Source organism: Myripristis murdjan, chromosome 17 (assembly GCF_902150065.1).
Source record: "Myripristis murdjan chromosome 17, fMyrMur1.1, whole genome shotgun sequence".
Lineage (NCBI taxonomy): Eukaryota > Metazoa > Chordata > Actinopteri > Holocentriformes > Holocentridae > Myripristis > Myripristis murdjan.
This window is the reverse complement of record NC_043996.1, coordinates 17,230,471-17,354,524: the sequence shown is the minus strand read 5'-3', so window position 1 is coordinate 17,354,524 and position 124,054 is coordinate 17,230,471. Positions and strand designations below refer to the sequence as shown.

The 124,054-nt window shown below is 42.7% G+C and overlaps 6 protein-coding genes across 13 annotated transcripts; 5 read left to right on the top strand and 1 right to left on the bottom strand.

Moving 5' to 3' along the window:
* Window positions 1–2,790: 2,790 nt before the first annotated feature.
* ticam1 (TIR domain containing adaptor molecule 1) lies at window positions 2,791–6,253 on the top strand. The gene is made up of 2 exons (XM_030075498.1): window positions 2,791–3,043; window positions 3,354–6,253. Exon 2 carries the CDS (start codon window positions 3,462–3,464, stop codon window positions 5,409–5,411), a length of 1,950 nt encoding a protein of 649 aa, XP_029931358.1. The 5' UTR covers window positions 2,791–3,043; window positions 3,354–3,461; the 3' UTR covers window positions 5,412–6,253.
* Window positions 6,254–7,840: 1,587 nt separating this feature from the next.
* Window positions 7,841–44,238, top strand: camsap2b (calmodulin regulated spectrin-associated protein family, member 2b). 3 transcript variants are annotated; one of them, XM_030074569.1, is made up of 22 exons: window positions 7,841–8,501; window positions 15,281–15,540; window positions 23,321–23,500; window positions 24,919–25,005; window positions 29,678–29,819; window positions 31,133–31,272; window positions 33,013–33,103; window positions 33,227–33,331; window positions 34,057–34,126; window positions 34,279–34,566; window positions 34,663–35,392; window positions 35,595–35,741; window positions 35,826–36,057; window positions 36,233–36,416; window positions 36,541–37,255; window positions 38,005–38,141; window positions 38,355–38,569; window positions 38,662–38,749; window positions 40,157–40,222; window positions 40,945–41,060; window positions 41,937–42,055; window positions 42,161–44,238. In XM_030074569.1, the coding sequence occupies exons 1-22, from the start codon at window positions 8,363–8,365 to the stop codon at window positions 42,458–42,460; spliced, it is 4,551 nt and encodes a 1,516-aa protein (XP_029930429.1). In that variant the 5' UTR covers window positions 7,841–8,362; the 3' UTR covers window positions 42,461–44,238. The 3 variants fall into 3 exon arrangements, with proteins under 3 accessions (XP_029930429.1, XP_029930431.1, XP_029930430.1); XM_030074570.1 differs by having other exon boundaries at window positions 8,363–8,501; window positions 34,675–35,392; window positions 42,161–42,460; XM_030074571.1 differs by lacking the exon at window positions 40,157–40,222.
* Window positions 44,239–45,147: 909 nt separating this feature from the next.
* Window positions 45,148–60,599, top strand: wdr47a (WD repeat domain 47a). Of its 3 annotated transcripts, none has more exons than XM_030073669.1 (17): window positions 45,148–45,420; window positions 46,806–46,978; window positions 47,489–47,572; window positions 47,753–47,837; window positions 50,174–50,305; window positions 50,679–50,855; window positions 51,209–51,720; window positions 51,951–52,068; window positions 54,404–54,585; window positions 56,280–56,525; window positions 56,624–56,687; window positions 57,297–57,454; window positions 57,701–57,870; window positions 58,028–58,198; window positions 58,317–58,448; window positions 58,896–59,114; window positions 59,836–59,978. In XM_030073669.1, the coding sequence occupies exons 2-17, from the start codon at window positions 46,821–46,823 to the stop codon at window positions 59,976–59,978; spliced, it is 2,751 nt and encodes a 916-aa protein (XP_029929529.1). In that variant the 5' UTR covers window positions 45,148–45,420; window positions 46,806–46,820. The 3 variants fall into 3 exon arrangements, with proteins under 3 accessions (XP_029929529.1, XP_029929530.1, XP_029929531.1); XM_030073670.1 differs by having other exon boundaries at window positions 45,148–45,424; window positions 46,809–46,978; XM_030073671.1 differs by having other exon boundaries at window positions 45,149–45,424; window positions 59,836–60,599.
* A 1,019-nt stretch (window positions 60,600–61,618) lies between these two features.
* gpsm2 (G protein signaling modulator 2) lies at window positions 61,619–74,843 on the bottom strand. Of its 4 annotated transcripts, XM_030073672.1 has the most exons (16): window positions 74,625–74,843; window positions 74,114–74,152; window positions 69,656–70,040; window positions 67,247–67,468; window positions 67,022–67,157; window positions 66,749–66,888; window positions 66,109–66,232; window positions 65,813–65,928; window positions 65,316–65,471; window positions 64,755–64,863; window positions 64,267–64,396; window positions 64,082–64,158; window positions 63,666–63,854; window positions 63,345–63,504; window positions 63,050–63,240; window positions 61,619–62,547 (listed from the first exon to the last, which is right to left on the bottom strand). In XM_030073672.1, exons 3-16 carry the CDS (start codon window positions 69,718–69,720, stop codon window positions 62,365–62,367), a joined length of 1,998 nt encoding a protein of 665 aa, XP_029929532.1. In that variant the 5' UTR covers window positions 69,721–70,040; window positions 74,114–74,152; window positions 74,625–74,843; the 3' UTR covers window positions 61,619–62,364. The 4 variants fall into 4 exon arrangements, with proteins under 4 accessions (XP_029929532.1, XP_029929536.1, XP_029929534.1 ...); XM_030073676.1 differs by lacking the exon at window positions 69,656–70,040; XM_030073674.1 differs by lacking the exons at window positions 74,114–74,152; window positions 74,625–74,843 and having other exon boundaries at window positions 69,656–70,096.
* Window positions 74,844–76,072: 1,229 nt separating this feature from the next.
* Window positions 76,073–87,380, top strand: aknad1 (AKNA domain containing 1). The gene is made up of 20 exons (XM_030074038.1): window positions 76,073–76,292; window positions 76,614–77,827; window positions 77,978–78,052; window positions 78,161–78,269; window positions 78,659–78,804; window positions 78,903–78,962; window positions 79,060–79,193; window positions 79,302–79,476; window positions 79,760–79,935; window positions 80,497–80,667; window positions 81,030–81,180; window positions 81,604–81,698; window positions 82,011–82,219; window positions 82,313–82,421; window positions 82,845–83,027; window positions 85,036–85,091; window positions 85,253–85,396; window positions 86,368–86,479; window positions 86,654–86,822; window positions 87,177–87,380. Exons 1-20 carry the CDS (start codon window positions 76,073–76,075, stop codon window positions 87,345–87,347), a joined length of 3,879 nt encoding a protein of 1,292 aa, XP_029929898.1. The 3' UTR covers window positions 87,348–87,380.
* A 5,194-nt stretch (window positions 87,381–92,574) lies between these two features.
* Window positions 92,575–100,994, top strand: fndc7a (fibronectin type III domain containing 7a). Its single transcript, XM_030074915.1, has 14 exons — window positions 92,575–92,610; window positions 93,132–93,150; window positions 93,444–93,701; window positions 93,857–94,162; window positions 95,169–95,426; window positions 95,514–95,765; window positions 96,521–96,775; window positions 96,935–97,192; window positions 97,842–98,099; window positions 98,442–98,696; window positions 99,426–99,689; window positions 99,842–99,871; window positions 100,034–100,070; window positions 100,743–100,994. The coding sequence occupies exons 1-13, from the start codon at window positions 92,575–92,577 to the stop codon at window positions 100,063–100,065; spliced, it is 2,481 nt and encodes an 826-aa protein (XP_029930775.1). The 3' UTR covers window positions 100,066–100,070; window positions 100,743–100,994.
* Window positions 100,995–124,054: the final 23,060 nt, after the last annotated feature.

Here is a 124,054-nt window from a genome sequence, read left to right as displayed (position 1 = left end):
TTGAACCGGAACAAATCATATTCATACATTCAGCATATTAATGAAGTTAAATATCAGACATTCTCTCCCCTCTTGCATAAAGTATCTGTTGGAAATGCGAACATGCCTGATTTATTGTGAATGTGCTTTTGCAAGGCTAGAGTTAGCTAATTCCTTTGGGGCAAGTGCCCTTCCTGTCACACTGATCAAAGAGTGTCTCTTGATATGAGCATAAACCACTCCATGCCCCATCACCATCAATGTCTTTGCATGCGTGTGTGTGTGTGGGTATGTGTGTTTGTGCGAGTGTAGGTCTGTGTGTGTGCGTGTGTGCGCGTTCGGGGGTGGGCGGTGGGGCGGTTGTGCGTGTATCCATCCCCCATCACCAGAGGCTGTATTATGCATTGTTGTTGGCATGGCCTACATGCTCATCCAAGCATGGTCCAGTGTGGTACAGTACACACGTCTTCCCATCCCCACTCCACTCCCCTGTCGTGTCCCCAGGCCCGCTTCATTTACCTTTGCTCCTGAATTAATGCTAGTTAACTGTCACATTAACTCAGATCTGTTGGCCCTTTTTGTCAACAACATAAACTAGCCTCGGTGTGTGATGGCCGGGGTTATTTTTGCTTTGATAAACAGCACACACATGAGTGGAGTCTGACTGAAAGTATGTGGGCCAGCTAAAGCAGCAACCATCCATACCCTTTATCTTATCTGTTTACTCTCCATAATTGAACACAATGCGCTGTTGCATAAGGTACTAATGCCACTATGCTGCTGTGCATTATCTCAACAAACCTGTGGCGCAGTGGAGGACCGGGAACTTCTTTTACTAGCGTTATGGAAAATACGAGTCTGCCCTTGAGTTTGTGCTGTGTGCGGTTGGGGCCGTAGTGCAGGTGTTTCATTCAGCGTTTCAATAGAGGTCTATGTGTGGGTGTGGACATTTGATTCAGTGAGTGCATGCCCTTGTATGTCTTCACATGTACATGTGTGTGAGGCATATATTTGCCTGCCAGAAGTGAGTGTGTTAAATTCTCTTAGCATGTGTGACGAATCAAGTGGCTGGGAAAAGAGCAGTGCGTCCCGTGGCCTCTCCCTCGCATACTGAATTCTAAAGAGGCTGAATATTGATCTGCCAAGGTCTCAATTCTTCTTTCACTCTATGCTATCACCCTATCTTATCTATCTGGCTTTGTATCTCCCTCTATCTTCCACTCTGTCTGTCTTTGTATCTTTCTCTTTATTTCTTACTCATTTTGAATAGGCATGATGCAGAATGTGTAAGAGAGACGGAGCGAGCTGGTGAGACAGATAAAGAAAGAGCATCCCCCACTCGTACGTCTTTCATCCTAATCCGTAGTCTCTGTCCAAGAAAGGGCCTCCTTTTCACTTGTCTGCCCTAAAGCCTCTTATATGTGACCCCTCTGTGTCTCCCTCGGGGCTCTCTCCCACGCCCAGACAGCACACACACACACACACACACACACATGCACGCATGCACACAGACACATCTATGCTTATTAGTTTATCGTAATCAACAAAGTAAGACAGCAGAGCGTGCCTTTGTTTGTGTGCCTGTGTGTAGAAACAATGTTATAATTCAACCAACAAATAAGCAGAAGTCGCAATGCATTTGTTCCATAGACCATTAAGGAAATTGTACAACGCTAGGGTTTGCAGAACTGACAGAGCTTCTTGCTATACGTTTTGCCTGAAGGTGAAGGCAAATTTACCGCAAGGCTGACTAACACAGCTGCTGGGAGAGCATGTCTCTTGTTAAAAGAAGTGACCCCAATAAAGATGGACGTTTGGCTTGGTTTGGTTATGTAACCGACTGTGAGGATGATCCCGAGGCTGTGTGTGTGTGTGTGCGCATGTGAGGGGTGATTTCATGTTTGAGGCAGGGTGTGTGTGTGTGTGTTCGCGTACGTTTGGAGAGTGGATGGGCATGCAGTGACATGTAAGGGGTGTGAGTGTGTATTCGAAGCGTACATACATGCAACAAGCTCTGCATCCTGTCATGGCTGGGTTAGTTGGGATTAGTTAGCCAGCTAGCATGGTGTGCTGCTAGCCGTGGATGGGATGATGCTGAAACAACAGAACTGCAGTGTGAGCATCAAAAAGAAGTGCACATCGGCAGTACAATAGTCATAGTTATGGAAGGTATAGAAACCACACGTCCTATAGAGTTAGCCGACTATAGTCCCTCAGAAGTGGTCATGCAGCAAACATAATCTGCATAACTGCACCCAGCACTAAGAACAGAGAGGCTCTATGCCTGCACCGTGCTGAGGGACTTGAAGTTGGCCTGCACTCCGCCTGGTGTGACCCCACCCCTGGTAAATACAGGGTTGGAGGTTTCCTCCACGGTTAAAAATACACTTGCTTCTCAGCAGAAAGGGGAAAAAAGCCAGAATTCTTCTCTCCACCATGCCTATTGTGTAGAGGAGGTAAAGATTTGCTTTTCAACACTTAGATTAGCATCAGTCTGTTACGACAGCTTGGTACAAGATATTTTATTATCTGAGGAATCAGCAGAGTTGTATCTGTGACTGTGTTGTAATATTTGCAATGTTGTGAAAACTCAAAAGTGTCAGTAAGTACATAATGTTACGGTGAATGGCAATGCTGGTAAATACGCCATGAAAAAGCAGCTGTTGAAGTGGTTTAAGTTACTGTACAAGGCAACACGGTGCAAAGGGTGTTTGCTATTCATGATTTTTTTTTTTCTTTTTGTCCCGCCTATCTTTTGTCCCTCATGAGTTCCCATACTCTACTGCCTGTTACATCATCAGCAGCCGGTTTGCAAAATGTTGCAGGGCAGGCATAGGCCTAAATCCAGAACTTGATTCTACTTGAATCCGAAGTTAAGGCAAAGTTTATGAACCCGGTGGCCTTGTGTTTGGCAGATTCAAACTTCACACCACAATCTCTATGCAGAAAAGACGTTGCTGTACTAGTTGCACTGAAGTGGAAGAGAGCCACTCTGAGTAACTTCCTTGTTTGAGCTGGGAATGTATTAAGATCTGCTGTTACGGCTTCTCTTACTCCATGCCAGGTGAGTATTTCCCATGAAGTTTTGTTTGCTTTAGTGTCAGAAAATCTACTCAAGTTGTATTTGTAAATGGCTTAAAATTCATTCAGTACAGGCTTTAACTGATTATTACTGCTGCCATAATGATACAAAGTTTAGTCTCTCGGGCTGTATTTGGGCTAAATAACACACATGGACAAGTTACCAAGTTGCACTTTTCTATCAAAGCTTAAAAAAATGAATAAATAAATCTAATGCTATGACCATACATGTTCACAGGGCAATTTCTCATTTAGTTTTTTTTTTTGTATCTCTTTTGTTTGGTCTGTTGAAGAGACAGAGGAGCCGTGAAATCATGTAGCACACGTTCTTGAGGAAATGAGACAACGTTAGAAAGTCAGATGTGATCATATTGGCCTTTGTGAAGAACTGAAAGTTGAAAATGGATGAAAAGAGTCCCGAACAACAGGGGACCGGGTTGCAAGATGTTTTTAGGATCCTGACAAGGGTGCCAGAGGAACGACTGGTGAGCCTGACATTCCAGCTGGGTGAAACCCCGGAAGAGGTTATCGTGCACGCCTTGTGTCTCATCTTGCTCCAGAAAGGAACGCAGGCCCTGAACAAACTCCAGACTCTCAAGGACAGCTACCTTGCTAACCATCTGGCTGAAAAATGGCGCACAAGCAAAAAGCTGGAAGACTTCCAAGTTATATGTGGCCATTTTCAAGAGTTTACAGTAAAACTGTTGGCAGAATTGGCCAGAATTTTCAAGGTATTGTCTGAGCAGAGGCTGTGTGAGCCACTTCTGAGAAACTTGGCGTATCAGAGAGCTCTTTCCATTGATAACGACAAAACAAATGACGGTACACATCTAGAATACACATCTACAGATGAGCTGAGAGAAGAGGCTAAAGTTGTGTGCGGGCCTCAGTTTGCAGAGTGGATGTCTTCCTTCAAGGAACTTCGATTAGGGTCTGACCATGATCCTCACAGTGGCCTGAACAACGGGAACTCAGCTTTAAAACTGTCGGCATCCCAGGATCAGTCGGAGAGTGCTCACAGTCTGCCGAGCTCGTTACAGGCTAGCTCCTCTATAGCCTCATATCCTACCCACTTAGAGATAAGTTTAGCGTCAACAACCACATGTCAAGAGGACAAAAGCGGTCCAGCAACGTCAGGTCAAACCCATCCATGTTCTGCCCTCCCCCTTGTTAGCGAATCTGTCATTAAAAATGATTCAGGGCGATCTAATTCATCTAAGGAGTCCATTTTGTCTACAGAACAGAGACATTCAAAGATGGACACTTGTGGCCGTACAACATTGCCAGCAGAGTCCAGGAGGCTTGAATCCAGTGAACCCATTTTGTTTAAAGAAGGGAGAGAGTCAAAGACGGGCAGTCAAGGCCCTGCAGGATTAGCAGCAGAGTACAGGAGGTTGGACCGTCATGTTGCCCAGAATGTTCAGGACCAAACCGCAGTGAAAACCACTGAGCTAAAATCGGCAGCACCTACTGCAGCAAACACTTGTCTCCCTAAGATAAATGATCCAAAAGAGATGCATGAAAGGGAAGGCACAGAAGAGGAGGAAGAGGCGACATTTTACTCATTTGTTATCCTGCACGCACAAGAGGATGCAGAAATGGCTGAGCGCATGAGGGAGAAACTGGAGTCTATCATCGGTGCTGAAGGGGCAACTTTCTCCGGGGACTTTGAAATCCCCGGGAAGAGGACCCTAATGTGTGTAGAGGATGCTATCAATAACTCAGCCTTTACCATTCTGCTGCTCACCCGCAACTTCCACACCCGTCTGCTCGAGGTGGAAACAGACTCTGCCCTCATCAACTCCATAAATAAGAAACACAAGTACAACACTGTCATCCCCCTGCTGCCACAGGAGAACTGCATGTCCAGGCACAGCATGCCCATAATTCTGCAGACAGTTGTTCCACTAGTGGAGAACAAGACCTTCGACAAGAGAATAAAAAAGGCCTTATCTCCAAAAGCAATTGAATCTCAGAGGAAGGTGTGGGCTGAGGAGCAGAAGGTGAAAGAGCAGATTAGGCGACAGGAAAGACTGAAACTACAAAACAAGAATGACGAGCAGTTCATACGTGAGATGCGGAAAGTGAAGATGCTCGAGCATGAGAGACAGAGACTTTTCCTGCAACAACTTAATGTGCGCGGTTCCCCAAACATTCCCGGTTTTCCTTATTCCTGCATGGGACCTGAGTCACCACAACAGGTTGGTGAGGATGGGCGAGTTTGGTGGCCACAGTCCAACATTCATATTGAAAATGCTAAGTACATCATGATTGGTAATGACTCTCAAATGACTGTGGAACTGGGTGGAGTTGTCGACAAAGATGGGATAGTTTACAATGAGGACAGTTAAAACAATTGTGCTTTTTTAGTTATTTCATTACTTTAGGCTGTAATTACTGTATAAAAAATTAGAGCAACAGTCCAAACACTAAAATGTCACAGCTGGCACAAAGGTACCAATTTGCTGCAAACTGTTTCAAAGTAATATATAAAGCACTTAATGGTAGCAATTTCAATAAATGTACTGTTATAAAATGAGGTAATCAAGCAGTATAATATGCAACTCATTTGAACAGACAAGCCTTTTCAGCGGGGATTAAATCTTTTACTGCTGCTGAACATTTGCGGTGAATATTTAGTTGAGGACTGCCATCTACTGACCAATAAGATGATGTGTGCTTCCTGACCTCACTGGCTGCATGAACCCACTACAGACACTAGGGGGCAATGCTGACACATGATCCTGATTGCAGTCCACAGGATCTGGTGAAGAGCAGTGTCACAAAATCATCTGTACTGTCAACTGATGACTATGAGGTTTAGATTGTTTAGGTTTAGGTTGTATTTCACACAAAGCTGTAATTTCTATGGGTGCATTCATTGTGCAAATTACAGTTGTGATAATGTAGTGTAACAGTGATTTCTTATCCATATCATGAAGGGTAAATAGTTCTCTTTCCTGCAGTTGAAAAATATCTCAAAACTATTTTATTTTCCTCTGACTTTGACTGTGTCACCTCATTTGGACCACTGCAACTCTCTTTACTGTCTCTAGTAATGTAGATTGATAAAATTGCTGTACTTTTTTCTTATTTATTTCTTATCCCCTCATTTTTTAACTACTGGTTTGTGTCATTTGCCTTTATTTTTCTCCTTATCTGGTGTTCTCAGAGTCACTTTGTAATTTTGATTCGAAAAGGGCTTTATAAATAAAGCTTGAGTTTGTTATTGCTATTGAAGACACGTTAATCCATCCAGACATGAGCCTGACACCACGGCTAAATCTGTATTCATTGTGCAATTTGTGCATGCTTGCTTTACACTTAATTTCTTATCTTGCAACTGATTGTTTTGCATTCAACACTGACTGGAAGTAATTACAGAAATTAAGTAATTAACCGAATGGTTAAGCATGAATAGCATGACAAATATAAGAAATTTAATACAAAAGAAAACCATTCATGAAGCACTGTTCTCAAGATTTGAAAAACTCTTGACTTTTATGGCTTGGTTTGTAAATCAAGCATGTAGGTTGTGTATATTTGCTTTTGTTGTTATTAGTTTACCTGCATCCCTTGTCATATATATACTACTGGACAGTCTACACTGAAATTTCAGTGGTGTTCAACTACTGTTTAAATACAAAAACCATTCAGATATAACCAAATGATACAAGAAAAAGTAAATAAACTGCAAGGAAAAGCCACTTCACTATCTGCAACAAACAGACCCACCAGCTGTCTTACCAAGATTCTGATTTTACTGCATAATCAAACTCTCCTTGTAGACGGGACTGGCTGAATTTTATTTCCTTGTCGGCAATTAGAAAAATTGATCCTCTAGATCTGACAGTTCAGACAGTAACTTGATGCACTGTGCTGTGGTGGCTGAGTTGGCTCTGAGCAGACCCTGTGACTGTGAGTCCAAATCCAACCCCTCCCTGGTTTCACCTTCACTGTGAACCATCAAATAAAGGCAACACACACACACACACACACACACACAAACACACACACACTTAAGCACAGTGGTAAAAGAAATACTAGTAATCCTCATGACTAACTTGCACACATCGGTCTTGCATTGCTCGGCTAAAATTTGCTGAAAAAAGAGTATTGCTCATCACCACCAAGAGAGTTTGGAGAGTCATCTGCAAACCTGGAAACCTGTAATCACCTGTTCACACGAAAACATTCGACCTGAGTGGGTCTCAGGACAAAAACGTGTGACGAGAGTGTGAAGAGGTACCTGTGACTCATGATGGCCTCATTATCTAATCTCCTACAACTTATAATATTCATGCAAGGAATTATTGTGCCTGTGGTACTTAGTAGTGAGTTTAATGACCTTATACTTGATATGTCTGGTCAGTACTTAATGCATTTTATTTAGCCAGCACCTCTCATACAGCTCAAAGCTCCACACAAAATAATAAAAACGCTTAAAGAGCTTTACAATGGAAAAAAAAACAAAAAAAAAAAACAATGACTATATTTTCTCACAGAGTCTCATAGTGTGTGTGGGCACTTAGTTTAGAGACCTTAAACACCTTGTTATAGTTCTATAAGGGCATTCAGCTGTTCCTGTTGTGCATACATTCAAAAACTGGGAACGGCAACTGAGACTGAGTCAAAACTCCGACTGCCAGTAACTCCACCTAGGTTTTTATAATACTGTGGTGGATTGACTCCCCAAAGAAGAGGAGGCATAATGGCCAGTGGATAGACTGGGTGGGTGGATCGCGCATGCGCAGTACGCTCTCTCCTCCGATCAGTGCGGCAGGAAAAGCGCAGAGGAGACGCCGCCGAGATTGAAGGGGGAGAAGAAAACAGTTATAAAAGAAGAAGAAAAACATGGACATTGACAGGCGTAGCTCCGCGCCTCTGACGCCATCCCCTCGGCTTGGATTTTAGTGTTCAGTGTGCCACAGGACTGGGAGCGGCGCATCCCATATTCCACTATGCTGGACAACCTGAGGATAATGCCAGCGAATGGAGGAAATCTTCGGAAACCCCACAAACGCTAAACTGCTCCGTGGCGGCAGGGTTTAGAGGATTTTTATCGGAGCTTCGGGACATAAAACTGAGCGTGGTGCAGATGTAACCGCGGTGCGCCCTTGGGTATCGCCAACTCGCCGTCCTCCTCAATATCAGGCCACATTCAAAGTTTTTTCAGGAGAAGGGGAAATTTGGTGCATTGAATTCCTCTGGACGGGATGTCATCCGCTGCTAGGAGGAATTCCTCAGGCTGACTGATATTCCAGTTGCAGTGTAACGGGATCCTGAGAGTCCTGGGGTGAAGATGGGTGATGCGGCAGAGGAGAGGGGGATGAGACGGACCTTCATCGTCCCCGCGATCAAGGCTTTCGATCATTACGACTTTACAAGGGCTAAAATATCATGCAGCCTGACGTGGCTTGTGGCCAAAGCTTTCGGCTCGGGTAGGTGGCGCCTCCTGTTTTCATTTCTGGATGAGAATAGTGGAAACATACAGTAAGATAACCCTCGAACATCTGTAATAATATACAGTTGGGCCTATACTGCATTTGGGGGCGTACGAAAGGGACTATTTTGTAAACAACAGCCAGTAATCAGCCTTTCACAACGCCATCCATCAAACTAGAGTCAGACACATTTCCCCTCTTGTCCAGGGGGGGATAAACCCACCTTAATTCAATCTGCCACCTTTTAGGAGATTAAAACTTTCCCCACCCTTTAAGACTGCACAGATACTGATCTCAATTGGATAGGGAAAGGCCTAGATAGGTTTTTAGGTAAACAAACAAACAAAAACATCAATGCTCCTTTAGTAATAGGCTACAGTTGAATCTTATTCCCCCTGGTAGTTATTTTCCATTTTCTAATCATCTCCTGTAAACCACTACATTGCTGCTAGCTGCTCAAAGTTATTGGTGTAACTTGTTGCCTGTTTATCGTTTCAGCAGATTTAACATGGCTAATAGAGCCAGGCCAAGCCTATTATATAACAAACCCATAGTGAATAATGTATGACATTGTAACAGATTTAAGTGTTTGATGCCTAACAGACAGACACAACCACTCGACTTCTTCAAATGAGCTGTTGTAGCTGAAGTTGTTCTTCTCTAATTACTACTTGGAAGAGCCCCAGCTACAGCCTGTCTACTGTTGTGGAGTGTCTTTGGTGTGCATGGGGGTCATAACGGTATGTTAGTGGTGGTAATGGAGGCCATCAAGCTAGAGAACTGATTCCTTCGTATGGATATGCATGTGAGTAATTTGACTGTACGCATGACAACATTTATTCCCGCTCTGAGCCTGTCTCATGTCCTCAGTGTGGTCTGGAAGCAGCTCTGGCAGCCTGGCCTCATAAAGACTGAGTAATTCCAGCCTACTTTGGGCCCAGAGGTTTACTCCAGTTGCTAATGAATGCTTTTAACGGCTGCTCCTCCATGTACAGTCCTGTGAGTCCCTGAGTGGCTGCGATAGAAAGAGAGAGAGAGAGAGAGAGATGGAAAATTTGAGAAGGAGAGATCAAAAGAAAGAGACCTCTGAACCACGCTGATGCACAGTCACACATATCGATCCATTTGTCTCCAAGCGTGCACCAAAACGTCCACACAGAGCCACACGGAGCTCTTTCAACCTCTGTTTTCCACTCATCCGTCAGAGAGCGTGAAATGGTTGCAGGGGGGCAGATGGGGTTGGATACAGCAACATGTGTTGTGTGCTAGTCTAGCCGAGCAGGCCAGCCTTGGATCTACCAGACCTGGGGGCTGTTAGCACGCCGCCTCTGCCTTGTTTTTTCCTGTCCCTCCTGGTGACACAAATTCAGCTCCCAGCACCGCCGAGAACTGTGGCCCAATTCATAACCAGTCTTCAGAGTCCTGCTTGGCCTAGTTTGGACGAGCAAAGGATCTGAATCCAGTGATGCTCAGATTTAGCAATGTTCTCATCCACTGAAAATTTGGGCAGAGCGTTCAGTGACATGGGTTGTCATATGGGCAAAAACATACACCCACACAGGCTCAGCAGAGTGTGCATATGTGTGTGTCTGACAATGTTTTTGTGTCTCAGTGTGTTTTTTTTATGCTAACCAAATTTTACTCGATTCATACATCTCTCCCAGTGTGTCTCCATGGCATGCTGGTATCAGCAGAGTGGTCGAACACATCTACAGACAGGCTGCTCGCAAAACCCATCTCTGAGAACAAATTCTAACTTAATAACCAAGTGAAATTACTCTTATAAAAACTAAAAAACCTAAAAAAAAAAAAAAAAAAAAAAGAAAAGAAAAAAACACAAAACACAAAAACAAAAAAACAACAACAAGAGGGTATACTTTTAATTTACTGTTGTTGAACATGCAGAAGGTTCTCCTGATAATAGTACTTTTAGGTTTGAATGTGTTCCAGCAAGGATAGACTTGATGAATGCTTTTTTACCCTTTAGCAAAAGGCACTGAGAAAAGTATACTTACACTCTAAATCATGCGGGGAGTATAATTAAGCTTGTCCAGTTTAGTCCCAAGTTAGTTGCAAAATACTACACTAGGCAAACTAATTGTTTACCACAGTTTGTACGTGTCTTACGCTTGAGTTTACTTTAGTTCACTTTCTTTAAAGGCTAAGTATAAATATGGGAACAGCACTGATTTTTAGGCTCAGTTACATCATCACACCACCAACGTCATGACCGGCCACTGACTGCTACTTTGCATCCAGCACACGACCGTCAACGCATCAAATATTACTGAAACTGCAATATGGCCAAGTGCATTATCCAAATTTCAGGAGCTGCTTTTTATCTGGAAAAAAAGTAAAATGTCTGAGAAAACATTGTTGTAAATAGTGTTATGGCGCCACAGAAACACCCTGGACTATAAACTGTATTTTCCAGATGTAAGAAAACATGTTGGAGCTGGAAAATTATAATGCAAAAATTATCATTCACACCAAAATCATTAATCATTTCACAGTCGCAATATCTGTAAAATTAATCACAATATGATAGGATATCATTGCTGTATCATGCAGTCATAATCAGTATCACTTCAAATAGGGTTGGGCGACGGGCTGGCATGGAGGACGAAAGATTATATAGGTTCCCTTTCTAACCAGAAGTGGTTTCACCAAATAGCTAATCAGGGAGCTAATCAGTGACATTATCTGCTGTTACGCTGCAGTGGAAACCTGCAGACTCTGGTCCCTCCATGGGTCAAAGTTGCCCGAGGAACACATCGACTTTTGGGCTCGGAAGCCCTGTGATCGACTCACAGCTGTGCGGCGAGTTTCTCATGTGTGTGCTTTGCTGGCTGTGATGCTTTCACGATGATGTAAAGCGAGCTCATACTGTCCACCAACGCACTCGACATCACCATGGTGAAGTAAACAAATCCTGCTACCAATCTCCTTTAAGCACAATGTTCAGCTGATGAGCTCATTTACCAAAAAGTGAGTGCATTCCTTAAATTGTGAAAGTCAAATTCGCGTTTCCAGGGTCGATCTATCACTTGAAAATGATCGATACCAAGTGGCAAAGCAGGACCATAGGACACTGTATCAACCATAAAATCTTGTCCGTAGAAGTCATCAGCACACATCAAACGTGATTAATGAGTGATTCAGGTTTCTAACAACCCAGCAGAGATAATGTTGCTGAGTGCAGCGCTGAGCTGTGGTCCCGGGGGTCTCCAGGGTAGCAGTCCTCTCCGTGTCTGGACTTCCTGTGGCAGCTACTTCCTGTCTGTTTCCTCTTTGATGACCGACACAAAGGAGAGGGTTTTTCCTTGACGAGGCAGCTTTTTCATGAACCCTAGAAAAGCCTTCCCTCTGTTTAAAGAATGTGCGTTATCATAGCCTACTGTTCTTTTCTGTTTTCTAATGCTCTGTTTTTTTTTTCTTTAACCTTGAAGCTGAATGGTCATCAAATGAAACACATACACAACTTAAACTGCATGCCAGTTCCCAGTCGGAAAAAAAAAAGATGGTATCTTTGTGGATATTTTCCAAATGACCTCCCCTCAAAGATTGTAGTTTTCTCAAAAGTACATGCCTTACATGCTGTTACATCAAATTTGAATTCACCAAGGCTAAATCAATAGGTTTTTTCAAATGTTTTAACAGTAGATGGTCACCTTTAATACTGGTAACTAGATGCAGGAGTTAAAAGGCTTGCTGTGAAGTAGCTGAAGTAGTTCACTGTTGTCTGTTGCTTTAATATCCCTCTTTATCTCTCTAGATGGGGGTTGGGGGCACTGCGCTAACCACAGTCATGCCAAATTGCCCAGATTGGGTCACAAGCCTAGCAGTCTTTTTTTAAATGATCTTATTTTTTTGTGGCCTGAGGTTTTATTGTGTGTTCTCGCTTGAAACGGTTTTGCTGCTCAAGTGTCGCTGTTTTGGTCGGGTGAAGACCCGAAAACTGTACCTTTAAGACTCCTTTTGTGTCCCCTGTTTCCCTCCGTGTGATTCACAGGCAGGGAGAGAGGAAATGACCCCACACACCAGGAATACACACTCACCACTGAAGCATACAGTCTTACAAATGTGTGTGTGTCACCACATGCACACACAAACACACACACACACACACACACACACACAGACATTCACACAGAGGGTCGACTGACTCATCATGTGATACTTAAGGGATAACTATGTATACAGAGCACACAGAGATGGTGATCAGCCCAGAATTATACTGATGTCATACTGATGATGAATTATGACTTACACTGTTTAACATTAAGTCAACAGCATGCCAGCAAGAACATGATATTGTGTGTAAATGCAGAGCACATAGATAGATAGATAGATAGATAGATAGATAGACTGGACTGGACTGAAGTGTAGTTGTGTGTTTGTTTGTGTCCAGCTATTTTCTCCAAACAAGATTTACAGTGTGAGGTAACAGGATTAGACTGGACACCATGCTTTGGTAACATACACTTCCACTAACAGACGTGCTGTACAATGCGCACACACACACACACACACGCGCACACACACACACACATACATATGCACACACTCTCTCCTTGGATTTGGACTCATGTGATTTGTGGACATACACATCAACAAATGAACACATTACACTCGCATGGTTATCATTAGATGACTGAGTGCCTGTGTGCGATGTCACACGCCATTTATGACGCTGCCATTCTAGTGCTTTAGTGTCACCACGCTGACACACTTCTCTCCATCCACACATCACGCCAGCACTTCATTAGTGCTGAATTACTTCTTACATTTCATCATACGAGCAATCTGATTGATCGAACAAGCATTCCAACTCTGCTGGTGATTCTCGTAAAGCGCGCTTAGCAGAGCTTTAGTGGTTGCTGCCACGCGGGCTCCTGCAGTACCAGCGACCTAGTCAATGATTTTTCTTGCTTTTGTGTATTTGCACTCATTTTTTAGAAAGAAGTACACATGCATCGGTAGCTGTTGTATAAATATCACCCTTGGCTGCGTCTCTCAACTAGAGCAACAGCACTGGATGCATGATCTTGGAATACACTCTTCCAAAAAAGAAATATGACACGGGTGAAAAAATAGAAGCTGTCAAAAAACAACAAAAAAAAAAAACTTGACTACAGTTTTGCGTGTTTTGTGTGTTTATTAACTAAGAGACATTACAGTATGACTCAAATAGTATAACAGGATCACCGGTGAGTCTCTCGGTTAATAAACCAATAAAACCCATAACTCCTATGTCAAGTTTCTTTTTTGACAACTGTTGGTTTTCACCCGTGTCACCTTTCTTAGTTGAGAGATTATATAACACCATTAATGCTATAAAATGGGTCGTACACAGTGTCGTACACAGAATGTCATGTAGGTACACCACACTTGCTTCAGACCTTAAGCTGCACTTAAGGTCTTTAGCAGCAGCTAATGTAATAAATGCCAGATAATGCAGATAAGAGCTTGTCAGCATGTAATAAAATGTCCCTCAAAACGGGTGGAATTAATGCTAGTGAAACGTCTTAATGCAATAAGTTGCTGTGTAACTGTAATAGTATCGCATTATTACATTAACCGTGCTTAAATACTTCATAAAGGGTGTAACAAATTTTTGATTGGTGAATTAGATTAAATGCTATTCAGTTCATTTATATCCATTTTAGTTTAATGATGATCACTTAGGTAGTAAACAGCACTGAAACAGATAAACACAGCAGGCAGGTCGTGCCCCAGAACCCTCTGTCCCGTCTCTCCCTGTCTGCCTCCAGCAGCCTTTTCTCCTCCAGATCATCACTATAAAGAGGGTGTTAACAGGAGGATAGTGGTGGTGATGAACACCTTTTGCTATTTCAATGCAAATTTAAAAAATACATTACAAATTTGTTTCTGTCTGTGGCGCCCACCTCATCTTTCTGGAATTGGCTTTTCAAAGATGCCCAGGATAAAGGTTACAACTAAGAAATATTTTCATTGTCAGTTTTTTTAAAACATTAATTAATCAACAGTTAAATGTCAAAAATAATAACAAATACCTGTGGGAAATTAGCAGATCCCCAAAGTGATGTCTTCGGCACTAGTCTGTTCAGCAGCCAAAAACCCAAAGTATTAATATTATGATTATAAGATAATATATAATATTATAATATACCTACAGAGAAAAGGAAGCAAATCTTATTAATAATAATGATTTTAGTAAAGCTGCAGCAGATATGAGCAGATATTTGGGCTTTTTACTTTTCACTGAAACATTTCATTGATTATTGAAATTATAATCTTAACTTTAACTTTCTGTTGTTCAACCAATGGATTAATTAAATAGGCGTTTCAGCATGACTCAGGATGTTTTGCATGGATGTCTTATGGTCAGCAGTGAGCTGGGTTGTGGCTCTCAACGTGAGATTTACAACCACAGAGCAGGAAAGTCAAAGCAAGAGAGAAAAGAAGGAACTCTAGCTAAATAAGGCCTTTCTAAAAAAAAAAAGAAAAAATGCTTACTGACTGCATTTTCTGTTTGCGTCTTCATCACCTGTGGTGGCTTTTCTGATCTTGCTGTTACCCCAGCATCACGTTAGATACAGTTTCACAATGTGCACGTGAGTAACAAGCGGTTTGTGCGTGACCTTGACCCACCGAGAGGAAGAAGGGCAGGATTAGCAAGACTTTTTTCAAGGTGAAAAAGTGCCCAGTGCAGCTTTGAGAGCATCTGTTGAATGAAGGGTATAAAATAACCCTGTCTCTCTTTCGCCATCGCTCTGTCTCTCTGTCCCCAGATGCGGTGCCAGAGGAGCTGGCCGAGCCTTTCTACAGGGACCAGTACAACCAGGAGCACCTGAAGCCGCCTGTGGCCTGCCTGCTCCAGTCTGCAGAGCTCTACTGCAGGGCGGGGAGCCTCATCCTCCGCAGCGACGCCGTCAAACCCTTACTGGGACACAACGCTGTCATCCAGGCCCTGGCCCAGAAAGGCCTGTACGTCACCGACCAGGACCGGCTGGTCACTGAGAGAGACCTGACCAGCACGCCCATACACATGGTGAGAAGTTAAGAGTGCCTGAGCGTGTACACTGTTTGTATTAGGACTGGATGAAGGATTCATATCATATCAATATCATGGTTATCTTCTTTGATTTCGTGTATAATCAAGGGATGCTGCATTACAGTGAAGGGACACAGTTTTCTGAACATTTTACACAGTTATATTGTTTGCCTCTGCTTGCTTGTTCATCATAGCCACATTACTAATGACTGTTAAACACAAAATTCTTGGGTGTTAATATTTTATGAAAGCACCAAGATCCTTACAATATCAATATCAAGGTATTAGATCGAAGATATTGTAATGTTTGATTTTGTCCTTATTGCCCAGCCCTGGATCGGATTGTATGACAGAATAGGGATTTTCAGGCGCTGTGATTTTCCTCAGGCTCCCTCAACATCCTGCCTGTGGAAGCAAGCAAAGCTCAAAACATGCTGCTGGCAGTTTTGTATTTGTAATCCTCATGTATAACTAATTCTCTGTTTGTGTTTTCTTCAGAGTGCCGTTAAAAGTGTGTGCAATTTAAAAATCCTCTTATGGTTGTTTTTTTTTTTTTTTTTGTCTTTTGAACTATTGGAATCCATTTTTCCCCTCCCATTGCTGTGAATGCACATATACAGTGCATACAGGTGCACACTTGCACGCAGTCACTATATGTAGTAACCATGGAGACTGTTTGAAATGTGAAATGGTGGTCGCTTGGATCTCAGTCTGTTAATATGTACTTTACATTTAGACTACTGCACGCGATCTTGTTCTGCCTTTATGTCTTCATACGAAAAACAAGCCCATGTATGAAGTTGTTTGTGTGTGCGTGTGTGTGTATGTGTGTGTGTGTGTGTGAGAGAGAGAATACAAGCATGTGACCCGCGCCATGTGTCCTACTGTTGGTGCCCTCCAAGATGTCTCCCATTGGGAGAAAAACAAGCCCTAATGACAGGTTTCCTATAGCAACCCATTACTCAGTGTTCAGCCTCGGTGTCATCAGACAGCGCCTTAACTCACACGAAGCTAATGCAACTAATTCACCAAGAGCTATGCCAAGTAGCATCTTGTCTGTTTTGTGTGCAACACCGCCTGGCAAAAGAAAACAAAATACTGCCAGGCCGGTAGCACCGCTTGCAGTAGTAGGAGAGTGTTTGAGTCGGTCTGTATCGTCTGCAGTGAGCGAGGCCCAGACAGACACGCTGCTAGTGCATGCATGGCTGGAGAGTGGGCGCTTCTGCTGACGGCAAAAGGTGTCTGCATTGCAGTGCGCCCTCTCTCGCTCTCCCCCTCCCGCCTCTGGTCTGTCCGTGTCTTTCTCTCTCACTCTGTCTCCTTGTCTGTCTCACCGATGTGTTCTCCCTATCTATCTGTTTCTCCCTAGTTTCTACTCCTCCCGCTATCTCTTCATTTTATCTCTCTCTCTCTTTCTCTCTCTCTCTTTCTGTTGGTCCCTGTCTCTTCCTCAGCCCCTTTGGGTTATATCGAGGCTGGAACATTTTTTTTTTTTTATCTTTTTAATATTTAATTTAACCACATTTCATCTTTCCACTGCACGCTACCACATCTCTCTCTCCGTTTTTTTTTTTTTTCTCACTGTTTCCTCTGCTCCCCACCCCTCAAAATTTGTCTCTGCTGCTGCTTGTAGGCAGTTTTGTCCATGCCCTGCCTTTGTGTCTCGCTCCCTTTGTGCAGGTCTGGAGGATGATTCAAAGTCACCACTCAAGGGCATGTTTAGGTGTGTGTGGTGTGTGTGTGTGTGTATGCGTGCACTATATCTCTGATCGATTGAAGGTGCCATAAAGGAGGGAGTGACGGGCGGCGTTTTGATGCAGACTTAATTAGCCCAATATGTCCTCTCATACCTTTGAAGAGACTTGTGCATGTGTATGTGTGTATATTGTCCCTGTGTGTGTGTGTGTGTTTCTGTGTCATTGTATGGTATGTGATTTAGTAGACAGTTTTAGTAACACTGTTTAAGTAGACAAATGGAGCCTATAGGCTTAATGAGTCCTGCAGGCTATTGACCTTCATGTGTGTAACACACAGCCGGGCCATTTGTTAAACCTGTGTCTCCTTTCTCTTCCTCTGTACCTGCATCTCTCATGCACTTTTAATTCATAAGGTCAATGCTGTAAAGCAGAGATGCCCCCCTAGGAAGTGTGTATGTGGTTCGTGTGTGTATGTGTGGACTCAGCAGTTATACTTTCAGTCACGCTGAAGTCGAGATTTTTCATTTTGGGTTATGGCACATCTGAAAAGAAAATGATGACCTCATGGTTTTCCAGAGGCTGTGCAGTGGAGGGATAACTAGTGTCAGAGAGGAGGAGGCGCATGGCAGGCTGTCAGGGGGTGAATGCATAGAGAGGGAGGGGGGGGATTGGTTGATGGAGGCTAGGAGCTGCCATTTGGCTGCGATCCATCCAGCAGGAAGTGGGAAAGTAGAGCAAGAGGCGAGAGGCAAGGCTGAATGTGAAAGTCTACAAGAGGACAAATGGAAAAGGGGCGCACCAAAGAACAAGGGAAAGGAGGAGGCGAGAGGAGGTTTTGTAGGCGAACTTGGAAGTTTCAACAGGCTCGCATTAGCTTTACAATTTGCCATCAGTCTGTAAATAATGTTATTACCTGTGACAGTTCCACTATGATCTGAACTAACACGTGAACATTCTCACTTTTTTTTAAACTCCAAGGCGCACATAAGATGTAAATAAGACAGCTTCAGAGTTGCTGAAAGGTGTATTTATTCACTTTGACAGAGCTAGGCTAATGGCTCCCATAGACCTCCTGTCTTTATGCTAAGCTAACACGAAATGCTACTCATAGGAAGAGGTGAAAATGGTATCGAGCATCTTATCTCAGTCTGGGAAAGTCGGAAGAAGGCTATTTAGCCCAAAACAGTGACACTCGAGAGGGAGAAGGGGGGGTAAAGCTTGACTGTTTTGGTGGGAGAAAGAGGTCATATATGTACTAGAGCAGGAGTGGAAAAGGCTTGCCGTTAATTTGGCCATCTGGAAAGAAGGGAGCGAGGGAGGATGAAAGGAGAAACGGGGAGAGAGAGGAAGAGAGGGTTGAGGAGAGGAGAGGGAGACGTGATGTGGTCTACTGCAGCACTATGGAGGGTGGGGTCTCGCAGCGAGTCGAGGCACGTCTGGTGCACAAATGAAAGCCCCCCCTAACACACACACACACCCCTCCTTCTTCAAACACACACATGCACTTACCTCGCACTCCAAAAGCCTGTCAGACCTCCAGCAGTGTGTGCGAGCCATGTGCGTCCCTCTCTGGCTCCACTTTCCACTTCTCCCCCTTCTCCCATCCATGCCACCTTGCCTCTCTCTGTCACTTTTTTTCCCCCCATTTCCCCCCTCCACGCTCGGTGTCAAACGCGCGGTTTCACACTTACCCTCCGAGTGCTAAAACACTTGAAAGTAATGAAAGAGGAAGAGGAGAGACAGCAGGAGTGGTAATTGAATTTGCCTGCAGAGGGGCGTGTGCCTGTGTGTAAACGCTCTCAGTGGAGGAATGCCGTAGGTAGGATAGGATTTTCTAGAGCGCGAGAGAGGTAACATTTTATCGACGGTGTGAACACTTGCAACCGGATCATCGCCGATACACACGGTCATCTCAACAAAGCGAGATGTGGAGGTATAAAACCATACAATGACCCAGATGCGGGTCATTTCTGAGCACACACTCGCGCGAGACAGAGGCTGATTTCATTATCTGTTTGCTCAGCTGTATTGTGCCTTCCTCTAAATGATCAAGGGCACATGCAGCCACACACACACACACACACATGCACACACAAACAGTAGTGAATATGAATACTGATGCTCCTGTTAGATAGTGAGCGTAATGCGGCTGTGTACAGCTCTTTATGACCAGCGTCTGGGATTTTCATAGCCTTATAAGGTGTGTCAGTCACTATGGGTGGTTTAGGCACACACACACACACACATAGACACACACACATGCACACACACAGTAGCAGAGGTCTTTGTGAAGGGATAATAGGCAGCACATGGCTTTCAAATCCATGCTGTAATGTCAACAGTGGTGTTTTTATTCCCTTGGATGTGAGAGCCGTGTGTAGATATGTAAGCAGGATCTCCACCTCTCTCCACTGTCCGTCTGTCTTTCTTTCTTTCTTTCTTTCTTTCTTTCTTTCCGTCTTTCATGCACACACCCTTACCCACACATGCACACCCACACACACAGATACACACTGATACACTCACACACACACACTGGAGCTCTGAATGTGACTGCTTGTCCCTATAGCAACAGTGCAGTTAAAAAACAGCGGTACAAAAACTGCTGGTTTATTCAACTTCATACTGAAGATTTACTGAGAAACACAGGTAATATTTTATTTATTTATTTTTTTTTTATTTCCCCATCAATTTTGTTTATTCCATAGACACAATTAGAAAACAGTAAAGGTGAGAAATAAATGAATAATGATAATATGACTGACTGATATGGGATATTTGAGATCAATGCCGATTTTAGAGTGGGAAAATTCACAGATTATCAATACGATTCACTGATACTGATATGATACCGATATGTCTATGACAGGCCAAAATCTGATGAAAATATTTGCAGACTAATATATTGATCAGGATCTTAATAATAGTAATAATGGAAAGCAACTTGGATTAATATATGCACATAAAAAAAAAAAAAAGCATTTGCTCAAGTGTGTTCTTTGTATGGATGTAGGTAAACATCTGTAAACATCTTTTTTCTTTTTCTCCTACTTCTTCATCTTGTTCTTCTTCTTCTGCTGCCGCTGCTGCTTCTTTTGTCTCTTGTAATCATAATTATTTTATTTTATTTTTTGTGTTTAGATGTAAGGTATGCAGCGTGTGCAAAAGTCAAAGTGATGAAGAAATTACAAAGTGATTAGTTGCTGACCATTTACATTCATGTTGGCTTTTCACCTCAGGGTTCAGAATGCATGCACACAGAAATGTGAAAGCCCGCGCACGCGCACACACACACACACACGCACACACACACACACACACACACGCACACAGAAGCACAAGCCTCTTAAAACATTAAAGATTTAGGGGTTTTATGCAAATTACATGAAATGAGTTTTAAAAAAGGGCTTCAACCTCAGAAGCAGCTCAGTTGGTTTAACTGGAACGCATGGTTTTCTGGATCAGCAGCCCCAGTCTAAGCTGCTTGGCCTGACTGTCTGTCTGTCTGTCTGTCTCTCTGCCTGTCTGTCTGCCAGTCAGGCCAGCTGTCTGCCAGACCAGCTGCAGTACCTCCAGAGGAGAATGCACGCTATGTCAAACATCTACCAATATCCTGAACATATTGGTACTCAAAACAGGCTGGCCAGGCTGCCTCAGAGGCACTTTGAGGCCAAACTGTTATAATGTGGTGGCCCCGTCTCACAGGCGAATTTTGTTTTCCTATAAATTATAGGTCAGAGATTCCAGAGGAGTCTGACTGGCATGCAATATAATTTTGTAACTTTACATCATAAAGCAGTGGACAGGTCAGTGTTGAATCAGTGTCACCCCCTGTAGGTTTAGTTGCTGTAGATCCTTTGTAAGTGTGATAAAATTTCTTCTTCAAATCAATAAATCAAAAGATAAATAGGCGAGATATTGCATTTACTGTTGAAATAATTACTATTCCTTAGCTTTTAGGACTATTAGCTATTACGTGATTGACAGAAAAATAATGAATTGTAATTTTGATGATCAACTGATCATTTTAGTCATTTATCAAGTAAAAATATGTTTGCTGGTTACAGCTTCACAAATGAAAGACTTACTTTTTTTTTCTCATCATTTTAAAATGATCCCTTTGTTTGTTTGTTGGTTGGTTTTTTGCTGTTAGTCAGACTAAGTAAGAAATTTTGAATATCTCTCCAGGCTCCAGTAACTTGTGATGGCCATTTCGCTTTATATTTGGCATTTGATAGATGAACTATGCAATTAACTGAAAAAAAACGATAGACTGATGAACAATGAAAGTTGCAGCCCTGAATCACAGATTGGTTTAACTTTCTCACAGAACAATTACAAGTTAGAGTCGTGTTTCATCCCTGTCACATTTGTTGTCAAGTTTGCTGTGTTTTCATGCTGTTTTTTTCCAAATTAGACTAAGTGATAATGATTGAGATAAAAAAAGGTGTGAATATTTGTTCACAGCAACATCAGGTCGCACTTCACTCCAGTCCAGTGTATAACAGCGTCTCAGCCATTTATTCCCAGGAGGAGTGTGTTTTTAAGAGCCCTAGTTGGATTTCTTCTGCACACGCTTTCTGTTTAGACTGGCACCGGAGCATGTGCTGCTGACGTTAAGCAGCAGCAGCAGCCCAGAGTCACAGTATTGGATCAGTTATTAGTTTGTTAGGGAAACACATGGTCATACTGGCTGTTAAATGAGGATGAATAGACGTCTGTGTTGGACATTAGGCTGTGGCGTGGCGGGCTCCGCTGCTTGTTTGTGGCCGTTGGCTCGAGTCACCTGCCTCAGGTCATGGAGCACTTGACTTCGATGTTTGTGCAGTTTGGTTGGACACACAGACAGATGCCTAGGTAAGCAGCAAGCGCATGCACACACACGTACTCACGCATAGCATAAGTGTTTCTAGGGTAGACCCGTGGTGTGACAGGAAAGGGAAGGGGAGGACTGTTGGTCTGCCCGCCCTGGAATGAGATTAGAAAGGCCAGGAGAATGTCAGGCTTTGTGTAGGTGTTGAGGGCTGGTGCGTCCACCCAGATACGGTTAACTATTCAAAACTGAGTAATGTGCGTACTATTAAAGGTGCAAAAGCCTCAAATGGTTTCAAATGACATGAGCCAAAGGGATGGAGAAATGATCAGAAGCCTTTGCTCTCTGAAAACACTCATATTCTATTCACAAATCTTTATAGAATGACATACACTGTTGACATGACAAGACAGACAGTATCGTATGATAAATATTGGTAGACATACTGTAGAAAATACAACGTAATATTATCAAAAGAAATTCAACAAGACGTCCTTAAACAGTTTACATTGGGATACAAGCTTGGCCAAAAGCATTTTACGAACACGTGATGCAGTACTTGCTGGGTCGATGTTTTCTATGGATGGACCAATATACCAGTAGATTTTTGGTTCAGATATACTGATGATACACTGAAGATATCAGTGGTAAACAGAAATATTAGTATCTGTCCAATATTTATTTATTTTTTTTTTTTTTGCTGTCAGTGTTTGTCTGATTGCAAATTTGGCACCTGTGTGAACTTTTTTCCAGGCAAAATTATTTGCCTGGAAATTGCCTGTCTTCTTTGTCTGTGTTTGCTTAAGTAGATCTGCACTCTGCTTTGTACTTATTTTAAATTTTTTTTAAAAAATGCATTAACTAAATAAATGTCCACAGGTAATCAAAAAACTAAACTTTGTAAAAAAAAAAAAGAAAAGAAAAGAAAAAACAAAAAACAGCAACTCATGAATGTAAAAATAACAGTTTTAGTGCACTTAATAAGCATCAACCTCATGAGCGAAGGCATCATCTGATGGTGATTATCTCAAAATGCCAGATATTGGCCTGATTGATCGGCCAATCAATTAATTGGTCAACCACTACTATTGGCCCACAAAAACAACTCAAACTGCATATTGATGCATTCTTGATGATTTCTAGTTTCCATGTCTAGCTGTGGAGAGGCTGTTATAGATGCTTATCAAAGCAAACATATGCACCGATTCTCTCTCCAGACACTTGAATCGTCAAGTGGACTCTAATCGTCCGCTGTGTTTCTCTGCAGAGCTCCCACCTGGCTCTGATCGACACTCTGATGATGGCCTACACGGTGGAGATGGTGAGTGTGGAGAGAGTGATGGCCTGCATCAACAGGTACTCCACAGCCGAGCCCTCGCACAGCGACGGACACCTCCAGGAGCTGCCTTACGACACCGAGGACGCAATCACCACCTGGATCAACAAGGTGCACACACACACACACACACATAAACACAAAGACACCCACACACACACATGCACACAGGCAGCCTGACACCTGTGTACATGAGATCAGAGATGAGATGAGATTTGCACCAGCTGGATTGAAAAATTTGATCTACGCCAGCATGCACACAAGGACACACGCTGTCTTATTACAGGGGATAAACTCTGCACACACTCTCTCAAGGATACTCTAGTGGTGGTCTCTCACGCAACACACACTTCTTTGTTTGCTGCAAATGTGGAAGATATGAGATGTATCGGGAGGCTTGTCACCTCCATAGCAGGTTCAGAGCAAAATCTGTCATCAGGCGAACTCGCTGTCCCAGAAGAACTGGCACCAATCCGTCCACATGTAATCACGTCAGAGAGATTATCAAGAGCCGACCGGCGGGTCAGAACCGACCTGCCAAAATGGGATCGCGAGGGCAACGTCAGACGTCACTCATACAGCGCTGTGATCTCTGTGGATTTGAGTGGGCTGTAAGCTGCAAGAGAACAGGAGCTAAACCTCCGAGATTGCATCCTTACGTTTCCTCCTCATCTAAAACAGATTACAGAGCCACTTAAAGTCGCGTTCACCGACCCGACAGGGAATTAGATTTTTGAGTAAATATGATGCAGTTATCTCAAAAGACGACGTTGACCTGGTTTCATTCATTTTAAGATAATGAAATAAGTCCCAGCTCGGCGTGAACCAATCATGTGCATGTTTGTGTGATCCATTGTCACAGCCAGTTGTGTCCCCCCAGAAGCAAAACATGGCCCATGTTGGTTCCTAGCTCAGTTTGTTGACATTCCTCAGTGCAGAGGCTCGTGGGCTTCCTGCTCCCTGCTGTAGGCCAAGGACAGGCGGATACACATGCTGCACTCCCTCACACACTCATGCACACACACATATAAAACACATGGATGGCTGCCTCTGTCTGTAGCTCTCAGGCGTTGCATGCCACGTCTGGGATTAGCTGAACTGACTCTGTGTCCTCAGGCTAAAGTGTTACATCACTGTTTGCATAGACCCTTTGAAGACAGAGCAGCAGTAATGCTAGCAAGACAGAGAGCTTTTTAAGGTAACAAATATTTGTTTTTTCGAGATGTTTCCGTGTTGTAGTGGAAGGCCGAAGCAGTGCTGTGTGTTAAGTTACAGCGATGTTTTGCACCGATCACCAATGAGCCGAGGTGTTTTTTTTTCTCACATTCTCACGTTCTTGTTTCCCCCTCACTGTGTCTTTTTCTTTCACTCTCTGTGTCAGTGTCCTCTCTGTCTCACACACAACTTCTCCATTCATGTTGTCAGTGTGGACCAAATACTTCTCTGAAATTTGACCCAAAGTAATCTTTCACCCGCTCTCTCTCTCTCTCTCTCTCTCTGTCTCTCTCTCTTTCTCTCTCTCTCTCTAGGTGAATGAGCACCTGAGGGACATCCTTGTTGAAGAGCAGAAGCTGAGAGAGGCCTTCTGCCAGGAGTCCAACAGCACAGCACACAAGGTAACAAAACACACACACACACACCTATGCATCATTTGTCTCATTCCCTCCGTGTCAAATCAAATCAAATCAAATCAAATAAAGCAAATCAAATCAAATCAACCACAAGAAGAAAAACACCTATCAAGAGAAATATACAATAAATATAGAGAGCATTCTATGGGAAATATTCAAAGAGACAACAGAAAGAGAATAAATAAAACAAATAACACCCTCATATTCATACACCAGCACATATGATACACATTAGTATAAAACTTTTATGTGTAAGCCAGTTTTGTCTTTAGTTTTTCACTTTAAAATCTGAATGTGAGTTATAATTCAGCTCTGCAGGGAAACTTTCTGTCTGTCTTTTTGCCCCTTATTGACTTGCCTTTCTTCTCTTTCACGCTCTCTTTCTCTCTCAGCATTTTCATTTCTCGCTCATAGGCTGAAGCATACATGTGCATGCACACAAAGCATGCACACACAATCTGTACACACACACACACACACACACACACAGCACAGCACACACTACACCCCTGCAAATCAGAGGAACAGATGAGCTCAGTCTCATACCAGCTGCGGAGAAATGTTGGCAAGAGACACAACACTGCTGTTGGAGGAGACAAAGATATGTGTGGGACGGAGGAAAACGGAAAGGGTGACAGACAGAGAGAGAGGGGGGGAAAGAGAGAATAAGAGTCTGAACAAGCGAGAAAGAGAGGCCCAGAGAGGCAAAGAGAGCGGCTGATAATCAGAGAAAGGGGTAAGAGCGAAGAAGTGACACCCATGGAGAGTGGTAGTGGCAGACAGGGACAGGGGCAGATTGGAAGCGTGTCAGGAAAAGAGAATCAGAGATAGAAGGAGACAGTGTTGTCATTCTGCAGGCTGAGGGGTTATATAAGGCCCGTGTGACAGAGCCAGTTAGTCCTCCGCTCGAGTTGTGACTGATCGGGGACAAAGTCACAGCAGTCGGCTGCAGTCCTCACCCAGCCATGAAGCTGCAGCCCGGCGCCTTGTCAGGTCACAACCTCTCAGGCCTCCAGCTAACACGATGAGAGGGTAAAGGTCGAGCAAAGGTTAAAAAAAAAAATACCTGTATGTATATGTGTGCACCAAGGTTATTATTATTAATTAACAAAAACTAACACTACAACAATAATTGAGTGTGAGAACACATTTTCATGAACTGCAGTAAAAATGGAGATAAAAATAAAAACATGGCTTTACAAAAAACGGCATTCTGCGTTTACAAAACTAACTAAAATAAACCAAAATTATAGAGAAAATGTCTACTCTGAGCTTTCCGATTGGAGATCATGATTGGAAGAGGTTCTCATATTTTTCCCCAGTACGTAGCAAACTTAAAATGATTAGTTCAGAATGATTTGTTCATTCGTTTTTACCCAGCACGCTACCTTCTCCTCACCTCGGAAGCAGAATTACACACATTTTTGCACTTAGGGCTGCATCTTGTTTTGATCGTTGACATATTTATGCCCATATCTACATTTACTGTTGTTGTTGTTGCCGTTTTAAACTGGCAACCCCGCTTTAAAAATGGGTCAAGACTCAGCTGAAATTGAAAACAAAATTCAAAATGAGATAAATTGGTTGTGCACAGGACAGAGGAAAAGTAAAGTTCCTGCTACTCAACAACAAGTCAAAGAGGCAAACATTCATTAAAATTCTCAATTGCTTGTATCAATAGCTGCGCAGTTTATGATCACAGATAGCCACAGCTGGCTGGTTAGATAAGCCTCCTCATTAATTAGCCGCCTCTTCACCCGCAGTCTGCGGCGCACGATTGAACTTACACGCAACAGGTTGTTAAACGGCTCAGCATCATGTGGCGGGAGCGTGACCCTGCTCCTCGATACGGGGCAAAATTCGTTCCTTCAAAGCTCTGCCTGAATGCCATGAGCGGCTAAATCAGTTTAGGAGGGAACTTTCATCTCCCGCGAGAGCTTCTTGGCAAATTTCCTCCCACCCGTTGTCTGTGTGTGTTTGTCTCAGTATATTCTGGTATAGTGAGAGAGGTCCCTGCCTATCTGCGATCTACACTGATGATACACAAATGCGTCTATGCAGTGTCTTTCAAAAGCTAAACAACAAACTTCAGCTGGGAAAGAAGAGAGTCCTTTAGGGGTGTGAATGTGGAGCGTAAACAGGGATATACTGTATCCTCTCAGTCAGCTGCTTTACCTCCTGCTCCATGCTGCATCACACAGCGCTCCCTCTGCATTACCAGGCCCAACAGAAGTCTATTCGCTGAATAGGACATACTCTGAGGAGATAATTTCACACATGCACACACACACACACACACACACTCTTGCCTGCATGCACATACGCACCCATTCACACAGCGACCCTCAACCTCGTGCAAAAACACAAGCGCACACAGACACTCATGGCTGAACACAAACAACAATCCTCTTCTCAGTGGTTCAACCAAGTCTATTCTGGGGACAGAGCGAGAAAATCTTTAACCATGGTCTGATGACTGAATGCGTGTGCTGCTCAGCGTTTTTGTTTGTGTGTAGGTACTGTGTGAATGTGTGGTCCGATACACATGACTGGAAAGTTCAGAGAAACAGACTACATCTTGTATCGCTGGCTGATCAGGAACTCGTATAGTGATCAAATCAGTTACTATGCTCCGTTTATTTTAGGATTTGTGCTAGAGCAGAGTTTTGAGCCCAGTCCCAGATCTAGCAACAGTAAACATTAGCCTGCTGTTGGCCTAACACCTGTCCTACTCTCTCCTGTTGTGGTCCAATCATCATCCACCATCAAGTCTCCTGGCAAATGGTATTGGAGACTGGTACCTGTAAGTCCATCCATTCTGAGGAGCTCCCCTTCATCAGCCACCACTACCTCCTCCCTGTCCAATCCCAAACCCCTAACACCCCTCAACCTGACCCTGGTTCCCTTGTTTATTGGTGCATGTAGCCCAAAGTCCCATCATGCATTGGTCTCATCAAACAACCCACCCTCATTCACAAGAAGCTGATGAATTGAACGGGTCCGCCCTGTGTTCCCAAGATCCTGTGCTCTCACTTTTGCCCCAGTCTCCCCTCAGTGTTATTTTTATTAGTTTTAACCAAAAACAACCCTCATAAATAGAAGAATAACGTTGATACTGTCGGTACATTAACAAAAATGCATAGAATTATCGAGGTTGAAATGATATTTATTGAATCTTTGGAAGCACTTTGTCCATTAACACCATTTCAAATAATTTACCTAACGTGCATCTGATCATACATTTCCATTAATATATCAGAAGTATGGACATTGTTTTGTTAAAGGAGGCATAATACTGAGGGAACATGGAGCTGTTTTCAGAAAAGATATTCCACTGAGGGAATAGAGGATCTTGGGAGCATAGATATGTTACTCACTTGACCATATTCCCGTGGTGGTCTTTTTTTCTTTTTCTTTTTTTTTTACTTATTATGGCACACTCACACCCCTGCTGTTGTGCACAAAGATGTAGGCTAACATACATCAAATGTACTTGACACATTTCATTTTACAAATTTCCCACTGGAAAACATATTAGAAGTCAGAGGATATAGAGTAGGTTCACATTTTAAAAGTTGCACTATTCAAAATTGCCAGTCGTCAATTGAAGCGAGGGACCTTCACACTCCACTGGGGGAAAAAGTGGAATAAGTACATCATTTCTCAGTGCGTTAGTCTGATTATGAGAACGACACAGGCTCTGCCATTAAACGGTGTGTTTATTCCATGTTTTTCGTCAGCTGAGTCGGTAGGTTCCCGTCTTCATGGTATCATTTCCAGACATTAGTTAAAAATGGCCACTGGGGCAAAAAGATCGGTGACATACGATTCTACCTTCTTTTACAAACCAGCGGCAACTCATCCTCACAAAAACAGCAGCGCCACGTCTCTCAGAGCTTGTTGTGCTGGCTGAGAGGTTATGAGATCTTTGTATCGGTTGTAAAACACAGACATGACACTGGTCCTGTGTGTTTTATGGGCAAACTGGGAGCACTAGTGCCCTGTAGACATGTGTAGTCGTGCTGTATCTGTGGCTTTTATAGGCCTGGAGAGATGTAAACCTGAAGTCTGAATGGATGTCATCCCAGCACAGCTATTATTGAACTCTAAATCAGCTGCACTGGCTGTTACCGCGCCACAGACGGAGCTCAAGACTTCCTTGATGCCGCTCCACTGTGCATTAGATTTAACTTATTGTTGTGGTGCAAGCTGCTCAATTACTTGCATGCATTTTGCTTCCCTCTCATTCCAGAGAACTAACCGCTCTTAATAAGCAAATGGAAGAGATGCATTCTAGCAGAAGAATATAGTATTGGTGTCAAAAGCTTCTTTTTGTTCTTTTAAATCGGTTCAAATGCTAAATATCAATGCCTTGTATCCCTGAGTCTTGCATGATTAATTCAGTTTGTAATATTTCAGTTGAGTCCGAAGCCCATCCCATGCCTGAAAGTTCCTCAGTCTAACAGTGACGTGTTTGTGTGTATGTGGCGTGAGTGAGATTGTGTGTGTGTATGTGTGTGCCTGTGTGTGTATGCACAGGTGTGTGCAGATACAAGTGTGTGTGAATGAGGAGTGTGCTGTACAAATCCACTCTGATGACACATACTAGGAGTATGATGATGATGATGATGTCTGTGTGCCGTTGCCATGGTTTCAGGCTCGCTACAGGAGAGAGCATGCCCAGCAGAGGAGCGCTCCCTCGCTCCCCCTGGTGGAGAACCTCCTGAAGGACAACACAGATGGTTGTGCCCTGACCGCCCTGCTGCATTTCTACTGCCCAAAAGCCTTCAGACTGGAAGGTGGGGCCACGTGAGGCCAGGCCCTCAATCTATGACCACACCCACTTGCCCTCACTTGCCACACCCTGATTTATTGTCATTATTTAAAAAAAGTAGACACAAAGAAAAAGACAGAAGTCAGTTATGTTATCACAAATAGGCACAGAATAAAAGTCTGAAATAGACGGCATGTAGGAGGTTGTCTTCTGTTCTCTCTGTTGCTACAATCATTAGTACTTTAACCACCTCCATACTTTTGAAAAGGCTGCTGCAAGCAAAGAATGCATTCCTAATCATTATAATTTTTCCTTTTCTTTTGCTGCCTTCAGATTTCATGCTATATGAAAACACACTGGAAAAGGACTAAATTACATGAAGCTAAACAAGCACAGAGAGATCAAAGCACGTAGTCTCTGGCAGCACTGTGCAGAGTGTAGGATTAAGTGTTTTATTGGTCTCAATTGGCTAAATTTAAATCCTAATCTCAAAGGACAATGTGATGAAAAGATTAAGGACCATGAAGTGAGTTTCTGTGCATATGGTTAACTATTTAAACTGAAGGTAATGTCGAGGATGACAGGTCAAAACTTGAACCCTGCTAAGAAGGCAGTGAGACAAAGAGGAGGCAGGACAGAAGCGGAGGAGAAAGAAACAAAGGCTTGTTTCCTCTCAACTTGCCCGCGCCCTCCTTCTAAAAATGCCCCGGGCTTTGCTGTGATTGGTCACGAGGGGCGTGTGACAGAGAGCCGTTAGAGGAGTAGTCGGCTGCTGTTATTTGAAAGATAAACAACTCTCGCCCCGGTTCTCTGAGACTCTCAGGGGTTGAGCGTAGTTCAGATTGAGTTCATACACATGTGAGCCAGCTGCAGAACAGAGCCGTGCTTCGGTCTGCTCACTGGCAGCTCTATATTTTCTGAAAACCCTAAAGATGTAGTGTAAAGTATGACAGAATGCCAGTGAATTCAGCAGCTGCAGTCTTTAGATGGGATGAGAACATACACACTGTTGGTTAAAGGCACAGACAGACATCCCAGAACACTATGGGTTATCTTTACAGTGGCACCAGGGGCTTGGCTTCCTGAGTATAACCCTAGAAGGAATAGTGAAGAGGGTTGGAAAAGCTGTTACGTAAATTACGGCAGGAATTTTGAGTAATCCAAACGACTGATAATGGTTTACAGTTATAAGTGGGACAATTTGGGCAATTTTGCTCTCATTTGGGTCTTTCTCTTTTTAAGCCATGCCTTATCTTTTCCGTGCCTTCCTGTCTCGTCTGTTGTATCACTCCTCCCTTTTGTGTGTGTTTATGTGTGACCCCTCCCCTGGCTATGCAGATATCTGCCTGAAGGAGACCATGTCTTTGGCGGACAGTCTGTACAACCTCCAGCTGGTACAGGACTTCTGCAGGGACAGCCTCAACCACTGCTGCCACTTCAGCCTGGAGGACATGCTGTATGCACACGCATCCATCAAGGTAAGACGGGGCGGGCAGGGGGCGCGGGTTTGCTCAAATGTTGAGTGGGATGTGGCTCAGGCTAGAGGATGAAGATGTTGAAAGTGTTGTCTTATGATTTGGTTGGAGAAATGGAGAAAAAAAAAAGGAGGACAGGGAATAAGGAGAGGTTGGGATAGGAAATTACACTTGGGCAAAAATGAGTCATGCAAAGAAGGCTTCAATAGTCAATGTGTGTGTGGAGGGGGCTTGGCTTCAGGGGGGCTGTGTGTGTATGTGTGTCTGTGCATTAGCGGGGACATGAAGTTCATTTTGTTACAGTGAGTTCCGCCTTGCTGCCAAGTTAAATGAGTGTGAGAGTCTGTGTGTGTGTGTGTATGTGTATGTGTGTGTTGGTGCCTTTCTAGCACAGACGGTACCCTCTGGGCCAAGCCTCCCCTCTCAGACAGAGGACAGAGGCTGCTCAGAGGAGATTCACAGTCCTGTCCTATCTCCCCCTGCCTCTCTTGTTCTCTGCCTTCACATCGCTGCCGTTTTATCGGCGCTGGAATCTGTGAACTTGGTGACAGCACAACTGCTGATTCACCCACATGCACACAGCTGGAGGATTAATTCAGACCTGAGGCTGACGTCCTCCTTTTCACTTGCGTTTGTTTCTGACTGAACTAAGACACTAAGACACTAGTTGAAGAGGATCTCTGTTGTGTCAAGTCAGTGGAAGCAGCGGTAGTGGACTCCTCCTACGGCCGGCGTGGGTAAACAGTATGTGGAGAGCGTGGGTCGACACATTCGGATTCGAGTCACGGTCTGATCCAACGGGGACTTTCCATTCTTCAACGCACCACACTTCTACACTTGTTTTTCACACTTCCACACTCTTTTGCTCTCTATTTCTCCCTCTTGTCTCTTTCTCTGCCTGTATTGTGTGTATGTGTTGACCGGACAGCGCTACAAGTAGGCAAAGGATGGAAGGCGAATGAGAACACTGGTCATGAAGAGCAGCCAAAGGGCTCTGGCAAAGTGCCTGTTCACCATAGCCTTGCCTCCCACTGAATGCCAACATTTGTGTGTGTGTGTGTGTGTGTGTGTGTGTGTGTATATGCATGTGCATGTGTCCATTCATTTAATATATTGCATGAAAAGAAATGTTTATGCCACTGAGCAGTTCTCTCTGCTCGACTGAAATGATTATCCACTTTGGAGAAACAATCGGAGGAATGAAAATCTTAACATTTGTTGGTTGTGCTTTTGTGTCTTCACTGTATTCTTGTTTGAAAAGAAAACTGGACTGTATGTGTTGATGAAAAGATTTTTTCCACACATTTGGAGCCAACTTTGGAGCCTTTCCGCTTATTTAATCAATGTATGTACCATGGATTTGGGTTACTCATCGCGTGCTGCATCCATGTGTGCACATTTGACATCTTTAAACTATGCTCCAGATGGTGTTTTTTGGCACTTTTCAAGAGGAGATGGGTTTGACATTAATAAAGTCAGGCACAGAAACATGTACAGACACTCACGCACACATACACTCACATACACCTTGTGCCAGTTACCTAGCAACAGTTGCCAGGCCATGACCTTGCTGATCTGTCAAAGCACAGCATAATGTTGCAGCATCTCTGCAGAGACACCTGGGGGGATGGAGATGTGCCTACAACTGCAAAGAAACTAATACAACTACTGAGGCAAAGGTAGTAGTAGTAACATCTACAATTCTGTTTGTGTGTGTGTGTGTGTGTGTGTGTGTTCTTGCAGAGTAACTACCTGGTGTTTATGGCTGAGCTCTTCTGGTGGTTTGAAGTCGTTAAACCCTCGTTTGTGCAGCCCAGAGTCTTCGACCCACACGGTACAGTACCGCGGATACAATGATGATGATCAATAACACCATCAGCACACTAATTGTAATCAGCTCTACACCCCCGCTGGATATTGAATGCATGTAACTTTTTACATACGTTTCTGTCCACAGTCTGCGAGGCTCTCCCGCCCTGTAGAAACATGGCTCCTGTGTCCAGCCCAGTCAAACAGAGTTACGCAGACAGACCTGAGAGTCCAGAGAGCATCCCTACTGAAGGTAACGCTGCCTGTTATCAATATGAGATGAGTTCAAGTCAACTTTCTTACGGCAGATTATTCAGTGGTGGGCTAAATGAGTGCTTGGATGATGTATGTGTGCTGTAGGCTAAAGTCGATTATGGATAAAAGCGGCATCTCTTCACAGTACTGACTGGTTGCATATCTTAAAAGTGACCTTAGCGCTTGTGGTGGTCCACTCAGTTCAAAAGTGTAGCACTTCTAAGGAGCTTGAGAAAATATTGCAGATCTACTTTGGATTGGTCTTTCCTTGTTTGAAGAAATAGCTGGCTAGTCTGTTCCACATACCTTATATACCTTATATACAATATTGTCTTTTTTGTTGATTTTTTTTTATTATTATTCTTTAGTAATTACACGATTACTTCTGATGGCAGCTAATGGAGGATGAATATAAAACAACAGGTGACATTCAAGCAGATTTCAGGCAGAGTCAAGGATTCTGTGGATATGTTTTGGTACCAAGGACTTTCTGTACAGAGCGGTGTTGAGGTCAAACTGTTTGTTGATAATGCCACAGTGTTAGTGGTAGCCTGAGGGCAGTGTATTGAACTCCCATCCTCTCAAACTGAACATTGTGTGCATTCCCCTCCTCCCGCAGCTACAGTACTTGTCTGAGGTAATGCCCAGTCTCTCTGGTGAAATAAGGGATTTTAAAATGACACATACAGTATTAAATCAAGTTAACTAGTATTTCTGTGATAGGTGTGATGAAGAGATCCACCTCTATGTCCTATGTGGATGGCTGTGTGGGGACATGGCCCAAAGAGAAGCGGTTAGTACCTGAAACCCACCACTCATATTTTCCCACTACACTAGATGATTCAGCCACACACCCTTTGAGGTGATTTGTTGTGTCCCAGTCAAATCAACCCTGATTACATTTAACCGACAACAAATTTTCCATCCTTTTTTTTTCTTCTTCAGCTCCACATCTCGAGGAATCTCCTTTGAGATTCCTCTGGATGGAGACCCGACTGTCCTGCCCAGTGGGGGTCCATCCCTCCGCGGCATGACTCGTTCTGCTAGCACGGATGGCCTTGGCTTCAAAGTTCACTATGCACCACGAGGAGGCATGAAGCGCCACCTCTCCCTCATGCCTGTCAATGTAAATGGCCAGAGTGGGAGCCGGCACATACCAGAGGAGGACGAGGAGTTCACCTCCCACAAATCCCTGGGGCGCAGCAACACATTCTCCGTCAAGAACCAAAGCAGGTGCAGTAGAGTGGGATGTTATAGGCTGTACTTCTAAATAATTATATTTGCTAAATCACTATTGTGGCAGTTTAATGAATTAGTCCATTTATGCAGACATCTCCCTAGGTACTCCAATGGAGTCATCGCAGACAGCAACCACGACTCCACCAATCACCACGGTAACCACAGTGGCCATGTCAGCCCATCAACGCCTCCGAGCATTGAGGAGGCCCTGAAGATTATCCACGACACAGAGCGGCCCCATGCTAGCTTGGGCCTAGGGGATGGGGACAATGGTTTCTTCCTCCATTCCACAGACCCTCCAGATCCTCCCGGGGCCCAAGGTCAAGGAGATGACCCGGCTTCAGCTAAGGCCCGGCTGAATGACAACGACCCCAACTCTGTCTCCACTGAGGAGGTAGACACAGGCATCCATGTGAGGACAGAGGACATCCAAAGCTTGGATGAGGACTCCTCATCTCTGAGAGACTATTCAGATATAGACCCAGACTGTGAGGCCATGACCAGGTCATGTCCTCTACCTGACCGGGTGGAGAGGGAGAGGTCGGGCAGGGAAGGAGGTGACACTAACCGTGCAGGCGAGAGGGGAGAAGGAAGTGAGAGGAGCAGCCCTTGTCCCAGTTCGGTGCCCACGCTCCCCAGATCCCACACAGTCAGCCCTGTGTCATCCTCTGGTGGCTCCGGAGGTGCCATGGTCCGGATGACAAGCTTTGCAGAGCAGAAATTCAGAAAGCTGGAAGGAAGGAGCAGTGGAGGAACCACACCAGAGAGTTCAGAGCTCAACGTACCTTATACACACCCCACAAGAACCAGTCCCTCTGAGGTTTGTAAGATGCTCTGTCTCGCTCTTTCCATCACAACCTCAGTGTTCCATTTTTTGCAAGCTCTTCTTCTTCTGTTTTCAGATCTAGGTGCTTGGCATCCAAGTTGTTGCATTAATTCAGTTTCTGTGTAAACTCCAAACAGGTTGACCTCACTCTAATTTCTGTTGTCATCCATATTCTGTTGTCATCCGCCTTTTTCAGATTTCTGGCCCCCCTTTGCCAATCACATCTCCTTCTCCAGTCACGCCTTCCCCCAGAGACCCCTCTCACCTGCTGGCCTCAGAGATGGTACATCTGAAGATGAAGCTGGAGGAGAAACGCAGAGCCATCGAAGCTCAGAAGAAGAAGGTAAGGATCAATAGAGGTATGGATGCAGAGATAACCAGTAGTGCAGCTTAGTATGTAAATGTCATCATATTCTTCTCTTGACAGGTGGAGGCAGCTTTTACCCGTCATCGCCAGAGGATGGGCAGAACAGCCTTTCTGAATGTAGTAAGGAGGAAAGGAGTCACTTCACCCCTTAGCCCCAGCCCAGGGGGAGCAGAAACACCTTCCCCAGAGCCGCTCACATCCTCCAAGGACACCGGCGAGGGCAGCATGGGCCGAGTGGAGCGGTGCAAGCCAGATGGAGCAGCTCCCAAGTCTCCGTGTGAAGATGGTGGAGGTGGGTAACTCACAAACTATGGAAAGTAGAACAGAATAGAAAGCAACAGGACAGAGCAGATTATACTACTCTGAGCGGTATATCCTGCAACTGCACATTTAGACTCTGTGGTTGATTCTGATTAAACGGTTGACTGACTGACTGATTGATCATTCTGTCTAATGCGGTGGAATAGGTGTGGCACCGGGGGAAATTGATCTTACAGAGTACACACGCTCCATTGAGAGGCTGAACACATCGCTGGGCTTCCTGCAGACAGAAATGCAGCGTCTGGCCCAGCAGCAGGAGAAGATCATGGCCATGAGAGAGCAGCAGCAACAAGCCTGGGTCATTCCTGCTCCTGCTCCATCTCCACACAGGTATCTTAGAATTATTAGTAGAGATGACGATTAAGTATTAAAGTATTTATAATTACATTTCAAAATTGTTTTTACCATCACCATGAGAGTGCTTACATGTTCGTGTGGATATCTTTACCCACAGGCAGCTCCGTGAGCTACGTAGCAGCAGTGTTGCAGGTCGGGGATCGGGCCGAAGCTCAGTGGGGTCCTTGTCCCCAATTCTGTCCTCCTCTGGCTCACCCCGTGCTCCACATCGTGCCCCTGCTGGCATTAAGCGGCGGCCTGCCTCTTTCCACGCCAGGACACCCCGAACCCCACGGCCAAATGATCTGAAGGTCACTCCCTTCAGCCGGATGCTCAATACGCCAACCTCAGTGGACAGCCTACCCAGACTGAGGCGTTTCTCCCCCAGCCAGACCCAGATCAGCTCTTTTGCTTACCTGGGCCATGACGAGGGGCCGAACCAGACCCAGGACGACAAGGACAACCAAGAGAAGGAGAAGGACAAAGAAGAGACAGCTGCAAAGAAGAGTGCTGGCACTCCTCAGTCGCCTACTAAAGAATCAGCCAAAGAGAAGGAGGGGGTGAGACAGGAGGAGAGGAGAGAGGCAAAGTTGAAGGAGGAGGTCAGACAGACAAGGCCGTCGGAGGTACTACGTCAGCCGGTGTCTGAGCTCCAGGGGGCCGGTGGCAGCCAGGTGAAGGCAGACCGTCAGGACAGGAAAGACCTTGTGAAAGTGCCTCTGTCCAGGCTGAAGCCTCCAAATGGCCAGGATCAGGAGATGGCGGGAGAGGGAGAGGCAGGAGGAGACATGTACGGAGATGACCAAAAGATGTGCTGTGGATTCTTCTTTAAAGTATGTTGGTGCTTCAGAATCTCAGTATCATTTTATATGTGCAGGAGAATATTTACTGTCCTATGTTAAATAGCTGTTTCATTTTAAGAGAAAATACTAGATTTTTGCTCTTGCCATGTTTTATTAGCTCTTCATCAGTTTTCCCTGCCGCATACATCACTAGAGGGAATTTTTAGATGGAAATGAAGGCTGAGGCGGCTCCATGTATAACATTATTAAACATGTAATTCAGCATTACAGTTCAATGTATAAGGACATCTAATTGCATGGTTCATTAAAGGTTCATTAATAATGCAACCCATATAGCCTCATGGTGATATATGTGGATAGCAGCAGCAGAGGGAGGCTCATGCTGTGTGTGTTTGCTACAACTGTTAGTTGATCGAGGACAACAAATGAGTGTATCTTGGACAAAAGATGAGCTAGCACATGGACTTTGGCTAGAACAATAGATCGCTGCACTGTGCATTGCTTCTTTAAAGAGGGATGTCAGAGATTTGTTGATATAAAGTAATTACTGTAGTGCCATAATATCACTGAAACCCACTGCTGAGATAAGGCTGTATCACTGTATGTGTCCCTTTGAGAGTGCTTAAATATAAAAAAATGAAAATATAAAACTGTTGCCTAAATATTCATTGACTAAATGTGTATGCCGACAGAAATAGTGGACTAGAAGCAACAATATAAAGATGCAGTTTCAATATCTGTCTGACCTAAAGAGTTGTCTGTTCTCCACCCACCATCAGGATGATGCAAAAGGGGAGGAGGACATGGCGGCAAAGAGGGCAGCCCTGCTGGAGAAGAGGCTGAGGAGGGAGAAGGAGGCTCAAGAGAGGAAGCAACAGCAGGAGCTGGACCAGGAGCAGAAGAGGGAAGCTGCACGGTCAGTCTGTCTTTATTGTTTCTGTCTGTCTGTTTGACAGCCCCAATACTAATCTGTACGTCCCTCCACTTCAGTTTACACCATGGGAGTATTCCAGATAATGCTGCAGTAGGTTCTAGCAATGTGTCTTTGTGTACACTCTTCTTCCAAGAAGTCAGAGAGGGTCTCTTAAATTTCACCCACCGTTGATTCAATCTTTGTCTCCCCCTCCAGGCTGAAAGCAGAGGAGGAGCAGCAGAAGAAGGAGGAAGAGAAAGCGAGGAGAGAATACATCAAGAATGAGTATTTGAGGAGGAAGCAGCTCAAACTGATGGAGGACATGGATGATGTCATCAAGCCCCGACCCGGGAGTCTCAAGAAGAAGCCACGCCCCAAATCCATCCACCGGGACGTCATGGAGTCCCCTAAACCCCCTGTGAAAGCAACAGGTAAGCAACAGGTGCACCACATGCACAAACACACCTCATCACGGTGTGACAAACGCTGATCCATGCTTGTCCTACATCTCGTTGTGGTTCAGGGGTGCGTCCACGAGGATTCTCAGTCTCCAGTGTGTCTTTAGCCTCTCTCAACTTGGCTGACAACGACAGCAACAAGAGGACCCCCAGGTAAGACCCACTCTCTGCCTGAGAAAAACTTCACACCTTGTTTTTAACTTGAAAATCACAGATATAAGCAGCTAGAGCCAAAAAAAAAAAACACAGTATAAGCAATTATACCACCTGTATTTTTTATAAATGAAACCATTGACAGATGCAAGAATTGAAAAGGAAAAAGAGAATTACACAACTCAGGAGGACAATATCATTTGAAGGAATATTATGATGTGAAAGACTAAGCACCAACTGCTATGTTGTAATCTCTTAAAACCCCATGAAAAAAATAACAAGGTTATTGTCCCCCACAAATGATCCAGGCACCCCATGGACTGATCAATAACAAGTTAGCAAACGTCATAGCACCTCCCTAAGGCCAAACAGTGTAATCGGTGTTTTGAAAATGCCGGAATGGGGCGATCACAGCTCATTCCCAAAGACAAAACCCAATTATTCAAAATCCAGTCAGTGGCATCGAAAATAGAGCGTGCTAAGGATGAATGGATGGGTGCATCAGGATCGATTCATAGTGCTTCCCCCGGTTTTATTGTGGGGGACAATGACTTTCATGAGGCTTTAAACAAAGTACCTGCAGATAAGATGGCTCTTAAGAAACTTAAGATGCTGCACATCTGATTCCAAGATAATGTGTAAAGCTGTTAGATTGTCTGTTAGGCTTGTGATTTCAAAATAGGCACAATGACCCTGTCATCTTAGAGCAGTTGGAGCTCATGACATGAAGTTCATGAAAGCTCAGCATCCTCATTTTTTTGCGCTTTGGAAGTGCACACAGCTCTGCAACCCCTTTCCTCTTTTGGCTTGAAAATCTGTCCCTCTGATCATCTAATCCGCATGTTATCTGTTCTGATATGTACAAAATTAATCCTCACCTCAGTTAGCTCACCTTTTTCATCAAATCACCTCGCCACTCTCCCCCAACATCAACAGCTCCTCTCCGTTCCTTTTTCAGCTTACCTCACTCTGCACAGACATCTCATTTCAGCACACCTTGACAATTGATAATCACATTGTCAATGCCTGTCAATTGTCAATCATATTTCAGAGTAGTTTACAATCAATATTTCATTATTGCATCTTTATTTTCATTGCCATCTCCTCAAACACTTTTTAATAATTGGTGAACATGATGTGCACTCCCACTCTCCCACTTCCAAAGCTTCATAATTCCCGCCCATATCTCCTTTTAGTCAGAGCCAGATGTCACAAACCAAGCTCTGCTTTTGATTTCATGGCGTCTTGTGATGATAAGGTTATTGTTTGTTATTAATGACTTTTCTGACTGTAGTGATTTGCTTTATATCCCTGTGAGGCTTACACTCTGCATCTTGATCTTCTTTTATCCTCTCTTTTTTTCCCCCCTCTGTGTCTTGCTCTCTCTATTTTGCATGCAAACCTCAGAGGCAATAAAGTAGCTTCAGGCCATATCTCTTTCTTTCTAAGCTCTCCCAAAGAGAGAAAGGGGAGGTTAGTAAAGATAGTCCTTCAACAAGATGTTTGTATAAGTATGTATAAATGTATTATTAGCATATGTTAACTTTGATCCAACATGCGCAGACATTTCATCACCATAGCACAAAGTAGACAGATGTGTAAAGATTGCAGCTGTTTTGCAGAATCCATCTCAATAAAGCTAATTCAATTGTTCTTTGCATTGAGTTAAACAAGTCATGCCTGGCTGAGCTGTTTCTACTCATCCTCTGCTGTCTGCCTTAGTATCTCTGCTCTTTACCCTTGCTCCGTCTGCTGTAGTGCTGCTGTCAGGATGCTGTTTGCTCACTTCTCTGTGCTGGCTGCTCTGCGCTTAACCACTGGGTTTGCCGTTTCCTCCAGAACCTCTTGAGCTTGTCTCTCATTGTAGCCCAGCCATAATGACAGGACTGGGACATTGCTTCGCTTGGCTGAACATGCCTTTCTGTCCCTCGCCGCGCAGCTTCTGTGGAACATGAATGATGTAATGCCAGGGAGCGGGCAGGGTCGGGAGAATTGTGTCACAGCATCTGACCTTGTTTTGCCGTATCTCTCTCTGTGTTAAATATCTATGTGTGTGCACGTTTCTGTGGTGATCTGTCGGCGTACGCTTTCATGCCTCGCACATGCTCGTGTATGTCTACTTCTGTGTGTTTGCTGTGGGGGTTTTTGTCGTGTTTGTGCGTGTCATTTGTTGGTTTGTGTGTGGTCGTCTCCAGGCCGGACTCTGCCGAGGGCTTTTCCTCCTGCCCGTCAGCTGGAAGTCGAAATGGAGAGAAGGACTGGGAGAATGAGTCGACCACCTCCTCCACTCCCTCCAACACTGAGTACACAGGTATTTTACACACTGCTCCCTCAGTTATAGACGTTGACCGCTACATGCCATGCAAACTTGTATCAGACATGATACAGCTGAGCATGTCATATTACGAAATACACTGATTCTCTATTCTCCAGGGTGTGTGCCGGTCCATATAAAGTCTTACAATGTCTTGAATTCACTTTTATCAACATTAGGCCTTAAAAGTCATTAAATAGTCCTCAATTTGTAGTTATGATGTCTTAATTTCCACATAAAGATTGTATTTAAAATGTTTAAAAATTAATATATCTGTCTTTTAATTTCTCTTTGTAAAAATGAGTCTGGCTCTTCTGCATGAAATTCAACATTTCTGATGTTACAAAACGCTGAACATATAGTGCTTACTTTTACACTTACATGAATAGCAAAAAAGATGTTTCCAAAAACGTGTGTTAAATTTGGTTAAACTTTATCATGAAAAGGCCTTAAAAAGCATTAAATTTAACTCTCTGATACTCAGGCAACCTATTCTCGATATGTACCATTTATTCACTTCATGGTCATGTGATGTTATGACAGTTATATTAAATGCATTGTGCTAACTGTGCTTTGACAGGGTGGTATGATTCATTTTGAATTTAATTGTTCAGAGTCACTTGCCTCATAACATGTTGTATTTTTTGTTAGTCTACCCAGGTGTTATGTAGTAGCTTGTATTTTAAGCTGTCTTTATTTGTAGTCAGTTCTAGAGTAGAGTATTGCAGTGTATTGTGATACAGATCATATTGTGGCCCATGTACTGTGATACGTGTTGTACTGCGAGGTCCTTGCCAGTACCCAGCCGTATTGGGCATATCACAGCACAGACGTATCCTATTGCAATCCAATGCTCGCTCTTTCTTCCTCCAGGACCCAAGCTGTACAAGGAACCCAGTGCCAAGTCTAACAAGCACATCATCCAGAATGCCTTGGCTCACTGCTGCCTGGCTGGCAAGGTCAACGAAGGGCAGAAGAACAAGATACTTGATGTATGTTTTGTGTTTTTGTATCTGTATGGTATCATCTTTCTTCGGCGTACTCCTTTTGCCTCAGGCTAACATTCTGCACTGATTAAATGCCACTGTCTGCTGCAGGAAATGGAGAAGTCAGAGGCCAACAACTTCCTGGTGTTGTTCCGTGACGCGGGATGCCAGTTCAGGTCTGTGTACACTTACTGCCCCGAGACCGAGGAGATCACGAAACTGGCTGGCATCGGACCCAAGAACATCACGACCAAGATGATCGAGGGCCTGTACAAGTACAACTCGGACAGGAAGCAGTTCAGCCACATCCCAGCAAAGACCATGTCCGCCAGCGTGGACGCCATCACCATCGCCAGCCATCTGTGGCAGACCAAGAAGCAGGGGACACCCAAGAAACTGCAGCCTAAGTAGTGCCACATGTCCGGACTGCATTTGGACATGATTCTCTGCCCTACTGTGGAGCAGATATAGAAGAATTTGTGGATATTGTTTTTTGTTTTTTTTTTCATTAAAGGAACACATGGCCCCACTGGTATCATTCACAACTGGAAAGTAGAACAGAAGCTTCAACATAAGGGCTTCATCACAGACTTTAATGTCGCGATGCAGAACTGACTGTGACACTCGAGACTGTTTAAATGGGGCACGTGTGTGTACTTGTCAGCATGTGTATCCATGTTCTTGTGTGCCAAAAAAACAACAAAACAAAAAAGAAAGAAAAACAAAATAGGCGGACCAATGCCTTATCTAGCTGAACCACTGAAGCACTGAATGTCACTCCTCTGAAAGAGGCAGAGTTTGGTTTCCCTAAGTTGATCATGTGTGGCCTTATGCTTGTTTTGTGTCATGTGGAAGCGCCGTGAGTGTTCGTGTCATTCTGTAAGCACCTGTCACAAAGTCGGTTGTGATGCAGGAGAGAGGTTGTGTGTAACCACAGGTCTGGGATCAGATTACCCTCCCTCACTCCCTAATCCCTTGAAGAATGAACCGTCTGATCTGGAATCAGATAGAGGCAGCATGTTTGGATGAGAGTTTTGCTGCTATACAGGCATGCTTTCCCATGTGACTGAGAAACCGAACAGATTTGTGTAATGTGAGTGAAATAGTGAAGTGCCAAGCAGAGTGAGGAAAAATACCTCAGTTGTTGATCGCCATTACTTTCCGTCGGTGTAAAATGATGAGATTGTTTATTGAGTATCATCAAACCAATTCTGGAAAGCACCTGCAACTGACTTTATTTATTTCATTTTGATAATGCTACGGAGATCTTTTAAAAAGCATTTGAGATTTTATTCAGAGAAGCGTAATATACTATATGTCTATAAGTTAAATTAGTTTGTATATACTGGCTATTCCATTCAAAATGAATGAGTTGGCTTTTAGTAGCTTTTGAGTAGCTTTTTATCATTTATCATGTATGCATATCAGTATATTGTTGTATGGGGCCTTTTATTGTACTACAAATGCAAAAAGTGTGATCACTCAGCAGTGTCATTGATACGACCATCATCGGTAGTAGAATAGCCAGAAATTCCACCCCATGTCATCAGTCTGTGCAATCTAAAAATAAGTTGAGTAATTGTTATCATAAAGCAGTTGGAACGTACAGATATTCAACATGTCACTTTATTGTGGATATTGTCTTAACTATTAGGTCCTAATTACCCTCACAGCGGTCCACAGTTGTAAATAAAAGTCTCAGTTCACCTGTGATAGCACTTATGACCCTGTCCACTGTAGTCGAGTCTAATCACGAAAGATATTTCCACTCCAGTACTGTCATGCTTGTTATTTTACTTTTTTTCTCGTGTTCCTGTTTTTATTATGTGTTCCTTTATTATGTGTTCACGCTGTACAGATATATTTTGGCATATAGAGGTATTTTTTGTATCCACATGTACCATTTGGAGGTGTTGATTAAGCAGCACAAATGTACAAGGAAATATGATGAAAGCAAAGTGTAGCTGGGGAGGATGGGCAGGCTCTAGGCATGAAGTCTTCACTTCAGGCTTTATTGTGGTATAGTACAGTATGAAATTATCAAACCCAATAAGTATATTGAATAAGTCATACTATTTTTTCCAACTCCGAATTAGTTTTTCTTTTCAATTTACTAGATATGCTCAATAGTTCATGGATTTTTTTTTCTATTCCTTTGAGCTTTATTAAAATGCCAGCTATCAACAGTGTTCACGGTGTCTCTTTTAACTTCCCTGTCTTGATTTGTCCCAGGTAAAGAGTGATGATTTTGATGGCCGCATTGTTTTAAAACTTAAATGAATATGGAGCAGTTCTGGCCTTACAACAACTTTGTTACTAGTTCATATATTTGTAAAGAGCTAAGTAAACAATATAAATGTGCACCATGCAATACCTATCATCATCATCATCATCATCATCATCATCATTATCATAGTATCTGTAAAGTGGGTTTAGGATTTCATAAACAAGGCTTTTAAAACCAAATCACCACCCACCCACACACACACACACACACACACACAAACCTGTCATATTTATTATCATCACTGATTTTAGATCATGTCTAGGCTAATGAGATCATAAACTTCCCTGTTACAGACTATTTATTAAAACAACTTTTCCAACTTTCAAAAGACAAAGCACCATAACGTTACCATATAATTCCTAAATTGTCTGTTCCAGGCCGTCTGGAGGTTTCTAATCATATGTCTTCTCCAATATTAGCCTGGTAAAGGATTTTTGACCTACGGCAGGAATGGCATTTCATGATTTTGCGGTTATATCCTTTGAAAATGTGACGTTAGGCTACTTTAGGATTTTTATCCCAGTTTTCCTTATATTCCTATGGGGAAATAGTTATCTGTAGGCTAAAGTATGCTTTTGCACGTTGCCATAGGACTTGTATTTGTGTTTTGGGTATGGCTCATCGATGATGCTGCATGCAGTATTTTGCGCAGGCTTATGAAACACTTCACTCTTCCTCAAACCCCTTGACCACATTTGATAAAAACGTGGGGAAAACTGAAGTTTCCAATTTTCAATCTCAGTCCACAGCCGCTTCCCTTTAATTAAGAAGACCGTGCGGTGCCTCAAGGGGGGCGACGCGCGGAAGTTTCCAGAGGAGCGGCTCTCGGCTGTGGCTGCTGGCTGGAGGCGGTGCTCCCGGAGGCAGGCAAGCAAGCAGGCGGGCGGGCAGGGCAGCAGTCAGACCGCAGCGGCTCACAGAGACCCAGCGACGAGGGGACGGATCCCGTTAGAGAGGAGGAGGAACCAGCCGGCCGCACTGACTGACTGACGGACTGACGGCACCGCACATTACCGCCGTGACAGCGTGTGTCAGCACGGAAACACCCAGCGGACCGCTTTTTCATCCCATGTATTGGTAGAAAACAGGTGAGCACGAATCAAAGGCAGCTGTGTCGGCCGTGGGAAAGCCCAGTCCGCACCCCGCCCGTCCGGCTACCTAGCGGATGATGCCTGCCCTCCCTGCTTCCCTCGGCCTGGCTAGCTAGTCGCTCTCCCTCTTCCCCTTTAATTCCATCAGTCTGTCAAATTAGTTAGCTTTGTATGGGCGCTAGCTAACTCGCTGTTTGCTGGTTTTACTTTAATCCGGTGTGTAAATTCGCTAGCTACATAATGCTAACAAGTAGCTAAGCTCCTTATGGTGCTCGCCTGTCGCCTCCGTGCCCCACTGTTATTAGCCCCTCTTGCTAGCTCCGTTAGCCAGGCTGCGGTGCTTGACTCTGATTATTTGTGCGCTACACAGTATTGCTTGTTTGCTAGCTCGGTGGCTGTGTAGCTGTAATGACCGAACCCCACCCACCCATATAGATAACCTCAAAATGCTGCTGGAGGCTGCTAAATGCCATGACTTCCAACATCTGATGGGTGTTTTCTCTGTAAACAAACATTTTGCAGGAGTGGGCATCCCCTCCGGCTATATTGTTGCTCTCTTGCACCAGCAGCACTCCTTAGCCACAATTAAACCAGTGCCTAAATCTGCTCTGTCTTGCTACTTAATGATATAACACCGGCCACGTAAAGTCAATCAAAGTCAAGCTTGTATAGGATTACAATAACCTATATTATTACAGACACCGCCCTAATGATTTGAAAAAGAAAAGGTGGAGCCCTTATTGATGATGCTGTCATGTTGGCTGTTGCTGGAGATGCACAATACACTTTCTTTACATTGTCATTCAGAAGGTCATTGAAATTGGCTACCTTCTTTTGACAGCCAATTCCCACGAGGTTGCTGCAGAAGGTGGTGCTGCCTCAGCCAATCTGAATAACCAGCACCTGTAAAGAATATGGATAACATGTAAACAACTGGTAAACAAGAGTGCTTTGCATGTCACAATAGACGGTGTGCTGCTGCCAGGTCATAAGCTCTGTCTTTGAGTCAACCTTTTAGGTATTAAAGAAAAGTGTCATATCATTTAAGAAAAAATAGTAGTTACAAAATTTGCCCAGCCATGTACCACGATGAAAATAACTCAAATTGAGAATACCAGCGTTTATATTTTTTGAAACCTTTATTTACTCATGGCAGGCGCAGCTGATTAGTCATGCTGTCTGTTTACTGATAACACACTTTTTCATATTCCTGCAGATCCACACATTACCTGGGCACTGTCCAGGACAAACACAATCTCGTACTGATGGGCATTAAGTTAAGCTATTGAAACTGTTTTTCCAGCCAGCAGAAGGATTCAAACCGGCAACCCTACGGTTACAACCCTGCGTCATTACTTTTTGTTGTCTGTCTCATCAGCAGCCCGTCGTCACCATGACAGCGGAAGAAACCATAAATGTGAAGGAAGTGGAGATCATCAAGGTGATCCTGGACTTCCTCAACTCCAGGAAACTGCACATCAGCATGCTGGCCCTGGAAAAGGAGAGTGGCGTCATCAATGGACTCTACTCCGACGACATGCTGTTCCTCAGGTAGGTGAAGTCAACAGAGCAGTAACAGTCACTGCATGTAGTCTGGATTTCAGAGCGTAAAGTCTGCAGAGCTGTGATGTATGGTCCACACTGATGGCCCAACTCCAAAGAGCAGCTTTTCTGGAAATACTCACTTTGAGAAATACGTGCTTTATACTTTAAGACAGAGGCACCAGGCAAACTGTTCCAGCTGTAAGTTTTCTTTCCGCTGGATCCTGATTGTGTCACACACATTGCTGATAGTGTAATATTGAACCGCTGCGTTAGATGTGAGTGCTCCTTTGAAAGTCAGCCAACACTGTGCTGCTGTCTGCAGATCTCGATGGAGTCCCTCTCAGCTTTAGTTACTGTGTTGAAAGACAATAAGTAAGAGGATGCCACAGCAATTAGGAAGACAGAGGCTCAGAGAGGTGTTCACTCTTTTTTTGTGTTATGCATTGTTACAGTCCAATATTTACCTGAGATTTGACTCTTTAAAATGAAGTTTTAATGAGGTGTGGTCTGTTTCAGGCAACTGGTGCTCGACGGCCAGTGGGATGAGGTCCTACAGTTCATTCAGCCTCTTGAGTGCATGGATAAGTTTGACAGAAAAAGGTCAGTGTTCACAGTCAGAATTGCTTTTATTCCAAGCTTCCAAATTTACAAGTTATCCAAATCAGCAACTTTGACAATAATGCTAGTTCAAAAAAAAATGTGTTGTAATGTGATATGATGGTGTAAAATTTGATGCTGCTTGGAAGAACATTTGTAATATCTTCATCATGTTGTCCTCAGGTTTCGTTACATTATCCTAAAGCAGAAGTTTCTGGAGGCTCTGTGTGTGAACAATGCCATGTCTGCAGAGGACGAGCCACAGCATGTGAGTCAAAACACTGGTTAATGGACATCAACTGATTATTGTTTTTTTTTAACAGGTATTACCAAAGTTTTAGGAACCACAAATTATAATAAATGCAAATTGTTAGCTTTTGTTGAATTTTTAGTTGATCACTATAATAAAGTCTAAGCTACTTGGAGAGCTCCCCTGCCATCTGCTTTTACCCTTACAAGCTCTCATTTATTAACATATTGAAATTTTGAGCAAATTCAAAAGTATAATGTTTCACATTTTTGTAATTCTACAGTAGTTGATGTTTAGTGCTTGGTTTGGTGAATAGTGATAGAAAAGTATTTATGTAACCTAAGGGAAAGTATTTAAAAGACCTAACTGTCAGTATTTGGAAATTATTTTCCAAAATGTTCTCCATGACACCCAAATGACAGTCCAGACGTCTCAACAGTATGGCTCTCTTTCCACTGATCTTGGTTGTCATGACAATCAAGGAGGCTTGTAACTCTGAGGGACAAGCAAAGTGAGAAGTGCAAAAATCCAAAATCAATTAATGGGAAGACTTTTACACAGATCACATTTGTTACGCTGGTCAGTGCACTGTTGCTCATTAAAATCTATTTGCAGCCATACCTTGGACATGAAGCATTGCTAGTTATGTAAATAAGCTTCACAATCTCTCTGCAGAAGAGGAGAAGGCAGGTGGTGTGGGAGTTGAACAGTGGCTATGTTTAAATGTAAGTAGTGACCTGGCTATTGGCCTGACTCCAGTCAAGGTCTTATGTGGGTTAAGCTGTTCAGTTGTACTGTTGATGCCCTCCAACTGAGAATCACTGGTTCCATGAATAAACCATTTCACAGAATATTCCTGTACACCTGTGTTGATCCACGCATTAAGTAAATTGAAGATGTCACAGTAACCCATATAGTATGGGAGTAAGCCAACATCTTAAAACGGATTCTCCTTTTCTGAGGATGAACTTATCCAGGGTCAGTCTGAGTTATGACATTTAAAAGCATCAACCAGGTTACTTGAGTCACTAGTTTAACAACTGAATTCTTTGTTCATGTAAATGCAGTAAATAAGACACGCATGGTGCCGGAGGGCAAAGAAACCAGTTGAAGAATGTGTGCTACTTAAAGGTTGAACATGCCTGTAATATTAATTATAACTGAATCGCAGAGACTGTGAACAGATTTGTCAAATTATGTTGATCATGAATAATTCTGCTTTTGAGTAAATTCTTTATAATTTACCTAAATGTCATGTCACCAAAATGACAAGAAGCTACAGAGTGCTCCAGGCAAATACTGAGAGACGTCTCTCAATCATGTCTTTGATTAGCAGTTGTTTTTAAAGCCTCTAATTGGCCCTAATTAATCAGTGAAAATGAAGTGGTATCGTCTGGTTGCTGTTTCCCTCTTTAATACTCTGTCAAACACAGAGACATAAAGGCTAGGTTTAGACAGCCAGTACAAGGTATTCTACATCTGATTTTTTTCCTCAAATGTGACACACCTATTTTTTTTTTTTTTTTATGCCAGTGTGAACAGCAAAAAATCACATTGAATCTGACATTTTCAATTCTGATCTCAGCCACTTTCACCACTGCCACCACACCACTGTTACCACAGCAAAGAATTAAAGAAATGAATTACTGCACTACTATTTTATCAATTATGATGATGGACTGTCATGCAAATTATTATGATTATTATTTTAATTCAGCAGGGTGTTTGTTGTAAATGTGCGAATGCTGAGTCATGGTATTGATCTGTTCACACTGATTTCAGATAATGAATGAAAGTTGAATGTGAACAATCAAAAGCAAAAAGACCGTATCTTTGAAAAAATCAGAACTGGGTCGCTTTCAGCCACTGTGTCAACATAGCCTGTTACTCAGAGGCCATTGTTTCTTCATCTATTCATTCTCTTAATTTAGGCGAGCTGTAGGCCTGCTGTCACATGGTATAGCTGTGAATGCAGCCTGTGTCAGCCTGCCAGAGTTATCACGTCCTCAATTAGGTTAGGCTTCTTTGACATGGGCACACTGTGTATTGGTCTGTGTACTTGGGGGAAGTGTTACATGTAGGGATTTGTGTTTGGTGTTGTCATGTGTTTGATTGTGTGTCTGACTCTGTAAATCTGAGCTGGGCTTGTGCTCCTAATCGTTTTCTGATTATTACTCCTGTAGCTGTTCTCATTCAGTCTCACTGACATTTAAAAGTCACCGCTCCCTCCTGTGAATGACTGGATGTTAGGCTGCTGTGAAAAGAGGAGTCATACATTTCTATCTATTCTGCTGGAAAAGAAACTTTTACTCTGTCATCTGTGACTGTGACAAAATTATTGATGTGTGTTTTAGTTGGAGTTCACAATGCAAGAGGCGGTCAAGTGTCTCCATGCCCTGGAGGAGTTCTGTCCCTCGAAAGACGACTACAGCAAACTGTGTCTGCTCCTCACCCTGCCTCGTCTCACCAACCACGCTGAGTTTAAGGCAAGGACTCCTCTGTACAGTAGACTGGAATGTGCCAAATAAATTCTTCATGCTTTATACTATCATTAATATTGCATAATAAAGCATTACTGAAATTCTACCTCTGATTACTATACAATAATGTGCAGTACTTGACCTTAGGGTTAGGGTTAAGGCATCACTGCATCATTTCAATGTGCTTTGACAAAAAAAAATGAGTTTTTGTTTTTTGTTTGATGTTGTTTCACTGCTTGTGTTTTGTTTGTGTATCAGTTGCAGTTACAGTAAAGTTGAATTAAATTGAATGCCATATCATGTTTGATTGAAGTTTTGTAAACACGACACAGCATCCATGTTAGACAAGTATGTTGAGCCCTCTACTGGTTTCCTGCAGGACTGGAACCCCAGCACAGCGAGAGTGCAGTGTTTCGAGGAGGCCTGCACAATGGTGGCGGAGTTCATCCCTGCTGACAGGAAGTTGAGCGAGGCTGGCTTCAAGGCCAGTGGGAACCGTCTCTTCCAGCTGCTCCTCAAGGGAGTGCTGTACGAGTGCTGTGTGGAGTTCTGCCAGGTGTGGGACCGCTAGATCCAAACAGCATAGACACTCAAAAAGGAAGATGCATGTTCTTTTATTATGGTTTTCACTCATTTAGAGAAAAGTAGTGGAGCAGACAAATATTTTGGCACAGCAGCATTAATAGTGTCATCAGCCACTAGTGCTCATTATCAAAGACTTTAAAGTTTAAAGTGGACAAGCTCACCAGTAGGTTGGTGTTGTTGCACACTTTTGAACTTTGACCAAGAGTGAGTTGGACCAGATTGTTGAATGAATGAAGCACTTCTACTTCGAGGTGTAGAAGTAAATTAAGTCACTGATTACTTGTTCATTGTCTGTTTATTGCTTGTGTGTTTGTTTCTGCATAGAGCAAGGCGACAGGTGAGGAGATCACAGAGAGCGAGGTCCTCCTGGGCGTTGACATGCTGTGCGGTAATGGTTGTGACGACCTGGACCTTTCGCTGCTCTCCTGGATGCAGAACCTCTCCCACAGCGTGTTCTCCTGCGCATTTGAACAGAAGCAGCTCAACATCCATGTGGACCGGCTGGTCAAGCCCGCCAAGACCGGCTACGCTGACCTCCTGACGCCCCTCATCAGCAAATTGTCCCCGTACCCCTCCTCTCCACTACGCCGCCCCCAGTCCGCTGACACCTACATGTCACGTTCCTTGAACCCGGCGTTGGACGGCCTGTCCTATGGGCTGTCAGGCCAGGACAAGAGAGGGCCTGGGGGCGACACAGCGGTGGGTAAAGGGGTCTCCCCCATGTCCCATTCCTTTGCTAACTTCCAGTACCCCGGAACAGGGGGCCAGAGTCTGAGCAGGAGTCTGCTGATGGAGAGCTCTGACTGCCACAGCATCTTTGAGGAATCACCCGAGAGGTAAGAGAGATTTGGAGATCTGAACCACCTCTCTGTCACTTCCCACAGCTTTTTGTCCAAAGTTAGGTGGAGGCTCTGTGAATGTTTTGACATTGTACTCTTACATAACACCTTGTATGTGACATTAGTGAGTGACAGCAGTGATAATCTAATATGAGAGGTATGACGATGATTGTAGACAAACACATAGCACGCTAATTCATTGCTGCTGTATTGTTTTCTTTGTCTAGCTCAAGGACAGACACGCCTGTAGATAAAATGATGAGTTCAGGTGGAGCTCAGAACATGCGGCCTGCTTCAGCTCCTGGGGAGGACGCCCCATCAGGTGGCTCTGCTGACAGGAATGAGGTAAATCATAACACCACTGATCTATGATTTCCTAGCAGAGGATGTGTCAACATTTTCAAACAATCAAAAACCATTAACAGACTTATTTCTCCTCTCTGTTGTGACCCCCACCCTCCTCCTGCCACCATCTTGAATTGAAAGATGTTAAGAAGGCAGATGAGTCTAAAGTAACAAACATCAACAACAAAACAATTCTACGTCTTGTCTCCATTGACTTTTTGCATTGGAAACTTTGAGTGAGACAGCCTATAAACGCCAAAGTCTTTATTCCTCTGTATTGTTTTTTTCTCCTTGTTGTCAACCTTCAGGATGGGTGTTGCCTGACATGACAGTCTAAATATAGGCCAGCCGTGAGACATGACTTGTTTTCAGTGTGATCTGTCTGAGTCACTGAGTCATCCTCATACTCGCTGTCAGTCTGAATTACAGCCTCATTCCCCTCTGGCTGGCCAGGCTTGTTGGTTTTCTGACTGACTGGCTAGTTGGTTGGCTCAGTGACTGACTGACAGTCCATTCTAGTCCTGTCTTTCTCTGCCTAAATCAGAATTTCTTTCTTTTTTTTCTTCTTTTTTTTTTTAAGGAAAGTAGGCAGTCCACTTAACCCTTAGTGCTTTTTTTCCTTCATTATATCCCCATGTGGGCCATTGTGTCATCATGGTGGCGTCTGTCTGTCTGTCTGTGTAGACACATTGTTGTAAATACATTGACATAAGAACAATGTATAATAGAAGCTTCATATGCACACCTCATGCTGGCTTTATTGAAAAGATAAGATTCAGAGTCCATGTAAATAAAAACCATGTGAAGACAAGTATGTCGGCACTGAAATATTAGCCAGTTAACACATTAATTAGATTAAATAGTGGCTTCATAAACTTAAGGGGTTATTGTTAATATATCCTGGGGATTATGACAGGACGTTAGGCAGCTGAAATACATTTTGTTTAGCTCGTCAGACAGTAACAAGGGAGATGGGTAGAGCAGACACAGGAGAAACAGCTCGGGGAGGATTTCATGTCAGGTCAGTGGGGGCACATGTGGCTCCAGAGTCAGGGGATTTAACCACAAAAACGAGTCATTATCTCCATCTGTTTGCCTATAAACACACTGCTAGCCCAGTATCCATTCCTCCGTCTCTGCTGCCTCTATTCTGGGTCTCCTGTGCAGCCGCAGTGTGAAGTTACTGCTTTGCGCTGCCCTCCCCGTCACCCTGGAGACACATAAAGAGGCCAGAAGCAGAAGCAAACTCGGGGCCTCTGTGATTTCACTTTCACACTCCCTCCCTCTCTCCCCCGTCTCTCTCTTAATCTCATTTCCCCCTCTGCTCTCCATGCTACTAAAATCTGGCACAGTGCCCATATGTCCCCCATCCCCAAGTGCAGAGCTGTGCCCATCTGATTGTCAGGAGAGGAAGCGAAAACACAAAGGGGAAATTATCTGTGCTTGGCTCTCAGTGTCACCCTCACCTCTTTCCTTCTTATAATACCTGAACTGACAGAACATCATGAAACCACACTGCTGCCATTGAACGGTGTCAAGGAGTCTGAAGTACCATACTATTAATTAATTTGCTTCACTGTGCTGCATGCTCAGCCGCGTGACTGGTACTTCAGTCACATGGCTGAAGTTAAAGACTTCTTATACCCTTGATCATCACAGCTATTTTAGCTTTGCCTTTATCCAGAGTAACTTGTAATGAATGTAGCTGTTTTTTTTTTTTTTTTTTTTAGAAATATTAGGCTTTAAAAGTCATTAAATAGTCTGAAATTTGACTTTGTGATATCTTATTTTCCACATGAACCTGGTACTTTCTTTATACTGAAATGTTGTAGCTTAACCTAACTTACTTACTAGGTACTTAATCTCTTGTTTTACATTTACAGCCACACAAACTAACATCTGTACAGAGAAATCCAGAAAAATCCTTTGGAGTCACCCATCCAAATTTCTGTTTGGTTCCATTTTGGTTATGTCCCTGTTACATTTATTCCAGCAGTGGCTTGCTATGTAAGCTGATGAGGGATCGTGTTCCTACCCAAAACTTACCTCAGCACAAGGCTAAATATATATTGCTTGCTTTTAAGCTTTCCTGCATTGAATAAGAAAAAATTCTCCAAAAACACTCTTTTGTTAAAATTGGTCTTGAAAACATTAAACATTAAATTTAACTCTGCTGCTGGAGTAGTAAGGAGTGCAAGGGTCACAGGCATTGTACCCACAGATTATTAAATTATTACCTCACAATACAAGAAGAAAGATTAAAAGGATTTTTCTTGCATGTAAGACCCAAGTTCATGGATTCTTGCATATTAACATTAATGTGTTCAATCCTCAGCTCCGAGACTCAACGGAGAAGTTTGAGGAGTATTACCGGCAGCGTCTGCGTGTGCAGCAGCACCTGGAGCAGAAGCAGCAGCAGAGGCAGCTGTACCAGCAGATGCTGCTGGAGGGAGGAGTCCAGCAGGAGCCCCCGCAGAACGACATGCAGCACAGCCTCACCGAGAAGTTCCTCAACAGGTACAGCACAGCCCCCCGGCCGGCAGCGATTGTGCCTCCATTTACATGTAAACACCTGCTGAGTTAAATATCACGTTCAGACAACACCGGTTTTTGCAAATCGTTTTGGTTATGGCTGTCATTTACATAACTCTCAAAGGTGCACACTGGCTTTTGTAATTTTAGACGTCAGGCTTCATTTTCACCTTCCTCTTCATTTTGTCTAGTATGATGAAAAGATCTTCAGCGTGCTTGCAAAATGCCTAAAAAAGGTAATCTATCACAGAAAACTCGCTGCATTTAATTATTGTCTTTTTTTGTTGACCAAAACAAAAGTGTTCACCAGAATAAAGTCCCTCTTTATTATCTTAAAGATAAAGGTAGCACATCCAGTATGGTAGAGTAAGTTAATACTTTATTTTATTGACTAACCAAAAAATAACACTGACAGGTTTTGGCCTAAACAGCCTTCATTAGAGCATGTAACATGCTCTAATGAAGAACATTTGCATAAGTTAATGAATTATATAGTTAGCATTCATTCTTTATTATGTTGCCTTACAAATTATTTTCACATCATATTTTATATTTATGGAAGAATAAGTAGTGTAGGCCGAAGGTAAATGCAAGCAAGGATTGGCAATGAGAGTACTGTTTAAAATGACACAAACAACCAATGTTGAAATATCTAATACAGCACACATGTACAAAATAATCAGAGGTGATGTAAACAGGCAGTCAACACTAGTAAACAAGATATAACTAAAAATTAAACTCAAAATTAGACTGAAATTCAAGAAAACAGATGCACTTTGCTATGCAAAATTTGCGATACATGCACACAGTGGCACAGCTTGATGCAATTAAGCTTGCTAATTCTAGTGTGGCTTTTAATATACTCATACAATAGAGGAGCAGCTGTCAGACAAGGACAAGTAGGTATGGTAAGGGGTTAATAGTCATGATTCCCATGTGGTTTCCACACACATACACACACACACCTCCCCCACAACCTGCCTCCAGTCCACACTGCACCATCTGTGGTCATCAGCTACATCACATCACAAGGGACCGTCCCACTCTGTGTTTTACAGTTGTAGCCAGACTCCACCCGTAACTTACTAATTCCTAAAGAGCATTTCCCTTGCTAATAATAAACTGACTTTCACCTTCCCAGCCACAAGCGTCAGACTGGCAGCAAGCGATCCACTGGGCTTTGACTCTGACAAAAATGACGAATGAGAAGTTGTTTTTACTGTTTCTCTGTCAGCAAGACAAAGACCCTTTTGATTTCCCCCCTAAGTTCCTCCTACTCCTCCCTCTTCCCCCTTTTGCCTCCCTCTCCCTCTCTCTCTTTATACCCTGCATTATTCAAAAGGCAACTGTATAATGACATCATTACTTCAGTTTTCTTTTGTTCCCTGCCCTTTGCAGTTTTAACTAGATTCAGGCAATAAGTCCAGGACAGAATATTGTTAGGTTTTTATTCTGAAGCAGCCTGTCTGTCCAGTCAGAGAAGTAAAGGAGGCACAAACAGCCTTAAGTAAAAGCCAGTTTTCCTCCTTTTCTAATGAAGTTCAAAATATCCCACAGAAATCCTCTGTAAACAAATACATCTAAATGAGTGCATAAAATAGACGAAGAGTAACCAAGAGAGAGAACAAAGACAGAAAAGCAGAGATCCTGTGCTCATTAATGTGAGTGTGTATTCTCAGGTCTATCCAGAAGCTGGAGGAGCTGAATGTTGGGATGGAGAATTTAGGAGAGGAAGTACAGTCTCTGGCCCAGCAGTGTAACGTTAACGGGAACACATCAGTCTTGGAGAACAACAACGACCCCTCGACTCTGACTCCAGAGCAGAACCGGTCCCAAGGGGGCGAGGTGCGCAGCAGCACCCCGCAGCACACAGTGGGAGGCCGCGCAGTCCCTCCTCCTAGCGAGTCTCCTGTCATCTCCCAGAGGTGGGTGTGATTTCTTTGTGTGTGTTTGTATTCATATCACAGCTTGTTGTTCCTGGATTAAAAGATTACTGTGTTGTGTGTTTTGTGTTCATTTACAGCGGACAGAAACAAAAGGGAAGCCAGCAAGGTGACTCTCCCGGCTCCTTATCCCGAAGTAAAGAGGTAGGAATGCACAGATGCACATGCACAGTAGTATTACTATTATTCACCAATTATTCCTTAAACAGTACTACTGGCATGGGAGTTACACTTGGCACTCCCATGGTACACTTGGTGCTCTATTAGCCACTCCCATCTCTGTAATATTGAGTGGAAAGCAAAGAGATTCTAATCCTGCCTGAATTGGTACATGAAATTACAGATGCCTTATGTTAGCAATTAAAATTTGATGATGTTCACAAAGCTAATCTCGCCTCCTACCCCCACACACACTCTTTATTTTTATTATTATTGTCATCGTTATCATCGTTGTTGTTGTTGTTATTATGTTTGTTGTTGTTGTTATTTTCATTATTATTCACATTGTTACCATTTTTCAGTGGTATTTATCAGGATGAATTATTACACAGCAAGCCCTGCACTTCCCTGTACAATTTAGAGAATATTTCCTGTTTAAGTTGTTATGGAGAAATGCTAATTTAGGGTTTGAATTTTAAGCAGATTATACCAGTTTCAACAGAATGACATGGTTTAAAAAAAAAAAAAAAAAAAATCAAAGTGGATTATACTGCTAATAACATTTAATCTGTGTGTTTGTGGCTGTGTTTTCAGTGCAACAAGCCGAAGGGCCTGTTTGTGCCAGTGAATACTCTGGAGGACACTCAGGCTATTCGTGCTGTAGCCTTTCACCCCTCTGGGACACTTTACGCTGTGGGATCCAACTCCAAAACGCTGCGTGTCTGTGCTTATCCAGAAACACTGGACACAAGGTAACACTTCAACAGATAGTTGAAGAGCTTTTTTTCAAAATTAGATAGCCACCTTTTTTTAAGTGACAAAGTAATACTCAGTCAAAATAAATGGTAGTACTTTTTGAGGGACTGGAGACGCCGTAAGAGTCAGGACCAAATACAAATACCAACTGGGAAACTCCAGATGTTTTTAACCTCCTCTCTACTATTGTTTCTGTCCTTTCCCCCCTCTGCTGTCCTCTGCCCCGCCCTTCCTGTCCTCAGCGGATCAGGTCCGACAAAGCAGCCGGTAGTCCGATTCAAGAGGAATAAGCACCATAAGGGCTCTATCTACTGTGTGGCCTGGAGCCACTGCGGCCAGCTGCTGGCTACAGGCTCAAACGACAAATATGTCAAAGTCCTGCCTTTCAGCGCTGAGACTTGTAATGCCACAGGTAAGTATACTCATCATCACACAGTCTTGAATAGAGTGACCATGTATTCTAAGCAATCAAACACAGTCAAAACAAAATTAGATTTCCTAAGGCCTGACACCATTTTTGTAATTGTGAGCATTTCACAAGCTTGCTCCTCTATATATCCTTTTCTTAGGCCCAGACCTCGAGTTCAGCATGCATGATGGCACCATCAGAGACCTGGCCTTCATGGAGGGTCCAGAAAGTGGAGGAGCCATCCTGATCAGCGCTGGCGCAGGAGACTGTAACATCTACACCACTGATTGTCAGAGAGGACAGGGCCTGCATGCCCTCAGTGGACACACAGGTGCTGTGTACTCATGTGTCCACAAACCTGTCTCACCTCTGCTTTTACTTCAAAACAGAAACAGAGAAAGGCCCACCTGTATTTTCTGTGATGAGAAGTATTGTGTTTTTCTCTCCAGGTCACATTCTGTCTCTGTACACATGGGGAGGCTGGATGATCGCCTCTGGATCCCAAGACAAGACAGTGCGCTTCTGGGACCTCAGGGTGCCCAGCTGTGTCCGAGTAGTGGGAACGGCTTTCCATGGCTCAGGTTAGGCTAATTGTCTCATTTACCCTGTATGTGTCCATCACTTTAAATTCAAGTTTTGACGTTTCAGTTGACTAGAAAATATCCTGGACTTGAAAACGTTTTAATGTTGTGTCACTTGGTTTTGGAAGCTCAGAGTCACACAAGCGTTAGTCTCACCTCCATCTTTGTACACTGATGCTTCATCAAATACGGATGTAATCCGAATGAGGCACTTTCAAAAGTCAGCGGCAAAGCATCAAATAATTTTGAGTACAGACACTTGGTGGAAATTTGGAGCAGTGTGTGTGTAATGCCAAAAGTGGCTTTGCCCCTGAGTGACACCACCCTCCATGGGGAAAATGAGGACTCAGCCAGTACAAGTAATTTCCCCAGCGATCATGTCCTTTGGCCTTCATAGTGACATCTCTCTCACTCAGACTGTCTCTCACATTCCTCCTTTGTCCACAGGCAGCCCTGTCGCCTCGGTAGCAGTTGACCCCAGCGGCCGTCTCCTGGCAACAGGACAGGAGGACAGCGCGTGCATGCTGTACGACATCAGAGGGGGTCGCATGGTCCAGATGTACCGTCCACACAGCAGCGACGTGCGATCCGTGAGGTTCTCCCCCGGAGCGCACTACCTGCTCACCGGCTCTTATGATACAAAGGTCATGGTAACAAACCTGCAAGGTAAGGCTGATCTGCTGACATACACCAAGTGATGGTACATGTTTCCCAAAAAAAAGCTCCAAGGCACTCGTGAAGCTAATCATTTAAATGACGAAAATAATTCGGCAAAATCTAGAACACATACACACAAATAGTAAAACAAGGAAATTCAATATGCCATATAGTATCACCACACTATAAAAATAAGTCAGTCAGTGAGTGTGTAAATAAGAATATGAGACCAGAAGTTTGAAATAAAAAAGTATATAAAAAAAAAAAAAAAAGACCAGGTCCAGCTCCTCATTTAAGCCTTAGTTTGTTTTTGTTCATTTAGGGATAGCTCTCATCTTGACCGTTTTGTTCCTGGCTATGTTGGAATGCGATCAGTGTCCATCTCGTTGTCCATGCAGTTTGGTGTGCCATTCTGAGATGGCCAAACACAGTGGAGTGTGTTTGGCCCCTGTAATAAAATTAGGGATGGTTATGGATCTCTTTTTGTCCATCTGTCCATCACACAGAAAAATTGGTGGCTAGCATCTTTAATCCTCCTTTTTCACAGCCTTTTCTGTGTTTCTGTTGATTTAGAGGGTTGGAGCTGTTATCAGAGTAGCTTAAACGTAATATTCATCATAACTCCATTTTTCAACCTAATGTAGGAATTGTGATTTGTGTGTTGTATGACATGATAGTGTTTTCTTCCCTGAGCTGTATTCTGTGTGTGTGTGTGTGTGTGTGTGTTTAGGCGACCTGACCAAGCAGTTGCCCCTCACTGTGGTGGGAGAGCACGGAGACAAGGTGATTCAGTGTCGGTGGCACACACAGGACCTGTCCTTCCTCTCATCCTCTGCTGACCGCACCGTCACACTCTGGACACACAACCCCTAGCGCAAGCACACACACACATACACACCACTTTATCAGTTGAACATGCAAATATCCTCTCATACACATTTTGATACACACTCCCCCTAACTCACACTGCTCCTTTTGCACTAGCTACATCGTCAGACTCTTGCAGTGCACGACTCCACAGATGTGCACAAAACCTGTGCAAACACACACACACACACAGTCATACACAGGTGAAAGAGTCTGACCCCCTAATTGTAGGAAACCAAATGGATACAAACCTGAGACGCATCAAAAGCTACATGTGGGTTTGTGTCAGCGCATTGGTTCATCTTTTCTTCACAGTATGAGCATTTCTCACACTGGCTGTTTTCAAACAAGAGGATAAAACATCAGTTTGGATCATTAACTGTCTTCTCTTCATCCTTTTAATCCGAGGGACGTTCTGTATTTTTTCCACTCCCCTGTACTCACCAGTCACAGTCACTGCATGTACATTTATTCAGGAGTTGGCTGAGGATAGATGCTATAGTGCTTTGTTCATGATGGTGCCTTCCTTGAGTTCTCAGTTTCCATTAAAAAAAAAAAAAAAAAAAAAGATTAAAAAAAAAAAGTCATTTTTCAAGATCAAATTTTGTTACTTCATTTTGAGAAAAACTACATTCCTCATTCTTTTTGCACATTGTTTTCTTCCAGCTGGTGTTATGCTGCTATCATTCATTTGGAAAACAAAAGTCGAGTTTATGGTATCAAATGCTGATGTAAATTTCAATGTGTCAGTATGTAAGGGGCTGTTACTATCAGAAGGCTGAACCTGAAATCATAATATAGCCTAGCTACTGATGAGTCAGCTGTTGTCATTACTACTACCCTGTGGGATGTATTAATGTCTAATGTTACTGTACCCACTGCATTGCTAGAGCTGAAAAAGAGTAAATTTGCTTGTGCATTTGTTTTAAATTTAAGAATCAGTGTTTTGCTCCGAAGCTTTTACAGTGTCTTGCAATGGCTTGCTTGCAATGGAACTTGTTATAACGTCAGCATCAAAGGGAATTACAAATGTGATTTTTAGGTTTAGCACCCTAGTTCAGTTTAGGATTTTTCACTGTACAAAAGCTTTGGTTTGTCTACTGCTATATTGATATGTAACAACAGTAGGTGGCAGTCTTTGCCCATAATGGTAAGGGTAAGGGTATTACCTTATGCACAATGGAATCCTGATGAAAACACGGTGGTTTGATATTTATTTGGAAGCAGTATTTTGGGTTATATGCATTGTATTCCTTTCTTGTATTTTATGTTCGCACTTTGTCTTTAAAACTTCTAATACTGATTTACTTATCCAGATGCATATTTAAGTTTTTGTTAATGTACAGTGTAGTGTTTTAACAAATAAGGCCAAACTAATACATAGATGTATTTATTTCTAATTGTGTTTTTATGTATGTACAGTTATTAGTATGTTTTTGAAACGCTAGTGGCTCTTGTATTTAGCCTTTCTAATTCTTATTTTAAAAAGTGATTAAGTTAATTCAAGCCTATTGAAGTGTGACTGCTGGTACGCTAACTAAATAAAAGCATCTTTTACACTTCAGACAAGATGCATTTTGTTTGTGTGAGATGAAGTAAGGCACTTGAGGTTTTTTTTGACATTTAGAAAGGGTAATACAAAATATTTCTTCTCTAAATAAATGAGGCTTTATTCCTCTCACCTCAATTAAAATACATGTGATACAAAAAAAAGCATATGGTCCTGTACAATGGTTAATTAATTCTTTTACCAAGGACGGTTTGCCTGAAATAGCCTTTTTAAAATGCCTTTGCTGACCTAGGAAATCCCTAAATCAATCCAAAAACATACATACAAATATTTAAAATACATGGAAAGAGTGCTGTACCTTTCTGTCAGACACCACGGTGAGTGAAGCTACATGAACAAGACATGGCATAAAACAATGATCATTAAAATAAATACAAACTGAACTGCAAATGCGTATCTAAAGATACACTTTGGGCAATATGAAATTCAAAAGAGTACAGATTAAAACATTGATAGTAAAAAAAAAACAAAAACAAAACATCATACTGTTGTCCCTGATACTACGGTTTGTGTTGTGCAAGATCTGCGAATCCAGTTCTAGTAAAGTGATTCAACGCGCTGAACCACACTCTGAGTTTTATTTCCCTACTGAATACTACACATAATGTTGGCAGTGCTCTGTGGTATCCTTAAGGACAAATACATAGAAGGCTTTCTCCTGCTTCTCACATCCGACAGTTTGTTAATAACTGAAAAGTTTGACCTTCCATTGGTCAACTGTTTCCATCTTAAGTGTTGGGTTCATCCATGAGGAACAGTCTCCCTGACGTTCCACCCACAGTCGTTTAGTCGTTTTCTACCCACGTCGATTCTAGACATGGCTCAGGTGGAGTTGGAGCTTTGCCTGGATGCACAACTTCCTGCAGAGGGCAGAGTGACACGCTGCTCATCCATTCGTTTGGCCTGTGAACGCATGATGAGACTGAAGAAGTCCTCATCTGGTACAGTGGGCCCACGAGCCGGGGGAGGTGGGGGGGCACAACGCTGGTCATCCAAACGGGAACCCTGATGTAGCAAAAGGAGGAGAGAGAAAGATGAAAACAAAGACAACATGTCTGAGATATGGCCAAACACCTGGGAATTCAGTATTTTCTGTGGATGTGGCCAGGTGCCTGTCAAATGCAGGGTGGTTGACAGCAAAAGAAAAAATAACCTGACTTTATTTTCTTTGTATTTATTTAGCTGAGGTGGCCTCCACAGCTAGAAAAACATAAATGAAATGAAACTTCATCTATGTCTTCATTAGCCTCAATGCTAAGCTTGCCCAGAAAACAACAAAAGCTACTCTCAGTGGCACAATAATATCATATTATATCATATTCTAAATATTCATATTAGAGCCAAATACCTACTGTAAGTGATCCTACAGTGGGCCCAGGGGTGAACCCCGGTCTCAAAAACAAATATACCCCAAACAACATTACAGAAGACACTGCCCTATTGTGTACGCTACTGAGCCTTTTTGCTCAAGCACTGATCATTCCGTAAGAACACAGGTATGACCCACCTGGCACTTGACAAGCATATCGAAGAAGTCGTCATCAGGCTCGGCATTGTCTGCGTTGGCCATCAGGTGGCTGAGCACCGCCTGGCTGCTGTGCTGGTTGAGCCTGAGGCCGGGCAAGCTTCCCCCTGCTGCCGCTGACTCCTCTAACCGCCGGCCTTGGGCACCTGAGACGTTCGCAGACTCGGACACAGCTACAGACGCAATATTGAGGATCAGAGAAGAGGCAGAAGAGGAGTTTTATACAAGTATGAAAATAAACTTCTGTAGGCTGAAATTTGTGTGTGTTTGTGCTCACATTTTCTGATGGCTCGGGGAGGCGTCTCCGGGCCACTGTTGAGTGACAGTCTGCTGCCCTTATCCTGTATTGAGCAGCGCTGATCATCCATACGGTTGCTCTGGAAACGGCTGAGCAGGTCAAAGAAGCCCTCATCTCCAAGCATGTCAGGGCTGACTCGCTAATGAAGAAGAAACAGACCAAAATGTAAACGGGTATGGCAATACAAGCGAAGGAACAATTAGGAGTCAACATAATATTACACAGATGACCAGCTATTACAGACTAAATGGGGTCTAGCCAAGAATGTGGTATTGGTTCAAAGCTCATTGTTCTGCATACCTTCTGCGGTCCCTGTGCAGGGGTCTGGCTGGTGTCCAGGGTGTTGCTGGTGTCTTGGAGGACTTTACTGGAGCCACCAGCCTTGTGTTTCTTCCCACGCAGACGGCTGACAAAGAACAGCTTGGAAGAGCTCTTAGTCAGGGAGGGTTTGGACTGTTTGGTCAGGATGTCACTGTTCCACTTCTGACCCTTTGACACACAAAAATGGCCAACATTAACATCACACACAATGGAAATTAAGGAAAAGGGCTGACAGGAAAAATACTAAGTAAGGAGAAGATATGAGTTCTAAGGAAAGTTGAGAAATGATGGAAAAATCTGGTCCAGGAACGAGGCCTGTCTTTCAAGTGGCAGTGAGGAAGCATAATGTGTGTGAGTGAAATATGAACTTCATATGCAACAAAAGCAGCTCTTACATTCATTTTGTCTGGAGTGAGTTTCATCAGCTCCAGATTCTCCATGCTGTGTCTCCTGCCTGTCCTGGGTCTCGCTCCTGAAACATATAACCACTGTTAATATCTGAAATACATACGTCACTGTCAAAGCACTGCTATTAAATCCTAATCCACCCCAGGGAGTGTGATTCAACAGTTTTCTGTACCATGCAGGTTGTAGTCTATCTCTTTGTTCTCGGACAGAGTGGAGTTATTTGTGCTATAGCTCAGACCCAGGACCATCTGGAGATCAGATACGTTCATACGAGCAGTCAGCTCCCCACTCCTGTCTCCAGTCTGGGGAAAAAAAGACAAAGATGGAAAGCTTCACCTTTGCATTGAAGGGTTTCTTTACCTGCTTTGTGGAATTTATAGAAAACTACAACTTTGCCACTGGTATCTGAAATCCCACACATACTTAGATATATATGGATGTACATAAACATGCATGCACTTCTAACATCCTAAGAATTATTTACTTGTAATTGAAATGCTAATTATTTTATGTACCAACCACAAAAAAATCACAAATATGCGATTATTAGAATATTATTTTTAGAGTATGTGTTAAGTGTGAAGTTAGAGGCTAGAATAAATGACATTCTACTGTAGGATGAGATGGAGAAGAAAATTTTTATTTCTATTTTGCATGTACCTCTTTGGAAATCTCCAGGTGTTTCTCAGCAAAGTGCATGGCCTGGTCATGGTTCCCCAGTGCAGTGTGAGCATTCCCTAGACTCCAACATGCACGGCCCTCCCCAATCCTGCAGCAAACACACATCCAGTTGCATGTATAGGGTATGGTCCAAATATGCAAAACATCTGTATGAAGGCCTCCTACAGTGAATGTGTGTGCTGTGTCATTTCCTAGATGACACGCTCAATCTCACACACTGCTGGAAATCATTGTAAATGATTGTCTGGGCCAGATGGCAAAAGAAAAGGGAATCTTTGGGTGGAGTAACAGATATTTTCATTCCAATTTAATATTTATTTGGGATCATATCTGGATACTGAAAGCAATTATAACTTGGTTTTCTGCTAACATCACGATTATGGTTTCTGATTTAGCAGAGAACCACTGGTGCCTTGTTCATAGGGACAACACCATCCTGAGATATAGCTCTCATCAGCAAAGAAGGGTCACTTACATTGAAGGTGATGACTCACACTGTTATTGTAGTAGTGATTAGTAAAGTAATTAGGCTCTCTGTACCTGTCGTTGAGGTCCTGGGCGATGATGAGGTGTTTGAGGTGGTAGTCTATGGCTCTCTCGTAGTCCTGGAGAAGTGTGTAGGTGTTACCCAAACTGTAGCAGGCCTGGGCCTCCACAGCTCGATCCTTTAGTTGTCTTGCCAACTGCAGTGTCCTCCTGCCATACAAACAAATGGGTTAAAAAACTGCAATGGAGCCTACATTCTCAACAGACAAGCACAGACTAGTAATATTTAATGCAGTATAGCATCTGGTCTAATATAATGAACAAAGAAAGACTTCACACCTTGGGGTGTGATTTTTTTCCACTCCTTCAGGTGCTTTTACAGTCATCACAGATTTGTTTTAAAAGCACCTTGGTATCTGAGAACTGAAACTAAACCCTCTGAGACTGGATGTGTTGCACTCCACTTGGAACTGCTCTGTTGTTGTCTCAGCTGGCCTGTGAGTTAGGGCAGGCAAACTTCATTAACAGGGGGCCTAATGGCGTGGGCTTACTTGTAATGCTCAGCTGCCACTTCAAATTCCCCTAGAAAGATGTAGGCATTCCCCAGGTTGCAGTAAGCCCGTCGCTCTGCTGACCGGTCACCAAACTCTTTGGCTATGAGCAGACGCTGAATGAAAAAATGAAAACATTCATAAGCATTTCAACATTTCTCTCATTACCTCTGCTAACAGTCACTGTGACAGAAGATATCGCTGAGTCATATGCTTATCAAGCTTTTCTATGGACACATGGAAAAAAGACTATGAATATCTTTTGATAAGGACAGAGTTTCAGGGTTACACCGCACCTGTTCATGAGAAGCCACAGCGCTGCGAAAGTTTCCCAACAAGTAGTGTGTGTTGCCAAGGTTACCGTATGTTCGGCCCTGGGCAGCCCGGTCTCCAAGCTCCTTTACTATAGCCAAGTTTGCCCTGGAAAACACAGATACAAGCAAATGTTCAGACACAACAAATTCTATAATACAAATATCTGCATAGAACTGAGTAGTGCTGAACAATTAATACTACAAAAATTGCAATATGGCCAAGTGCAATGTCCAAATAGCGGGAGCTGCATTTTTGACAAAGGTAAAATGTCTGACAAAACATTGTTGTAAAATGTTTTAGTATTAACATGCTGCAGAGACACCCCGGCCTACAAACTGTATTTCCCAGATGTAAGAAAACATGGTTGTATGGCACAGACCTCATTAATCACGCCATCATCTTAATAGCTTTTTCGCTGAATGTAAAAATTATAACACAAAAATTATCATTCAAACTAAAATTGTTAATTATATCGCAATAATTACTCAATCTGTAAAATGAACTGCAATTTGCCATATAGTCCAGTGTTGAAGTAGGCTATTATTAGTTTATACTTTATATTGCATGATTAATACTGTTGAAACATCCACACATTGTCACCAGCACCATATAGTGACTTACTCATAATACTCAGCTGCCTTCCTCAGTGCCAACATGACCTCCTCTGGGAAGTCCCCAGGCTCAGCTCCGCTCCAACAGATACTTTTGCCCTTGGCATGGTACACATTACCGAAGTTGTACAGCGCTCTCGCCTGACCCACCTAACACATATACAGGAAAAAAGCAAAGGCTTAATATGAATAATGTTTACTCAATAGGACATACAACATACCAACAAAGTTTAGCATCATTCTTAGCATCTTTTAGTCATGTGCTTGAACGCTGGTGCTTCACCTTGTCATTCATGTCCCTCGCTATGTCCAAGTGCCTCTGACAGCAAACCACTGCCTCATCAAACCGCCCGAGCACCTTGAACGTGTTGCCAAGGTTTCCACTGGCTTTCGCCTCCCCAAGCAGGTCACCAATTGTCCTAAGCAAGACATTGAATGAGTAGAATTCACAAAATGCAATCATCCTGGTTGAGAAAGGGCAAGATGTGCAATCTTGTGTAGGTCTAACCTGGTTAAGGTGAGGTCATGGTGGTGGAACTCCAGGGCCTTAGCGTAGTCGTGCAGGTGAAAATAGGCATTGCCCAGCTGGCTATAGATGGCACTCAGCACCTGCAGGTCCTCTGTGCCCACCTGAATGGCTGCCTCAAAGAAGGACACCCCAGCTCTGTAGTCGCCCACCTTACAGAGCCGCTCACCTTCCAGGGCCAGCTCCAGGCAGGACGCCTCCATCCTGCAGCAAATAAACAGAAACCTCTAATTAAAAAAACACTAATCACTCAAGTTTAAAGCTCAAACAAAAGCTTTAAACTTAAAGCTGGTTTGCGCGGGCTAAGTTCCAAGGTAAAAAAAAAATCAGCTTACTCACTTGCTGAGTAATTCCAAAGTAGCTAAAATAGAAATGTATACATCAAGGGGCAAAGCTGAAGAAACTGGAGAAAAAATAGAAAGTCTTTACTGTATTCTATAGCCAAACGACCAGGTTCCACTCACAACCGAGGAAGAAAAAAATCTCTTTCTAAGGATAGCTTTCAACAGGGAATATTGTTTAGCTACTTCCTTCCATGTTTAAAGAACAATAGCCCACACTGACTGGGGCTTGTTTGTTATGGTAAGCCTGAGTCGCACATCCTTTCAGCATGGCCCAGATGGTAAAGTGGGCTGTATACTCAAGTAACGCTTACAGCACAGAAATGTAATACAGCACTAATATTCACCATTCTCATCTTTACTGCAAACATATTAGGCTAGATTAAACACAAGAAATTGTTTGAATGAGTTATGTTGTAGCTCTAGACCACAGTGTAAATAGGCGTCATGAGATTATAAATGAGGTAAGAAGTAGTGTGCCAAAGTCCGGCCAGAGGGATTATCTATAGACGGATTAATTTCAGATTAAACAGCACATTTATTTACAGAAAAAACTCCTTGCCAACTTTTGTTTTTGTGCAAACCAACCAACTATTTTGTTGCGGAAAAGGACTGGCTTCACACAAAGTCTATTCATTTTGTTTACTTCAAGCTTTCCTCCTGAACCCACCCAGTGTTTTGTCTGGAAACTCTCAAAGAACAGGCTAGGAAGGCGTCAATCTGAGCAAACTCATTCAATGTGACTGGCTGGACAGTCTATGTTGTGCTAAAATGATAGAGACAAAGAACAGCCCCAACAAGGCAGCTTGTTTCTTCATTCAGCTAGCCTATAATTTCACAAACCACAGCAAACATGATGTGCTGAACAATTAGTAAAGCTCACAGAAAGCCTGAAATTAGAAGAGCTTTTATGATTACTACAACGTAACAACAGACAATACCATTTTAGCTAAGGCAAATACTAGCCTACCTGCGGGCTTTTCGGGTCTTAAAACAACAGCAGCACATGGCACGTTTGAGAGGCATCTACAGAGACTTCCACTGGGGAAACCTTCAGGGCTGTAACTCCTTCTCTGTCTCTGAGGCATCGAGAGATGGGCTTAAACCTAACGTACGACCCTATACTCAAAGAAGATGAAGATCGTGTCTGGTGTTCAATCGAATCTGAATACTGTTTTAAATGATAGGTCTCCTTTTCTGGTCAAATCTCTGGCCATTTTACGTCACAAATACATTTTTGCAAATCATATACTAAAGCTTTTAAGATAAAGGTTCTGATGTTGTTACGGTATTAACCACGGGGCAGCAAGGGACCTTCTGCATCAGCATTTTCTGAGATAATCTGCTTGCTGTTCTCACAAGCTCTTTCTTCTGACCTGGTCACCAGAGATTATAGGAGCAGAGTACACATCCCAGAGATAACAGAGCTGGGCAATGTTAAAGAGCTTTATTAGACGTGTCAGACACAAGTGGACAGTGTAATTTACGCTAATGGAATTACTTCATTGAGAATATCCACCCTGTTAATAGCTCCACCAAGTTGTGTGGCAATACTTGTGTGACAAAAAATAAAGCAAGCAGTGATGAATTTTTCAGTGGCTTCTTAAATATTGATGCTACCTAGAGCAGTTTTTTCTTGTGTTCAGCCAGTCACACCTGCTGCCGCTGCTGTTTACCTGGACAAGTGAGGACAGCTGGCTGATGCCTGTTAAGTCAATCACCTGTCTTTGGTCAACAAACTCATGAGGAGCACTGTGAAAAGCAACTCCCACTGACTCTATGCTCTCTAATTTAACTTTAGGACTTGTTTTTTCAAGTTCTCATTATGCCATCATTTCCTCAACCGAGCTCAACTAAATGGAAAAGGACCTTTTGTCATGTAATAAAAATGAAAAAGCATAAACGTATAAAAGCTTTTTCTTGTTTAATTATCATCTAATCAAGTCTATTTAAAGTAATGAGGCAATAAGGAAAAGGGAAAAAGGGGGAAACGGAGTCAGGCTACATTGTTTACAGCCATACCTTAAGTTTAGACATGGAAGATACTTACCTGTAGCGGACATGAAAGGACTGCTCCTCAGCTCGCATGTTAACCATTGAGCCAACGGTGTCCATTGAAGTGCATAATATAAGGGATAAACCCAGCTTATATCCAGAAAAAATTGTTGCGTTTAAAAAAAAAAAAAAAAAAGACTAAACAAGATTAAAAAAAAAAAGAGTTCCTAGGTTGAAGAGAGTTGGGCAGGAGAAGGAGCACCAAACTAAAGGTTACTCAAGTTTGTGAATGCCCCTTTACTGCATGTAGACGGGGGACGGTAACCCCTTGAGTGTAAGAGAGAGAGCTGCGGACGGAGTCTTGAGCGTCAGTCCTTACGGCTGCGTTCGTTTACTGTATGTTTTGCGTCACTGCCCCATGATCTCTCCTCAGCGGCCTTCTGTGAAGAGAGCACAAGATGCCGTATGTGAAGCCTCATTCTGGCCACGCGATGCCATGGCAACACCAACCAAACAGCAGCGTGCACAAGCAGGGCAGGCTGGGAGTGAAAGAGTGGGGTGGGGATGAATGGACTCAGTCACACATAAGCTGTCAGTCTAAGGCAGTGACTCAATTCATCCAGACTTCGAGGTGTATGTGTCCTCTATCTACAAGGTCAGCAAGCTAGAAATGCCTTGGGATGTACCCTAAGCATGCAGAGAAGCAAGGGGGAGATGGCTTCCAGAGGGTGAAAAATGTAAACCATAAGCAGTCATTGACAACAACCAACAACCAGCTGCATGATTCATGAAGAAAAAAATCACTAAATTAAGACAAAAAGAGGTGAAGTGGTCTGGGCAACACTAAATTAAGACAAAAAGAGGTGAAGTGGTCTGGGCAACAGTTGCAAGAACTTACAATGCATATGCAGTTTCCACCAAAGGCTAAGACAATGATAAGCAAGCTAAATGGATAAGACAGACTACACCATGGAAAGACCAACCACTGCGTCATTCCTACATGAGGTCATACTAATCACACCCACTTGTCCCCCAAGTTCAGCCACTTAGCCCCTCCCATCAGTGCACACAAAGTGACAAATGGAGCACACCAGAAATTTGCAAACTAGGTTAATTCTTTCAGCTGAAAAAGAATTCAACAATGTAGAGATGGTAAACAAGTAGAGGCTACTATTCTCCTTTGTGAGTTTATTTAGCAATGTTTCATTGGGTCTCTCTAATTCTCCTAATACATCTTTAGTAAGATACAGCTTAGTTAAAGGTATACTGAAACTTAGGAGTCTAAAGTACTATTGATCACACTGCATTTTAGATTTGATTCTAGATTACACATTGTGAATAACAATCACTGTTCTGCAGCAGTTTACACATTTTAATCCCAGCATATCAGATAACCTCACTAATATGCTCAATTACATTTCTATTTTGCTTTGCACCATCAGCAGCTAGATATAAGAAAATATGAGATACAATTTGGCAGCAAATGCCATAACTGTCCTCACAACAGACAGCATGAGGAACCCAGAACCTGTGTCAAGCTTTTAAAAACTGGAGTACTAATATAAAATTAGTGATGAGATCCCATTATCAAATGAACTTTGCTACTGGTTTTAAGTCAACATGGTGCCACATCAATAAGTCTGCTCTCCAGTACTTCATGAAAGCAGGCCAGATTCACTAAATCATCTCGGATTAAGACTTTCTAAAGAAGGCTGACTGATCAGGTTTTTCTTCTTGATGTGAATTATGAGAGTGTAAAACCAAGATCATTAGCATTGGCAGAAGAGCCACACAAGAGCTGAATACAAAAACAAAAACAAAAAACAAACAAACAAACAGCAGTAGCAACAAAAGCAATGAAGACAGAGATTTAAACCACAATACATTGTTTTTTGACAAACATGCAACAGCAGTGATGCTTTGTAGAATTTCTTTCCCTTCATCAGCTTGAAAATTTCTCCAACAGATTAAGACACAACAGATGCAAAAGATAAAGACTAAAATTTTGACTTAAGTGACCTTTAACCCTTAGATGCATACGTGGGGTCAAAAATGACCCCGGAGGTGGTTTTTTTTGCAATATCTTAGTCATTTTAAATTTTTATCATTTAATCTTCCATGTATTCCTCAAAGAGGTCGTCTTTGACATGAGGCCATTTGGATTTGTATCTAATTGTTATATTTTTTAAGTAATTGCATTTTTTATATCAATACCCCACTCTTCCATACGTGGGGTCAAAAATGACCCCAAGCATTTTCTATGGAATTTCAAGGGTTAACCCTAGGAACCTTTGATTTTTATCAACTGTGAATGTCAGGTATACATTCACTGTTGATCCACACATCTAATGCCAGCAGTCTCACCACCCTGAAGGTTATTTTTACACAGCAACATACATGTAAGTATTATCATCATTTTTATACCTCAGAATATATATATGATGACTGGAAGGTAACCCACGCCTACCAACATACATCACTGAAGCTATGGGAAAGTGTAGAATGACAAAAGCTGCAATCCAGCCACAGGAGAGAAGCAGACAGGGCCAGCAGAAGAGAAAGAGGTGTAAGATATGTCCAAGAAACAAAGATTGCAAAGCCAGCTATAGTGTTGGAAATGCAGTGACCCTGTGTGCAGCACTCACAGTCACAAACAAGTAGTTTGTAAAAGCTGCTCACAGTGAGAAGAGAGAAGACACATGTGTGTGTTACATATGTGTGGACATGCATAGACAGACAGACAGGCGGACAGACAAACAATGAATGTTGGCGTTTTGATAGCTGCATTGATAGCAATATTTTGATCAAATGAAAGAAGGTGATAAATCAGGGCCACTCAACTTAACATGGCTCAGGGGCCACTCAGCAAAATTCAGCTGTGTCCAAGGGCCACAAACTAAACATGTCTGTCCTATTTTGGACATTTAAACAATTATTTTGTCAAATGAATGAAACATACAGAAAACAGCTCCATTTCCATCCAAGGCCAAACCTCACTGAATAAAAGATTGTCATGCAATGATTAATGATGAAATGATCAGGTTACAACAAAATGAGGCTTTATTTCCAAAAATATTAGATAGAATCATAATATTTTTATTATGATAGTGGCGGGCTGCATAAAAATGACGTACGGGCTGCATGTGGCCCCTGGGCCATGGGTTGAGTAGCCCTGTGATTAATGAACATGTAAAACATGAAATTATTCTTGTGTTGACCAAAATATAATAAGAATCATTATTTTAAAACCAAAATCAAGAAATATTGCATTAAACACATTGTTTCTAATAGGGATCATTTTTGGATGTTTACTTTTTTTGACCTATTTAAAATATGTTTTTTGATAAAATGTTTATTAAAAGTGATAAATGGACATGTCAAACATGAAATAATTCTTTTGTTGACTAAAATACAATACAAATCATCATCTTTAACCAAAATGAAAGACATTTCTGAAGTTTACAGTGTAAAACCCATTCATTTCAATTGGGGTCATTTTTGACCCCACTCATGGAAGAGTGTAGGGTTTGGTGAGCCATGCATCTAAGGGTTAATATTCCAGAGCTGAACAGATGATACAGCAATAGCGGTAAGGATATGTGTGTGTGTGTGTGTGTGTGTGTGTGTGTGTGTGTGTTTGCATGCATATGCATTTGTCTCAGTGTCTCTCTGCTGCACAGATACGGTAAGTATCTGTGCATCATATCTGAAAAGCTCAGACCTGCAGCGTAAGCCATCAGTTAAACCAGCCATGACTGAAGTGCAGATCACACCCAAATAACACATTTTACTGAGATTGTAAATCTGCAATCTTGTATTTTGCCATAATCCATGCACAGTGCCGAAACAGAGAATCAGAGTCCACATCCATTTTAAATTCTAGTGTTTAAAGTTATCTATCTGAAAAGAATACAAAAATATCATGAGGCTTAAACTGTTGTGTTGCCCAGCATGTTATTCCTGCTAGTACAATATGTGAAAGTGAATGGCAATAATCCAAAATGAACCCAGCAGCCTGTTGCACCAGTTATGTGTAAAGCTATGGGGTTTTGTACAGTACATGTCCCTGCATATGTTTATAATCAGCCGTCAACGACTGCCAGTGTTCATGCAGCCTTTTCCAGTATTGTATGCCAAATGGGTGTGTTTCTGACAGTCACAAAGCTACAGTTTGTGTTAAGAAGTGTGTAAAGAGCTAAGTGATCCATGACTAAGGCCACACCAGTGGAAACAAGAGGTTAGCTTTTAATGACAACCTCAGAGGAGGTTATCACTGGCTCGTTCGGTCACAAACAGGATATGATTTCATCTTAAACACACGGTGTATATTATCTATTTTCTTTGTGACTACAGCCCATTGATGCACTGCAACGACCGCAGCATGTGAGAGCCAACTCAAAACATAGTAACACCAATCAGCATGACATCAGTGAACCAGCAAAGCCCTCACCAAAACACAAGAAAAAAAAACAAACAAACAAAAAAAAAAACAACATTGTATGATGATACTGACCGGTAAGCCTTCAATACAGGGACGGGATACCTGGGAAACCTGCAGGGAAAGTATTATGATCATGAATTGAACGTACATCTAGGAATTGGGAACAATACTAAGGAACACTTTGTTAGTTTATTTAGCATCCAAGCAAAATTAATTTTCAGCGAATTATTGTTTTAAGCTGATCGTGCTCTTAGGTTGGTACTGTCACAGCCTTCAGTATTACTCATAACATATAGCTAGTAGCTGTACTGATTACCCTAACTCAAGGTCACGATTTGTGGTGAACGGACTGGACACATCGCTGTTACGGTCTCTAAAGTTATGTCAATTGTATTAACAAAAAGAACAGAGCTTTCACTAACATTCCTTTGACAGAGGCGAGTGCTAACACAAGACTATTACAATGGGTATATTACTTTTGGATATTAAAAGTTTGCCCCACACAGTGACAACGACTGTATTTAGCTCGCTAACGTACAGTGATTCATATCTAGCTCGTTAGCTTGCTAGCTGCTAAACTTACGTTAGACGATCCAGTTCGAACAATGGTGGATTCTCTTCTTCTTTTCTTTACTTCCTGGCGGAATAATGACTTTGTTATACTTGTAAAAACGGTCGGCTGTGGGTTAAGTGTAGGTATACGTGTATTATAATTAGCCTATCTACATTATCCCTGCACTTTTCTACATTTAAAAGTTCTAGTTAAACTTCGAGGAGTAAGAAGAAAACCCTGCGACTGTACTCACTGTTTTCAGCCAAGTAGCCAATCAGGAGACGACATTCAAAGATAGCCACGCCCAAATAACAGTCACCCGGCCAATAGATTTGAATAGAATGGAGAGAGTGACGTCATTTGTCATCAGCTGTCATCGTAGTGTGGCGACAGCAAGGAAAGTGTTGGCAAACAGCGGTTAACTTTATGATGTTGTATATGTCGAAACCCACTTTTGCGTGCAAACTAAGTCGCAGCAAGTAGTTTCATTTCCAAAGGCAGCACTTGCATGATTTCAGTGGCAGTGGAAAGCAGTGAGGGTGCAAAGCAAGGCGCACGAATGCCACCGGTATAAATCAAATCACTTAGCTGTGTCTATGTCAGGGAAAACATGATACCCGAATATATTGTACCACTGAAAACAGTAACTTTGGGGTTTTCATGTTGATTCTTCCAGTGTCTTTTCTGCTTCTTGCTAACTAACTTCAGCAGTTTTTGGAGGAGGCTTCACCGGGGTTGCCAGGCAACCAGACTCCGCCTGCACGCTGCCGGTCCAGACGTTAGGCGCTGCGATGTACATTATTGATGAGGCCACAGAAACCAAACCTACCCTTGAAACGAGTCGTGAAACAGAGAAATAATGTAATTGCGAAATTACGTCAGGACTCAGGAGCAAGAGCAAGGTGGTGGATCCGAATCAGTAAAAAAAAAACTGATGTCAACTAAGAACCCGATGTGGGAGCGCTGAGGGAGAGGTTCATTTACACAAAGTAAGTTGCCGACATCACATTATGCCATTGATATTGATGACTTGACATATTGGGACAAATTTGTTAAGCTATGCTCATCGAAGTTATATGTACATCCAGGATTGAGCCATGGCAGTAAATACGTTGAACTACAGGTCACTTTATGGTGATGTCAAAGAGAAAGTTAAACAGCTTTCACAAGACAATCACATGTGCTTACACGTAGGTATACACACATTCACACACAAACTCTGTCATCCGCATGCAACACACACCTATGCCTACCACGCTCACACCGCCAACACAATGTCCCACACCTGCTCACACAATGCATAAATTGTTGAATAATTGACGGCTTAACACATTTTGATCCAATGTTGTCTACACGCCAGCCTGCGTTGCTAAGGAATGAACAGGTGCTCCATCCTCCTGCCTTTCTACTGTCTTTACACAGGCCAAGAGAAGCTTGAAGAGTGTCTACACACATTGTCCGTCAGAGAGAAAGAGTCCATGGAAGGAGAACCAGAGGAATCAGATGATGATGTTGAGGGACAGGACATGTCCAGCACACCCCTTTCCACTGTGCTATGGGAAAAGTGCATCCAGCAGAGCATTTTTGTGGACCTAAGTGAGGATGAAAGCCTCCACTTAAGTGATCTGGAGAGGTCTTTTGCTATGCATATCTCCCAAGTAGAGTCCACTGCTTCTGAGACCAGCATCAATCTTTGTGGTAAGTCTACAGTAATCATTTTTATGTTGGCTTGGAAGTTTAGTTTTGCAAGTTCAGTGTTTGAAAAACCTCCTATCCAATGTTTCATATGGTCTGAATAATTCTACGCAGTGTTAGGCTACTACGTAGATGTAGCACAGTTTATATTTGACATTTCAGTAATGTGCAGTAGAGAGACCTTTGTGTGCACAAGGAAAGAAATAGTGTTTATATGTTGCCACAGTAGTGGGGAATCTGTTTGTGATGTTGGGGGGGTATAAAGGCAGCTATGTGACAGTTCAATTAGGCAGTTACATTGTCTTGCATGTCTGGTATTTGCAGGGAGTGCTGAGCTGTCACCCTTGGATGACACCTCGTCAGAGTGCAGTAGTGTGAACAATCAGAGTGAGAGGATGGTAGAGGGGAAGACCAAGAGCAGCATATCGCGTGTGTCTGCCCAAAGACCAAACTCCATGCATGATGAGCTGCCCTTAACCCAGGGGTATGAGGACCCAGGGCAGAACACCAGTGATGAAGATCAAGAAGATCTGCCGTATGATGGTGACATAGGCAGCTCCTACTTTAACCACACAGCTGACTCTCAGGGCAGCATGAGTTCTGATGGTAGAGAAACTATTCATGGAAGTCCTGATGCTCCTGGTCTGCTTGAATTAACTGCAGTAGGTAAAGACAATAAACTCACAGGGGATTTGGCTTCTATTGAAAGTGAGTCTGTGAAAGCATTAAGGTCTAAGGAGGAGGTCAAGCCTGAACAATACACCATTTGTAATGCCTTAAAGACAACTGAGGATGGTGCCCCTCCATGCAGAGGCCTTGGTGATGAAGTCCAAAGGCCAGATTTTAACCAGTTGTTGCTGCGACACTTCCCCCAGGAAGAGCTGCTAAATTCAGGTAGGCTGATTGAAGCAGAGACTCTGCCAGAGGTGTCCCTCCTGGAGAGCATGGATGAAACTCTATTTAGCAGGGCACCAAGGCACAACAGCACAGAAATTCCCAGAAATGATATCAGCACAGAGAGTTTCTGCCAAGCTTATGGTGAAAAGACTGAAAAGAGTAACAGTGCTTCAGAAATACCAGCAAGTTTGAAAGAAGGAGCTGAAGAAAAAAGCGATAATATCACCTCCACTGCTACAGACAGTATTACATCAAAGTCTAAGAGCATACAAGACAGTGGAGATAGCATTGCTCTGGATTTGCACAATCAGGAAAACGCCCAAGAGGAAGGCCAGACTCAGAGAGTCTCACTTGTGCGTACCAGGTCCTTTAGTGAGGTGAAGTACGGCCAAGGCCAAGTCCATTACCCTCTCCCTGACTTCTCCAAGGTTGCTCCCAAAGTAAAAATCCCCAAAACTCCTAGTGGTCCAACCAGGCCTACTGCTCAGTCCCCTGGCACCATGCACAGAGCCCAGTCTTCTCCAGGGATGCTAGAAGTAATCAGCAGAGTGCTGGAGGACTCAGTCCAGCCATCAGAGAATCCCTATGTCTTCAAAGACCCAGACAAACACACTGCTCCGGCACTGGTGCATCACCTTCAGGTTCTCTTTACAGTCCATTTTGTAGCATCTCATTACCTATGACCTTTGCTTTCTTTTGCTAGGACATTAACCAAGTGATATGGTCATTATTTTGTTTTGGATAAGCATGTTTTATTTTAACATTTGGCTCATTCCTCATCCCTCTCCTAGGCTGAATATGATAAATTGTTAACCAGATATGCTGAAGCAGAGAACCTTATTGATCAAATGAGACTAGGAACCAAAGTAAGTGAGACGTTTCTCAGTTGTGTCACCTAAAAAAGTAAGCAGTGAAGAAATCAAAATGAGTTAAAATATACATCACTTAAATACTTTTTGAAACTCTTTTAACAGTCTCAAGCTCCTTCAGAATTGCTGCTTGAGTTTGAATGTGATGATCTTCGAGACAGCTTAGGTGAAGGGAGCCATTTTGGATCATCGACTCCTCCCACTCCTCCAACAGGTACGTCTCTATGTCTGACATCTGATATTATGACAGGTCCATGCTTCATTTTGCTAACAACAAATCACCCAGCCAAGTGCAACCAGTTTCCACAGAGACAAATGGGATCGGATGGCACAATTCTATTAACACAAACATCTCTGTTTTACACGTACTTTAAAAATGTGACACTGGAAAAAGATGACACATTAAGCCATCTAACATCATACCACACAACTCATTAAAACTGTTTTCTTTTAATTGCATAAAGTCGCTTTTCATCACTCTATCATTGGTCACATCACAAGGTCATCATTTATTCATTATGTGCCACTTTTAATGATTCACAATACATCGATCAGCAGTATCCACCTCTATCATGTATCACCTCCTTCTTGATATGTTTTCAGGGAAATCTAGTGAGGAACCAACGCCCCAGAGTAACATTGAGGAGGTAGACACAACTTACCCCAGCCAGCCTGATCAGCAGGGTCTCAGTGATGGTGAGAGGATGACCACTGAACTACAAGACATCATCTGCCAATTCATGCAGAGGGTAACTTCTAAGACATGCCAAAATATTGATAAGCCACTATTAAATTCACAGAGAAGACAAAAGAAAAATTAAAACATGTATCATCATCCTGTATTTAGGTGGAAGAATTCAGACTGAGTGTAAGCAATATGTCAGTCAGCACTGAAGGACAGCAAATGGTAAATGCTCACTGTCTAAATACAATGCTTTATGTAATGCCCAGGACATGACAATATGCTGTAGAACATCTAGATTTTATACTGTGCCTCTTATCAGATGTTGAGGAGTATGATGGAGACACAGGACCAGCTGGAGAGGAACTACATCAGTAAGAAAGAAGAGCACAGAGCTCTGGAGATGCAGAATTACATGGGCATGTGCAGGAACACTGGCACCTTTGACCCAAACAGGTTAGAGCTTAAATCATGCACACACCATCGCATGTGCGTGTGAGAATGTGTCTGCCTCGAAGGGTTGTGTACACGCATGTATGTTTATGCATCCGTTCACATGTGCAGGCTGGTGGAGGGAGACATATTCAGGATAGGGATGCACCTGGAAGACATAAAGGAGATCATAGACAGGAATGTGTGTGAGCAACTCTCCCCACCCCACTCATCCTCCACTCCCACACCTATACCGGTGTCACAGCGCGTGACACCCACCACCTCACCTCCGCCATCCCAGCATGAGGTAACTCATTCACCAGCTTATCCAACCATCCATTTGCTCTCTCACTCAATCTTTTTCCTCTTCTTTTTGTCTTACTCTGACTCTTTCTCTCCTTTTTTCTCACTACAACATGTCTACTGCAGTCTCCACAACTGCCTAAACAACTCACTCCACATAATTTGTATCCATGCCCTACCGCAGCCCCAAAGTGTGACAGATTTTATTACTGGGGGAAATGCAAAGTGTGTAAGCGTGTGTAAGATTATACTAACCGCAAATTATCTGACTGGGTCTCACGTTTCAGGGGCAGTGTGCAAGTTTTTCCACTGTGGGAGATGAGATGGGAAGAGGGAGAGAGGAAAAGGAGGAGGTGGAGGAGGCCAGTGAAGTGCATGGAGATGGTGTATTAGAGCAAAGCCATGACTTCATAACCACTGACTCCCTACTGAAGGATACTGGACTTAGCAGCTGCCACCCACGGTATTTGAAAAGACAATCAGTTAATCAATAAATAAATAAATAAAAGTCCAATAACCTTTTATATTGTTCACTGCACAGTACAGTGTTGCTGCATGTTTTAAATTCATTCTTTGGGAGTAGTCTCATATTGTGCACCCAGTTTAATCCTGTCTTATATATTTGTGATTATATATTTACTATTATTACATACTTGCAATTATTTTGTGAAAAACACTGTTCAAACAGTAACTGATGTGTGTGTTATTGAGGCCAGTGTCTTTTTATACAGAAAAATTGATTAAACTATTTTATCTGGATAATTTGGAAATACACTTTACCTGACATTTATTTATATGATGCCTTTGCTGTAATGGTTTTGCTGTCATTATAATTTCTTACTGTGTTGATGTTTTGAATGGCATGTGTGTGTGTTTGTGTGTGTGTGTGTGTGTGTGTGCGTGTGCTCAAATTATAGACATGTTCTCTGCCTTCCTATGGGTGGATAGTGTTTCAGATACGGTGTTGGTGTTAGGTTGCACAGGGCAGAGGAAACAGAGTGTTTTACTCTCTGTCCTTCTCCAGCAGCTCACAAGGCTCTCTGGAGGGACTGGACCACACCACAGCTGAGGATGAGGAGGGTGAGGAAGAGGAGCGGAGCTGCATCTTGTCAGGAGAGATTATCCATGATAACATCTTAGCATGTCTGAGCGGAGCTACGTCACCTCCAAGACCCAGACAGTGGACACCTGAAAGGTCAGTTGTGGTGATATTGGGGGGTACGTAACCATATAGAATAGCTAACCATGTCTTGACTCACTGTTCTGGTTTCTTTATACTGGCTCGCTCTTGAATAATGCATGGCTCATACAAGTAATTGGTCTTGTAATCCTGCCACAGTGTAAGTGAGCTACCAATGGATGTGTGCTGTGGTTGATCTAGAAATTTGCCAAGAGAACTGAGCTTGATCATGCAACTCTTCTCATATCATATTGTTAAAATACTGCTCGCCATTCTTCAAACAACAAATCAACCAGTCCCGATCTCCACTCTAGGAATTACATTTTTCCAGAATAACTTAAAAACTATACCACATGTTTTTGTTGCTTTTCCTGCAGTATTACAACTCAGGACAGTGTCCTGCACCCAGACAGTGAATGTGATCTGGGTGCTAGTGTGAGTCTGGTTGTAGAGGTCTCTGGTTCCTTGGATGTTTTGAACACCCAGAGCTTCACAGAGTCTACAGGCAGCAGCTCATCCATATCACAGGTCAGTAAAACTGATTTGACAGACTCTGTCTTAGTCTGTGGTTGTGGACCAGTGTTGGGTCCATCATTAAGGTTCAAAGTCATTCATTTTTTTTGTAAAGTGAGTTTGTTTGTAATTTGATCTTCTTTATGTAACAGTGTTTCAGGGCCACTGGTGCACAAGTTAATGTGTTGACTGTATTCATATTGTCATTTCTGGAACGATTCAATTTGATTTTAGTTTGTAAATTGTCAACAATTTGATTTAGTAATTTTAACCAAAAATTATATCAGACAATAGAAGGTGCACTAATATTAGATTATCCTTTTTCTTCTATCTATTTATCTATTTTCGGCAGAATTTGTAACTGATACTGTGAGTGAATCATCAGTTCCCTATATGCTACTCTGCTGTAACTGATGTTGTGTTTTTGGGGGGGTACAGAGGATTGTGAGCCCAGAGACAGACAGTGGATTTGGGAGCTCCTATCTGAGTCAATCAGCCACAGGACCATTCCACCCAAAACTTCTCACAGAAAGGTACAAAAATACATAACCAACAGCAATAAACACCGAAGCACTTGCACCATTATTGTTTAGTATTAAAGTAAATGCATACAGTACAATATAGTATATGTTTCAGATGCATACAGTTTCATAGTAACTACTCACTGTTATACCTAGTAGGTTCACTGTTTAATGTCTGTGTTTATACTCACAGTACACCCACAGTGACTAATAAGTCGTTTTGTATTGTGTTTTATTATATCACATGGTTAACATGCAGTCAGCATATCACTAATAATTCATATCCGCTGTCGGATGACTGAAGTTTAATTTTTCCATCTGCAGTGTACAGCTGCAGAACGATGGGTTAAGTGGCTCAGACAGCGAGGGCTCCTGCTCCCACCTGCAGACAGCCATCCATTCAGCCACCCTGCCAGGCCAGCGCAGGGCCAGCTCTCATCTGTCATCTGTCCAAACACAGGCCACTGGTGCTGGCACTGCAGTGGGGCTGTGGGTGGAGAGCACCACCAAGACACCACCAGCCACGCTGCAGGGTGAGGGAGCCCCTGTCCTATAGTCATGATTTATAGTCATTTTTGATCCTTGAAGTGATTAAAACCAGCATTTCTTTACCTCTGCCCCAACAGAATCGGACCTGCCCACCCAGCGCCATCACCACCTGCCTGAACCCGTTCTCAGTACTGACATGGATACAACAAGGAGTGAGAGCCATCTGTCCACTTGTCCTTGTAACAGGTCAGTGCAACACAGATGTACCTCAGTATACAGACACGAGATCCTTGATGTAGTGGTCTATTTTGGTACATTTTTATTTTATAGTTCCCTTATGTATGAGAATATATGAGACATACATTCATGTATATGTGTACTTTTTATGGTGTGTAATAGGGGAACCTTATATTTTACTGTCATGTTTTTACTGAAATTTGACAGAAAAGAAAAAGTTGGATTAAAAGCACAGCAGAAAAGTGATCAGAATAGACAGATAGATAGATACATAGATACATAGATACATAGATAGATAGGTTAGCGAATTGCCTGTAAATGGTTAAAATCTACATTTTTAATTGTGTCACCGAAGTGAAATATTAATTTAATAACATTATCCCCCTACTTACATATATCTCCATGTGTGTGTTCATGTGTGTGTGTGTGCAGTGAGGCTATCCTGGCCTTGCAGACAGAGGTGTCCAGGCTGAAGAAGGATCTGGAGGAGGGGCTTGTCCAGCTTCCCCATCTGGCACAGAGGATGGACTACCTCACCTCCAAATACAGACAGGATCGTCAGGACCGCAAGACGAAAACCAGACCCAGGACCCACCACAAATCACTGTGTAACAGGTAGGAATCTGAATCTGCTTGCAGGTTCCTGCAACGTTCCTTTTTAACCATGGCTATGTGCGTTTCCAAAACCTAGAATAACATTTCACTTTCTTTGCACAATGTATTTATTTGCACATTGTATTTATTTGATTTATTGTTCAGTTACTGTAACCCTTTATTTAAAGACTGAATGTATCATATAGTTTTCTCTACAGTTGTGTAGGACCCAGCTAAAAGAAATTCATTAATTAAATTCATTAATACATGTAGTTTGACATAATGGTCATATTTAAAGGCACTAAATATCAGCACAGAATATCAGATTCTTGTGACTTTTATATAAACATGTCAGTATCTGTATCACCCTTCAAAAACCTACACTACTCACAAAAAGTTAGGGATATTTGGCTTTCGGGTGAAATTTCAGGATGAACCTAAAATGCATTGCACCTTTACAGGTGAACTTAATGTGACCTTCTGTAAACTTTTGAATGCACATGTCCAACTGTTCAATGTTTCAGTACTTTTTGCACAAGTTGCTGTTCTCTAACAAGGAGCTTAACGGCAAAATTCACATCAGGTGTTTGATCCATGAATCGACCAATAAATATCCTGGTTCAATTAGAATTGGTATTTAAACAGTCCTCCTCATCATGCTGTTCACATTTTGACATCATGAGACCAAGACGACACCTAACAATTGATCAGCAGCACCTCGCCATTGCGAGGCTTCAAACAGGATGTTCTCAGACGGAAGTGGCCACTGAGCTTAGAGTGTCACAGAGTGTCATCAGCAGGTTGCAACAGAGATACAGAGAGACTGGAAGAGTCACAGAAAGGCATAGAAGTGGACATCCTTTGGCCACATCCCACACTGATGACCGCTTCATTGTGAACAGTGCCCTGCGGAACCGGATGATGAATGCCACTCAAATCCAGGCATGTTTAAGGGAGGTGAGAGGCACCCAAGTGTCACGTCAGACCATTCGAAACCGTTTACATCAGCATGGTCTGCGTGCTAGACGACCTGCAAGGGTACCTGACCACACCACCAGGCACAGGTGTCATCGTCATGCATGGGCCAGGGAGCATTTACGCTGGATGAGGGACCAGTGGGCCTCAGTGCTGTTCTCTGATGAAAGCCGATTCATGCTGAGCAGAAATGATGGCCGCCAACAATGTTGGAGACGTCAAGGAGAGCGCTATGCATCAGCCACTGTTGTCACCAGACAAGCCTTTGGTGGTGGTGATGTTACAGTGTGGGCAGGTGTGTCTAGTCAGCACAGAACTGCCCTACACTTTGTGAATGGTACAGTGACAAGCCCATACTACCTGAATAACATCATTAATCCAGTCATTGTGCCCCTGCATGAACAACACAGGCCTAATTTCATCTTCATGGACGACAATGCTCCAGCTCATCGAGGTCGCATCATTAGGGAACGGCTGCTGGAGACTGGGGTACCTCAGATGGAGTGGCCTGCACTTTCTCCAGACCTGAATCCCATAGAAAACCTATGGGATCAGCTGAGTCGCCGTGTAGAGGCTCGGAGCTCTGTACCCCAGAACCTCAATGTCCTGAGGGCCGCCCTTCAAGAAGAGTGGGATGCCATGCCTCAGCAGACAATAAGTCAACTTGTGAACAGCATGAGACATCGTTGTCAAGCTGATGCTCAAGGGTACATGACAAGTTATTGACACTGACATTTTTTGTTGTGGTATACCCACCACTGTTGTTGGCTTTTGTTTCAATAAATTGTTTGAGATGAGGAAATCACCAGTGTATGCTTCTACTTAAATGCCCTACTTTCATGATATAATATCACTGTAGCGTGAACTTTTTACATTTTCCATAAATTTCACCCAAAAGCCAAATATCCCTAACTTTTTGTGAGTAGTGTATATTGGTTAACTCAAGTCTGGTCATTATAATAACTCTTATGACTAAACTCTTTTACTGTTCTAGTGCGTGGAAGTCGTCGGGTGACAGTTTAGACATAAAGAATCAGAGAATCCCCAGCTCCAGCCTAGTGAAGATAGAGGACTGGATCTCCTCAGACATGGACCCCAGCAAGAGCAAAGGTACAGCACCACCATACACTGCCATGAAAATTACAGCAAAGACAAGTATTTATCACTCCCTGTCTGCCTGTCTCTGATTGCACCTTTACATCTTTACATCTGCCTGTATGTCCACATGCTTCTGCCTTAGTCAATTACACTTTTGATCATTTGCTCCCCAGGTACAGGTAGTGGTGACACAGCCAGCTCTGAGATTATGCTGCAGTTCCACAGTTCACCTGTAGGGGGCAGGAGAGGCAGCAGCAGCCTGCACTCTGGATCTGAGGTGCCTGGGAAACTTGAGAGTAAACAGCACTGCAGCAGAGGTCAGCGCCACAGTTAACTTACACACTATCCTATAATATATCTATATCTGTATCTATATCTATCTATCTATCTATCTATCTATCTATCTATCTATTTATATCTATATCTATATAGATATATTTATATCTATATAGATATAGATATAGATATATAATATATGATACGTATGTGCCGTTATTAACGAATAAACTGCTTGAGGCTACATTCACCAACATTGGACCATGTAGAATTAATCACAATGCAATTACCAATTATGGATGTAATTTGGTAGTGAGCTTGCATGGTTTCCATGAGCAGGTGGACAGGCAAATTGCATCCATATTCAGTGTAATAAGTATTTCATTCTACACGATAATCCAATCTTAATGAATGCAGCTTTAAAATTATGCATTTTTATTCATATATTATTTGCATGGTATATTCCATCCAAAGTAGAGGAAGGTCAAACTGGACAGTATGACTTGTTCCTTTGGGGTCACATATAAACCACTCAGTAAAAATACAAAGTCCAGTTTAAAGACAGGAAAACATGGCTTTTCAAAAAAACACAGTGTTTCTCGATAGATGTTTAGAATTACTACCCCTCAGTCTGATTCTGAGTAGTGAAACAATGTCTACTATCAATTTCACATTTCAAATTTCAACTTTGAAGAGACAAATAAAATTACTGATTACCAGTGCAAGGTCAGCATCAAGCAAGTGTTGATGCTGATTCTTCAGCATGCAGCATGAGCCAGGTTATCATCATCATTAACATTATGACATGATTGAAAATGATTGAAATAAAAAAGTTCTCCTCCCTCTATCGACTTTTAGAAGGCCTAAATTAATAGGGATAAAGGAGGCCTTAAACAGGGCTGATGGCCAGGGGGTTGTAAAACTCAAAACTAGGCACTGGGACCTCCACTATCGTCAGGATTGTGTATTGGTGCTCATATTGTTGTGCTCCTTCTGTGTCCATGGTTAACAGGGGATGTGGAGAGTGTACACTCCAAGGAGAGATGGCCTCTTTTCTCCTCTCCAGCTCTTCAGAAGCCTCTCCTCCAGGTCAACTATGGCTCCTCCTGCAGTCTGCCTGCAAGGTAACCAGAATTCTCACCTGTAATACAAACCTTCACTGAAGCACTCGACAGATGTTTATCAGCATTTTCCCTGGCAGAGACATTGAAATTAGATATCTTCTAAAATTCTGATTGTTTAACCATTTCTGATTCTTTCTCTCTACCTATGTTCACAACAACTTTTCACAAAACTAGCTATAAAGTGAGGGAGCCACCCCTGCAGCCCATGTCCCAGCACTGGAAGCGTTCCTCCCAGTCAGACACAGCACTTCTGCCCAGCAATGTGTACTTTCAACGGACGCTGTCACCAGTCTTAGTCCCATCTAAGAGCAGCAGCAGGAAAAGCAGACATAAAGGGAGCAAGGTGAATATTACTGCTGCAAAACTTTGTAACCCCAACTCATTCACCTTATTTTCTACATTCTACATTTTTGAAATAATACCATGTCTTTGAACTGGTTTAATAGGTCTTAGTGGAAAGGAACTTGTCATGAAAACTGTAAATTCAAGGACATACATCGAACACCAATAGTGGAATTGAACCTAATGTGGTTTTCATGTAAATGAGGTGCTATTCCAGCTTCTGGAAATGGTTTAAATGGTTAAACAAGTTCCTTGCCACTAAGACCTGCTAAACCGGACTGCTGAGAACTTCTGAATGTGGAATGTTTTCTTATATCTGGTCAGCTTGATTCAGAGTTTGCTGTCGTTCAACCAGGAGGAGGAGATGAACAGGACTCTGGACCGAGCCATAGAGACGGCCCGCAGCATGAAGAGGACCACCGATCGCATGGCCAAGAGACTATCTGCTGACCTGGCCACGGCCAGTCTCTACAGGAAGCTGCACAACATGCAGCCACTAGAGGGCAGGAAGCACAATGCCTTGTAGCACTCAGGTACAAGTCAGCTGACCCTGTACTCATCAACCTTGTCGTCATGATATATGAAACATGCTTAACACAGACTTGAATTGAATATTATTTGTTGGATGAAAAAGACAAACACTGATCTTGTTTGGATTTTTTTATTGTGTTATTCAAGGGCATTCAATTAATCTGTGATGCAAGTTGTTTATTATCTAATGTTTTCCTTTTGTACAGTGTTGTTTGTTACCAGTAGTGGATGAAGCATTACTTATACAGTCACTACTGTACGTAACTATTTAACAATAAAAAAAAATTCCATCAATCAAGCTGCACCATATCCATCATACTCTAAGCCACATGTGTCAAGCCATGTGCCATGGAAGGCTGCAGGTTTTCATTCCAACCAAAAACTCCATCAGGTGATTTCACTGATCACCTCACCTTAAAGCAGAGAGGAGGGACTAATCAGTGAAAACACCTGGAGGAGTTTTTGGTTGGAATGAAAACCTGCAGCCTCTTGGCCCTCCATGGCACCAGTTTGACACCCCTGCAACAAGAAAGACATGTTTAACATGTAATTTTTAATAAAAGGCCAATATCAGACCGGCATATTGGCAATCCAATGTATATCAGTATATTCCTAACGTATTCTGCACTATGCATAGCATTTTATTGTATCAAACTGAAATAACTTTTTCAAATGATAACTTCAATAGGGGGCACTAGCACTGCACGTTCATCCAGCTGTGACATTTGGTTAGGGGTCAGCCTCAGTCCTACATCACAGTGTCATTCAGCACATGAAGCAGTCACCATTAACTTCAGTTTTGTGACACCCTCAATGCCCCAAGTCAGTGTACTTGTGTCACCTAAGCCTACCCACCCAGCTATCACACACACAAGGAAGTACAGAGCAAAGAAGATTAAGTTAAATCAAATCAAAACTAGGTCAGATTGACAATATTACATTTCAGGAAAATCCCTTTTGGTCCTGACAGAGAATGGATATCAACTTTTGTCCTCCTAGCTAATTTGCTCATTTGACGCCTCTTATGCCCAGCCCTGCTGGCCTGTGGGCACCGGTAACTAAATCTCCTCTTATTGAGTTTCTATTGGATGCCTTTGTGGCCCTGTCCTCATCCCTGTGATAGCCCGCTGGTGCCTCACTGTATTCAGGCTTTGTTGTGGGGTATCTAGTTCCCCTGTTGTTCTGCTGGGGTATGAGAAGAAGAGATGCGTCCAAACAACATTCCTGAACTGTGCCCTCTGATTGTTGGAGGAACGGATGAGCTTCTCACTGTTCACTAACCTCTAGGCCATCAGCAGGACAGGACACAAGTCACGGTGCACTCCTGTCACACATATAACCTTCACAAACTGTTCAGCACAGTCACCATCATTTATTACCTGATTTCTGAGATGGAACAGGTACAACATGTGATGCCTGCTAGTTAGGTGACTCTGTCTACTAGAACTGCGCAAATGATCGCCTACATTTTGTTTCCACAATTGATGAGAATTAATTGTAGAATTATGGCATTACTGGACAATTTGATCCATTGAGAATGTCCTCTGTAGTCAAATAGCTAAGATGTTGACATAAAAAAGCAAACGTGAAATAGCATAATTATATTCTAAAATAATGATCTTTCTCAAATCATCTTCATTAATAAGAAATCAGGATGACAAAACAATCAGGATTATCATTTCAGCCATATTTTGCAATCCTACTCTACACAAAAGGAACTTGTATCACCTCACACTAATCTGGAAATCATTTGCAATCAGTCAGTCATTTTCACACTGATTCACAAAACTTCACATCTATGAAACAGGTAAACTGAGCTCAATTTGGGGTGTAAGTATTGCATTAATTTGCCATCTTCCGCTGTGTGTGTGTGTGTGTGTGTGTGTGTGTGTGTGTGTGTGTCGGTCTCATCTACTGTTTTCCTCTTGGGACCCATTATCTTTGAAGTCCAGATAAAAGAGAAAACACCGGTGTCAGAGGAAGTGCTAATGGTGTCCTTTGTGGCCGAGACAGTGATTACAACAGTAGGAGAAGGTCCCACCCACCAGGTAACAGGTGCAGAAACTTAGAAACATGAAAAAGGCCCGGTAATGCACTTCTCACAGACAGTCAGCTGACTGCCATTTCTTCATTCATCGTTACCATTACTGATAATGATCATTGTTATGCATCTTAGTGGTTTAAAAACTAAATAAATACATTTGAAAGACAGAAAAGATGGGGGGCGGGGGGTGGTAAGGAATAAGGACTGGAGTGACATTCATTTTCCCTTAATTAAATTTCCCTTATCAAACTTGGAATTTGCAAACAGTGGTAATAAAAATCTTCATTGTGGCACCACAGTAATGACTATATTCTACATGCAATTAGATTATAACTCTTTATCCTCAACTTTGCTTTAACTCTGCAAAGGTGTTTGCAAATATATGCAACGTGAGTTTGTAAATGTTAGGGTATAAATTTCACCATATTTTTAGACTGACAGGCTTTGTGAGGATCTCAGGATGAACTGAATAGCTCAAGGGTTTTCAAAAAATGTCATGTTCTGACTGGACCCCCAAGTTCACTTCCATGAAGCAGTGGGCCCAGTTTTGAGTTATTATGCCTTCAGACCCAGATATGGAGAAAAAAAAAATATCTGAAGGGAAAATGTAAAAAAAAAAAAAAAAAAAAAAAAAAAAAAGACAATTCCAAACTCAAAATGCAGACATTCTAAGATACAGGTAACAGCCAAGAATCTTACAGTGTCTCTCTCTCTCTCTCTCTTTTTTTTTTTTTACAAGCTGTTAAGCCAGTTACAGTGACCTAAATGAGACAGGACAAAAGCATGAACACATTGTCCTCGGATTACCTTGGAATAATACTGGCCCTCTTGTATTTCTCAGAGAAAAAGAGTGACTGTCCAGTTGGTAAATAATGGTGTGTTCATAATGAACCTATTAATAAATGGATTGAAAACAGTTTTCAAATGGTCACGCCCTTTTTTGCTCTAAAATGCCCTGAACTTGTAACTAAAACTTAAAATAATGACACTGTAAATGCTGATGTTTTATCATTTAGGTGTATACCTTATATTGCTCACACTGTGAAGCCATCAGTGTTAATTTAACTCTCAATATTACAATCAGCATCAGTCTAGTGTTTTAACAGGTCCACAATCGGGCTGGGTGATGAGCATAAAATCAAACATCACTATACTTTTGACAAAATACCTTGATATAGACATTGTGATGATATTATGGGGATGACTATTGCCGCTCTCACAAAACACAATGACATTTTTGATTTAAATAATAATAATAACAATAATAATCAGTAATGCCTATATAATACAGTGGATAAAGGCAAATAATAGACCTGAGATCAGTCTAAGTCCAGAAAATTATATCAACCGACTGTAAATTGGCCTTTAAAACCAGGAAAAAACAACACTTACACCATATTATGATATTACAATATCCAAAATCCCAGGCAATATCTAGTCTCATATCACAATATTGATATAATATAGATATATTGCCCAGCCCTTGTCCACAAACATCAGCCTTTATTTATCACTTTCATGCTCCACAGCCATATCAACTTTCTGGATAGACACTTTAGAATATTTGTTGTGTAGCATCAACAAGAGTTTTGAAAGAATAATGATCTTCTAGCTTTTTGCCCTGGTGTTATAAAGCATCTCAATCTCAACTCTATCTCAACAGAGTCTCAGAGTTTGGACACTTTTGAAAATCTAAATTATTTCCCCTGTTTAGTGCATACACTGGGGTAATATCTGCACACAAAAGGTGACTGACTGGTTTTTGATCATAAAAGAGATTATCTAAGCGGTGCCATCCTGAATTTGATCAGTTCTTTCCTCTTGGCCTTTATTCAGAGAGGACATTTGGCTGCAGCTGGTCCTCAGGGATCCTCCCTGCCCATCTTTATTGTAAAGACATGATGCACAGACACACAGCCACTGGGGAAGATATTGTTCCAACGTTATTATTCAACAGCACGGAGGAGGCGCCTTTGTCAGTTTTCCAAAACGGCTCACAACATACTGCTCATTATTCTCTAAAGTTCCTTGCAGTATATCATATCGGATTACAGCTATCCAAATGTACTGAATTTTTTTTTTCATGGTTACATAACTTCCTATAAGGACATTTGTTTTGTCATTCATATAATGTCATTTCTGTGTTACTGCTGCTTTTAATTTGTAAACTGATACTGAAGTGCTGTCAAGAAAGAGAGGATTAACCTCAGCTGGCTTAGTGGGCACATTTATACAATATCTGTGTCAGGGTAAATGACTGGCAGTGTAAATTCGAGGACATGCACACAGCTGTCATCAAATGCAAATGATACACTATCAGCAGCAAATGCTAGACTTCATAACACTCACACAAGGTGCTGTTTGCCGACCTGTTAGCAAGATGAGGGGAAAAATAACTAACTGATTGAAAAGCGGCATTGTCTATTATAAAATATCTTTGTTTAGCCAGGAAAACTCAAATATAAAGTGGACAAAACCTTTCATGTCTCTTCCAGTCATAAAAGGTACAAAAATAGGTCATCATTTGTATCATACAACATATTCACTATGATGCACTATTAAAATAGTTTGCTACCGTTGGAATGATGTCCTTATCTTGAAAATACAGTACTGCCTGTGGTTTTTCATCAAGAAATTTCCTTTTTTCATTCATTAATTAGCTATTTTTTTAATTTCATTTTCAGATTATGTGCTGCTTAAAATGGTAAATGAGCTCCTTTTACCTAAATACACTGACACTTTATGTAAACAGTGAGACTGCCCATTTCTCTTTGGTGGAAATACAACAATCAAGACTTCAAAATTTTAGTTTGACTCTATTTTACTAAAAATAACATCCCCTAAAAATACACATAACGATTTGTATTATGGTTGTACAAACAAAAAAGGTTAGTAATATGTGCCCAAGTGTATCTGTCTACATCCTTACCTGTGAGTTTCCTCCTCTTGCTCTGATAGGCCACCCAAGCACCCCAAGGGGAGGAGTTAAAGCCTCTGGGCTCTTTGGTATTCGCTGAAACAATAAAGGATCTGTCGGTTTATCTGAAAGAAAAAAAAAGGTAAAATTTAAGCTCAAACTGCTACCCTGTAGACATTGTCAAATAATCTCACACATCTAGCCTCCAGGCAGTGACTCGCCACAGCCAACACTGACAGCATGGGAGCAACACATTTAAAGATGCTGAGGATTTTGCTTTTATTGGGTTTAACACAGGTAAGGGGATATCGTTTTCTCATGGTATGATCATTTTATCCCAAATCTTTTAACAAGAATGTACCACAAACAACAGTTTTAACAAATGAACGTACTACAGTCAGCCCATTTATTTTCATTAATATGGCTCTTGTTTTATACGTACAAGGACATATTCATTTATAGGGAGAGGACTTTTGAAACATATGAACACAGGCTCTTTTGAGTATCACTGCTTTCAGCAAGTACGTGTGGCATGCTCAGCCTTAGCTCAATAGACAAATTCATCCCAACCTGAAAGAAATACCTGCACTGACCAGTTCTGAAATCTGTGTTGAGTGAAGGTAATGTGCAGCCTGCCGCCTCTCGTGCTCTGAGAATATGATACAGGGAACAATTTGCCTCAGGATATAATGTGAAATAGCTCGCTACCCTTGGAATGATGTCCTTGTCTTGACAAATGCAGCATTTCCTGTCATTTTTCTTTGAGGAATTTCTTCTTTTCATCCATTAATTAACCATGTTTTTTATTTCATTTTCAGATATGTGCTGCTCAAGCAGGTAAATGAGCTTCTTTTACCTAAACACATAGAAACTGGATATGATATATGCCTCCGTTTGGAATTCAACCTTTCCAGATATGACCTTTAGAGACATACTGAGATTATTCATATTTTGAAAATGAAATTGAATCACAGATTCTAAAACCGGCTTCTGCTTGCATACCTCATCCTGAAGTCTATTTCACCTCGGATGATATATGAAAATATGTGTTGTATGTGTGTCGTGATACCACACGCATGCTTCTAGAAATGCTTTTTCCCCAACATTTGTTTCTTATGTTTTTCGAGCAGACATCACCATCTCAGTGTTTATGGCGACTTCTAAGAGTATAACAGTGCAGTGGACCAAACAGTCTGATGCCAAGTTCTACAAGATCACAGCGACTCCGATGAACTCTCCTGAGACGTCTGTCTTTGCCGAGTTTGGTGAAAACACGGTGATGGGCTCGGTCAAGTTCCTCTCACCAAACACAGTGTACAGGATACAGGTTGAGGCCATGAGTAACACTTTCGAAGTCCTCAGTTTCGCAAACACTGAGGAGACAACAGGTCAGTAACAAATCAATGGATGAAACTTTGACTCCAAGCAGTCATACCCTGATCCATCAAGGATTTTTGGGGTTTTAGCTAATTGATCATGTGATAAAACGTCCTTGATTTTTGTTTGTGTCTACTGGACTGTCTTCTTGTCCCCTGTCCTCCAGCCCCTGAGGTGCCCTCCATTGAGCAGGCCTACTCCAAACAGAGCGACAGCATCACTGTGGAGTTCACTGAGGTTTCCGGGGCAACCAGCTACATCCTGAGGGCAGAGACGGACGATGGAGATTTCTTCTCGGAGACCTGTGTGGCAAGCTCACCGGGCACAGTGGTGGACCTCCAGCCCTACACAGAGTACAGCCTCAGCGTCATCTCCGTCAGGTCCACCAGGAATTGCACCGACCCCGTCAACCCTGACGACGACTACAACAAGAGGAGGAGCCAGCCTTCGTACCCCGTCCAGGCCCGGACAGGTAGGGGTGATCACACTCAGAACTGAATCGACAATACCTAGCTGCACACTGAGACTGTGCATGTGAAGTGGTGCCTTCCTTGACCACCTGAGCTCTATTAAATCCCTTAAGTAGATCTTTAAAGACAGAAGAAAAAAAAATTCCCATATTGTTCCACAGTGTCATATACATATTCTGCATATGCCTGCTGCAACACTTAATTGAACCTGCATCATGCTTATATTCAGTGAAATATTCACACTCAAGATGACATTGCTATTGCCATTACATCAAATAGAAAATATGTTGATGTCTCGGGCATCAATCTTTGGAAATCTTCACTGGAATCTAACATCAGTGAGGAACCCAGCAATGAGGAACCCACCAATAGAAGGCAGGGTTGATTAAGCCTTTTAGTGGCAGATTGATTGGCTATAAAGTTCTTGAGCTATACGTCTGATTACACTACTGTCACGACTCGACGTAATGACGCATTCATGTGTGTCTACTCTGGAAACAACAATAATGCCAACAATCTAGGATATGTAAGAATAGACTACACACTGATCTTCTGCCTCCACTTTCACTGGTCCAGACGCCACAAATTAAAAGCTGTTTACTTAAGACGGTGATCAGTGTATGAAGAGTGAAACACAGCCTTTCTGTTGTTCCTGTAGGACAATAGCTGGTTATCTCACTTCGGCGGCTGTAACGGCATGTCATTTCACTGGCCTATTGTAACAATGCCTCTACTCAATGCAGCAAGCACAGTAGGATGGAAACTGTATCCATCCCTCTGCACTTTACCATTATCTGAATATGAAAAGAGAAACCATGAGAACTGGGTTCTCTCCCCTCCTGAAGGAGAAGTGAATGTAACATAATCACAGGGAAATCAATTCCATATTACACCTCTTTCAAAAAAAAACAAAAAAAAAACTTTCAGATTTTTCCATCATCTGTCCAACTCCACCACAATAAGCATCTTCCTACTCTTTATTTCTTTATCCTTTATCTCTGTCTGTAGTGGTGGTGGCCCCTAGGTTGAACACCACCTCTCCAAGCAACAACACCATCTTCGTGTCCTGGTCTCCCGTGGAGCACGCTGTCAACTACACCTTGTCCATCATCAGACAGGGCTCTGACGCCCGCCACACACATAACATCACCGAGCACATGATGAAGTTTGAGGGCCTTGAGGGAGGGATGACCTACTGCTTCAAGATCACAGCCTGGGATGCTCTGGGTCGTGCTGGGGACGTCTTCAATGCCTGCCAGATTACACGTAAGCATGACAAAAGTTGTCTTTGGTGACTTTTGTAACTTCTGTAAAACAGAAGTCCTATCAGCCCTCTCATCTTTCACTCTCCAGGCCCAATGAGTCCCGATCCAGTGCATACCTTTATGACCCAGGGTCGGTCTGTAGGCCTCGCTGTATACTGGCAGGATGTCCAAGGAGCCCAGAACTACACAGCCTGGTCCAGTAACGGCCAAAACTGTTCCTCAGGAGAGCAACACTGTGTCATCAAGCCTATGGAGTGTGGACAGAATCAAACTGTCTCTGTCACTGCCTATAACAAAGCTGGACCCAGCCGTCCCTCGCAGCCACAAGACTACATTACATGTGGGTATATTAAACACAACACACAGACAACTGGGCGCATTTGGTGAACAATGATGTATAATGTGTAATGTATTTATTAGTTGATTCATGTAAATCAGTGGTTCTCAGCTGGCCTAGCTTCTGAGTTCACAGGATTTTTTAAAATGTAGGTTACGTGGTTTTTATGTAGTGTGTAGGTCACAGTCCACACATCGACTAATTTAAGAGTCAATCAGTTTTATTTTACATAATTAAAAGTGCTGTAATCCACAATGCTTTGATGTACTGTTTTAACAGAAAATAACAACAAAAATACAACAAAAATGCAATGAACAACCGTGCAACAGCAGCTTGAGACAAATTCAGCCCTCCAAAAGTCTAAAGTCTTTTTTATTATCTAGACAGCAATAATACATTAATATGTAGGGCAACAAAGTATTCAATTGCATTTTTTTTTACAAAGTGGGTCCATACACCCACAGTCAACTCCTCTTTCAGGACGGAGCACCACTAGTTTCAATAAGGCAAAGAATAGAATCATGGGCTGCTAGAAAACAACCCATGAAGGTACAGTGATGTGTCTTTTAAAAGGATTTGAATTTAGTAGGAGAGATGATGACTGCTTGATTCTGAAAAGCGCGCCACTGAGTCGACCTACAAGCTTTCAGCACCTGAGGAATCTCCAGACTGAACCTGCATTGTTCATTTTCTGCACCATTCTCTCTCTCTCTCTCTCTCTCTCTCTCTCTCTCTCTCTCTCTCTCTCTCTCTCTCAGTCCCATGTCCCCCAGAGAGGGTGTGGATTGAAGAGCACGAGGCAGGCAGCTGCCGGGTGATGTGGACTGAGGTGCCGCTCACGGAGCGGTACGTGGCCTACATTAAGAGGGATGATGGGGCTGAGAACCAGTGTAACACCACCACCACCACCTGCCAGTTTGACTGCGTGTGCGGCTATACCTACCTGACCACCGTCTTCGCCAACAACCATGCCGGCTCCAGCCCTCAGGGACTCGTGGTCAACTACACCACCAGTAGGACCACCATGTGGATGCACACACACACACACACACACACACACACACACACACACACACACACACACACACACACATACACACACACACATACACATTGTACAGTTTTACTTTTCACTAACATTCCTATTTCTTTCCAACACCTCATCTTCCCAGTTCCTTGCTGCCCAGATGATGTTTCCGTAGAGCTGGTTTCCACGGAGACCCTAGAGATCATGTGGTCTCCGGTGCGAGGGGCGGAGCTGTATGAAACAACAGCCACGGAGACTGATGATGTCATCCACTGTAATGACACGGCACCGTTGTGCGCGCTGTCAGACCTGATGTGCGACACAGTTTATTCTGTGGTGGTCACACCTTGCAGCGAGATACGGGGCTGCAACCGCACGTGCAGCCCACACACACACAAAACAGGTAACATCTTGACTAGTGTGGAAGTTTCGATTGGACTTTAAAAACTGTAAGCCACAGAAGACAATCCACGTGCATCTACAAATGTTTCACAAATAATTCACCATCTAGGTTTGAGTTTACAAAGCACAAATGCTGGTGACAGATTTGTGAAACATGTGGATTGTCCTTGGATTCCTGTTTCCTTTAAATTTCCCTTCAGCTTCAGAGGCAGAAAGATATTCCAAATGATATGACAATCTGCCGGCAACACCTCGCTTACTATTATATTACTATACTATTATATATCAGCTGAAATATTCAAAAGCAAGGTGCCATTGTTTTATTGCTGCACCATTACATCAAGAAAATATTTAGATGTCTCATGCTTCATCTTATATACATTTCCTCTAATTAAGCAGGACATGTTTGGTATTTTGGGAAACACAAAAATAAAGTTGGCAATGGCAAATCCACCCATGGAAGCGGTGGAGTTGAAAAAGTCCAAAGGCCAATGAAAACTTCCATAGCATAGTAAAACATATAACATGCAGACATACACACCATGTCAAACAGGTGAGATGTTATTCTGTTTCACATTACCATCATTTTTGATAGTTCACCCACAGTATTTTCACTGTGACAACTCCATTTCCTTCATGTCCCACTGCAGCTCCGTGCTCACCAAAGATCGTGAATGTGACGCAAATCGACGACTCCACAGTCAGAGTGCTCATCACAACCCCCAACACCCCCAACACAAATTACACTGTCAGCGCCGTTGGACGCACCGACAGACACACCTGTCACACACAGTCCAACTCCTGTGACCTCACTCAACTGCCCTGCGGAATGACGTATGAGGTCACGGCAGTCGCCACCACAGCCCAAGGGAGAAGCTTGCCCAGCTACAGCATACCTTTAGAGACAGGTACAGTGCAGGGCATCAGCAAGACAATATGGCTGGTTACCACGGCATAGTGTGACTTACTTCATGTCATTTAATCTCATGTTCAGTCTTCACATCTTATTTTTCTTAAAAAAAAAAAAAAAAAAGAAAAAAAAAAATCTGCCATCAGGATGAGATATTTACACCTGTTTCCAGTGCAGGTTCACTTGTGTCTCGATTTTTTCTGGGAAAAATACATTGAAACAAGGCAGAATAACATGGATCAGTCTACTCGTATCAAGAAAATGACACTAGATTCAAAACAATAAAATATCATAAAGCTGTTTGCTACATTATGGACTCTCTGTGCTCATTCTCCTCAAGGTCCCTGCTGTCCCACGTCTCTGAACGTGACACAGGTTACCCAGGCGATGTCCAACGTGTCCTGGTCACCTGGCTTCGGTGCACGCTCCTACATTACAGCCTTGACGTCCCCACGGGGACACGCCAAGTGCCACACCCTGGACACACACTGCCAGATGGGATGCATCATCTGTGGCACCAACTACAGCGTGAGCTTAGAGGCCATCAGCAGCACGGGGCACAAGTCCCAGTGCAACTACCATGGATTCTCATCCAGTGAGGACAAACACACACATACACACATAAATACACATACAGGATGACAATTTGAGGGTGTAAGGGGAGGGGTGGAGGCGGAAAGTCTTGGGATAGTTGGCCAGTGAATTGAGGTCACACAGAAAATAACTCAATCCATGTGCAAACGCTCACTTTACAAATTGATATGCACAGATTCATGAACCGTACCTTCAAGTTACAACTCAGTTTTTAAGGGAAAACTGTACCCTCAGATTTGTAAATGGTACCCTCAGATTCTGAATCACAATTCAAAGTCAGAAAGTGATATAGCATCAGATAGCTAAATCTAATTGATCTAGATTTAAAGATATATTTAATGCTAATGTTATATGTTTGTGCTTATGTTCAGTGCATATAAATTCTTTTCATTATCCAGCTTCTATGTGGGGGTATGGATTTGTAGGCCTAATACTTGTGTGAATTTTATTTTGTTTATTTATTTATTTATTTTTGTATATACATGTGTATAGCTAGATTAATGAATAGATAGATAGACTAGAGTGAGAATGCTTATGCATAAGCACAGGCTGCCATTGAAGTTGATTCTGATTCTAACCGTAAATAGGGTACCGTTGTTTTAAATTCTGTTTTTTATGCCACGTGACCTCAGTGGGGTTCTGTAGAACATAGCAGCCATGATGACACAAATCACACACACACTCACACACGCTCAACCCACCATCTGCCTGACTCCACTCCACCTTGTAGGTGCTTGCTGTCCGACAGCTGTCAAGCTCTATCGGGTGTCCAATAACTCCATGAGAGTGTTTTGGCGCTCCTCGGGCTCCTCTCCGACCCAGAAACACACAGTGGACGTGTATGGGGCGGCCTCTAATAGCACTTGTACCGCAACTAATGGCAGAAACTCCTGCGACGTTCAGGTCAGATGTGGGGACGTCTACACAGTAGTGGTGGCACCAGTGGGATGGGATGGGAGCAAAATCAGCTTCTGTCCGCGTAGGATGTACTCTGGTAAGTAGTGAACGGGACAGAGGTACAGTTACTCAGTGTCTAAAATCATTAGAATAAGATAGGCATTCAATTTTGTGTGTGGAGTCTGCTGTTACGTGTACAATACAGAGATTTGTGGTAACATCTGTGCAATCTTCTTCACATATTCACAGTACCCTGCCCAGGGAATAATGCTGGTCTGGGTAAGTATCCTGTTGCAATGAATGACTCTCCTTTTAATTGTCCTCTTCATTCCTCTGTTTACAGTTTGTATTTTGTTAACATGACTGCAGTTGAGTAATTAATTCATGATGAAAATTAAGATCCACTACTGCACTGAACTCTTGTCTCCTTTGTTTCCTCAGTGATTTTTAGGGGAAAGCGAAGTGTGGGTTAAAAGTGGTAAGTTATCTCTTATCTTCACCTAACGGTTAAAAAAAAATACCCAAAAAAGACAGAGAGACATGGCCGGCCTGTTACATAACAAGCTGAGGACAAGCCCGCCTTTATGATGATGCTGATTGGAAAGATGTGAAAGAATCTGATTTAAAGGTGCTTTCACAGGACCCGTCCTCATTGTGTAGCTTCGCAGCTTGAAGAGTATCTTGTAACAGCATCATAAGCATCCATAAATTGTCTGTGTCTATAGAGCGCTGGCAACAATAGGTGTGAGTGTATAAGGAAAGGCAGAGCAAAGACAAGGACAGCCGAGGCCGATTTCTATCTCTTGCTTTACCTGTGGACCTGTGGGACCTCTGGGATCCTCCCCTGTCTTGTGTTTATTGAACGTAGGGGAAGAAAAGCTAGAATGGGTAAACAAAGATAAAAAGGTGCTACCGAAATGTGACACAGGCACAAGGAATGTTACTTTATCTGACATTGCATGAGACATGAGTTCTCGTAAGCTGTTTAGCACCTGTGAGATGACTCAGCATGACACATCTGTGTACACTTCCATTTGTACAAAGAATATTTTTATACCGAGGTGATACTGAAACTACGACGAGATACCTGTAAAAACCTGAGATACCATTTAAGTTCAAGAATCGGTGACCTCTCCCCGTTGCCTTGCAGGGAAACCCCTCCGCCTGATGGACACAGGATCATGTACACTCCAACGGCAACTGTGAAGATACCATGTCCCCAGATGAAATATCAGTCTTTTGTTTAGGAATACCTGTGTTGTTGTTACTGTTGTTTTCAAGAAAAACTAGATGCAATATGACATTGTTTCTGCTAAATGAATATAATGCCGAAACAAGCTACAACAATAAAACGAAGAAGTAGAAGGCGGCTTGTGGACAAAACAAAACCACAAATGTAGGTCCATATGTAATATCCTGAGTCAAATATATCTAAAAAATAAATCGCCCATTTTGTGACATTTCTATATGGCAAGCTATGTTTGTTTACTTTGAGCTCTGCATGTTTAATCATTATAGTTTCCTTATCAGAGTGAGACTAAGATTTGATGTAGCTCCATCTTATAATGGAAGACCATCTAGTAAAACTGAATAAAGCAGATGTAGACACTACACAGACAAGATCCAAAACTATACAGATCCTGCACATTTTTTTTTCTTTCTGACAGTAATCTTTCAAAAACAAATCAAACCCATCAGGAGTTCTCCAAGTAGGAAACCTCCATACGGTCACTGCTGAGCGTGTCTCTGGCTTGTTAAGGTGGTCATGGAGCGTAAAGTAGGTTACTGTAAAAGTGGAGCAGGAGGTATCCATCATGTGTGCCTGGAGTCATGCATGGCAGATCCTATGGATGATACGTCTGATCAGATTGCTGGAGATGGATTCAATGTTACCCCAACGTTCATTGTGTTCAATGTCTCCTCGCTGACTGATGACAACAATAAAGCCCATCCTTTTTGCATTACCACACTGCGTGGTGTCAATCATCTTGCACGGCTCTTCGTTATGTAGCAGACACAAGTTTCCATGTCTTTTTTTTTTTCTGGGTGCAGGGATTAAATAAATACCCAAGGGACATTCAATCATCCAAGATTACCTCAGAAGGAAATCCATAAAAGACACATTTCACGCAATTGTAATTTCTTCTCCTTTTTGGACAGCTTAATTAAGCATCATCATCCTAATTCAAAACACTACTAAATACTATTTTTTAGGGTAGCAGCTGCAAATAGGAGGAATTTGTAATCCTCTGACCTTTTAACCCTTTTTGAGCCTATAAGGGCAGCCTGAGATCCCTCAGCATGGGGCCTCTGCTCATTCCTTAATGTAGACTTAAGGCTTTATAAAACCAGGCCCTGACGTTTTTTCTCCACTCAAACAGGTTAGACTTGCAAAATTGGCCTTATCCTTTAAATGACTTCTTCAGACCTACCTCTACAGGTGTGCTTTTATGAAATGATGTACCATACACCATGCAGGGCTGTTGGAAACTTCAGTGTAAAGTAAACGTTGTCTGTATGCTGTGATAGAAAAAAAACTCAGTCATAGCAAATCAGTGCTATAAAGTGAAGTTTTGATCGTGATTATGATTATATTAATCTAGATATTATATAACCTCTCCTGACAAAGCAGCATAGTGGTCAGTGATCCCAGAGGTAAATCATGAAGAGCAAACGCATAAAACATCATGCACTTAGGAACTTGTGCGTCCTGTGTGCTGCAGACACCAGCTACTTGACACCTGGCAGGATACATTTCAATGTGATTATTTGCATGCCATAACACAGAGCTCTCACAATGAGACGTTCTGCTATACCTCATACGCCTTAGAGACAAACACAAACACCCAGGGAGGGTCCAGAGAGGAGGCCGGGGTGCAGACCCATTGTCAGCTGCTCTCCTTTGACGCAACAGGCTATCACATTCACTTACATAACACCTATTCCGGAATATGATTGGGATGTTGCATAGATTGTGAGCAGAAAATCCCTGTAGTCATTTATTTATTTATTTACTTACTTACTTACTTACTTACTTACTTACGTATAGTTTTAGTTGTTTTTGTCATTCTGGGTTGTGTTAATAACCTCTAGAGTTCCACTTGCATAGCTTGAGTCACAAAAAAAAAAAAAAAAAAAAAAAAAAAATCTGTGTGGCTTTGATTGATCCCTTATCAGGTGAACAAATGTCATAAATTAATGATTTAAGGAAAAGGGAAATAAAGACATAAGACATAAGATTATCCTGGGCATTTGGAGTGTTTCAGATATAATGATAACAGATCCAATTTGTCCAAGCACATCAGTGGATTCTATTTCTTTTACTACCAGTAGTACAAATTAGATTGTATTATGTATTATAAAACCAGTGACCTTCTTTGGTAGAGGTCCGGGGAGCAAGCAAACCAGCAAGTTAGTCCCAGAAGAGATTGAGACAGCAACAGCAGATTAAAATGTTCTTTGTGTCATCTTTTTAATTCAGATGGCATATTCCCCATCACAAAACACGTTATTGTATAACACAGACAAAAAGATTAGAAGAAATTCGCAAATATCTTGAAGGACACACATCACAGCCTATAGACTGTTTCACAATGACAAAAATCTTTCTCAAAAATGTTATTTGATCATGTTTAATCCCACTTTATCTCACTCCCCTTTAATTATTGGTATTGATTTCTCCTGCAGCATGATACTACATTAAGATATTAGAAAGAAAAAAAAAACAGTGTATTTAGAGTATATAGAGAGGTCTTTTTTTTATATTTGTTTATTTTATATTCATTATATATATATATATATATTTTAGTATGAAATTATTCTGAGTAATCTTATCAGAAAAACATCGTAAAATCCTTGGCATGCCAATAACTAATATGTGTAAATTGGTGGTAAGCGTGGCTCAAAACCTTCAGCGAGAAAAGCTGTTGGAAAAATGAAGTTTCCAAGATATGAAGTTGTTTTATTACTGAGAGTAGAGCAGCAATTTTTTTCAGACTTCTCATTGCAAGCCAAAAAACCCCCCAAAGCATTACAGCCAAATAGCCAGTCTCATAAATAATGACCCCATCAGCCACTTGGTCTATGTGTTAATCAGGCAGCAACTGCAATGTCTAGTGACAGAGCACTTCCAAGAAAACTTCTGTCATCAGTCTGGAAAGGAAGTAGCATCCAGGAAGGGGGATTCATTTCGACATGTCCTCTTTTTTAATCATTCGGTGTCATACGACAAACAGATATTATCTTACAGCAGGAAAATCAGGTTCCTATACTAGGAGGCCAAAGCAATTTAAGAAATACTGTATATAGTAAGAAAAAAAAAAACTCTTTCTATTACACAACCTACAGTATACAACAGGGAGTTGTTTCAAAACAGATCAATCATAATATTAAAGTTATAAATAATATTCTGGAAATATCAAGGAAATAATATTCCAGGAATATCAAGGAAAAGCTGAGTTTGAGGATGGCGTGGGGGGATGTGGGGAATTGGCCACAACCCCACCTCTAAAGCCCAAGATGCAGTCTTTGTTTCCTTCTCAGGATGACAGTGAGCCCACAGGCATCAGGAGTGTACCTGTCCTCATTTAAGACGTCCTGATTGGTTCCCATGAAGCTGATCTATGGTGCTCAGCCTGTAAAGATTCCAGATGAGCAGCTGTGTCCTGCACCTGTGTATGGATGTAGCTCACTGAAGCCCTGACAGTTAGCATGGACATGCCGTGGAATTTACTTTTACCAGTCGTCTTACTGTCTATGACACAGGTAATCACACTTCCTAATGCCTTTTGAATGTAATTTCATTGTTATTGATAAACTTTAAAAATATATATATGTTTTTCATAATGCAAAATAATTGAGCATAATTTCTTTCTCTTTTTTAGATGCAATATGTTTTCAGTACAGGTGAGTGTTCTGTGCTCTCATTGACATTACTGGGAATATTAAAAGAAAAAGGGTCCATTATAGGGGTGTCTGAGCAATGATTTTGGTTTCAGTTTGTTTTGTACATCAGGGAGAAAAAAAAAACTCACTACCATTACTAATGTTCTCTATAGTTTGTCTTATTTGCAAAAAAAAAATAATAATAATAAAAAAAAAATAAATAAAAAAAATTTTAAATTCAAAGATTTGTTGTATCAACATGAAATCAACAAATATTTTTTTTAAAGGAAAAAGTGTACATAGACTAAAACAAACATGAGAACTTTGTGGGGTGTACTGTATATTAAATGGTTCATTTTTTTAACAGCTCAGTATTGCACGATATTGAACAGTTTTTTTTGTTTGTTTTTTTTTATTGTCCGGTTTTACACCCCTATCCACTTGTAATCACTAGGAGATAATGGCCTAACTGTAATCTGAAGAGGTTTTTGTCCAGCACTAGTAAAGCAGGTTGGACGGATGACGATACTTCATGTCACTGATGACACTCAGTTCTGAGGGTTGAGTGACAGGTTAACAAAAAAAATCATCATTATGAATCAGTGTTCATTCTAGAACAAACTTTCTGTCTGAGTATCTATTTTATCCATTAACTAAGTTTAACTGTAATGTGTGATCTCATCTTTACAGCTTTTTTTTTTTTTTTTTTTTTTTTAATGGATTTAAACAATTGGACATGACAACTGATTGATATACATCTATCAACAGCTGTCTCAAAATAAAAGTCACAGTGGGGTTTGGATCAAAACAATTTACAGAATTTCATTAAAAAAGCTGAAGATCTAAAATTAACTGACACATGAAAGGAAATACCCAAGTTTCTATATTACAAAAAAAAAAAAAATGTTATGCAAGCATATGGAGGTGGCTGTGTAGGTTCTGGCAGCCTGGAGACGTCGGTGCGCAGGAGGCCAGTCTTAGACATGAATCTCATCCGATGGACAGTATCTGGCCGGTATTTTGAAGCGGAAAAGTTGACGCCTGCTCTGGTGTGCAACTACAGGCGTCACCGTCAACAAAACAACAAATATAAAATTTCATGCCTTCAAGGCAGTTTCACCCTACACTCATGAAGAATTGCAGAGCTAGTGAGAACTTTTAAGATTATTTTTTTTAACTAAACTACAACCAATGCAAATAAAATCCTATTGTTGTGGGGCCATGCACTTTTAAGTTGTGGTATTTTATCTCCTACTGAAAAAGGACGTAAAGTATGTCTGCAGTACCCAGTAGTGAGTTGACAGTAACCTTAACATATGTCATGGTACTTTTTTTTTTTTTTTTATCACTATACATCACTATATCTATATCTATCTATATCTATATCTATATATCTATATCTATATATAGATATATCTATCTATCTATCTATCTATCTATCTATATCTATCTATTTATCTATCTATCTATATATATAGATAGATAGATAGATAGATAGATAGATAGATAGATAGATTCCTTGTTTTGTTTATAGCATCTTTTATAGGAGTTACGGCAATGGCAGCCCACTTCCCACTTGTAGCAATTATCTATTGCTGTTATCTAAATTGAAAAACAAACAAACAAACAAACAAATCATATATTGCCTCATCTGCCTTTTCCAGGATGTGAAATTACTTCAGTGACATCACCCAGAGCGTCATCACTGATCGTGGTATGGAACAGCTACAGTGGAGCATCAAATTATTTACTGAAGTTGAGCGTTGTGAACTCTACCGTTATTGCCCCTGTGGTGGTGACAGTCTCAGCATTCAGGACACAGATGGAGGTTCGGGGATTAAGGCCGGGACATGTCTATGAAGTAACACTAAAGGCTTTCCAGTTTTTTACCTTACGGTGCACTGACACGGAAATAGCTATGACAGGTGAGGAATTTGTTTTCAGAGTCTAATAAATAATAATAAAAAAGGAATCTATGAAATAACCCTAAATCCTGAATTCCATTATAATTATCTTATATTCCCACAGTGCCTGCCACATCCCAAATCACTTTGGCCAGAGCTATTTCAAGTACTTCCATCAGGTTTGAGTGGTCCGGTGTGTTTGGGGCGGACCAGTACTTGTTGTTCGTGGAGGAATTTTTCAACACAGCACAGACACAAAACCAGAGTTTCACAACCCTGACCGGCCAAATTGGCGGCCTGACCCCTTCCACAACATACAACTGTTTTGTTTACTCTTCAAATAGTGCTGGTAGAGGGGCCCGCAGCCAAGTAAGGACTATCACAACATGTAAGTCTACAAAAGATGTCACTTTTGCTGATTTTTTTTTTTCCTCAGAGGGGATAATTTAAGTAGGATTGCAAGACAGACAAATGGTACCAAATCCATTGTTAGTTACTAAACATGATGTGATGTATAAGTTAAACCTTCAAACCTACAGATATCTGAAACTTGCTATAAATGGAGATTTGTAAATGTACTAAATTAACACTAGTATTTTTTCCCGGTAGTGGTGCCGCCGCCGACAAGTGTGACTGTTGTGTCAACGGGCAAGAGCACAGCCCGGGTCTCATGGACAGCCGTAGCAAAAGTCCTGCTCTATCAAGTGAATGTCAGTGACAACGGTAACCCCAGTGCCACCCCCGTCATCAGGAACACCTCATCCACAACCATGGACATCAGTAATCTGGAGCCCTGCTCCACCTACACAGTGGGAGTATCATCACTCAATGGTTTCTTAGTGGCTGGGGAGCCCTTTGAGGTCTCATACAATACTTCCAGTGAGTATTTTCGGGGCAGAATTGATTTGAGAAAAAGGCTAATAAATATTAAAATACAGTCTTGTTTAAAAGTGAACAGAGACTGAATCACACCATTATCTTATTTCTTTCCTCTTATCTTTCTCTTTCTTCAGCCATACACCCAGTGTCAACAGTTACTGCAGACTATAGCTGTTCCGGCAGCATGGTGACAGTGACATGGGATCTTGTATTTGGGGCCAACTCTTACAGGGCCACGGCCATTGATGGTACCGGTGCAGCCCTAAACTGCACCTCCAGCTCTAACAGCTGCCAGATCACCATGCTCAAATGTGGTGAGAAGTACGAGGTCCAAGTCACAGCCATCTCCGATGACTGTGAGAGCACCTCCAACATCTCCAACATTTTCGAGACAGGTGAGGGAGGCACGTGGGTTTGTGGAAACTACAACCAGGCATTTGTCAGTCATAGTGATTGCCTTTCTTTCCTTTTATTTATCGTTTGGCTCCACCATCTTATAATCTGTCTGTGCCTATGCCTTTCCCACATGCGTGCACACACCCTCTTATTCCACCTCAGGTGTCTTTCTTTCTCACACACACTCCTACTTATACAAACTGTACTCTCTTGCCAAAGATGTTCCCCCTAAGTCGGTCCTGTGGGATCCTGTGTGGGTTCCTCCCATGGTGTCCTATGCTCTTTTCTCATGCTTAGCAGTCAAACACACCTTCCCATTAGCCACGAGGAGCTGCCATTCAACACCAGCTGATCTAAAGTTTTTTACAGTCTATTGAAGTGAGGGAGTTATCTCAAAGGTCAGCTATAGTATGAAGTCTGGGAAGTGAAAGGGGGAGGAAGACACATAGTCCGCCCAGGGATTTGATATGGCGTCTGGGGCACACACCTAGACATGTGTTTACTATCCACTGAGGTCCATCTATACTGAGAGCAAACAAAGAGAAAGTCACAAAAGGAGTCAAATATCATCTTGGCTTGCAAACAATACAGGCTGAATGTCTGCTGTTAAGCTGTAAATGTACTTTCTAAGCTGCTGTGTATTACAGTATTCATTTAATATTCACTCACTCTGCTGCCCTCTCAGGCAAGTACCTTATCTTTTTGGTATCATTCACATTCCATGGTACCGTCAGTGGAGGCAAGAGTACTACAAATTTCTACTCAAGTAGAAGTACTGTTACTTTGCTGATATTTTAGTGAAGTAGAGGTAGAAGTACTGTGCTTGCTGAGATTTTTTTTCCCATGCAGTTATAAAGGATGAGAGAACACACTTAAAACTAGATTCTTTTAAAGGTGCATTTCACAAAAATTGCCCGGGGTTGATTGTAGACTCAACTGACAAATGTTGGAATAAGCACATGAACTACTCAATTACAGTGGCGTGACTAAATGTAATTAGTTACCTCCACCTCTGGGTACCTTTTACATTAATTTACTCACCATTTATTATGCTGTATTTCCTCACCCTCTGTCTCATCTCTGTAATCCCTAGTCCCCTGTGCTCCTGCTAATCTCACTGCCTTCCGAGAATGCTCCAGTAATGTGATCGTCCTGACCTGGCAGCCCACCAACAACACCAACTTCTACGTGGCCCAGGCCGTGGACAACAACGGCAATGTGGTTGAGTGTAGGACTCCAGACAACACATGTTTCTTCACCAACACCGGCTGTGGTCAGTCCTACAGGTACACCGTGTACGCTGTCAGCACCGAGTGCAACAGTGAAGTCAGCCCCCCTCAGCTGGTCCGAACCTGTGAGTAGAAATTGAGTGTGTTGTAAATGTGTCTTCACTGTGACTCTGGAATTATAGTATCTTTGATTGAAACTGGTGCAGGTTCTGTGCAAACCCATGATGCATCTGGGTTCCTTGTGACTGTGAGAGGCTGCCATGTTGACTCAGTATTATCTTTCTTTCTTTCACTTCATTCCTTCAGCTCCTTGTTCACCAACAAATGTGAGGACGTCGGCTGACTGCCAGTCGGAGACGCTGATCACCACGTGGGATGCTGCCCCCGGAGCTCTCTCCTACTTTGTAGAAGCGCAGGGCAACAATGGAGAAATCTACAACTGCACCTCCTTCTTTAACAGCTGCTCAGTGGAAGGCGTGCCGTGTGGTGAACACCTCAGTGTATGGATCGTTGCTGCGGATGATCAGTGTTTGAGTAACAGGGTGCTGGGAGAGGTGGCTGAGACTGGTAAGCACTGGGAGCTGTGTGAGTGCAGGTTCTGAAACATGGTGTAAAAAAGGAGTGAGGGAGAGAGCTCATGATTTGTTCAACCTTTTCCTTTCTCTTCCCTCCTCTATCCAGTTCCCTGTACCCCCACCAATGTGTCAGCAGTGGTCGGCTGCAGCCCAGATTCGGCCAGGGTGAACTGGACCAGGAGCAATGGGGCTGTGTTTTACATCGCAGTGGCTGAGCATCAGGACGGGACTGTGCACAGCTGCAATTCAATGGGCACCAACTGTATGTTGGAGGGCCTGAACTGCGGGCAGACATACACAGTCAGTGTCATCGCCACTAATCTGAAGTGCAACAGTACCGCCAGCCATCAGGTCACAATCATGACAGGTACGCCAGAGGGTCGGTCTAATCTAAATAGTCAGTTTTTAACTGAAATTAACATTTATCTATGTCCCCATTTCTCTCTGCTTTTGGGATACCCTGCATTTCAGGGGTGGAAAGAATACTGTCTCGTTCAAGTGGAAAATTTTACTAAGTAAAATGTAAACATTTATTTTAGCAAATAGGTGGGGTTACTTGGACAACCGTGACCTCCAAAAGCACTCCAAGTGAAGGTTACTGAGTTCCTGTTCAGACAAAAATAGCGCTGGTACATGTAATTGTACTTTTCTCTTCATTGCTGACAGATTGTTCACTGCATATACCTTGCCTGCAACTTGTCAAAGTTTATAATGGCCTAGTTTCTGATGCTCATGGAGAGCCTACAACAGTTGCACTCGGGAAATGATGTTATTTGACATATGGCAATGTGCAATTAAGACAAACAAATATTTAACCCAAAAGCTGTATATTTTATATCATTCACTCACCCTGAGCTGTTTTGAATGTCTCACCACCAATTTTTTAATCACATTCCTAATGAAGGATAAATGTCTTAAAAACTTTAGAAATCTCTGTCAAAATGGAGTTGGTCAACAACTTTGACAAACAGCACCAAAGAGGATATGAAAAGGTCCCTTTCAACTGCTCGAACTTTTCATGCAGTGTAATTAAACATCCCCGACTCATTGGCTATACTTTGCTGAAGATTGCTAAATAGCTCATTTCTAGAAAATGTTGAGTCAGGTCATCAGTTTGAAGGGGCATGCAGGCCAATTGTGTAAAGGTGCTCCTGCGTGAGGTATTTTCTAGAAATGGTTTATTTAGCTTTTTTTTCTGTAGTGAATATTAAAATAAACGTAGTAAATTAGTAAAGAGTTTGATAACCCTGTACAAAGAGTTTGAGAACCTGAAATGAATATTTTCATATCCTCTGTGCTGCTGTTTATCAAAATCTCCAATCAGCTCCATTCTAACAAAATATGGCTACAGGTTTTGGATCCTTTGTTCTCCCTGTGGCATAGGATTAAAAATGTTTTTCACCAGACATTCAAGACAACTGACAGTGAGTGTACAAAATATAGAGGTTTTGGGTGAGGTATTCCTTTAAATATATAATGTTTAGCCCTGATGCCTTCCTCATTTGAAAAATTGTAGCTGACTAAAGTTACATCTACTGTTCAACATGCACAGTGTCCTGTCAAACTCTCTGCCTCTTCTTCAGCCCCCTGCCCTCCAAGCAACGTCGTGGTGCACAGAGACTGTGCAGCCAATCAGTTTGTGATCGTCTGGCAGAACCATCAGCCTGGCTACTACACAGCAGTCATAGAGGATCAGAGCAGAGGGCAGCTCAACTGCACCAGCAACACAGTCAACTACTGTACAATCCATACTCTGCCCTGTGGAAAGACATACAACATCACCGTCACCTATGATGATGGAAACTGTTCCTCCATCTCAGCACCTATCAGCATGGACTCAGGTACTGCGGACTGAATTGACGGGTATTGTCAAAGCAGGATTTCTGCTTCAGTTCATGCGGTGTGATGAGAATTATTAATAAAACCCAGACTTTATAGGCTTATTACCTTTATTGAGGCTTCACTGAAGATCACTGATGATTTCCGCCCCTTTCTTTCAGTCCCATGCAGTCCTCAGGATGTGCAGGGCAGTGTGTCCTGTGGCACCGGTGAGCTGACAATTGCTTGGAACAACTCTGTGCCTGCGGAGAACTACACCGCCATCATCTCCTCAGGAACGGGTCAGCAGGTCCACTGTAACTCCACAGAGACCCAGTGCACCAAGGGAGGGCTGGCATGCGGGAGTTCATACATGGTGACGGTCTTTTCCGTCACTGACAATTGCCAAAGTCTGCCGAGTGCAGATATCACCATACACACAGGTAAGAGCGGCAGATAAGACTTGAAAAACCGTGTCGACGATGTACATTGATACAACAGTGGGACTTCAAACAGCGTTGGTTTTTTTCTATATAATCTGTATCATTTCTTTTTTGGCTATATTTCTCTCCAGTGCCATGTGCCCCCACCAATGTCACAGCCACATACACGTGTGGGCTGAGCTCTGTTGCTGTGGCCTGGGTTGCGAGCCTCGGCGCCATCAACTACACGACTGTCGCTGTGGGACAGGGGGGTCAAAGTCTGGAGTGCTCGACCAGCGAAACCTCCTGCAGCCTCCATGGCCTCCAGTGTGGGGAGGTTTATACCATTGGTGTTTCAGCAGTAGATGAAAGGTGTACCAGTCAACAGAGCCAGACTGTCTCTCTGTACACAGGTAACACAGTGCCACACAGCCAGCTTTGTCCATAGTTGACTCCATTAGGCAAATTTCGGTTTTTAGATAGATGCAACAGAATAGCTAGAAAAGTCTAATAAATTAGACAAATAGTTTTGAATGATATGATGCAGCTTTTAAAACTCCAGATGATCATCTAATCTCATATCACAGCATTAATATAATATCGGTCTTTGTCTTTGATAATGACGTCAGTGACAGATTAATGACTAACCCTAACACCTCACTCCTCATTCCAGTGCCATGCCCTCCCTCCGACCTGTCCAGCCAGCTGAGCTGCCCTGGCGGCACTGCCCAGCTGTCATGGTCCCCCAGTCCAAATGCAGCCAACTACACCTTGAAAGCCACAGGGCCTGATGGAGAGATCCTGTCCTGCAACAGCTCGAGCCCCAGCTGCCAGCTGAGTGAGCTGGTCTGCGGCCAGGACTACAACATCACTGTGTCTGCCTCCGACGGCACCTGCTCCAGCCCCTACAGCGCCCCCCACAGACTAGAGACAGGTACTGAGACTTTAGCCGTCATTTTTCAAACTTGGCCAATAACAATGCTTATTAGACCTGCATCAGAATACATTTCCAAATACTTCTTGGTATCAGTCAGCTTCATAAATATTAAACAATCACCAAAAATTAAATTAGGAACTCATCTAACTTTACCTAAATAGTTCCCCTTCCATCTGGTACTCCATCTGGTACAAATGAATTACAGTAATTACAGTCACAGAAAATGTGGAAAATACTATCTGATGTCACCCAGGATCACCATGACCAGAGACATTATCATCTAAAATCAGAAATTATTTCAGATTTGTGCTCTTTGTTTGTGATTCTCATGTGTGTCAGTATTCCTGTGCCCTGTATCGTCATTTGTTAGTGGGATGCAGGGAGGCATCTCTTTATCACCTTATGCTTTTTATTCAAGTTTTGTCTCTTAGAACATGGTGCATTGGCAGCACTTTTCAATGTAATCCCAGTTTTACATTTTTTCTTTAGGGAACTCTTTTTTTTTCATGACACCCAACTGAGAATTGAAAAGCATAAGACATTTGAACTGTTTTGAAACCACTCACATTGCAGCCTGTAGGCAGCCAGAAGACAAAAAAAGCTGATCACATCATTGTGTAACTTGAACTTTCAACAGGAAAGACAAACTCAAGAGAGACATTTAAACACAGCTCATTAAGGTATCAAAACACCATTCTTAATTATCCTATCGCACAGACATCCCAGCATCCTGTTCTCTCGGTAACAGTAGCATATTATTAACAACTTTTTTTCCACCAGGAAAATTGCAAATTGATTGTGGATTGCAGATTGTGAATGTGTGCATTTTTATGCCAACTGCCCGTTCAGATAAAATCCAAACTGCTTTGCTTGACGACGTGAGCAAGGTTTCATTTCAGTGCCTCTCCTTTCTGTCTCTATAAGAACCCTGTCCTCCAGTGAACGTGACCACAAGCCTGTCATGTGACACCAACATGTTGATGGTCAGCTGGAGCTCCACTGCTATGCCACTCAACTACAGTGCCACCGCCATGCCTCTGGCTGGGAATATTGGTCCGGTGAGCTGCCACACTGATGGCACTAACTGCAGTCTGAGTGGCCTTCAGTGTGGACAAATGTATAATGTCTCAGTGAGGGCCTCCTATGGTAGCTGCAGTGGGCCATACAGCACTGCACAGACTGTTCAAACAGGTAAGCAGGAAAAATGTTGGTGATTTTGTTGATTCTGATGCTAGTGGCAATCACAGTAATGGTCAAAAAGTATATATCCTCTGTGATGATGTCTTCCCCCAGCGCCATGCCCACCTCAGAGTTTGGCAGGGATGATGGACTGTGGCACACGCTCTCTTCTGGCCTCCTGGAACATGTCTCTTGGTGCCACATCCTACACAGCCACTGTGACCGGCCCCGGCGGCTTCTCTGAGACCTGCTCCTCGCCAAACCTCACATGTTCCTTCACTGGCCTGCAGTGTGCCAGTCAGTACACCATCACCGTAACATCAGAGGACGGCCACTGCAGCAGTTCTCCAAGTCAAACGACTGCCATGACAGGTCAGGTCATGTGGCCTTTTTTGTAGATTTAATTATTGTTTATTTTTATATATGGTTTATTTGATAGGGACCGATACAATGGATATAGACAAACTGAAAACAGCTATCCGATGCAGGCATCATTGTTGGGAGCGGCTGCTAAATTGCATCACCTTTCCCTGGAAGGGCTTTTGTAAAAATAAGAGATTAAAACAGTAAATTAGAAAAGGAATAGGAGTTAAACTGAACACAGGAAGATACAATAAAACACACATTTGACAGGAAGATAGAGTAAGTGCACAAAATTAGAAAATGACGTAGTTGTAAACAGAAGAAAAAAACTAGACATAAGTGCAGGTTTGTTGCTGCATTAACATGGTTTTGGTAGCTGTCTTGGAAGTCGTGAAGTTTGGAGCAAATTTCAAGTGATCAGGTAGTTCCAGGACTTTGCTCCTTTTACAGTTTAAACAAAAGATGTTTTGCAGAAAGAAACTCTACAGTTGCCGCATGAAGCTGCTCTGGTGGATCTGCGGCAGCTCGTTATTTAGACATTTAAACGCAAGTTTTATAAAAAAAAAATACAGCTCTTCAAGTATTTTATTAATTTAGGAAACATTGTTTGTAACTCACACTGACCATCTACTTCTCTCTACACTCCACCAGAACCCTGTGACCCCGTCAACGTGAATGCTGTCCTCCAGTGTGGCTCGGACATGGCCACTGTGTCCTGGGACGCTGTCGCTGAGGCTGTGGCCTACACTGTGCTCGCCCAGGAGAACGGCTCTCAGCATTCCACTTCCTGCAGAAGCAGTACAACTTCCTGTCAGCTGGACGGACTGAACTGTGGAACGACATACAACCTGACTGTGCTGGCTGAGGACGCCACCTGCAACAGCACCGGGGACGTCAGCACGGTCCTCATGACAGGCAAGGAAGAAATAACACAAACAAGAGGACAGGCAGAGAGAAATGAAACTCCACACGAGTGGGAAAAACAGCGCTCTTGCTACGATCAGCAAGACAATACAACTCAAAAGTTAGAGAGAAAAAATAGAAAGGGAGGAAAAACAAAACCAAGAGAAGCATGCAGAGAACAGTATACAGAGGGACAAGGGAAAGAAGATTAAAAAAATGTGAAGCCTGTCCTTAATGTGACTGTTGGACATGCAAGGATTTTGACTTTTATTTCTAGGTTGAGAGCAATGTAGCTGATTGTTGCTGACTGAAGTTGATACTTTTATTTGTTTGTTTGTTTGTTTGTTTATATATTTATGCACTGAATGGAGAAGTGACATTGAGAAGAGGGAAAGTAAGGGAAAGGATCACTACTGGTGTTTTTGATGCTACACGTGTGCTTTTGAGAATAAGACAAAGTAGATCCTGATATGACTTTGGAGGCCATTCTGAGTAATAAATACATGTGTCTATTGAATTTAGCAAATGGTGGAGCCATATGTAACAATGTTCTCTCTCCCTCTCAGCGCCTTGCCCTCCTTCCATCCAGAACAGCTCCCTGATCTGCGGCACCAGTTCCACCTCTCTCTCGTGGACACCCGTCGCAGATGCCACGGTTTACGTAGCCAATGCGACAGCTGCCAACGGGCACACAGTTTCATGTAGCTCACCCAATACAACCTGTGAGTTAATGAGTCTTCTCTGTGGTGAGACCTACACAGCCACCGTCACTGCACGAGGAAGCCAGTGTGACAGCGCTCCTAGCTCCAGCATGAACATCACCTCAGGTACGTTTGTGTGTGGGGGCGTTTGCAGAGGTGGAGGTTAGGTGTGCGAATGATGAATCTTTTCTCGATTGCTCCTCATGGTAATCCCACATCTCTCCTCCCCTTCTCATTTCAGCTCCTTGTTCCCCGAACATCACATCTACGCAGTATGATTGTGACAACAGCACAGCAGTGTTTAGCTGGACTGACCCCGTGGGCCGCGTCGCCTTCCTGGCTCAGGTGGAGGCTGGAGGGCAACTGTACAGCTGCCAGACCACAAATACCAGTTGTGCGTTTCACAGCCTCCCCTGTGGGCTGAACTACACCATGACAGTTCAGGCTCAGGGAGCCCAGTGTAGTAGTCCCCCAAGTGCGGGTGAATCCATGGAAACAGGTATAAATCCTACCACCAACCAAAAACTCCCTTCGGGGTCAATATTCAATAAGTATTTCTGATTCTGATTCTGATTCTGAAACTGTGGCACTGATACACAAAGGTAAAGGGGAAATAAGGATTTAAGTTCGCACCCTACTCGAAAAATTAGTTTCTTAGCTAATTTGTCAAGCCAGGATACTCACCTATTTAACAATAAATGCCAAAGAATTTGCTGTTTCAAAATCCCATCACTTGTACACCTTGGAGAGCAGTGTGTCTTCAATGGTGATATCACAGAGAAGCAGTTAGCATGGTTAAAAAAACACATATTTTAACATTTTTAGTGCCACTCCCATTGAATATAACTGGCTTTCTCTTCCTTACCGATCACCTATTGGTTTGCACTTTTGAAAGTTGTCTCCCTGTGTTAATCCCCACCGCAACAACAGTAAATACATCAAATTAAGGAAGCAAGAGGCTCTCAGAATGCTGTTTCTTTGTGACTTTTAAGTGTGTGTTTGCTGGGCTGCTTATGTGCTGATATTAACTGTGCATCTGGCATGTTAATTAATATACTCACCCTTTCTTTCTTTCTTTCTTCTTTCATTCGCCAGTCCCCTGTGCCCCGCAGAATGTCAGTGCCAGTCTGGTGTGTTTGAACCACTCAGCCCTGGTGACATGGGTAGCAAGCCCAAGTGCCGTAGCATACAATGTGACAGCGGTGGGCCAGGATGGACACACACACCACTGCCACACCAGCAGTATAAGCTGTCAGCTACCCAACTTGCACTGTGGTGAAACCTACAGCATCACAGTCGTACCATACTCAGAGTCATGTGCTGGACACCCGAGTGCGGTTTACACCTTCAGTGCAGGTACAAAAACATAAAAGTGCAAATTTTGACATCCATACTGTAACCACGCATTTTAAATCAGTGAAAAAACATACTTTCACTTCAGTGCCAAAAAAAAAAAAAAAATCTCAATCTTTTTGCTCTCTTTTTTTCCAGGCCTTTGTCCACCCAGGAATGTCAGTGTATCTCCCATGTGTGAGGGCAGCACCGTCTCCTGGTCTAATGTAACAGGGGCAGACATGTACATAGCAACAGCAACAGCAGATGACGGACACACTCACAACTGCAGCTCAAGCGGCTCCAGCTCATGCTCTTTCAGCGATCTTCACTGCGGTGAGACCTATGCTGTCACCGTTGTGACTGTGGACAGGGGCTGCCAAAGCGAGCCAAGCTCAGCTGTGGAGCTGAGATCAGGTGAGCGGAGAGAGGAATGACCTGATATGGAGCTCTCAGTGTGATTTTCTTGTCTTCAAGTAGTTTTAATCATCAAGATTGGGTAGATGAAAAAGATATGGTTGTCGCACCAATGATATCTTAACCTGTGTAAATACTTGTTTTTTTTTTTCCAGCCCTGTGCCCACCTACTAACTTGGCGGCCGACGTCAGCTGTGACACAAACACTCTGACCCTGACATGGGACCCGAGTCCTGAGGCTGGAGCCACCTACACTGTAAAAACTGAGCAAATAGGAAACTCACTTGCACCCTCAATGTATAACACCTCTACTACCTCACACATCTTGACTGACCTGCTGTGTGGACAAAGATACACCTTCCGCGTTGCGGCAACTGATGGAACCTGCACAAGCAGCTACAGTGAGCCAATAGAAATAAGCACAGGTAGGACACTTTTCTAAGACACCTGCAGCAAGGCCTCCGCTTGCTATAGCAATATAGCTATATGTAAATTATTAAAGACAAGTGCACATGTTAAGTGTAACATATGTGAACTTTGTTATTCCTCTACCTGCTTTAGCCCCTTGTTCGCCAACCAACTTTACTGCTCGTGTGGACTGTGGAACAAACAAGGGGAATTTCTCCTGGTATGAGAGTGATGGAGCAGATTTTTACACGGTGGAGGTGACGGGAGAGCACGGCCACGTAGCTTCTTGTTCCTCCAATGACAGCTCCTGTGCTGTCAAACTTCACTGTGGTCGCTCATACTCTGCTACATTGGTGGCATCCACAGACAGCTGCAACAGCAGCCAGCATGCCGACATTCATTTTGAGTCTGGTGAGACATGAAGACACAGTACACAAAGAAGTTTGCCTTAAGCGCTTTCTGTCAGTGTTAAGGTTAGAGATAGGGAGTAGGGATGCACTGCAAAAAAAAAAATCTGTTTTATTTTCAGTCTTATTTTCAGTGTTAAAATTTTATTTTTCTTAGGACAAGTAAAAAAAAAAAAAAAATCATTGCAGTTTCAGGATTTAATAGACACTTATATATACACACAGACACAAACTAACTCAGGCATACATCCAAAAATGCACTAATACTTACCAATGCATCTTTTAGTATAGTTTCTTGCTTCATCACATATGATATCACCGGTGTATTTATTGATAAAATAAATCCATCTTAGTCCTATGCAGATCAAGGAGTAGGGGGCAGCACTTAGGCTGCTTTGGCAGGGTTTCAGCAGTGTATTAATTTAGTAATCACACATCATACTCCATGGACATACAACACTACATGTGCTTATCTCTAACTTAACTCTTTCCCTTAGCCCCCTGTCTCCCAGAAAACGTAGTAGCAGAGCTGGAGTGTAACGCCAACATCATGACTGTGAGCTGGCAGCAGACTCCAGGCTCAGACGACTACACAGCCCTGGCCATGAGCCTTGATGGGCACCGGGCCTCCTGCAACACCACTTCGAACTCCTGCTCCATCTATGGCTTAGCGTGTGGCCAGATATATGAGGTGGCTGTCACCTCCTCCTCTATTCACTGCGACATCATCGCTGGCTCTGACTATCAGGTCCAGTCTGGTGGGTACAAATCTCAAGTCATGTTTATAACTTGGACATAACATGTAGCACCTATGTTGCCTGAAGAATAATGAATTATATGATTACAATGGCTGATCCGCTCTTGTCTCAACCACCTCTAGCTCCCTGTGCACCTGAAAACACCACTGTTGACGTGAATTGTAGCACTAACGCTGTCATGGTGAATTGGGATCACGCCGGCACAGCTCAGAACTACAGTGTTACAGCCACTGCTGTTTCGGGCGTTAACTCTACCTGTGACTCCAGTGAGACCAGTTGCTCTTTCCTGGACCTGAGCTGTGGCGAGCTTTACACTTTCACTGTGACGGGACATACCAACGTGTGTATGAGCGAGATGAGTACCCCTATGGAGAAACTAACTGGTACACTGAATAAATACACTTTGACCAACATTTTTATTCAAACAAAATGACATGTTTTATGATAATTTAGGCCCTTGAAAGGCTTACTCAGCCATTTGTCTTGTTTATTTCTTGGGCTTACCTCTCTGTCCTCCTCTATTTTTCCCCATCTTGTTCTCTGAACTGGATGTCTCTCCAATTTTAGCCCCCTGTCCTCCTTCCGATGTATCAGCTAATCTTAACTGTAGGACAGGTGAGGCCGTGGTCACCTGGAGTAGTGCTGGTGGAACCACAGCCTACAGTGTGCAGGCAGACAGCAGCTTTGGACACAGCTCCTCCTGCAGTGACACTGGGACATCCTGTGTCCTGAATGACCTGGTCTGTGGACAAGAATACACTGTTGTTATGGTGGCAATGCGTACTGACTGTCCAGGTCCTGCCAGTGTTCCTGTAATGCTCACTACAGGTGAATTTATTTGAGACTTTCACTGTTTAATGTAACTCAAAAGTTATTGTAATCACATGTGATAAAATGCACTGTCTCTTGATTCTTTCTCCCCAGAGCCCTGTGTTCCCATGAATGTGTCTGTCCTCTACAATATGAGTGTTGCCCAGGTGATGTGGGACGCAGCAAGAGGTGCCAGCTCCTACTCGGTTGAGGCAGTGACTGACCAGGGCTTGACAGTCACCTGTAACACCACCGACACAAACTGTTTACTCAATGGCCTGCAGTGCAGTCAGATCTACAACATCACTGTGACAGCACACAACCTGGCCTGCAACAACACTGTGATGTCTGAAACCAGCCTACTCATGACAGGTTAGTCACCTGAGCAGGAAGTGAGGTGGGATTAAATGGAGACTGGAGCTCCCATATGTTAAGTATGGCAGCATCTTCCTATCATGCTGAAAAGTGTCATATTTTTTTCTCTTTTGGTCAGAGCCTTGCCCGCCCTCCAACGTTCAGGCCAGTATAGCATGTGAGCTACTTACTGCGACTGTTACCTGGGAGCAGAGCAACTATGCTGTGGGTTATGTTGCCTACTTTCATGGTCAAAGTGGCGAATACACCTCCTGTACTGCCTCAAGCACCGAGTCCAGCTGTAGTGTTTCAGGACTGATGTGTGGCATGGTGTACAGCATCACAGTCAAGGCCCTGGGAGAGCAGTACAACAGCTCTCACAGCACAGTGATCTCTCTTTCCTCAGGTAAGATGGGCATATTTACACACACATATGGATGTATACACACCACATACACTTACAAACGCAAGGATACACACAAAATACAGTGTGTTCATTCAATTTGCAGTTTTTACCACCTTTTTAACAATGGTGTGGTGCTGTTTTAAGAAGCTCTCCAGAAAATTCAGAACATGTGTCCCTTCAGTCAGTCTCTTACTTCCCTTGTGCAACTTTTCCTAATGGTAGCTTGGCAAGAAAAGGGGTCCTTTGTGTCTGGGGGCTCCCAACCTTGCGGGGGTTGAGGATTCATGTGTCACACTAGTGCAAAGGCACAGCAGTTTCTTCAATTTTTTGGATTAGTGTATGAAGTACCAATAGCAAAGAGAGAAATTAGAGAATATGGTTATATGATTTTTAAGAAATGACCACGAGCTCTGATATCTCAGCTGCCTAGTACTGCATTAGAAGTTGCCTGTTTCTTGCCTAATGGAGGAAATCAAGTTTTCCAAAGGTAGGCCCTAAGTGGTGCAAATAAAAGTCTACGGACATGACATGCCTCTGGCCTGGCAAATGGAGAATGCACCTTAAAAAAAAAAAAAAAAAACAACATTATTACCATTATGAGGGATCATACTCAGCCTCCATGAGACAAAAAAATTGCAATGGTGCCAAAAAGGATCTTGCCAATGTCCAATTGCCTCTGATTCAAGAGGAACAGTGGGATTTAATCCTGTTTGCAGAGCAGTGGACTTCACCTTTTTACTAACTGTTTTGTTTTTTTCTTACCTTGATATTAATAGATTGAGTATCAAGGTGATAAAAGGTGGCATCTCTACTGTTCAGATGAAGTTATTTTCTGATATTGGTGGTGGTGGGGGTGGTGTTTGGTCTGACCCTTACCAAGGAGTTAGCTGAGGTGGTTTGGGTACCTAATGCTTCCCAAGTGCTTCCGTTTGGACAAATATCAGACATGGGAGACTGGGAGGAAACCTTTGGGGCCACTCGGGACATGTTGGAGGAACTTAATCACCCAGCTGACCTGGGAGTGCCTTGGGATCCCCCAGAGGGAGCTGGAGGAAGTTTCTGGATTGCTCTGCTTGTTCTGCTGGTCTGAATCCAATAAATGGCATGCCAGTTTATGGATGATAGCATACTTATGACTGTAGGGTTGGGTAATCATGTACCATTGTCAGCTCTTAATGTTATTATCTTCCATAAATAAGCGTGGTGTTTGCTTATTCCATGTGGTTTGGTTTCAGAATACAATGACTTATTATTAACCTGTGTGGGGGTGTTGTGGTGCAATTTAATGAAATATCATGTGAAACAACATGTGGTGGGTGGGGCCTGCTGTTAAAATAGCACAAGGGATAGTTACAAGATGATGCCAAGTGGTTCATACCAGTTAACAGGGTAAAGCATTTGGTTACCGTGCCCAGACAGCCTTTTATCATTGACTGGCTTCTTAACTTAGGGATGATTTCATGTGAAATCAAGTTAGGATTATACTTAACTAAAAGTTCATCAAAATTCAGTAATGCACTAATTACCAGGTGATTTTTTTCTGAGCTTCTGATCAGAATTTAAGGGGCCTAAAATAGAAATATGTAAATCAATGTCAGGTGCAACTCAATCCTGGTCCAAACACATATGGTTCTTAGTTTTACTGGTATCTTTTAGGTTATTAGTAAAAAGTAAGTTAGTAAAATACATTAATGAAACTAAATTGGCAATTATTTTCTTCCATCAATCCTGCAGGACCTTGCCAGCCAAGTGGCATTGAGGCTATTATGGACTGTCTGGCTGACTCTGCAACTATAACCTGGCAGCCTGGCATTGGAGCTCTGTCCTATGTTACTGAGCTGACAGCTACATCAGGCCACTTTGCCAGCTGTGCCACAAACTATACCCACTGTCAGCTCAGTTCTCTGCAGTGCGGAGAGCAATACAATGTCACTGTCAAGGCCCAGGGAGAGACCTGCAACGGCACTGCCCAAATGGAAGGATACCTCACCACAGGTGTGTTTGGATGTGCGACCTGCTCAGTTAAATCAATTAAACCAAATGGTGTTTGTTTGAAAACCTGCATATCCTTGGCCCGCAATGCCACATAGTTAGCCATCAATGATCACATCTGTTTTTCAAATATGTTTTAATGTTTCATTGCTCAACACCTGCCCCTTTTTATCACACAGAATATAATGCACCTGTAATGCTATCCCTCCCTTGATTCTTTCTCCCCAGAGCCCTGTGTTCCCATGAATGTGTCTGTCCTCTACAATATGAGCGTTGCCCAGGTGCTGTGGGACGCAGCAAGAGGTGCCAGCTCCTATTCGGTTGAGGCAGTGACCGACCAGGGCTTGACAGTCACCTGTAACACCACCGACACAAACTGTTTACTCAATGGCCTGCAGTGCAGTCAGATCTACAACGTCACTGTGACAGCACACAACCTGGCCTGCAACAACACTGTGATGTCTGAAACCAGCCTACTCATGACAGGTTAGTCACCTGAGCAGGATGTGAGGTGGGATTGGATGGAGACTGGAGCTCCGATATGGCTTGCTTGAGTTCAGGTATGACTCTGTACAAGTACGGCAGCATCTTCCTATCATGCTGAAAAGTGTCTGTTTTTTTTTTCTCTTTTGTTCAGAGCCTTGCCCGCCCTCCAACGTTCAGGCCAGTATATCATGTGAGCTACTTACTGCGACTGTTACCTGGGAGCAGAGCAACTATGCTGTGGGTTATGTTGCCTACTTTCATGGTCAAAGTGGCGACTACACCTCCTGTACTGCCTCAGGCGCAGACACATTCTGCAGTACCTCGGGACTGATGTGTGGCACGGTGTACAGCATCACAGTCAAGGCCCTGGGAGAGCAGTACAACAGCTCTCACAGCACAGCGATCAATCTCACATCTGGTGAGGACATCACTATCAATGAGAGCACATTATTATGTTAGATCACGGACTCATACACACCTACCCACACACAGATTCAACTCTCACACACACATTTTAATTTGTGTCCATGCTTAAAATTACTCATGTTTTTTTTTCCTCAGCTCCGTGCCTCCCTGACTCTCTCCAGGTTGAGGTTGATTGTAGCTCTGAGGGTGCTGCTGTGGTTTCCTGGAATGTTACTGAGGGGACATCAAACTTTTCCCTGATAGCCATGGTCAGTGGGATACACCAAACCCTGTGTACAACGCAGCAGAACAGCTGTGATGTAACAGGATTGAGTTGTGGGCAAACCTACTACATCAGCCTCTCTGCCAGCAATGCACAATGCAGCATTACAGCAATGAACACTAACCTCACCACACGTGAGTTGAGTATTTGCTGTAAATCCTTATTAGTAGCACTGGTTGATTTGGAGTTTCATTTATGCAAGATTTGATCCTCA

Coding starts and splice junctions, on each gene's coding strand:
- ticam1 (XM_030075498.1), top strand. CDS start 3,462: ATGGATGAAAAGAGTCCCGAACAACAGGGGACCGGGTTGCAAGATGTT.
- camsap2b (XM_030074569.1), top strand. CDS start 8,363: ATGGGTGATGCGGCAGAGGAGAGGGGGATGAGACGGACCTTCATCGTC. Junction 35,393..35,594: donor CAAGAACCAGTCCCTCTGAG/GTTTGTAAGATG, acceptor CGCCTTTTTCAG/ATTTCTGGCCCCCCTTTGCC. Junction 38,570..38,661: donor ACCCCCTGTGAAAGCAACAG/GTAAGCAACAGG, acceptor GTTGTGGTTCAG/GGGTGCGTCCACGAGGATTC.
- wdr47a (XM_030073671.1), top strand. CDS start 46,821: ATGACAGCGGAAGAAACCATAAATGTGAAGGAAGTGGAGATCATCAAG. Junction 51,721..51,950: donor TTTGAGGAATCACCCGAGAG/GTAAGAGAGATT, acceptor TTCTTTGTCTAG/CTCAAGGACAGACACGCCTG. Junction 58,449..58,895: donor AACGGCTTTCCATGGCTCAG/GTTAGGCTAATT, acceptor CTTTGTCCACAG/GCAGCCCTGTCGCCTCGGTA.
- gpsm2 (XM_030073672.1), bottom strand. CDS start 69,720: ATGGACACCGTTGGCTCAATGGTTAACATGCGAGCTGAGGAGCAGTCC. Junction 67,469..69,655: donor TCCTTTCATGTCCGCTACAG/GTAAGTATCTTC, acceptor TATTTGCTGCAG/GATGGAGGCGTCCTGCCTGG. Junction 64,864..65,315: donor GCCCAGGACCTCAACGACAG/GTACAGAGAGCC, acceptor TGTTTGCTGCAG/GATTGGGGAGGGCCGTGCAT.
- aknad1 (XM_030074038.1), top strand. CDS start 76,073: ATGGAAGGAGAACCAGAGGAATCAGATGATGATGTTGAGGGACAGGAC. Junction 81,699..82,010: donor CCAAAACTTCTCACAGAAAG/GTACAAAAATAC, acceptor TTCCATCTGCAG/TGTACAGCTGCAGAACGATG. Junction 82,422..82,844: donor TCCACTTGTCCTTGTAACAG/GTCAGTGCAACA, acceptor GTGTGTGTGCAG/TGAGGCTATCCTGGCCTTGC.
- fndc7a (XM_030074915.1), top strand. CDS start 92,575: ATGCTGAGGATTTTGCTTTTATTGGGTTTAACACAG. Junction 96,776..96,934: donor CGTGGTCAACTACACCACCA/GTAGGACCACCA, acceptor TCATCTTCCCAG/TTCCTTGCTGCCCAGATGAT. Junction 98,697..99,425: donor CTACCATGGATTCTCATCCA/GTGAGGACAAAC, acceptor TCCACCTTGTAG/GTGCTTGCTGTCCGACAGCT.